Raw genomic sequence first — 124,084 nt, forward strand, 5'->3', positions numbered from 1 at the left:
CAAATCATTAATATGCCAAGCAGAAATTCTTCTGTTACACTGCAAGACTTCAGTTCTTGCATATAACAACAGTGAACCCACTTGGAGGGATTTGTAAGTGGGTATATGCACAAAACATTATTTTCTTTCAGCTCACAGATAACATGATTTTAAAAAACATATTTATACATTGCAGTTTCATGTTATCAGTGAAGAGGACTAAAAAAAATGATTAATCCAGTGACTCTATCAATCATCAGCTCTTGCCACTGAAGTTGTAAATCCAAGTTTTGGCAAGTGTTTCCATAAAAGCAAAACCAGTCTGAATGTGTTGATGCCTTATCTGATCTAGTCAGCTGATAGAAAGATACAGATATTCTCCTGGGGTTTTGATGTTGATGTCTATGATGATTCATCCTGCTGATGGTGGCTTGCATTTCTGATCCTCCCTCAAACCCCCCCCACTTTTTTTTTTTTTAAGAGAAAAACAATAGTGGCAGAGACCTGATGGAGGCAGGAATTATTTGGATGGGCCAAACACACAGCTGTGATTTTTTTAACACTGAAAAAATAAAGCTAGGTGACATTTTAAGCTGTCACCATCTTTAACAGAAAAAAGCGACATATGAGTGAAATTTACTTTTTATTTTTTTAATTGAGGGTCAGTACAGGAAGATTGTGCTGATTTTGGTGGTATGTGTCAACGCCATCACAGCAGGGGTCATTTTAAACACAATTCTAAAGGGGATACAAATATGAAAAACATAGAAGCAGATTCTCAGCTAGTGTAAATCGGTATAACTAAATGAGTTATGCACACTTAGTGAAGTTCTGGCCTGTTAGGCTCACACGATGTGGACTGTGAGTAGGTTCCTTGTTACCTAGTCAGACTGCAGTATTGGTATCAAGTTAGTGTTCATCTTCCCAGGAAAGCTTTTTCAATATTACTAGCTTTTCCATATAAACTGCCTTGTGGCCACACACAAAAATTCCTTTATCTGGTATCTTATCCCACTTTAATTAATCTGCTTTGAAAGTGATAGGGCTCTTTTCTGGAATGAATTATGCTTCTAAAAGGTTTGAGTGCATGCATCCCCATTTCAAATTATCTGTACTGCTTCAGGCAGTCCCCTCTGCTATAATGCATTGCTTCACACCTGCTTGAGCCTCCCTGTTTATCAATGTGCTCTCTACTGCTCTAGGGATGTCACTTGCTTATTTAAGTGTTGGCACACACTCATGTGCGTCCCTTGCAAATTCATGTACCTGAAGTCCATTGTAGCAGCCAGGCCCTGTGCTCCTGTCACCCTATCTGGAGCTCGACTTTGTTGCCCTCTGGGGAGAGGAAATTGTCCAGTCCCGTCGTAACAGGCGTCACTGGAATTTGAAAATTTATTAGCCGCTATCGCAGTAAATGAAGGAGAAGGGGCCATCTGAGGACTCAAAGAAGTGCTACTCAAAAGCCAAGGAGCACAGGCCGAATTACCAAACCTCCCCCTCCCCAAAAAAACCTCTGTTCCCTGTACACATACTCACAATAGGGACCTGGCCTGGCTTTCTGCCAGGGAGACCATCATGGAACCCCAGTATCTGAAGGTCAATTTGTCCATGGCATTCAACCAGGGACCCAAGCGAGGAAGAGATTTCCCTGAACAGCCGAGGTCTCTTCCACATGCCCAGCATCGAGCCAGTGATCCTTTGCCAATTCTTCCAAAGCCACTGGTCAGCATGATTGCCAATACATCTGGAGCACCCTGTTCATAGTAATGGACAGGACTATGGCGCTCAGCAGTGCTTTCTCCAAACTGCCTGATGGCCATTTGTAAATGACACTTACTCACTAAACCCAGATGAGATATGAGATGTCAGGAAAGGAATCATTAGAGTTTGTCCCAAAATACCTACCAGAACCTACTGGAATTCTACAATGCCCTGCGAGAAAAATTCCAGAGTGCATTGAGCGTAAAGGTGGAACATTGCAACATAGGATACCTGCCCAGAATGCTGTGTGATTACTTTGAAAAAGCACAATGGACACAATGACTCTAAACAAAGTGATGTGAATGCACTTTTTCTTTATAATTATAAATTGGTATAATCATAGTGGGAAAATGTATATTGGAAAAATTTCATGTCTACAAGCCCTTAGATTTTTCTGTGCCCTTCCAGCTGAGGGAAACCTATAAGTTATTTGCATGCATATAGCATCTTTCATTCTTTGAGGATTTGTGCACTGTCCCTTTAAAGGCAACTTTTTCCAAAGCTCCAAAGAAGTTTGGCACCAAGTTTCAGTCTTTCACAGTATTGCCAACCTCAAACATTCAAAAATTACAAGTCAACCCCTCCCCCCTCAAAATCATGAGCTCTTTAAAATAATGAATTTAGGGCTCTTTATTTGCCTTCTGGTTTGAGCCTTTTAGAATGCTTTGTGACACTTTTCAGCTTTTCTCTGTAGCCATGAGAACTAGAATCTTTCCTAAAAAAAAATAAATAAAAGCTGAAATTCATGTGTATTCACGTGACTCTGGGAGCTGGAGATAAAATGAAAACAGATGGCAACAATGCTTTCAGTGAGAGTTAGGCACCTAACTGCTTTTTGTCCCTTTGAAAAACATCCTAAATCTGTAGCAGAAAGGGCTGCAGCAGTGGGGCTGGGGAAGATTCTCAGCAGAAGCTCTACAATGAAGCAGAGCGATAGAGTGTTAGTCTCCACCACAAAGGCTTTGCGGATAAAGCTAGATGGGTATAGCTACACCAGCAAAGCCCCCTAGTGCAAACAGCAGATACCAGCAAAAGGAGTTCTTTTCCTGTTATAAGCTGCATCTACATGGGGCATTTTGCTGGCATAGCTATGTTGGTCAGGGTTGTGCCTTTTTCACACCCCTAACAGACATAGCTATGCCAGCAAAACTGTGTGATGTACTCCTGACCAGAATCAGAGTAGCTATAATGATCATCCCTTTTTATTTACTTTAATTAAGTTCCTTTTTCTGTCTTATGCCTTGCCTACACTGGAAGTTTTGTTGGCACACGTATGTCACCAAAAATCACCCCCCTAACTGACATAGCTATGTATGTAAAACTTTTCAGTATAGAGTAGGTGTTAGAAGAAAGTGACTTTTGGGGGTTCTTCATCATCACTTGACTTACCCCTGCTTCTCAAAGCATTTCACAAACAAGAACACTTCCCTATGAAAGAACTTCTTAAACCTGATTGAGACGCTTAGGGCTTGGCTACCCTTGCAAGTTAGAGCACATTAAAGCAGCCCCAGGCTCTCTAACTCATGACCTGTCCACACTGGCAAGGCACTTAGGGCTTGTCTACACTTACATTTTATAGTGTTCTAACTTGCTGTCTCAGGGGGGTGAAAAAATCACCCCTCTGAGTGCAGCAAATCTGAGTGCTTTAAAGCGCTAGTGTAGATGGAGCATTCCCGTGGCAGCGCTTTGAAGTTTCTAGTGTAGCCATGCCCTTAGAGCGCCTGGACTCTGCAGCTGGAGCACTCTTGGTAATCCACCTCCACGAGAAGCATAAAGCTTGCTGCACCTCGGTTGAAACGCCCCAGTGTCAGTGTGAACGAGGTGTTGCATTACTGCGCTGCGATTGGCCTACGGAAACGTCCCATAATCCCCTTAAGTCAAGTGGCCACTCTTGTAATTGTTTTGAACTCAGCTGTAGGAATGCGGATATGCCCTTTGAAAGCTCCGTTTCAGACAGCCGGCTGCTTATCTCCTCCAGGGCAAAGCAACCATTAGTGTGGAATGTTGCTGCTGTGAGTGTGTGAAAGAGAGAGGCAGAAGGGAAGGGGGTCTGCTGCTGTCTGAACTTACAAGACAGCATGCTGACATACACTCAGCCCCCCAAAAACCCACTCTCCCTCCCCCCACATACACTCAACACACTCCCTGTCACACTCTACTCTCCCCCCCCCTTTTGAAAAGCACATTACAGCCACTTGCATGCTGGGATAGCTACCACAATGCACTGCTCTCTCTGGCATTGCAAGAGCTGCTAATGTGGGTTGAATCTGACAGTGTGGGCACCCTGCAGCGCTTTCCCTACTGCGCTCTCCTAGGGCTGGTTTAACTCACAGCACTCTACATCTGCAAGTGTAGCCATACCCTAAGAAGAGAAGGATTGTATAAATGCAAAGCATTATGAATGACTGAATGAATAGTAAAGGTGATTAAACTGAGGTGTAATGTCTTGTCCATGGTCACACGGTGGATCAACAGCTGAAGCTGGACTAGAAAGTAAGAGTCCTGATCCCAGTCTCTAAACTCTACATGGTACTCCCTAAATATATTCCTTGTTTATCTGGGATGACAGATTAGCAGCGAGGGCATGATTGCAGTATGTCTCCTACTATTCTGTCTATTCTACATATTATACCCAAAATTGCTCAGGTTAACATTTAAAAAAAAACACATAAAACCTAAATACAAAATAGGAGCACAAAGAGAATATGTAGATTCCAAATACTTTCTAATAAAGTGGAGGCTACCTTAAACTTTGAGAAAAGCATCACCAAGAATTTGTTATTTGAAGAGATAGGCAGCCCATTATTTTCATGTTTGATACAATCATTGTACTATTTAATAACAACCTTTCCTATTCCCATAGTTTTAATAATGATGTCACATCCATTATTTCAGCACTGAATTTGGTCTCTTGAAACATCATAGTGTTTCTAATAATGCCTGTAAAAGTAAAGAAGATTTATATTCGGCCACAGAAAAGTTATGGCTACAGGATGTTTATCACCAGATTAGCAAAGAGTGGTACAAATGCATTTTCCCTAGAGTGATGGAGACTTAACAGAACACACACATACACACACACACACACACACACACACACAATTATATCCACCAGAGCTACATTTTAATAAGGAACTGATGTTGGCAATTCTTAGTCTTCAGCTGTTTTTGATGTCAGCATCTGTGAAACCAGAACACAATATAAATTGCTTACTGGGGAAAAAAAAATAGAAATGCCTTTGATTTGCTCTTTGCTGATTGCATTATACAAGGAAATTGCTAATCAGTCCTTTCATTCTTGTCTTATAGAAAAATTTTAAAAAAGCATTTTAGTATCTGAAAGATGACCTCCAACACTTAAACTGTGCAAGCAATTTCCTTCCATGATGAGGAAGGGAGACATCCCAATCTGTTTGTTCTGCATATTTTGGGTGCAAGTTGAAAAATTCTACAAATTGTGCTATCCTGCAATGAAGTCATTGGATTCTAATGGCTACCAGAATAAAATAGAAAGCTAGCTAATCCTCGTGAGGATGATTCTTAGGTCTGGTCTATACTATAAGTTTATGTCGGATTTAGCAGCGTTAAATCGAATTAATCCTGCACCCGTCCACACAACAAAGCCATTTTTTTCAACATAAAGGGCTCTTAAAACTGATTTCTGTACTCCTCCCCAACAAGGGAATTAGTGCTGAAATCGACATCGACGTTTCAGGTGAGGGTTAGTGTGGACGCAATTCAAAGGTATTGGCCTCCGGGAGCTATCTCACAGCGCATCATTGTGACCGCTCTGGACAGCACTCTGAACTCGGATGCATAGCCAGGTGTACAGGAAAAGCCCCGGTAACTTTTGAATCTCATTTCCTATTTGGCCAGGCAAGCTCATCAGCACAGGTGACCATGCAGTCCCAGAATCGAAAAAGAGCTCCAGCATGGACCGAACGGGAGATACTGGATCTGATTGCTGTATGGGGAGAGGAACCTGTGCTATCAGAACTATGTTCCAAAAGACTAAATGCCAAAACATTTCAAAAAATCTCCGAGACCATAAGGGACAGAGGCTACAGAAGGGATGCAATGCAGTGCCATGTGAAACTTAAGGAGCTCAGACAAGTATACCAGAAAACCAAAGAATCAAACAGATGCTCCAGAACAGAGCCCCAGACACGCCTCTTTTACACTGAGCTGCATGCAATTGTAGGGGAAGCCGCCACCACTACCCCTCCCCGGTCCGTGGACTCCAATGATGGGGTACTCTCCACCATGCCTAAGGATTTTGCGGACAGGGAAGATGAGGAGGAGGAGGATGAGCTTGAGGAGAGCACACAGCACACCATTCTCCCCGACAGCCAGGATCTTTTTATCACCCTGACTGAAATACCCTCTGTCAAGGTTCCTTCCCCACTCTGAACTATAAGGTACAGATATGGGGACCTGCATGAAAGACCCCCTAAGCTTATTCTTACCAGCTTAGGTTAAAAACTTCCCCAAGGTATAAACTTTGCCTTGTCCTTGAACAGTATGCTGCCGCCACCACCAAGCGTTTTAAACAAAGAACAGGGAAAGAGGGATCCAGGAGGGATTTTATAGTGCTTTATACAGAAGGTGGTTACCCTTCCCTTTATATTTATGACACCCTCCCAACCCAACCAAGCCAGAAGGGACCTCTGGTGAGTGTACCTTTTTAAATATAATACATGTTATAAAAGCAAGCATTTTTTAATGATTAAGTAGCCCTGAGGACTTGGGATGCATTCATGGCCAGTACAGCTACTGGCAAAGTCTGTTAATGTGTCTGGGGATGGAGCAGAAATCCTCCAACGACATCTCCATGAAGCTCTCCTGGAGATACTCTAAAAACCTTTGCAGAAGGTTTCTGGGGAAAGCAGCCTTATTCCGTCCTCCATGGTAGGACACTTTACCATGCCATGCTAGTAGCAAGTAATTTGGTATTATTGCATGACAAAGCCTGGCAGTGTATGGTCACGGTGTTTGCTGGCACTCAAGCAACATCTGTTCTTTATCTCTTTGTGTTATCCTCAGGAGAGTGATATCATTCATGGTAACCTGGTTGAAATAGGGGAATTTAATTAAGGGGACATTCAGAGGTAGCCGTTCCTACTGGGCTGATTGCCTGTGGCTGAAAAGAAATCCTCCCCGCAGCTAGCCACGCGGTGGCAGGGGGGCCATTGGTGCTGAGCTGTTCGCATTTGGCAAGTAGGGATCTTCCCTGATACCAGCATGCAGTGGGGTGAGGGGTAAAGCAATCATCCCAGAGAATTGGATGGGGGGGGGTTAGTTTGGTTTCTGCTGCTGCACGTTAACCGGAAAACCACAGCACTAAATGGCCAACTCAACGTGCTTTGCTTGGTATGGGAGAGGAGGGCGCTGCTGTTATGAAGGTTGCAGAAGCCGAAAGACTATCACTTACCATGGCTGCCTGCAAGCTGAATTCTGTTGCCCAGTACTGCGTGTGTGATCTCTAACACCAAAGCTGCAGGCACTCAGTATAAGATGCAAAATGAGACCATGTATCAAAATCACATATGCTATGTAATGTGAATTGTGTTGTTCATCATGAAAGAGTATAGCTATTGTTCTGTAAAATGTATCTTTTAAAATACTTCACTCCCTTTTTTTCCTCCAGCAGCTGCAAATGTTTCAAGCCTCCCTCCTCCGTCCCAAAGGCTAACTCAGATCAGGCAGTGAAAAAAACGCACGCGCGATGACATGTTCTCTGAGCTCATGCAGTCGTCCAGAATTGACAGAGCTCCGCAGAATCCGTGGAGGGACACAATAGCAGAGTACAGGAAAGCGGCCGATGAACGTGAGGAGAGGTGACAGCAGAAGATCAGAGGAGGCATGAGGCAACCCTGGGGCTACTGCGGGTTCAAACGGACATGCTCCGGCATCTGGTGGAGGTTCATGAACAGCAGCAGGATCACAGACTGCCACTGCAGCCCCTGTTTAACTGCCCTCCCTCCTCCCCAAGTTCCATAGCCTCCTCACCCAGACACCCAAGAACATAGGTTGGGGGGGGTGGGCAGGGAGGCTCCGGGCACCCAACCACTCCACCCCAGTGGACAGCCCAAGCAACAGAAGGCTTTCATTCAACAAGTTCTGAAGTGGCCTTTTCCTTCCCTCCTCCCACACCCCACCTGGGCTACCTTGTGAGTTATCTCCCTATTTTTATAATCAATTAATAAAGAATACATGTTTTTTAAATTATAGTGACTTTATTTCCTTTGCAAGAAAGCTGTGATCGAAGGGGGGAGAGTGGCTGGCTTACAGGGAATTTAGAGGCAACCAAGGGAGTGGGTTTTCATCAAGGAGAAACAAACAGATGTGTCACACAGTACTGGCCAGTCATGAAACTGGTTTTCAAAGCTTCTGTGATGCGTAGCGCTTCCTGCTGTGGTCTTCTAACCACCCTGGTGTTTGGCTGCGCAAATTCAGCGGCCAGGTGATTTGCCTCAACCTCCCACCCCGCTATAAATGTCTCCCCCTTACTCTCACAGAGATTGTGGAGCACACAGCAAGCAGCAATAACAATGGGAATATTGGTTTCGCTGAGTTCTGAGCAAGTCAGTAAACTGCGCCAGCGACCCTTTAAACATCCAAATGCACACTCTACCACCATTCTTCACTTGCTCAGCCTATAGTTGAACAGCTCCTTACTACTGACCAGGGTGCCTATATATGGCTTCATGAGCCATGGCATTAAGGGGTAGGCTGGGTCCCCAAGGATAACTATAGGCACTTCAACATCCCCAACAGTTATTTTCTGGTCTGGGAAGTAAATCCCTTCCTGCAGCCTTTTAAACAGACCAGAGTTCCTTAAGACGCGAGCATCATGAACCTTTCCCAGCCCTCCCACATTGATGTTGGTGAAACGCCCCTTGTGATCCACCAGTGCTTTCAGCACCAATGGGCAGCAGGGACTGCGCTACCCACAGTGCACCGCTCGGAATGTCGACGTTTGTCATGGTACTGTGGACGCACACCGCCGAATTAATGTGCTTAGTGTGGACGCATGCACTCAACTTTATACAATCTGTTCCCAAAAATTGACTTCCTTAAAATTGGAGTACTTTCGTAGTGTAGACATGGTCTTAGATTCTTCTACAGCAGGAGAAGAGAGAGTTTCTGGCAATTGAGGCCAGATCTGGAGTCTAAGGAAGAACAAGCCTGGCCTATGTCCTCCCAATCTAGGATCCTCGTCTGCTCCAGCCTGTGCTTCCTATATGACGCATCCTCCCAGCTGCTGGAATTAGTGAGTTAGAGGTAGATCACATTGAAAAATAAGACTGGTTCAATGAAGACCCAACATGGAGCTTAGAGCAGCTCTGAACAGGAAGTGGGGCTGGTTATAAAGAAATGGGGCTGGTTATTAAGGGAGGGTAAAGAAGTTGACCAATGTGGGTGGAGGTTCATGGAAGGGTGACAGAACTTAACTTGGGCTGGGGGGAAGCAAGACTGGTTGCGGTACTGACAAGAATGCTTCTAAGAAGAGCTGAGCCCTGAACCAGGAAGATCAGATTGAGGTCTGGATTTTAGCAAAGTTCAAAGAGGTTTAGATTACTCATTCTACCCCCAACCCAGCTGTGGTCACCTAGGACAGAGGCTAGGATGTCCCCACTCCGGGGTACTCTCTCTGCACTGGGCACTTCTCTGACCCACTGACCATTACATACTATCCCTAGCATGGGTAAGCAGCACTCCCACACAATTCTCCTTCCTTGGCAGGTGCAATGAGACTTCTCTTCTGTTTCTATCTACAATAACCACTGCACCTATGAGTTGGGAATTTGAGACCCCCACCTAACACTGCATCATCCAGCACCACCATGACCATCACCTTTTTTGTCATCCTTTCTCAACCACTGTCCCCTGCATCTTCACCTATTGCAAAATGTTAAAGCCATCCCTGTTTAAAAAGATTACATTTCAAAGCACAGTTTAGAATTAGAGATGGGCATAAACTGGAACATCAACTGCAAAATCCATTGAACTCTCTGAATTTTTGGAAGAGCAGATCCAAATGTCTCAGCTTTGTTCTGTTTCCCAAAAAGAATGACAAAAGTTTTGTCTTTCAATTGCCAGTGCAGACAAAGCTTAACATCCAAAGGCCTCCATCTCTGGACTTGCTGCTGAAACCCTAGATCTGTCTGCTAGAAATCTGGGCAAATCCTACTTGCTGGGCTGTAGTTCAGAACCTAGCCTTCTCATTTACAGACCCAGCTCTACATCTGATCTTTCAGCTCAGTACTACTCCACCCTAAGGCTTTTAGGGGAGCAGCCTTTGGACTCCCTTAACATTACTGGTCTCTGATCTGCTGTTGTGAAGTGATTTGGGGTCCAGCAGTCTAGCACATGCCGTACACAACATTTCTTTGAGTGTTTCTTAATCTCTGATAGCTGAAGATTTAAACAAACAAAATTCCAGGCAATTCTAGATTCCCAGTTCCAGTCTTTTGCTGCTACAAAACTATGTGAAAAAAAAAGAGCCACCAGAGCAATATTCAACAGGGAAAAGCCAGTAAAAAGGCAAAAACAAATAGCATCAAAATGAATAGGAATCTCATCAATTATATTGATCGTACTGCCTGGGGTCAGCATGAGCTCAGTGTTCCCTTCAGCTCACACATTTTGCAAGATATAGTCCCCCCATGACACATTAGATCAATGTATTGAAACCACATAAATGTATGTTTGCTAACCCATGAAATGGAGGTGGTGAGAAAGAAGCAAAACTAAGGCCCTGTCAATATTAGAACCATGACAGCAGCAGGCACATTTAAACACAGTCCTTGTGTACACCAAAAAATTCAGCCCTCGTTTTCCAGCAGTGTTGTGGACACTAGTGTATACAGGCAATGGGGGGGAGAGGAGGGGTGACATCCTGAAAGCAAGTATACTGGATCCTAACTAGAGATGAGTCTTAGGGTTTTCATGACCAGGTGGTCTTGTCTACTTTAGCGCTTGCTTTCACAAGTGCAGCTGCTCTTGTTAAAAAGGGGAACACCATTATCTAGTGCAGATGCACCTATGGTCATTGCTAGCAAGATTCTTTAGCAAAGTTACCCTGACTAGTATTGCCAGGGATTTTTTTCATTAGAACTGTGTCACGTCACTAAACTGTGCTTTTGTCTACCCAGCTGACACTAGCTTTTTTCCCCTTTATAAAGTTTTCCACACTTGCTGTCACAGTGAAGCTGAACCAATGTTAGCACAGTGTAGAAAAGGCTACATGCAGCTGCATGTGTTTTTAAATGCCAAGTTGTCTAATCCTGCTGAAAGCAGTTCTAACTTGACATGCCGCTAGCAACCCTTGCAGCGGTCTGGATGATCATTACTATTTATATGACAGTAGAGCCTAGAGGACCTGACTGAAATCAAGGCCTCATTGTACAACCACATTATAAAAGACAATCCCTACCTCAGGGTTGGGCAAACTTTTTGCCCTGAGGGCCACATTGGAGTTATGAAACAGTATGGAGGGCCGGGTACGGAAGGCTGTGCCTCCCCAAACAGCCTGGATCCTGCCCCTTATCCGCCCCATCCCACTTTCCATCCCCTGACTGCCCCCCCGGGACCCGACCCCCATCCAACCCCCCCTGCTCCCTGTCCCATGACTGCCCCCTGGGACCCCTGTCCCTAACTGCCCCCCCCAGGACCCCACCCTCTATCCAATACCCCCTGCTCCCTGTCTCCTGACTGCCCCCCCGAACCTCCACCCCATCCAACCACCCCCTGTTCCCTGACTGCCTCCTGGGATCTCCTGCCCCTTATCCAACCCTGCCTCCTCCCGCCCCCTTACCCTTACTAGGCCGCTCAGAGTGGCAGGACAGGCTTATATGAAAGGCTGGGAGGTGGGCGGACGCAAGCTGCGCTGCCCGCATGGTGGCGTACCTATGCGGGATGGGGGAAGACAGCAGGGGAGGGGCCGGGGGTGAGCCTCCCTGGCCGGGAGCTCAGGAGCCAGGCAGGATGGGCCTGCAGGCCGTTGTGGCCCATGGGCTGTAGTTTGCCCACCCCTGCCCTAGCTAGAGGAGCTTGCAGTCTAAACAGACAGGCAAAGGGTGGGAACAATGAATTATTAGCCTCATTTTATAGATGGGGAACTGGGGCACAGAGAGATTAAATGATCTACCTAAGGTCACACAGGGAGACTGGGGCAGATCTGCAGAGTCATCATCCAGTACTTTAACCACAAGACTTCACACCACTCCCTGAATGCCTTAGTGCTTCCATCTTTGCTCCTACCAGTGGCGCTCAACCAGTGGCACCAATGATGGGAAATTTTATGGAAGGAAATAATTTGCATATAACCATAAACTTCATCTTACAGTGATGAAGTTACATGATACACTGGTTCTCAAAGGTGGTGGTAGGACATGGCACTGCACAAACCATGGCAGCCATGAGGCTGGGGCAGGGAAGGAAGGGGTGGCTGGGAGGGAGGATGTTTAGGGTTAGGTTAGATGAGTGGGTGCTGAAGAGATTTTGTCAGTGAATGCTGGAGTGTCTGAGGGTGTTGGGATAGATGGGTGCTATGGTGGTGAGGTCTTGGGTGCTATCAAGGCTGAGAGGGTGCTGGGATATCTGAGAGAGGTGGGATACTTGTGTGAGTGCTGAATGGAAGGGAAGCTGAGGTCAGTCTGACATCAGGCTGGAGCTGTCTGGGAAAGTGGGTCAGTTTAAGTCCCTTCATCTGCTGTTGCCACTTTTTAGTCAGTCACCACTACTGCTGACTTCTCTTGATGCTCCTCCTGCTCAGACGCGGGGGGGTGCTCTGTAGTGACGTTTAGTATCAGCAGAAAAAACTACAGGTGAAAGCATGTGGACTTAGAGGTGCTTCAAAACAGGACTGCCAAATATGTGTCACACAGAATGCATGAAACTTGGCAGTGCTGTAAAAATCCCTACCCAGAGAGAAAGCCTGTTAGACACCAACTAGCAATGATCTTGTTTAAACGCAGTTGTTGCTAATATAGTTCTGCTACTAGCATAGAAATGGCCTAAAAGCACAGACCTGTTTTTGGCTTTGGGTTAAATCAGCCCAGTCAGATGGCCAAATTCAGCCTTGGCATAAACTGGTGCAATTCCTGTGAAATCGCTAGGAATCATGTTACATGATAATGTTAATGTTTCACAGACAGAGTAGCTTTCTTCCAATACCGAACAAGGAACTTCTTTAGAATAAAGAAAACAGTATTACCACTCAGGATAAACTGAGTCATTCTGCTTCACTGTACAGCGTTTGCCTAGAGCCTCCCCCAACCTCTTGGCTTCCAGTGACACAAGTCCTCACAGCACCAGTTTACACCAGAACTGATCTGGTTCAGAATATCATCCCAAGTGGTAGTAGATTATGAGATGTCTGCCTATCTTTTGAATAATTGTTATGCTTGTAATTATAGCAAAGGAATAAATCCGAGAAAAAAATTGGTTAATAGTTTCTTGTGGGAGGATCTGCCCTTTGGTGTTTTTTTTTTATATGCCACGAATCCCAGATTTCATGGCACTCTGGTGAAATCTGGAATTTGTGGGAGAAAGAGGGCATCCACTTTTTTGAACTCACTGTACCTAGGGTCTTTTTGTAGCAGGGATTGATTTAATTGACAAGTAGCTTTGCATGGGATGCTTTTGTAATCCCAGCTACTTATCCTCTGAAGAATCACTGAGCTGCTAATTATTTCAGAGGAATAATGAAAGTAAATTGGAGAAACCCCAGCCAGCACATTTTTAATTTAGACTGTACAGGACAGGGTTGGAGTACTTTTCTAAAGCAGGCCTGCATAGTATCGCATGAGAAGGATTGGGAAAGGTAGTGTAAGGGCAGCAGGGCCAAAATAGTCGTCTGCTGATCCTGGAGCCTTCTAGCAACCCTACAGTGGAAATATGACTTCAAGTGAGTGTAGCATTTCACTGTCTAGTGTAAGAAACATGTTGATAGTCACAGGAGGGCCGAGCCCAGCACCCAGGAAACTCCAGCTAGTACAGAATGCTGCAGTGCATTTCCTCAGTGACACAGGATTCTGTAAGCACTTCACACCTGTCCTCTGCTTGCTGCACTGGCTGCCCATTGAATTTCAAAGTCCTTAGCTTCAAAGCACTCCATAGGCTTGGCTCAGGATAGCTAAAAACTTGTCTAACGCTCTGGGACAAAGACTGTGGTCAACAACTCGGTTCCTTTTGGCAATGGACCATCAAATGGACCATCACAAACCTCACAACTTCCCACTCCAAATTTGAGGCACAGTTCTATGCCCTTGCCTTTTCTAGCAAACACACAGCAACCAGGTACATTTAAAAACAAAACAAAGCAAAAAAAAAAAAAACGCTACCAAAAAAGAAACTTCACTGCACACACACTTCTCCCCCTGGAGAGAGGATGAAAGAATAGATGTGTAGTCACGTTTCTTAATGCACCACTAAAAGGCACTCAGACACTATAGCGATGAGTGTGATTAATGAACCAATATAGCATAAAAAGGGGAATATGATGAGATGTTAGGTAATTGGGGAGGGCTAAGGCTCTGATCTTGCTCCCACTTAAATCAGAACTCCCACTGATTTTAATGGCCTAGGGTTCACACCCTAAGAGGGGCCAATGGTCACTGAGAAAAAAAAAAGAGAGCAAACGTTTTGGGGGGAAGACTGTGGGCCTCACATTGAGGCACGATGTATCAAATGGAACCTGTTACAGAACAGGGGTTCTGTAAAGAAGTATGATTATTAAAATGTTTTTCTAGGCTACTAGTGATTTCCATAACGTATTCTCACTTTAGGCTCAAGTTTGCCTTAAAGGCACAGCCCCACATTGGGCGTGGCAGGGAGCTGCACTGCTCCAGGGAGATCTGGGAAGTAATCAGCTTTAGGAACACAGACTTTCTCTCAGGTATATAGGGAGAGTACACCTCTCTGCTGCCAGCTAGAGTGCAACACACTCTCCCACTGTATGCCTCCTCTCAATTCTGTTGGTAGATGGCTGATTCTGCAGCTGGAACGAATTTTGTTGCTGTATGATAAAGAAGAGAAGATAGCCCCTCTCTCATAGCTGTTTTGATTATTCAGGACTAAAGGAGTAACATGCTTTTTGTCACACATATAAGCACGCACAATTCTGAAACACCCCCCCATACATACACACACACACACACACACACACACACTGAACAGACTGTTGAGTAAAAACCAACCCTTTCAGAGCAGAACTGCAGCTAGATATCAGAGAATGCTATAGGGCAAAGTGTATATTTAACATATGCTTATCTGATCCTGGAGGCAGGCTTCTCTGCCATGTATAATGTTTGCTGAGATTCTGATATTGGCCACGTTATTATAGATCTAAATTACTAATATCATTTATAATCGTAAAATGGCCTTTTGGGCCTAATGATTTCAATTGTTATCTTTCAATTTCAATTTAGTATATGCTGATAAGTTATGATATTATATTTACCACCAGCAGCACATATGATCACTAGTGATTTAGACTGGTCTTCTAGTAAAGGTAATACTACTGCAATAATTTTCTATCATAAATGGACAAAGAGTGCCCTCTCCTGTTTGGTAATAATACAAGATGTGGCTCACCCTGGGGTGCAATTCTGAGTGTTTCTATACCCACATTTTCCCTTTCTAACATCTGTGCAACAAGACAGATGTGTTTGCCACTTGGGACCTTAAAACCAGGTACTGAAGCCCCTAAGTAACCTTATTTTCAGAGGTGCTGAGCACTCACAGCTCTCATTGATAATATATACTTTGGTTACAGGAATTGCCACATTAGATGAGACTATTGGTCCATGCTGTCTGGAGACCTTTCTTAGTCAGTGTCCAATATATCTGATGCTGTAGAGGAAACTGAAACTCCTATTTGTACAGCACCTAGCACATTGTGGGCATTGCCCGAGACAAATAGGCCCCAATTTCCAAATCTGGGTGCTTAGAGTTAGGCACCTAAATAGAACTGAGCACAGCTTCACTGACCAATGTGGTCAAAGATGTTTTTCTTTTTTAAGGAATTTATAACAAGATTTTTATTTCTTTATTTTGTTAAAGCCCTCACTGATCAGAGAAATGTTGTGGAGCCTTGCTAACAACCATTGTGCTTAAACACAATTGATAGAATTGTTTCAGTCATAAGGCCCTAATGCCCATCTACCTAGCAGTAATCACTGTGTCAGAAGGACTTGTTGTAACACCATAATGCCCTGCCCAAGTTATAACACAGTTTATCTTGCATATGAGCTAAAACTTTGTTTTATCTGTGTTTTGGAATATATTGACAGGCCCCTGTAAAGATCAGAGCTGTAACAGTGCTCTGGAACACAGTTAAAACATAGTTTGACTTTGATCCCATCTACATAAGTGAGACTAAATTCTGTTTATAATACAATTAAGGCATTATTATATATTATAATACACTCTTCTGACATGGCAAATATTGCTAAAATCGTGAGTGGGCAACAGGTTGCTGATAGTCCATAGGCTGTAGAGAACCCCATTAACTGATCAACTGAGGTTGTAAGTTCTTCTTTTTAATATTCCTTCTGTTTAGCCTACTTGCAGTCTCTTAGAAAAGTGCAAAGAACATCCTTTTTAAAAAACATGCTGTTTCCTTTTTCATAAAATGATCTTTACACACATTACCCATAGTGGGTCCTGCCAAGAGGGCTGCAAAAAGGAAACTGATAATTGGCTGATTTGATCACAGTGTTATTAACTTTCCTTAAAGATGAAATAATATGCTGATAAGCATTCACTTCTTGACTGCTAGTCAAAGCATGTTTTGTATAACTTTGTTGTGTCGCTGGATGAGCTGATATGATGGGTCAATTCTCTGTGGGTGTAAATTGACACAGTTCTAATTTACACCAGCAGAGGATTAATTACTAGCTAATTAAATTGTCCCCCTAAAAAGGAAGTGAGTGTTTGCCATTCTTTTAAATATCAATGGGAACACAAAATAAACAAGAATATTGCAGGAGAAAAAAAAATCAGCTTTCCACAAATAGTTATAGTACTGTGTTTTGTAATTTTTTTTACATGAAATGACACATCCAAATACAGCTAGGTTGAATTAATATAGATTTAAACAAACACTTTAAGCTAACAAACTCCCAGAATTAACCCTCCTCACCATCCCAACCCTTGAAAAGCAGAATTAGATTCTTATATTTTAATATGGTGCAGTATTCCCTGATTTTTACATTATCACTTACCCAGCCATGCAACTTTGTTCAAAAATATTGACTAAAGAAGTTGAGACTGTTTTCAATAATTTGGCTTTACTGAGCTTCAAATTCACCATTAAACATATAGAAAAAAATATAAAAAGCCATTTTTAAAATTCCATTTTCAAACTCATTTAAAAGTACAATTAAAAATACAATTAGAATTCCTTATTTAAAAATCCACATTGGCACGGAGTCCATTTGATTTACCAGTGTACACATTGGCATTAAAATGAACGCTACGGGATAAATGTTCAAAGCATTGCTACGGGTTTGAAGCTGAATGGTCCCTGCTAACTTTACAGGGAGCTGTGTGGTTAAACCACAAACACACACACACTGTTTGAAAGTGTTTTTTCTAAATTCACAAGAATAAAAAAAATCTGCATTCTTCACACCAGAATGACTATGTGATTCTTTGCAATTTTTAAGAGAGACCCCAGGCCAGATTCTACAGTGCTTACTCAGAGCTCCATCTTTCCAGGATACTCAGTGCTGCTGAAAGAAAAGTGGTTCCCCAGAGCATTGGCACAGCACATTCAAAGTCTGCTCAGCACCTGTGTGAAGAGTTTCAGTCTTCTGCACTTGAGGAAAAACACGCAATCTGTTTGGCCATATGAGCAAATCTCTACACTTGCACAGAACTGAGCACTGATGAGTAGGGGAAAAAACGAGACTGGTGCAGCCTGTGGTAACTTGTGGCTGGGATATGCAGTGTGTGCTTACAGTCCGGTGAATGAAATGATGTGTGTTCATCCAGTTTTAAAGGTGTCAGTGACTCCTGTTGCCTTTCAGGAGCAATAGCTCACTTAAGTGTGTTTGAGAGCAGCAGTTAGAGCAGGGGTTTCAAACTCAATTTACCTTATGGCCAGCGCCAGTCCTCAGATCCTTCCAGCGGGCCAATAATGTCACTGCAGATGGTGTTCACGCCACCTCCCAGCCCATTTCCCACCCTCTTCCCTCGCTCCCTTGGCTTCATGCCACCCCAGCTGACTCTGCCCGGCGACTAATGATGCTGCCTCCATGGCTGACTCTGCCCAGCCACTAGTGATGGTATCTCTGTCCCTCTCCCCCAGCCAATGGGAACTGCGGGGGGCGGTGCCTGCAGTGGACAGAGCCGGCAGCATGGCTGCATGGGTCTCTCTTCTGCGGCTCTGCCGGGAACAGCAGGGATAGGGAATCGCTTGCAAGGAGCCAGGCTGCCTGAGGTGAATGACACCTTGCTGAGTGCAACCCCTGGGAGGGTCCCAGCAGGATGGAGCAATGTTGGGGGGAGGGACATGTGAATCTCTCCTGCCCGCTCCCCTCCAGCCTCCCCCTTCAGCCAGCAGCCACGAGGGCCGGATGAAATAACTTTTTTAAAAGTTTCCGCGGGCCACAGTGGGGAGGTTCTCGGGCCGCAGATGGCCCATGAGCCGGGACTTTGAGACCCCCCCAAGTTAGAGGAATCTGAGAACAGGGATAACATGCAACCATGTCTGAGGGCTCTATAGAAACAGTGTCTGTCACAGCCAACTGTGCTGGGCCTCGTGATGATATATATTCACATCACGTTCATTCAAGCCTATAGTGTCTTCTCTATTCAGATTATATCCATTTCCTGGACCACGTGTAACAAAGTACCATTTTCACATTGGCTCCCTCAGAATCCTCATCCGCACCCTGCAGGACAGAGCTCCCACTCCTAATTCAGACTGCAATGGAAGTTTCGTACTAGTAAGGACTGCAGAATTTTGACACTTTAGGCAAATTAGGGCCCAATCCTGCTGCTGGGATTCTTTCCCCTCAACTTCAATGGGTCCTGGGTGGGCTAAATTGTGCTCTCACTTATGCTGGGGTAAAAAGCAGAATTTGGCCCACTGATGAATGTTAGCTTGTAAATTGTAATGTGCTACTGATCTACAGTTTTTGTTTGAAAAAAGGCATTTTAGAATCAAACCAATGGTACCATTCTACATAGATGTGTAAAAAACCCAACCTGCTACCAAGAAGTTATGTTACTACTTTATCATCTCATTTAACCTTTCCGAAGCTTAGACATGCTAGTTTACTCAGAGGAATATACGAACGCTGGGGAATGGGTGACAACAGCTGCATCAATATTGTTTTACAAGCTAATGCTTAAGAATGCTAGAGAATAGTTGTGCTCTGATTGCTATTCTATTTGTAGCGGCGGCCTTCACCGACAGATCAGTTTTTCCATTTGTTGGAATCCCAGCCCAGGAACCAGCCTGTGAATGTAGGGGGTTCATATCCTTGCTTCACAATAACAAGTGGAGTCCCCTTATCTCTTCCAGAAGGATCTGTCTCAATGTAGCATTTGGCTAAAGAGATAACAGTAAAACATGGAAAATATTAGTCCATTCACCAGGAGAAAAATAATTAAAATCCTCAGCAAAATAAACGAGGATATTATTACACTGATTCAGCTTAATTACATCAAATGATCAAATAGTTATTGCTCTCTCTCAGCTGCCAGTCAAATTTTCAGAATTGTCATCTCAGATGTCAGTTTAAAACAACAAGATACAGGCACAGTGGTCTTTGCCCTGGTCATTTGGGTCCTACCATATAATAGCTCTTTAGCTCTGGAACGGGTGAAAGCCTCAGGTACTGCTGCTGGAATGTAGATGCTTCACTCATGGTTTTTCCAAGGAAGAGCCTTATGGCTGAATCCAGTGGTTTATCTTGGTATCACTAAGTGATGCTAGTAAATGTCTGAAAACAAGCTAGATAACTATGTCTGAGATGAGGGTGTGCCCGCATTTTCAATATAAATCTTGGTATGATAGCTCAGATGCGTTAATTCACATCACTGCTGGCACATGTTTTACAAAAGAGGGACATTTAAAAAAAAATTGGATTTCAGACTGCTCAAGTAGTTTAGGCACACAACAGATTTACACCCATGTAAATTCTGGGAGCAGAATTTAGCCCATATGATAGAATTAGAGAAGGGCAACAATGAGCAGACTTGGAAACTTTATTTATTTCTCTGGCTATAAATAGTTTAGGGTCAAATTCTATAGTCACTCCACATACAAAACTTCCAGGGCAGGTTCTGTACATGGAGCAGCTACAGACACGGGTCCATTATACTTTTTAATGATATTTTGTGCCTATTAACACCATGTTGATGAATTTCAATCTTTATGGAAAGTTACATTTAAGAAGAATAGAGTTGAGTTTTTGGTGACTTGCATTGTTTAAAATGGCACATAAAGAGGGAATAACCTAATCATGGAATCTTCAGAGGTAATTGCTACTCAAGCTCACTAACTCTTTTAAACACCATGCTGAGTATAATTAGTGCTGACCATTTCACATCTCCTCTTTCATGCATTTCTTTAATCACCACTGAATCCATTTCGTTCAGCATTTTGTCAAACACATTTCTTACCAGATTTCACAGATTCATTTCGCTCAGTTTCATTAGCATCTTTACCAATCCAGACAAACACCTGTAAATAGAAGATTTAAAAGTTTAGTTGTCATATTGTTATGGGGATTGGCTCAGATTCTGATCTTATTTACACCATTGAAATCTAGAGTAATTGCATTGACTCCATTAGGAGAAAAAGCAGGCATCAATGCAGTGACTCCAGAGGTACATTAGTGTAAATGAGATCAGAATCTTGCCCATCATAAATAAAGACACACGTTTTCTACAGACACGGTTCTATGCTTCAAAATACCTCCACATCCTGGACTTTTGCAAGTCCAATGCTAAATCCAAGAATTCCAGGGACATTTGTTAGACCCTCTCTTTTCATAGCTTTGTCCTAGTGGTTGGCACTGCACATTTTTTCAGGTTAAGCTAAAAATGTTGGGCCTGATTTTCCTCTGCCTTGCACCTTGTGCAGTCATGCAGAATTGGTGAAAATCAATCAAAGAGAATTCTGGGTAGCACTGTACACTTACTTTGCACAGATGGAAGGGACAAGGGGAATCAGGCTTATTATTTATAACCCATGCTGAAATCTGCTCCCCCCCCCAGCTTGTATAGATCACAAACCAGGGCAGTGTGTTCTGCATGTGTTACTAGTAATAAGTGAGCTGTTGCTCACGAAAGCTTATGCTCAAATAAATTTGTTAGTCTCTAAGGTGCCACAAGTCCTCCTTTTCTTTTTGCGGATACAGACTAACACAGCTGCTACTCTGAAACCAGACTTTTTCAGTGTGTGATAAAAAAAATATGAGAAACATCTTTAGTGTTTATGTTTGTTGGGCCAAATCCAGCCCCGGTTCTGCAATGCAGGCAGAACCCTCACTCCCTATATACTGTGAAAAAGCCATAACAACACTTTGTAGAGCAGTGTGGATGGGGGTTAGGGTGGAGGGACATGATGGATCTAAAAGCCAAACCCATTTGTTTTGGATGGATGCTGCCCTTCGGCTGTAGTAATAGCTGCTGAGCAACTGTGCTGGTCTCCCACAAGCTGGGGGAAAGGAGCAAGCTTCTGTTTTTTCCAATCCCCTGAAGTTCCCCTGAAGAAGACCAGTTTGCAAAGGTGCTCAGCAGAAGCCTACGATTTGGCCCATTCTCTACTCATGTGCTTTTTCTGCCACATACTGCTATGTTCTTCTGGAGGCTTCTGAAGGTTTGGAAAGGTTTTTGTACACAAATTGTGAAGACATTAAACAGAATTGTCCAAAACATTGTTGGGCTGACTTGCAGTGCACTGTGGTCACTTATAATCAAGCAGCTTCCATTAGCATTAATGGGAAATGCAACTATAATCTTGCACAATGGTTTGAAAATGTAGTGGATATTTGCATGTCAAATACATACTTGCATGTCAAATAGCTCTATTTTCTTCCTCAGTTATAATTTCAAGAAAGCGAAATTCCTTCTAGCCTCACAACATGGTACTTTTTGTATGTAATTATCTTCACCCCTCTCTTCTTTATGATAATTTTCTTACTGTCTTCTTGCTGGTTGTCCATCCATAAATTGTTGCTAGCAGTAAATCCTTTTTGTCACCACATAAAGCATTGTTAAGTACATAGCTTACCTGCTCCCAAGTATCTAATAACATGACATCATCTTCAGCTAAATCATCCTGAGTGAATTCTCCTGGGACCTCCTCAATCTAAAAATCAATAATAAAATTGGTATTGTAGGCCCATTCAAGATTTTCCATCATGCTTGAGTTTGGACAAAGATGAGACTTTTAAAAGGGATGACTCTAAAAACAGTCATACATTTGCTTTTTTTCTTTTCTTCTGCAGAAGCAGGTTCAAAACAGATTTTGATCTATGAGTGAAATGTCGTAGACTGGTGGGAGCAAATCAGACATCTGGCCACATCATAAACCCATCTTTCAATTTGGCACAATTGGGAGTCTGTGCTCAGGAGAGGCACAGATTTCAAATAGTAGCAGCGAGTGGTGTAAATTGGGACTGAGATGCACTGGCGGACAGGGGCAGGGAAATCCGCTTAGTGCCTACCTGCACTAAATGCCTGGACAGAGCCAAACTTTCAGCTCGTATGTTCATGGGCATTAACATTTACCACAACACCGATTAAGTGAAGGAAGGTGATAGTTTTGATGTGCAGTCCATGGGCTTAGTCCTGAAATGGCAAAACTCCCACTGACTTAAAAAAATGGGATCTTTGGCTTGACTAAGGAATTCAGGGTTGGGCCTCAAGAGAATCAGAGGCTAACATCTTCAGAGGTGTTAAAGGCAAGTAGGAAAACAGTTCCATTCTGGTTTGTATCAAGCAGGATAGATAGTAGTTCAGCTAGTGGTCAGGCTGCCTTTGTTTGATGTGATTGAAAGGCTTGTCTGTGCTTGGCCCTGGGGCAATGCTGAGGTGAGGAGGGGACAAAAGGTATAAAGAACCTTCTCTCCCTCCCCTCTTTTGTGAGCATGTGCAGGAGCTGGGAATGATCAGCTCCTTATGCTGTCCTGAGTACAAAGACATGGGAAGGTGAGCACTGCAGTGAGGCCAGGTCCTCTGGAATTTAATAGAAGGTGATAACTTTGGATATAGGTTTTTTTTAAAAAAAAAAAAATCTTGTAGACCTTTATAGCAAATTCTATTCCACTGTGGATTTCCATGGGAGGGTTTGAAAAGGCTGCAGGAAAGACATACTTCTCCATTACATTTTATAAGATCTTAGTCCTTTTCTAAGAACCTTACTGGTTCCATCTCTTTTAAATTGGATGGGAGCTTTCCGCAAGGGGCATGAGTAGGGAGAAGCTCCACTCCCTCCATGCTAGTCAGCAGCATTCGCCCAAGAGAGTGCCTCCTTTCCAAGTGTGGGGCAGTGCCTGCGCTCTCAGAGCTCCCTGAGTCAATGCACCTCAGTCACATAAACCGGCTCTGGAAATGCATGCTGGGGAAGTGTGCCTCCTCACCTCCCTCAATACTCAGCACCTTAAAGGCACAATTACAGAAAAACATCCGGCTGCTTCCAGCACTATGGGTTAATGAGGGTTCAAGGAACCTTCCCTTTCCCCACCACTACTAGCACACACTTGAAGGACCTAGGGATGATATAGACCTAACATTTTCTTGAACAACTGGCTGTGGGCTCAGCTGGCATATCTGGCAATTCTCCAGGGCTCCATGAAAACATGGCTAGGAGGGTTTGGTCAAGGCCTTACCTATCAGTGCACTTTCTAGTTGCAGGTAGCAGACACTAGTAGGAGTACAAGCTACTTCCTTCAAAAGCAGGGCTCTCCCCAGAACTTCCTAAGGCATTCATGTCTGCATCTGCCCTATGTCTTCAGAGCACTGCTCATCCCCTCTAGCTTTCCAGCTGCCACCACCATCACCTCTACAGAGAGCAGTAGTGTAGACCATGATTTTGAATTCTTAAAAAAATCTACTAATGTGCTAGTCTAGTTTTGACACATTCATCTTTTCCATCAAACTTTTTTTTCCTCCCACCACATTGATCTGCATATAACAAAATGAGAATGAAAAAGTCTTGAACTTTTATTTCCCTCCAGCAGTCACAGGTTTGTAACCCTACAGGACTGGCCCAGACACTTTACACCATTTTTATCTTGTGCTGCTTAATAAGCATTGGAATAGTAGACTAACAATTCACAAAGGTACCATGCTGTGTCAATGGAGGCCTCAGGAGGTGTTTCATTTAGTGTCTATTGCTGCCCAATATGTCAAAGTACAGAATTAACAGAGGGGAAAGTATCCATCATATACTTACAATAAACCTGCCAGTCTTATTGGAACAGCCATAGAGACGAGGAGGGTGGTCTTCAGACTCAGTTAGCAGCTGTGCTGAAGTCTGGTATTTTTTCTTACCTCCAAGGGCTCTCCAGAATTCCTCTGGAATATACATGATATAATCTATTTGGCATTGAGTTTTATGTTTTCTTCTTTAACTGGATGGATATTGTTTCAAAAATCCCCAAACAATATTCCCTTTGCCCGGCCCATAATGTGTATGTTTTTCTTTAATAGTTCTATTCTTCCCAATGTTTATAAAAGCCAATGCAGATATTAATGTGATTACACGTAATCACACCTTGCTCTCTCTCTCTAATTGTTTTAGTCACTCAGTATGTGGAAAGGGCTAAATTCTTTTGCATCCACTGCAACTCAATTGACTTCTATAGATAGCACCACTTGTAAATCAGCTCAGATCCTGGACAAATATCCTTATTGCAAAATACAGCCAGATTTTCAAAGAAAGAGGAGTGTAACTGGTTTGTCCACAAAAGTGTGTATTTGAAAAAAAACCACTTGTATGCACATTTGGGACCCAATCCTGTCTGGTATTATGCACCCTCCATCCCACTGAGCAGCCAGATTGCGCAGAACTAACCTGGTTCCTGGCCTTCTACAATCCTAGCAGTTTGACATTTCAGAATGCTGGCTACATATTGAGCTCCTTTTTCCTCTTCTCTGCTTGCTCCTTTTCCAACCCAGATGTAGCCGGAGTTTGTTGGCAGTTTCAAAACAAAAACATCATTGGAGTTCAATGAAGTTGCGTCAACATCAACCTAGAGTAAGAATGAGATTGTTTTGTTCTTCTGATTTTTTAATTACCCACACATTCACCTTTCTGCACACTGATGTATAGCTGTAATACTGGTGTAAATCCAAATTGCACTTTCTGCTGTGGTGTTTCTCTAGATTTATACTGCACTAGCTTGGGGCACATCTACACTGGAGCTGCAGGTGTAACTTCCATCCCAGGCAGACATAAGAACACTAGTTTTTATCCAGCTAATGCACTAAAAATAGCAGTGTAGCCACGGTGGCAACTGCTAGCCACCCAAGTATGATCCTATCCAAGACCCTAAGTTTGTACTTGGACAGCTAGCCTGACCTGCTGCAGCTGCACTGCTATTTTTAGTGCACTTGTTTGATCAAAACTAGCACGCATATACTACTCAAACTGAAAATTACACCTCCAACCCCTGCGTAGACGTACCTGTAATATTTCACTTGAAACTGATAATTGGCTTGAGAGAAGAATTTTAACTAGCTACCTAGGCTTAGGAAGACAAGGTGGATTTGGTAATATCTTTTATTGGACCAACTTCTACTGGTGAGAGAGATGAGTTTTCCAGCTTACATAGAGCTCTTCTTCAGGTCTGTGTCCTGGTTAGCAAGAAACTTTCCATACGCTCAGCTTATTCTTTAATTATCCACTATTGGATTTCTTGCAACTTCCTCTGAAGAATCTAGTACTGGCCACTGTCAGAGACGTCATACTGGATTAGACCTGGAATGGCATCTGATCCAATCCAGAATGCGAGCTCCTATGTTCCTACTCATACTATAACCATCAAACAGAAGTGATTTTAACTCATGCTTGCCACTCTGGTGCTCATTCCAACTGTACTATGTTACATGGGGAATATTTTACTGAACAGGTAATTTTTACCTCCACAATCCTGGTGATGGAAGCCAGGTTCCTGCGAATTTGAAAGAGACGCGTGGGGGGAGGGGGTTTCTGACCTCCTTTCTTGGATGTTCCATCCTTGTAGACAATGAGTGGTTTGTCTTTGAACAAACTCAGCAAATGTGCAGGTTCTTTTCCTTGGGAGACCCGGATCTGTACAAATAAAGGAAAAGAAATTAAAGGATTTTACTTTAGTTTTGGCATGACGGAAGATCAAGGTCATGATAGCTAACAGGATAAGTAGGTTAGGAAGAATTACTAATGGCAAGCTGTCTCAGCTGAGCTAAGCACCCATTATTTCAGAGGCACTGTAGTTGCAGCATTCATAAACTGTTTTGTCACTCATACTAACACATACACACAGACTAATATTTCTTACAGAACATTGAGATTGGGACTTGTACATTTAGTTTCTAGGGGATTAAAACTCTGTTGGTTGCCATTTACTTTAATAAGAAAACTGTTCCTTTTTGAAAAAACATTGCCTCTTTACAGAGGTTTTATGTAGGCATTTAATTCTCCTGGAAGACTCTAGTTCTGAAGGTTAGGGGATTTGTACTTAAATGAAGTAGCAAAAACAGGTTTTTCATCATAACCATTATTTCTAGGTCTGTATGTCTGCATGAGGATGAAAAAGGGAGCATAAATTCACCAGGTGATGGATAACTAGGTTGACAATATAAACTTCTAGTGTATATGGGAAAAGATGGTATTTAAAACTGAACTGGCAAATGCCTCTAATTTTCAGGGCATCTTAATATAAAAATAACATATATTTATTTATTATTGTACAGCAGAATTCTCTATTTCTTCACTCTGGAGGAAACAAAAAGATGACAACTAAAGGCTACATTCTGCCCAGAGACTTTTTTCTGTTTTCCTTCCCTCTTGCAGTATACAAGAGCAGCATACCTTAAGCATGATTTGAAGTATACCACATATATATCAAGTACTGTATGCCTCAGAGGAATGAATGATGGAGGATAAATGAGAAGAAAGGTGAAAAGTAAAGGGATGGAATAGGGAATTGGCTAAAGTCTTTCTTTAAAAAGGAGCACTACAGAAGAGAAGAGGGAGATGAGGGGAGAGAAAACAGCAAAGACCACCACTTGATACAGCTGGCATGGGAAAGAAAACTCATTACTTCAGATGCCAGAAACACCTACTTCTACGTGGTGTCCTGAATGTGCAGAGCAACCAGTTTAGCCAGCAGAGGGAGCTTATATGCCCATGAGCAAGGCTGACACATTTCCTCAGAGACTGCATCATACATAGAAACAGAGCTTGCTAACCTCTGTTTTTTTGGCCTGAGCCTTCTGCTTTGAACCCTGGTACATCAGCCTACCAGCTGGGTCCTCTGCCTGTTGGGCCAGATGTCAGATTCCTTCCCTTCCCCATGAAAATGGCTTCCCCTCATCCAAGAAAAGGAATAGAGGGCAGAGAAGGGAGAGTTCAACTGAGAGGGAAAGAGCCTCAATACCAGCCCAGCACAACCCTGATCACTGCCTCCAGCAGCAGCAAAGAAGCAAACTGCTCAGCACTGCCTGCTGGAGGAAAGGCAGATGAGGAAGAGCTGGCTGCCGCTGAGCAGCCTGGCACTTGGACTCTGGGAGGAGCAGAGCCTGTGAGGTGTTGGTGAGGAGCTTGTGTGAGATGGGTGCATGCTGATGCACTGTGTGGCTGAGAACTGTCTGCTGGATAAGGTGCGTGGCTGCAAGCCAGCGCAAAGGAGCAAGGGGATGCCTTATTACCTTGTGTGGGCTACCCACAGCACCCGAGCTTGAGCAGGGGAGGAGCAGAGCCACTGCCAGTGGGGAGAGGACAGGCAAGGATGGGGAATGGGAAGAGCCTTGGCATATCAGTGAGCGCATCAGAGCAGGTGCAGAGCGGGGAGTAATCTGTGCCAACAAAAGAACACGGGGAAGCAAGAAGCAGGTTGTGACAGTATTCCTACCCTCCACCTGGGGCAGTGCACCCCTTACTCTGTCTGGATTGTAGGACTGCAGTCCAACCTAAGGTTGCCAGGCCAGGCATCTGGGTTTCAATTGGAATGCCCAGTCAAAAAGGGACCCTGGTACCTCCGGTTGGCACTGCCAACTGGGCCGTTAAAAGTCCGGTTGGCAGCGTAGCAGAGGCCCAGGGCTAAGGCAGGCTCCCTGCCTGCTCTGGTTCCACATGGCTCCTGGAAGCAGCCGCCAGGTCCTTGTGGCGCCATGTGGATGGGTGGCCAGGGAGGCTCCGCATGCTGCCCCCGCCCCAAGCGCTGGCTCCCTAGTCCAACCCAAAGCAATCATTTTAACAAACTGGAGAAACATTTTGATCACCCCAGAGATAAAGGGGTGAGGCCTTTTGAGGCCAGTCTCAGCCTGGCCTTCCATTTGCTCCCACAGTGTTGCAGGTGGCAGCAATGGTGGGCAGTATGCCATTTCGATGTCTCACTGCCGGACAGGCAGGTGTAATCAGAGAGTGAGACAACTGAATGAAATCAATTGCACCTGCTATTTGTGCAAAATGATGGCAATTATATGCAGGTGCCGAAAGAGAGGCCACACTTTAAAAATCTGCTCCGAAGACAATGAAGTGAGCTGTAGCTCACGAAAGCTTATGCTCAAATAAATTTGTTAGTCTCTAAGATGCCACAAGTACTCCTTTTCTTTTTGCAAATACAGACTAACATGGCTGCTACTCTGAAACCTGTTACGAAATATGTGGCTGTAACTAAAGTTTCAGTCTCTCTCTTTAGTGTAATTTGGATTGTAGTGCCATCTCGTGTCTAAAAAGATGGTTACACGGAAAATGCTACAAATTATGCTAAATATCATATTACATAATAAGATTTAGCATATATATGCTGAAAGTAATTAGCTTTTAAATATTACAGTCATTGCAATTAGATGGAACTCTTTTAGCTTAATGAAAGAAAGTTCAGTTAACTATAAAATAATTAATTATTTAACATTTATTTAGGAAGGTTTCAACTAAGTAATTACATCTAGAGATTTTAACCTTCACTTAGTATGATGTCAGTAATCAATTGCTATTGATTTAACATTTAAAACTATCCCCTGCAATCTAAATTAGTTATAAACTTGAGAAAAATGACAGACCTTCACACTTATACTTAAGGGATGGAAGTCAAACATTTTCCTGTTCTCATCCCCTGCCTAGTAACCCCCCTTCTCTCCCTAGCCCTCCTCCTTCTCCTCCTCCATCCCCTCTTTCAAAGGAGAGCCCTCCCACCTCCTGAGCTGCATGTCACCCTTATGGAAGTGAAGGCTTGTCCCAGCGGGCAGCAGGTCTAACGCTCCTACCTGCCACACCTTCCCTGTTAGCCACTTCTTCAGCACAGAACTGTTTTTGGGCTCTGTGGCAGGAAGTTGGCCCCCCAGCTACCTCTGCTGTCTCTGAGGTAGGGAATGGGACCAGTGGGTGATGGAAGGCAGGACGGAATGAAAGAAGGCCAGAGGAGCAGGAGGTATTTTTAGCAGGGGAACAGTGGGTCACATCAGAACTGGCCTTGCCCCAGCCACACCTCTTAGCAACCTTTGTCCTCTTCTGCACACCACATTTCTTCAGGTAAGGAGTTGTATCTGATATCTCATCCTGCATTTCTGCAGAAGGGAGCACTACCATAGGGCCAGATTGTGACTGGCCTTTGTGCATGTGCACAAGGGAGGAAAGGCATGAGTTACCTCCTGTGCAAGTGACAAGAGCAAATCAGACCCTGAAGGAGAATGCTTCATGGTGCTCTGCCTGTGGTGGTAAGTCTTTATCCCATCAATGCAAAACAGTACCTCAATGGCACAATTTGGCCCCTAGCATGTCATCAGGTCTGACAAAGAGCAGCTCCATAGGGTTAGCCATTCTCAGCAACTTCAAAAATGACATGAAGGTGGCTGGGGGAAACACTCATATGCCCTTAGTAAACAGCAAGGATCAAAGCTGGCAAGGAAAGCTCCAGTAGAATGGCAGGTGCCTGATGAAAAGATTTAAAATGGCTGAAAGGGATGGGCAGGAAGGAGGAATTCTGTGACTTTATGCTGGAAAATTCTGTTGCAAAGTGATTTGTGCCATTGACAAAGCAGGTGTGAAAAACTAAAGGGCATAGAAAACAAGCCCTTTCATTAAGGACTGTGGAGAGTCTGAACTCTTTTTTACTTGTGATCTGATCACCGGTTTCCAGAGGGAAAAAAGCCAATATATTAACGGAGTCCTAAAATGTGCTCCACAGCTTCCCTCTGCATGGTGATAAAAATGATGGTGATGATTATTATGAGTATCATAGAATATCAGGGTTGGAAGGGACCTCAGGGGTCATCCAACCCCTTGCTCAAAGTAGGACCAATCCCCAACTAAATCATCCCAGCCAGGGCTTTGTCAAGCCTGACCTTAAAAAATTCTAAAGGAAGGAGATTCCACCACCTGCCTAGGTAACGCTTTCCAGTGTTTCACTACCCTCCTAGTGAAAAAGTTTTCTCTAATATCCAACCTAAACCTCCCCCACTGCAACTTGAGACCATTTCTCCTCGTTCTGTCATTTGCTACCACTGAGAATAGTCTAGATCCATCCTCTTTGGAACCCCCTTTCAGCTAATTGAAGCAGCTATCAAATCCCCCCTCATTCTTCTCTTCCGTAGACTAAACAATCCCAGTTCCCTCAGCCTCTCCTCATAAGTCATGTGTTCCAGTCCCCTAATCATTTTTGTTGCCCTCCGCTGGACACTTTCCAATTTTTCCACATCCTTCTTGTAGTGTGGGGCCCAAAACTGGACACAGTACTCCAGATGAGGCCTCACCAATGTCGAATAGAGGGGAACGATCACGTCCCTTGATCTGCTGACAATGCCCCTATTTATACAGTCCAAAATGCCATTGGCCTTCTTGGCAACAAGGGCACACTGTTGACTCATATCCAGCTTCTCGTCCACTGTAACCTCTAGGTCCTTTTCTGCAGAACTGCTGCCTAGCCATTCGGTCCCTAGTCTGTAGTGGTGCATGGGATTCTTCCGTCCTAAGCGCAGGACTCTGCACTTGTCCTTGTTGAACCTCATCAGATTTCTTTTGGCCCAATCCTCTAATTTGTCTAGGGCCCTCTGTATCCTATTCCTACCCTCCAGCGAATCTACCTCTCCTCCCAGTTTAGTGTCATATGCAAACTTGCTGAGGGTGCAATCCACACCATTCTCCATATCATTTATGAAGATATTGAACAAAACCAGCCCGAGGACCGACCCTTGGGGCACTCCACTTGATACCGGCTGCCAGCTAGACATGGAGCCATTGATCACTACCCGTTGAGCCCAACAATCTAGCCAACTTTCTATCCACTTATAGTCCATTCATCCAGCCCATCCTTCTTTAACAAGTAGTAACAACGAGAAAAAAAAACAACAAATCAGCCAGTTAGTGTTGTAAATGTCTCTGGTGCTTTTCAAATGTAGAAGATGACAAGTTCCCTGCTTCCAAAGCTTACAGGCTACATCACGCCTTGTCACAACAAGAAAGGGAGAATATGTGGAATTACTGAGGAAGTAGGGGGGATGCCTGGAAAGTGCCTGGATCAACCACTGTTATTTCTGGTGAACTCAAATGACAAGCAATTTCATTTCATCTCCAAAGTAAGCTACAGGGGGAAGAAAATACGGTTCTGTGAGGACGTTTGTTTATGTTCACTTACGTGCAATACAGACAATACATACACCAGAAAAGTTGTCTGTGTGGCTTGGGGTGTTACTAAGATTGGCCACCTCTTTTAAAGGAAAACTAGGTCACATTTATTCCTTAGAGAGACACAAACCTGGACAGCCTGTCTATTTAGTGACCGGTCAAGCTGAACAGTCAGGAATGCAGATGCAGTCAGCTCATCTTTTGTTGCATGTGCCCCTTGCCTGAGAGTGAAGAAGAAAGAAACAAAGCTGAAGCCCAGTTTCAAAATGATCCAGGACATATATTTCAAGCAAAACACACAATAAGTAAGTCAGCTCCTACAGCCTTTATGCAAGTGTGGGACTAGATAGAGCCACTTCCCCCCTCCCTTCCTTTCTCCACCCTTTCCCCCAACCAGTCCCTAGTACTCTGTGCACACCTGTCAGGCTGGGGGCAGCACCACGCCAGACCATGGACACAAAATTAAACTGCAGACCACTGGGAGGCTTTGAGCCAAAGAGCAGATGGGGAGGGAATGGGATGGGGAACAAGCCTGGGAAGGTTAAGGGAGACAACAAAAGAAATGGTAGAGGAGAAGCAGTAGCAAGGAGCTGGGGCAGAGACTGAGACACCCCCAGAGCACAGGGCTGCAGAGTTTACACTAGGATCATGTTGCAGGGGAGCCAGCTGCTTCCAAAAGGGAACTCTTACAGGTACACAGCCTGGAGCCGACAGGACAGCTGAGACCACGCTACAAGACCCACCTGTCTGGGCTCTTAATGCAGGTGCCAGTATCAGAGTGCACGGACAGATTGGAATGACTGGGGGGTAGAGGGGGGAGATTTGCACTGGCTCAGGCCAGAGAGTCTGTGTGTGTCTAGCTAGGCATGATGGCATGGTTTTGCTGTATGCTGTGCCAGGGCAAGGGAGTCTCTCTAACCCCCCACTTGAGATCCTGACCTGCATCTACTCCTGGCTCTGTCTAGATTAGATAAAAATTAAATGTGGTGCTTACTCCAACCCTTTCCCAACCCTGGGACCCTTGTGACATGTTAGTCATCCCACTGGTTTCAGTGGGACAACTCACATAAAGCCAGCAAATAATACAATATCCGTGGGCTGAAGATCAATGCGGACCAAAACATACCATGTGTAGATGATCTGTCCTTTAGGATAAGTATAAAGTATAATGTAGCAGTCACCACCAAAAAATTCTCCATATGTCTCAGATCCCACAGGGATTCTGCCATTACTTTCAACACGCCAGACCTAGGAAACCAAAGACATCAAAATATTGGAATTCATCAGCATTTGACTTGAAGCTGAATATCGGGGAAGTGATCAAATGACTTACTATGTTACTTTCTTGAGCAACACCTGTTTTCTGTCTCCAAATACTATGTTTAATCTAACTGTCATCAGAAAAAATCAGGTGATCCTAAATGACAGAGATTGAACCATCTTGCAGGGCGCTCGGCCCAGCACTGCCAACTAAATGAATTGTAGCGGGAAGTCAATTAGAAAATATTGTACTTTCCTCCTGACATTTTGATGTCAAATCATGTAATGTCACTTACACTAATCCATTCACATTTCTTTCCTTCATATCATAGGTTAATGGTACCACATTAATGAAATAGAATGAAGTAGCAACAGAAATAGAATTCCACAAGGAAAAGGTATGCTGCAGTCCAGACAACTACCCACTGCTGCACACATTATCCTCCACTTGATCCTGTATATTTCAGTTCTATGTCATACAATTAATGCTTGAGACCTGAGTTGCTAAAGGCTAAGACCGCTATTCAACCAGGGCTAAGCCCAGGGACCCACTGGCCACCTCAAACATCAGGCAGTGCACAGAGTAATCCCATAAGAATAAGACTGCAGAGCTGTTCTGTTATGTCAGCCCAATGGCTAATATAACCCTATGTTGCCCCAATGTATCCTCAACATGGGGGCAAGGACTCGAGGGTTTACAGTCATATGTGGAACCCTGCACTGTGCATATCATGCCATCTTGCCCTCTCCGAGTCCAGTCCCCACGGTTGGGCAATGGAACCCACTGATTCTGCTTCTGTGAAGAAGCTCTCTAGCCATGAGTTGAAGACTGCCTTCAGAGAACAGACCTGGTGTATGAAGGACTTACAGATATAGAATGAATGGGTAAAATTCCCATTGACTTTTGACTTCTGGGATTTCACCCATACTCTTTAACTGGCAGGCTTCTAAGTGGAGAGAAGGGAGAACTGTCACTTATTCTAAAGTGTCATATTTAAAGTATTTCTTTTAAATGCATTATATAGAGGCTGGGAAGGATTTAAGGATTAGATTTTTATCAGTAAATGTTGATAACCACTGATTTCACCATATATGCACAAACTGTCAAAAAAAAGAGCTGTTTTAATCAATAATACTTGACATTTACAGATAGGCAAAGTAGGGTACATGCTGCTTGAGAACTTATTACAGTTTAATTTAAAGCTATGTACGTTGTACATTTTGATATGTGGTGGTGACAATTTGTGTTTTAATGGTTTATCAAGCCATCTCAGTTTCTACTGTCATTAAATAATTGTCTGACCCCCACAATAATTTCCAGCAATTGTGACAATTTAAATCGACAACAATTGAAAAAAAGTGCTCAAACCCCATAATTCTGTGCAACTATAAAAATTTAAATAGATAAAAAAATTAAAATGCTTAAAAAGAAATAGTGATATCCATTCAAATTATTAAAAAAACAAAAATAAAAATCAAATTCTGCCAAGCCTAATTTTGTGAGAGAGGTGGCAGTTCTACTTTTGTACAGAGTGACTGATATAGCATTTTTCATGGGCATCAAAGCACTTTACTGAAGAACAAACTGTACAGCACATAGATGACACGGGGATTCATTCCCTCTCCACCGAAAGGCTCTTGAGATGTAAAGCTGCAGATTTTGCAACCATGCTACTCAACAGTTTAAACCTGCAAAATAACAACTTATCCAGTAAAAGCAACAAGAGAATGTACCATATATACTCATTCATAAGCCAAATATTTTTGGTAAAAATGTGACGCAAGAGCGGGGGGTCGACTTATAAACGGGTCTACACCAAAATTTGATGATTTTAAACTCTATGAAATCATTGAATTGAATATCTAATACATTGTCTTTTTGTTTACCTGGAGCGTTCGCAGGCATGGAGCCCCTCAGTTCTCTGTGGCTGCGGTTTGCTGTTCCCAGCCAATGGGAGCTGTGGGAAGTGGCACCACAGGCGTCTGTGCCTGCGAACGCTCCAGATAAACAAAAAGTCCCCACCCGCCAGCTTTTACCCTGACGGGCCAGGAGCCAAAGTTTGCCAATCCCTGAAATATAGGGTCGGCTTATGAAAGGGTCATACAGTTTTTACCATTTTTACTTATCCATCTTGGGGGGGGTGTCAGCTTATAAATGAACCAGCTTATGATTGAGTATATATGGTAAGTAGCGGAAATATATATTTTAAAATTACAAAATTACCTCCACTTTCCCTGAACCGTCATCAATCATATTGTGTTGGGCAGCCATTTGTGGAGATTCATGCAACTTGCCAGCATCAAATTCAATCGGCTCAATTCTAGCCACTCTCTCAGTGACATAGACTTTCCCAAAGCCTTCACTTTGATATTTATCTTTCCAGTCTCTGAAGAATTGTTTGAAGATGGGAGTTTCCCCTCCTTCTGGAAGCACTTGAATCTGCAGGTAAAGAAGAAATGGGGGAGGGGAAAGCCGGTATGTTACTACTACTGTCCCTTCAGTGGAGCAAAGTAGAATATTTTGGGTGGCTGATGGTCCACTGGTTGCAAATTGCTCTAATTTTTTGTGGCCACTTCTGAGACCCTCTCAAATGACATGTGGCCACTGTGATCCATGCCTTTCAGACCTCCAGTTTAGGATTATTGGTAATGTTCTCAATCTGCAGATAGCCAAAGAGTCTATCCAGAAATTAAAGCTAGTACTGCATGGAGCAATCCACCTGCTGATCAAGACAGAGCATTGAGAACGTATCATACCAGCTCTTATCACTAAATATTGGCTGGCTATTCACTTCCAAACCCAATTCAAAGAGCTACGCCTAGTTTACAAAGTCCTGTATGGAGTGGGCCTTGTTGCACAAATCAGGAAGATAGCTACAATAATGAACTGGGCACAGTGGCCAACAGAACCTAGGGTCCATCTTGCCAGATCCAGGGACAGAGCTCTCCGGGGAGAGATCTGGCAGCTGTGGAGCAAGCTCCTGGCGGAGATTAGGCTGACCTGAATCTGACTGCTTTTAAGGCATGCTGCATGATCTGTTTCTTCACAGAGGAGTTTTCCTAAAAGGAAGGATGTAGATGCCTGACTCCACTTCGAGTTTGATCCTTCAGGCAAGAAGTTGTGATGGGGGAGAAAGTGAAGAGCAAGGATTCTATTTTGGGGCATTCCTCATATCAGATAAATTTCTTATTGTTGTTGTTGGTAATCTAAAAAAATGAGGTCTGGAACTGAAGCCAGGCATTGAATGAGTAAGGTTTATACAAACTATCTTACTTCAAATGAATAAATAAGAAGCTTTCTACATTAGTGATCCCTTTCACTGACTCTCCAAACTTTTGGATACTTGTGTGCACCAAACATTTGGAGATTCACACATCATTGTTTATAGGCAATGTTATGAGAATTATTTTGATCAATTAACCCCCCAAACCTTAAAAAATGATTGGCTAAACTGATTAATAGCACCACATACACATTAAACAATTGACCAATATTTAAAAAAGAAAGAAAGAATCTCTTGTATTATTTATCTCACAAACGTACTGCACCTGGGTGTTGGCAGGGTAGTTCATTTGTTGTATGAATTCTTCGGCAGTCTTCATGGCTGCCTTTCTCTCATGTGGGTTAGCATCTTTGCCTGATTAAAACAAACAGGACAAGATTACGGCAGGGGAAAGGGAACATGTTCTCAGAAGGTGTAAAAGAAAAATCCCTGGGAGGAGTTGCAACTGAATGAGGTATCCTTTAGCATAGTTCATTCTTACATTTTGTTTGCCTCCAGGCTGCATAGTGACAAAACTAAAGTCTGCTAACAGAGGTAGGCAAAGAGATTCGCACCTGGTCAAACTGCCAAAAATCTAAATTCTACTGATTTTGAAAATGAATAAAAATAATCTGTTCACTTTTTTAAAATGTGTCTGTTTGCATTGATAGCCTGTGTCAAAATAATTATCATGATGTGTGCTGTGTTTAGAAAGGCTCGACCTGCAAAAGCTCACTGGCTACCTGCATTGCTGGAAGGGGGAGGTGGGAAATAAGGTTGCTTTCCACAGCGGCCAAGCCCATTGCCCATCAACCCCTTTCTTCCATAACTTAGTTAAATGAAACTTCCTATTAGCCAGACTTTGGGATGTCACATGCCACCACTGTTCCTCACACATTGCTCCTTGCTGGGCTCCAGAGTTTTTTTGACATTCCTGAAACACTGTCTGGAACTGCACCGTGTCCTGGTTCTGTTCCCCACAGCGCCATCAATAATTGCATTTTAAGGCCCAAATCTGAGCTGTTCTGCTGGAGCTTCTGTACATTTGATTTTGAATAAGACAGTTGCTGAAGCAGCTTGTGTAGCATTGCTTTAAAGCTGTCTCCTCTGAATGCAGCTTTTGCAAGAGAGAAGGTGTGAAAGAGAGCATGGAGTAAGGGGTGCTATCACTTAAAGGCCAGGTTAGAGCCTACAGAAAGAGGCTTCAAAAACCAGTTGGAGAACACTTCAATCTCTCTGGTCACTCGATCACAGACCTAAGAGTGGCTATCCTTCAACAAAAAAGCTTCAAAAACAGACTCCAACGAGAGACTGCTGAATTGGAATTAATTTGCAAACTGGATACAACTAACTTAGGCTTGAATAGAGACTGGGAATGGATGAGTCATTACACAAAGTAAAACTATTTCCCCATGGTATTTCTCCCCCCCACCGTTCCTCTGATATTCTTGTTAACTGCTGGAATTAGCCTACCTTGCTTGTCACCATGAAAGGTTTTCTTCCTTTCCCCCCCCTGCTGCTGGTGATGGCTTATCTTAAGTGATCACTCTCCTTACAGTGTGTATGATAAACCCATTGTTTCATGTTCTCTGTGTGTGTATATAAATCTCTCCTCTGTTTTTTCCACCAAATGCATCCGATGAAGTGAGCTGTAGCTCACGAAAGCTTATGCTCTAATAAATTTGTTAGTTTCTAAGGTGCCACAAGTACTCCTTTTCTTTTTGCGAATACAGACTAACACGGCTGCTACTCTGAAACCTACAGAAAGAGAGAGGAGTAGAAGCCAGGCAGGCTGCAGTGGGTGGCATTTACTCCCTGAGGCACCTGGAGACAAGCTTAACCTGATTCAGAGACTTGAGTGTGGACTGTAAATTTGGCATTCTGATGAAATGATTGTGGTAATGATTCCTGGACCCAGGAACTGTTTGTTGTAAAGGTGCCTGACCTGATGAACTGTTTGCTCTAATGGTCCCTGGGTTGAAGCCTTAGTAAAAGGGACAAGGTTAATATGCATTGACTTCCCCTTGCCCCTGGGCTGTTAAAATAGTAATTGCTACTCCCAGTACAAGAGTGAGGACTGAGACAATAATAGACTCACTGGATAGTAAGGGTTATAACCAATTGTGTTGCTAACGTAAGTCAACAAAGAGAGAATGCCTGGAGCAGCACCAGTGCATCTAAGGGGACACATGGGTGCTTCCCAACTCTTCTCTATTTAAAAGATGCCTGAACATGTGCAGGTGAGATTTTATTGTGGCAAAATGTTTGCAGTACTTCCTGGATTGCTGCAGATGACTGGCAATGTATTATTTCTAATGCAAGTGCTACAAAGCAATTTTATTAAGAACTGTGTTCAGTCAGAGAACAGAACACCCTTTATACTGGATCTAATGGGAGCTCTGAAATCTGCCCAGCTCCAAGGAATTCAGGTATTCTTGATTTTCCAATACTGTTCTATTACAGGGAAATGTGCTGTCAACATAGCTCCAGATAGACACTGTTCCAAGCACCTATGTTGGCACAGAAAAATGTTTAAAACAAACAAACAACACACCTCTGACCAACATATTAACCCCCAGAGACCTTCCTGCCAACACTACAAAAAGAAGGATTCTGGGTGGACTCCTCCTGAAGGTCGAAACAGCAGCCTGGATTTCTACATAGAGTGCTTCCGCTGACGTGCACGAGCTGAAATTGTGGAAAAGCAGCATCGCTTACCCCATAACCTCAGCCATGCAGAACACAGTGCCATCCACAGCCTCAGAAACAACTCTGACATCATAACCAAAAAGGCTGACAAAGGAGGTGCTGTCGTCATCATGAATAAGTCGGAATATGAACAAGAGGCTACTAGGCAGCTCTCCAACACCACTTTCTACAAGCCATTACCCTCTGATCCCACTGAGAGTTACCAAAAGAAACTACAGCATTTGCTCAAGAAACTCCCTGAAAAAGCACAAGAACAAATCCGCACAGACACACCCCTAGAACCCCGACCTGGGGTATTCTATCTGCTACCCAAGATCCATAAACCTGGAAATCCTGGACGCCCCATCATCTCAGGCATTGGCACCCTGAAAGCAGGATTGTCTGGCTATGTAGACTCCCTCCTCAGGCCCTATGCTACCAGCACTCCCAGCTATCTTCGAGACACCACTGACTTCCTGAGGAAACTACAATCCATGGTGATCTTCCTAAAAACACCATCCTAGCCACTATGGATGTAGAAGCCGTCTACACCAACATTCCACACAAAGATGGGCTACAAGCCGTCAGGAACAGTATCCCCGATACTGTCACGTCTAACCTGGTGGCTGAACTTTATGACTTTGTCCTCACCCATAACTATTTCACATTTGGTGACAATGTATACCTTCAAATCAGCGGCACTGCGATGGGTACCCCCATGGCCCCACAGTATGCCAACATTTTTATGGCTGACTTAGAACAACGCTTCCTCAGCTCTCGTCCCCTAATGCCCCTACTCTACTTGCGCTACATTGATGACATCTTCATCATCTGGACCCATGGAAAAGAAGCTCTTGAGGAATTCCACCATGATTTCAACAATTTCCATCCCACCATCAACCTCAGCCTGGACCAGTCCACACAAGAGATCCACTTCCTGGACACTACAGTGCTAATAAGCGATGGTCACATAAACACCACCCTATATCGGAAACCTACTGACCGCTATTCCTACCTACATGCCTCTAGCTTTCATCCAGATCATACCACTCGATCCATTGTCTACAGCCAAGCCCTACGATATAACCGCATTTGCTCCAACCCCTCAGACAGAGACAAACACCTATAAGATCTCTATCATGCATTCCTACAACTACAATACCCACCTGCTGAAGTGAAGAAACAGATTGACAGAGCCAGAAGAGTACCCAGAAGTCACCTACTACAGGACAGGCCCAACAAAGAAAACAACAGAACGCCACTAGCCATCACCTTCAGCCCCCAACTAAAACCTCTCCAATGCATCATCAAGGATCTACAACCTATCCTGAAGGACGACCCATCACTCTCACAGATCTTGGGAGACAGACCAGTCCTTGCTTACAGACAGCCCCCCAATCTGAAGCAAATACTCACCAGCAACCACACACCACACAACAGAACCACTAACCCAGGAACCTATCCTTGCAACAAAGCCCGTTGCCAACTCTGTCCACATATCTATTCAGGGGATACCATCATAGGGCCTAATCACATCAGCCACACTATCAGAGGCTCATTCACCTGCGCATCTACCAATGTGATATATGCCATCATGTGCCAGCAATGCCCCTCTGCCATGTACATTGGCCAAACTGGACAGTCTCTACGTAAAAGAATGAATGGACACAAATCAGACGTCAAGAATTATAACATTCAAAAACCAGTTGGAGAACACTTCAGTCTCTCTGGTCACTCGACCACAGACCTAAGAGTGGCTATACTTCAACAAAAAAGCTTCAAAAACAGACTCCAACGAGAGACTTCTGAATTGGAATTAATTTGCAAACTGGATACAATTAACTTAGGCTTGAATAGAGACTGGGAATGGATGAGTCATTACACAAAGTAAAACTATTTCCCCATGGTATTTCTCCCCCCCACCCCACCCCCCACTGTTCCTCTGATATTCTTGTTAACTGCTGGAATTAGCCTACCTTGCTTGTCACCATGAAAGGTTTTCCTCCTTTCCCCCCCCTGCTGCTGGTGATGGCTTATCTTAAGTGATCACTCTCCTTACAGAGTGTATGATAAACCCATTGTTTCATGTTCTCTGTGTGTGTGTATATAAATCTCTCCTCTGTTTTTTCCACCAAATGCATCCGATGAAGTGAGCTGTAGCTCACGAAAGCTTATGCTCTAATAAATTTGTTAGTCTCTAAGGTGCCACAAGTACTCCTTTTCTTTTTGCGAATACAGACTAACACGGCTGCTACTCTGAAAGAAGCAATAAAGTAATGATAAACATATGCTTTTAATGATGCGTGACGTTTCGATTCTATCTATCTAGATTCTATCTAGTGCTGGCTTTACAACCTCCCATCCGTATCTAACAACATTGTATATGTGAGCAAGGTACAGTTTACATTAATTATTAAGCATTCAGCCTCTGGATTTTGTCCCTGATCATGATGATTTGCCATTCCACAAACAAGGCTCTACATGATTTTTTATGCTTTCTTCATAACTGCTGTTCAGATCTTAGGCACCAAGCTGATAAATACCCAAGATACATCGACTGGACCCAATCCTTGCAAACCCATACTCATGTGAGCAGTCCTTATCCACCGACAAAACTGAGAAATGACTGCTCAGGTGAGATAGGGTTTGTAGGATGCCGTGCTCAGGCAGTACGTAGCCCTTCTATGTACCCACATGTACTGTGTGCACTCCCCAGGTTCTGGCAGCATTGGTTCCTGAGTGAACTCTCTAGTCACCGAGAAGCAGTGTGGGTCATCTCTTACCTTTCCACACAAAGATCTTTCTTGCAGCACCATGGTCCAAAATGAAACACTCTTCAGACAACAGCATAGTCCTCGAGAAGGGGTTTTCCTCTGCAACCACCGACACCTTCATGGACCCACTTGCATCTGACACCTGATGAAGCAGTAATTTCAGATTTAGATCAACCCAAGCTTTCACACTCAGATCACTTTCCCCTCCCCAAACTACATTAGCTTTTGCTTTACTAATCCTGTATAAATGACTTCATATAATCCGTGCGTTACTGGAAAGCTGTGACAGCTAATGAGAACTTTTTAAAAAATTGTTTCATTTCACGTTACGTCCCACAGAGGGAGCTAAGCTATTAGCATTGTGATTTTTATCAGCTTCCTTTCTCACAATGTTATTAATAAATCACTTTCTACTCCACTCCTGCTTAAATACATGCTCTATGAATACCTTATATAATTAAAAACATGCAGATCCTTCAACATTGATAATTGCAGCTAAAACACCTACACTCATGAATTATGCTTATGCATTTAAAGCCTGCTCTATCTACTGATTCACACCCACAATGTGTGCGCATAACTAACGGCAGGTACAATCACTTGCAGGTACAAAAAGGGAGGCTGGCTTAAAGCCCCTCCTTGGATCAGGGCCACAGTTTTGAACAGCGTGGTTAAAAACATTTCCTAGACCAAATCCTTGGCAAGTGTAAATTATAGCTCTATTGAATTTAACTGAGCTTTACTGATTTACACTAGCGACTGCAAACTGATGGAAATAGCAGGCGTCTACAGCCCAAAACAGAGTTTAGCATACAAGGGATATTGCATGTCTGAACGTCACTGTTCCAATACATCTAGCCACAGTAGAAATAGAAAGATTTGGCACTTACCATGTATAGTTTAGCAATTCTCCTGTTTGTGATATCAGCTGCCTCATCATCATTATCATCAACCTCACGAAGCAGTGGCTTAGTCCCTAAAACCTGTATACCAGAAGAAAACCAACTTCACTGCAAAGGCAACATGGGTTTCTTAGTAAATGTACTTACATATTTTTAATATCTGGTAACTCAGCAATTAGACTGGATCATCTCAATATATTATTATGAAAAAATATAAATCCCATCTGTTGGCTGGCTTGATTGCAAACATACATGTGTGTTCAAGCAACTGTGCCAGATTTGCAGCAGTAGGGTACATTTGTATATGCTCTCTTTCCCACATGCCAGCTCCTTGGTTTTGGGTACATTGGGAAGGGGATTCACTGAGAGACCCAAGCCACAAGATAATTAAGAACCAAGTCCATTTTTCACTTTCTTAGTGCTTTCTGTTTGTGTCCCTACATTCCAGTTTTGGTCATTCACGCTTTGGCATTGCCAAACACTGAGAAGACCTTGGTGTTTGATTAATAAACAAAAGACATCCACTTCTGGGGGGTCATGTCAGTAGAGCTAGTTGAGATTTTCCCCCAAAAATGTTGTTTTTTTTTAAATCAGAAAATGTAGATTTGTTGAAACAAAAATGTTTGTGAGAAAGGGTTGGTTTCAATGCATCTCAAAAAATTTTTGAAAAAAAAAATTCAGACCTGTTAAAACATCCTGTTTCAACATTTTCAAAAAAAGCTTCATTTTTCAAGTTAAAATGACTTTTCATTTCAAAATTTTAGTTAATTTGTACTTTATAAAGGGTTAAAAATGTAAAAGGTCAAAACTGAAACAAAATAATTTGAAATTATCTAAACAAAATGTTCCAATTGATCCAATCCATTCCCCCACCCCAGATTATTAGTTTGTGAAAACTTTAAAGATTTCAATTTTCTGTCCCATTTCAGGATGGAGAAAAATTTTCAAAATCTCAAATGCTCTTATGGGATGAGAAACCCACTTCCCACCCAGCTTTGTTACCTAGTTAACCACCAGCACTTTAAGTGGCCAGTTTTGCACCAGGGCTAGTTTTATACTAATTTATCATTAAAATAAATTCACAATGCTACATTAAGAGCATACATTAAGACTGAAATGTTCAGGTATTCATTGAGAGAGACAAGGCAGATGAGGTAATGACTTTTATTTGACCAACTTCCGTCAGGGGAAGGTACGAGCTTTCAAGCTTCACAGAACTCTTCTTTGGGTCTGGGATTGTTGTAGCCATGCTGGTCCTAGGATATGAGAGAGACAAGGTGGGTGAGGTAATATCTTTTACTGGACCAACTTCTGTTGGTGGAAGGTCCAAACTTTGGAAGGTCCGCAGACCTGATAAAGAGCTCTGTGAAGCTTGAAAGCTTATACCTTCCACCAACAGAAGTTGGTCCAATAAAAGATATTACCTCACCTACCTTGTCTCTCCCATATCCTGGGACCAACATGGCTACAACACTACAGGTATTAACTGGCTTTTTGACTGATTGTCAGACCTTCTTCCTAACAACCCTCATTTTAATAAGATGTTTCCTTTTTGATTCACATATGGCCAAATCCAGCAAGCCTTACTCAGGCAAATAATTTCAATGGGATTACTCCCATGAGTCAGGGCACCAGGATATGGCTTAATATCTGATAATGAACTGTTAAAATCAAATATCAGTAAAAACTTTTCTGTTGATAGTAGATAGATGATAGTAGAATAGAGCCATTCTAAAACACTATAAATATTTGATTACAGAGACACAGCACAAAGCACACAAAGAGTTCAGAGGAAAAATACCATAAATATTTAATAAAAATCATCAGCCATCTGTATGATTTTCTGTCTTGGCAATATCATGTAAGCTGGATGTGATTGTCCTAGATAACCTCAAGTAGTTCACTTCTAACTGGAAATAAAACAAAAACACAATGCTCTTAGTCTTTAAGAGAGATGTTCCCATTAGCTTTTCAACAGATAATAGTGTTCACTGTATGAATTTACAATGGCTGCAAATTTAATGATATTTAAGGTAATTAGGAGTAAATTTTCACATCAGTGTACAGGCCATGTAGCTGAATGACACATTAAAATCAATGGGACTATATGGCAATAACTGGAAGAATTGCTTTGAAAATACTCCCCATCATGCACTTTCACATTAAGTTATAGCTATCCAAGATACGAAGCCTCAACAGACTATGACCATTGGCTTTTTTACAGAAAAGTCAAACAACCTGGCAGTAGGCATATTTCTTTATGTGAGCAGATATGGGATTATTTGAGGCTATGTAATACTGAAATGTCTTGAAGATCTAGTTTCAGAGTAGCAGCCGTGTTAGTCTGTATTCGCAAAAAAGAAAAGGAGTACTTGTGGCACCTTAGAGACTAACACATTTATTTGAGCATAGGCTTTCGTGAGCTACAGCTCACTTCAGCATCCAATGAGGTGAGCTGTAGCTCATGAAAGCTTATGCTCAAATAAATGTGTTAGTCTCTAAGGTGCCACAAGTACTCCTTTTCTTTTTTGTGACGATCTAGAGGATGAAGTGCTCAGATTAATAAAATCTTCTTCCACCCACTTTAATACTTTCCTCCTGATTCACTGGAAGTTTGCAACAAACACAAAAAATGGTCCCATTATCATACAAACTCAACTGTACAATGTGATTGCCTGTGGTATGACTAATGCAGAGTTTCATCTTGCCACGTAGATGGGAACTATTTGTAGCATCAAAATAACGCTGCAACCCTTATTATTGTTGGTGACTCCAGGGCTAAAATGGCACGAAGCAGCTGCCCTTCATTTACAGTGAGTCGCCGCCTTCTACACAGATTTTGGAAAATATGTCTGCACCATTGTAAACACCCTGTTCCCACAGGGGCTGTGCAGGAAAAGTGCAAAACAGGGGCTAATGATGTGTAAGCAGAGTCTGAATGAGCTCTCCCCAGACATCAAGTAATGAGCTGGGGGAAAAGACTCCAGGAACAGACTGTTTGCATAAACATGCCGACTCTGCCTCGCTGTGCAGCATGATGGAGCTACTTTGCCAAAATGATCACTTTGGACTGGTTGGTACAAGCTTTTGAGCAAGCTTAACAAGGAAGGTTTAATTTAGGATGACCCCTTCATTCAGGGCAGGCTAAGTACCATTCTGCTGCCCATTACTCAGACAACAGGGATAACACATTTCATTACCCCACACTCAATACAAACATTTATTTTTTTTTAATTAAAGCTAATGTTAAAATTAACTAATACACAGGTTAAGGAAAGAGAGTCTATACATCTAGGTATAATGCTTAAGTTATCCAAAAGTACTAAGTTTGGTTTAAAAGTCATAAAATAAACATAGTACATAATCTGCAATATCCCAAATTAAGGTTAATAAAGTTAAGATACAGTTAAAATATTAGCATCCAAATATTTGGGTACATCACTCAAAAATTTATACCAAGAGTAGCTAATGGGAAGCAAGTATAGCAATGAGTGTAGAGTGTCCCTCAGTAACTGAGAATTTAGGATAGGTTGTCCCTCAGTAATCATAGAATCATAAAATATCAGGGTTGGAAGGGACCTCAGGAGGTCATCTAGTCCAACCCCCTGCTCAAAGCAGGACCAATTCCAAACTAAATCATCCCAGCCAGGGCTTTGTCAAGCCTGACCTTAAAAACTTCTAAAGGAAGGAGATTCCACCACCTCCCTAGGTAATGCTTTCCAGTGTTTCACCACCCTCTTAGTGAAAAAGTTTTTCCTAATATCCAACCTAAACCTCCCCTACTGCAACTTGAGACCATTTCTCCTCATTCTGTCATCTGCTACCACTGAGAACAGTCTAGATCCATCCTCTTTGGAACCCCCTTTCAGGTAGTTGAAAGCAGCTATCAAATCCACTCTCATTCTTCTCTTCCGCAGACTAAATAATCCCAGTTCCCTCAGCTTCTCCTCATAGTGTTCCAGTCCCCTAATCATTTTTGTTGCCCTCCGCTGGATGTAATAGAAATGGGATGAAATTTAATAGTGAAAAGTGCAAGGTCATGCACTGAGGGACTAAAGAATTTTTGCTATGCACTGAGGAGTTAACACTTGGAAGAGACAGAGGAGGAGAAAGACCTGGGTGTACTGGCTGATCACAGGATGAGTATAAGCCGCCAATGTGATGCAGCAGTGAATAAAGCTAATGCAGTCCTAAAATGCATCAGGTGAGGTATTTCCAGCAGAGATAGGGAAGTGTTATCATCATTATACAAGGCACTGGTGAGACCTCACCTGAAATACTGTGTGCAATTCTGGTCTTCCATGTTTAAGAAAGATGAATTCAAACTGAACAGGTGCAGAGAAGGGCTACTAGGATGATCCGAGGAATGGATCCTACCTTATGAGAAGAGATTTAAGGAGCTTGACTTGTTTAACTTAACCAAATGTAGGTTGAGGGGAGATATGGTTGCTCTCTATAGATACATCCAAGGGATAAACACCAGAGAGGCAGAGGAGTTATTTAACTTAAGGGTCTGTGTTGGCGCAAGAACAAATTGATATAAACTGGCCATCAACAAGTTTAGGCTTGAAATTAGATGAAAATTTCTAACCATCAGAGGAGTGAAGTTCTGGAACAGTCTTCCAAGGGAAGCATGGGGCAAGGCTGCTAAAATGAACTCAAGGAATGCAAACTTGCCACAAGCTAGAATCACAAAGGGGGATACTTGGGTGTGTGCCAGGATTTAAATAGGAAGGTAACATCTGGTCAAGATGACCAGGGGAACAGTGGAGGGCACACTGGGAAACACACAGGCTGGTCCAGGTGTGAAGTAGTACAGTGTGGGATAGCAGAGGGAGGACTGCCTGAAGTAATATAGTCAATCCTAAATAGGGATGCATCCTTGTCATAAATATAAAGGGAAGGCTAACCACTTTTAAATCCCTCCTGGCCAGAGGAAAAAACTCTTTCACCTGTAAAGGGTTAAGAAGCTAAAGATAACCTCACTGGCACCTGACCAAAATGACCAATGAGGAGACAAGATGCTTTCAAAGCTGGGGGGGGAGGGACAAAGGGTTCTCTCTGTCTGTGTGTTGCTTTTGCCAGGACCAGAGCAGGAATTCAGCTCAGAACTCCTGTAAAGGGCTAATAAGCAATCTAGTTAGATTCTGTTTTGTCAGAACGGCTGATAAAATAAGTTGTGCTGAATGGAATGTATATTCCTGTTTTTGTGTCTTTTTGTAACTTAAGGTTTTGCCTAGAGGGATTCTCTATGTTTTGAATCTGATTACAAGGTATTTACCATCCTGATTTTACAGAGGTGATTCTTTTACTTCTTCTTCAATTAAAATTATTCTTCTAAGAACCTGATTGCTTTTTCATTGTTCTTAAGATCCAAAGGTTTGGGTCTGTGTTCACTTATGCAAATTGGTGAGGATTTTTATCAAGCCTTCCCCAGGAAAGGGGGTGTAGGGTTTGGGAGGATTTTTTGGGGGGGAAAGACATTTCCAAGCAGGCTCTTTCCCTGTTATATATTTGTTAGATGCTTGGTGGTGGCAGCAATAAAGTCCAGGGGCAAAAGGTAAAATAGTTTGTACCTTGGGGAAGTTTTAACCTAAGCTGGTAAAAATAAACTTAGAGGGTTTTTCATACAGGTCCCCACATCTGTACCCTGGAGTTCAGAGTGGGGAAGGAACCTCGACAATCCTCATGAACCTTCTAGTGGTATATTTATTCCAGAATATATGTCACTTTCCACATGGATTAAAGTGGGACAAGACACCAGATAAATCAAAAGAACTTGTGTGTGTGGACACCAAACAATGTATGCTGAAAAAACTAGTTATACCAAAAAAAAGCCTCTCCCATGTAGGTAAGCCCTCATTTCATTATGGGAAGGGGAACGTTGCTAAACTGGAGAGTGTTCAGAAAAGAGCCAGAAGAATGATTAAAAGATTGGATTAAAGGATTGGAAAACATGCCTAACCCTCAGTTAGAGTCTGACATTGTCCTGTACAGGAGAGTTCAGATCCCTTCCAAACTTTACCTAATGTTTCCATTAGCTGTGCAAACGTGCAAACCCTTTTTGAATCCTGTTCAAGGAGCTCATTAGTTTAACAAAGGTTAAGAAGTGATTTGATCAGAGTCATGATCATGGAGACAAATTCTCATTCCAGTGAACCAATCCATTACAGTGAATAAAATTGCTCAGGGCTAGACTGTTCCTACCCCTAACAGGGCCACTGAGGGGAGTAAGAAATCTATCCCCTTCCCTGTGTGACCACACTAAGGCTTGCCCAGCTTACAACTCAGAGCCTGGGAGCTGAGGAGAAGTAGCTTGTCCCATGCTCTTTTGCCCCCCTGTAGACCAGTTGGTGAGGTAAGGCGGAGCATCCATGGTTTCACCCTGAAAAGGGATGTGGTAATTTATCTTCCCTTCTAGAGCAAAGAGGAAGCAGGTGAGGAAGGGTGACCCTAAGTCACAGTTCCTTCCCTGACCTCCTGGGTCAGCACAGCTACACTAAAGACAGCATTCATCATCTATTTTGACCTCCACTTACCAATACAAAAGCAGCAGTAACTCACTCTATTTCCATGACTAAAGTGTTGCTGCCCTTTGCACACAAAACCGGGGGAAACTGCTCTCCTCTGCTAATGGGCGAGACTGTGCCATTAGGCCCAGCCCAGAGTAAGGGATGGTGGGGAGCTGCACTGCCCCAGAAGCAGATCTGAAAAAGAATTGAGCCTCAGGGCCACAATTTTTGCTCTGTTTCCAACTTGCTCTAAGGGGTCAGCCTGTAAAGTACTTATCTCTTTCTGTGTTACTGTGGCTGGTAAGTAGGGACCCACTGCCAGGGCTCCTCCCACTACCTGTCCCTCTTCCCTACTCTCCCCATCCACCTGCTTGTAGCAGATGCAGTCTAAGAAAGAATAAAAGCAGCATGCCCAGAGCCTACCCTACTTGGGCATGAGCTACAGTGCCCCCCACAGGTGTGCCACTATAAGGGCCAAGGTCCTAAAAATCCATAGGAAGTGCTTAATGACCATAAAGTACAACCAAGCTTTAAGGGCTGAAGGTGACAGAAGAAAGCAAGAAGCCCCTTTTTCTCCCAACTACCTCATTCCTTGTCAGGCAGCACCCTCAAATGCAGCCACTAGTGTTGCTACCATCCCTTACTGCCCAGAGGATGAGTGGGATTTGTGGCTGTAGGGCGGTGCTGCTGCAATGACTAACAGTGGGCTCACCTCGAGTCACTTTCTGTTTGTCTGGCATTAGCATAATCACTTTCTGTTTGTCTGGCATTAGCATAAACACAGCATTACCAACAAAAACCTCCTTTGACACTGCATGGTCAATTTAGGAATAGCAGAATAAATCTATTCCCCCTCTCCTGCTGGTAATAGCTCACCTTACCTCACTCTTGTTACAGTGTGTATGGTAACACCCATTGTTTCATGTTCTCTGTGTATATAAAATCTCCCCACTGTATTTTTTACTGAATGCATCTGATGAAGTGAGCTGTAGCTCACGAAAGCTTATGCTCAAATAAATTTGTTAGCCTCTAAAATGCCACAAGTACTCCTTTTCTACTTGTGAGTTAGTTACCATTAAAGCAGACCCGGGCACCCTAGCTTACTACCCGTCCACACTGGCAAGGCATGTAGAGCGCTCTGACTCCACGGCTAGAGCGCTCCTGGTACTCCACCTTGGCGAGAAAATTAACACTTGGATGCACCTTTGCTGAAACGCCCAGGCGTCAGTGTGAATGAGGTGTTGCATTAGTGCATTCTGATCAGCCTCCGGAAATGTCCCATAATCCCCTTAAGTCAAGTGGCCACTCTTGTCATTGTTTTGAACTCACTGTAGGAATACAGATATGCCCTTTGAAAGCGCTGTTTCTAACATCAGGATGCTTATCTGCTCCGAAACAAAGCAAGCCATAGTGTGGAATGCAGGGGGGAGGGGGTCTGCTGCTGTCTGAACTTACAAGACAGCATGCTGACATGCTCTCAGCCCCCCAAAAACCCACTCTCTCTCCCCTCAGTACACACAACACACTCCCTGTCACACTCCACCCCACCTCTCCCATTTGAAAAGCACGTTGCAGCCACTTGCATGCTGGGATAGTGACTACAATGAACTGCTCTCTGTGGTTGTTGCAAGAGCTGCTAATGTGGCCATGCCAGTGCACTTGCAGCTGTCAGTGTGGACAGCTGGTTTAATTCAAAGCACTCTACATCTGCAAGTATAGCCATGCCCTAAGTGACTTAGGATTCTAAGATCCATTTTCAGAAGAGACTTAACTAAAGATTTTTAAAGGTATTTATATGCTTAAATAGGCATCTAGGCACTTTTGAAAATCCCATTAGACAGCTATTTGCATCTTTAAGCACCTAATATACCTTTCTCAAATCTGGCCCTAAGTTGCATTTGAAAATGGGACTTAAGCACCTTTGGAAAATTTCCCCCTAGTTACTTAAAAATAACTTTTTCTTTATTTAGTGATATATGGGTGCTCAGTTTTAAAGCAAAAAGCAATAATGCACAGATAATAAACTAAAGCCTTTTTTTTTTGTAAAAAAGACAGCCCTAACATTTTTTTATGTGTACCTAGCTTCCTTTGTTTCTCTCTGCTATACAAATAATCACACTTAGGAACTCCTTTTTCATGCCTGCACACTTTTTAAATTCTCACAGAAGAAAGTTTTATTTTGGCACTCAGATTTGCAACTTATTCTGTTCCAACTAACCACATTGCAAAACCAAATATTTATATTCAGCATTTATGCCTACATGGGATGCTACGGTGGGTAACAGATCACAGTCTGGTTGGTACAGCAGAGCTGCTAAGAGGAGAAAGGTGGACAGCACAGGAGAGAAATGAAGACTTCTGATACCAAAACATTTTCCATCTTCTTGGGGATTATTTGCTCAGAATTGCAAGGAAAGTTCAAAACATTTTATATCAGAGAACAGAGCTCATGGCAATTTACAATGGAACAGAAAATTGTCCCTCCACCAACTGACCACAGAAGCACTCCCTTCCAGGCCTCTATAGGCCACAAGCGCTCTGTACAGGTTAGTGACAGGCACTACCAATCCCCAAACCCTCCAAGCATCCCCCTGCAGTGTCCAGCCCCTGATCTGCTGGACACTAACAGAATTACCAGAAAAAAGAAAAGGAGGACTTGTGGCACCTTAGAGACTAACAAATTTATTAGAGCATAAGTTTTCGTAAGCTACAGCTCACTTCATCGGATGCATTCGATGAAGTGAGCTGTAGCTCACGAAAGCTTATGCTCAAATAAATTTGTTAGTCTCTAAGGTGCCACAAGCACTCCTTTTCTTTTTGCAGATAAAGACTAACACGGCTGCCACTCTGAAACCAGAATTACCAGATGAGCTCTTCCCAAAGGCTCAGTACACCACAGCTCACCAGTTACACCTCACCGCACTGAGATTCATTTATATTGGAAATAAGTACAAGTGTTTTTAACAAAAGAAAAGTGATGCAAATGATAGCAAGCTAAAATACTGGAAACAAAGCGTTATGTGTTGTGATCTTCTGTGCATGAAGCAAGCCCACCATCAGTTATTTCCTAGGTGAGTGATGCACTTTGCCTCTGTCTCTACAGTTAATGTCCAAAAATTCATTACTTGCAAACGGGACTCATCGCCAACCTACTTATTTTTTCTCTTGTCAGTTTTTACAATCTTGATTAGCATTTGGCTCAGACTGTAGATAGGCTTCCATTGTGAATGGACATCACGCAATACACACATGCCCAGTTAAAGAGAGATAAGCATCTCTTCCCTCTTGCCTGAGAGGAATGTGTAGATCACCTTCTGGTGACCTGCCTTAACTCACAGACCTGAAGAATATAATTTTCAATACATATTGTCTGTACATACATCTTGCAATTATTATAATGACTACTGAGACACTGGCTTCCATTCAAGACTTTACATGACACTTGTTGGTGAACTAGATCACCCAAACCAGATCTAGAGAATCCCAGTAACCCTTATGCATCTCTGTGTCCTCTGCCAGTTGGCACCAACAGATCCCTGGGCCAGAGGGAGAAAGACGCACTATCCTTCTATCACCTTCAGCCCCTTAAATGTGGTTCCTGTCTGTGGTTGTGCATTTTCTATGCATTATTAGCACTGGGGTACCTACATCAGTCAGGCAGGATAGGCTTAGTTCATGTCTGAGCAAGGGCTTGGTAGGCTCCAGCCACCTTCCTTCACAACCTCTTTCTTAGACTGCATCTGTTATGGTGTTATGGGCAGCGTTGCTGTAGCCATGTCGGTGCCAGGATATTAGAGGTAAGGTGGGGATGCAGTTTTGCTTCTCATCCACACTTGTGCTCTAGTATACCATTGCAGCTGCACAGCCCAGTGAGTGCCCAGCTCACTGATACTCAGACCTTAGTGGTTCAGGAGCCAAATTAGCAATCAACATTACCAAAAAGAGCCATAGCAGTGTGAATTCTTTGTTTCATTTACTATAGTACAATATATTCATATTTAAACAGTACGACAGGGGAAATATTTAGTTTACATATATTATTCTCACAGCAAAATGACTGACCAGTATTATTATTTTATCAACTACAATTGGTTAATAACATAGTAAAAGCATCCTGATTGGTTAATAACTTAAATTGGTTAATAATTAAATCACACAGTGTTTTAATATCATGTGCTGCAAAGAGTCACAGGAGACACATTAAAGAGCCACTTGCAACTCACAAGCCTCAGTCTGAGTACCACTGGCCTAGCTCAAATTCAGTCGCTCAAATAGCAGTGGCTTCTGGGAGATTTTGAATGGCCTTGTAGAAGCTTTTTCTTTTTTAAAAAACCTTTGGAGGTCACCTAGCTCTTGCACCTTTTTTAGCTTCTATATGTAGCATGAAAGAAGCCAGAAAGGGATTTTTTTAAAGGTTTTTTGGGAGTAGGGCCTGCTTTTTATATTGGAAATTCACGTTGCGTCTAGTCTGAAAGACATGCATTTGTTTCCTGTGAAGCTCTGTATGATTTATGGTGGTAGGGGCTTATGCTTCTAACAGTATGACCAAACCAAATCTTCAAAGAGAGTTGCATATTTCAGAATGGTTTGTTAAATACTTCAAAGCAAGCCCCAGGGGCCTGATCATGTGCTTCTTCTTCTTAGCGTATGCAAAACATGCCTCAGATGGCATATGACCAGGATTCATCACCGAATTTGGTCTGCAGGTTAGATCATTAGCTTCCTCTGCCTGGACCAGATACTGATGGGGACTGCGACGTGAATGCTGATGCATGCGCTGATTGAAATCAACAGGAGTTTTCCCACTGGTGTCAATGGGACCAGTACTAGGCCACAAACAGTGAAATGTTATACAATATAGGGGAAATTCCCAGTTCTAGTAATCATTTACAAACTATATTTTAAAATATCCAGTATGGGTGGGATTTTTCCAATGCTTAGTGTTGGCCTAACTACTTCCATTCAAGGCAAGGGGAGTTTTGCTGTTGATTTCAGTAGGAGCTGAGTTAGGCCAACACTGAGCGCTTTCAAAAATCCCATCTTGTTGCTCCATTATAATGCAGTGAAACTCTCTTCTGACTCAGGTTTGCTCACGTAAATTTATTATATCCTACCTGGCCACCCTAACTGGATCTGGTACATCATAAGGTATTGAAACAATCTGGGTATTTCATCCAGCTTCATTATACAGAGAGGGTCTGAATCTAATTTTATGTTAAAGTGAGTGGGAATGTAATTAACTCTCCCTTTCAGGCCCTTTAACACTGCCAGGCTGGTGTAAATGGGTCTTAGCATACATGAGAAACAGCTCCAGAACTTCTTTATATTTGGAGTCACTATAAAAGTGGCTTCAACTCTACTCTTCAGTTCATGTTATCCAATTATTGCTGATAATGCATAAAGATGTGGGAGAACACTCCCCTAGTCTGTCTGACTGGCATATGTTTAACTCTCTTGGATGTCTCTAGGAGGAAGGTTTCAGAGTAGCAGCCATGTTAGTCTGTATTTGCAAAAAGAAAAGGAGTACTTGTGGCACCTTAGAGACTAACAAATTTATTTGAGCATAAGCTTTTCGTAGCTTATGCTCAAATGAATTTGTTAGTCTCTAAGGTGCCAGAAGTACTCCTTTTCTTTTTTCTAGGAGGAAGTATGGCCAGTCATAAAAGACACCTGTTGGGCAAATCACACAATGTATGAAAACACTCCAGAGCTCACTGTTACAGCCACAGAAGCTGGATAATGAAAATGAGGCTGCTCAGCATAACAAAGAATAAAGTAATTCAGTTATGCAAAGGTTACCCTGAATGCTTACTCATAACGTCAATATTAGCCATACAACACATTATTTTAACCAGTTTATTGCTGGTCCTCCCTCCACTCTTATTAATTTTGAATCACGTTCCACTGACCAGTCCACACAGAGATCCACTTCCTGGACACTACGGTGCTAATAAGCGATCGTCACATAAACGCCACCCTACACCAGAAACCTACTGACCGCTATTCCTACCTACATGCCTCCAGCTTTCATCCAAACCACACCACACGATCCACTGTCTAAAGCCAAGCTCTACGATATAACCGCATTTGCTCCAACCCCTCTGACAGAGACAAACACCTACAAGACCTCTATCAAGCATTCTTACAACTACAATACCCACCTGCTGAAGTGAAGAAACAGATTGACAGAGCCAGAAGAGTACCCAGAAGTCACCTACTACAGGACAGGTCCAACAAAGAAAAGAACAGAACGCCACTAGCCATCACCTTCAGCCCTCAACTAAAACCTCTCCAATGCATCATCAAGGATCTACAACCTATCCTGAAGGAAGACCCATCACTCTCACAGATCTTGGGAGACAGGTCAGTCCTTGCTTACAGACAGCCCCCAATCTGAAGCAAATACTCACCAGCAACCACAAACCAAACAACAGAACCACTAATCCAGGAACCTATCCTTGCAACAAAGCCCGTTGCCAACTGTGTCCACATATCTATTCAGGGGACACCATCATAGGGCCTAATCACATCAGCCACACTATTAGAGGCTCGTTCACCTGCACATCTACTAATGTGATATATGCCATCATATGCCAGGAATGCCCCTCTGCCATGTACATTGGTCAAACTGGACAGTCTCTACGTAAAAGAATGAATGGACACAAATCAGACGTCAAGAATTATAACATTCAAAAACCAGTTGGAGAACACTTCAGTCTCTCTGGTCACTCATTTACAGACCTAAAAGTGGCAATACTTCAACAAAAAAAACTTTAAAAACAGACTCCAACGAGAGACTGCTGAATTGGAATTAATTTGCAAACTGGATACAATTAACTTAGGCTTGAATAGAGACTGGGAGTGGATGGGTCATTACACAAAGTAAAACTATTTCCCCATGTTTATCCCCCCTCCACCTCCCACTGTTCCTCAGACACTCTTGTCAACTGCTGGAAATGGCCCACCTTGATTATCACTACAAAAGGTCCCCTTTCCCCCTCCCCCCACTCTCCTGCTGGTAATAGCTCACCTTAAGTGATCACTCTGGTTACAGTGTGTATGGTAACACCCATTATTTCATGTTTTCTATGTATATAAATCTCCCCACTGTATTTTCCACTGAATGCATCCGATGAAGTGAGCTGTAGCTCACGAAAGCTTATGCTCAAATAAATTTGTTAGTCTCTAAGGTGCCACAAGTACTCCTTTTCTTTTTGTGAATACAGACTAACATGGCTGCTATTCTGAAAACTGATTTCACTGTGGTTATATCTATACTTGGAGCTGGGTGTGATTCCCCGCTCACATAGAAATACTCATGCTAGCTCTCATCGAGCTAGTGCGCTAAAAATAGTAGCCTAGCTGCAGTAGTGCAATCAGCAGTGAATGGCAGCATGGGATAGCTGCTCTGAGTATGTACCCCCAGAGTTCAGGTGGGTTTGTACTCAGGGTGACTAGCTCTTGCCGCTGCCCATGCTAATGTGCTAGCATGTGTATGTCTACTCGAACTGGGAATCACACCCCCAACTCCAAGTGTAGCTGTAGGCTGTACCTTTATTACCTTAACTCCTGACCTTTCACCTCACCCAACTCTTATTGTTATCTTTTTCTTTTATGCCATGCCTGAAATTGGGGCCGGATCATGCAAAGTTTCACAAAAGTGCTTAGCTGTATGCACTGTGAGTAGTCCCATTGCCTTCAGGGGATCTACTCACAATGTATAAAATTAGGTACATGCATAAGTCTCTGCAGGACTGGAGCTTTAGTTTGAAAGCTTTGCAGGGTAGAGTCCTGGCATTTAGGGCTACAGATATTGAAGTCAATGGAGCTATGCTGGCAGGGAATCTGGTCCTTAATATTCTGTTCACAGTAACTGGGTTTACATATTTCTACACTGTTATGGATTCACCAATCAGGCCCCTGATATAGCATATGATAGCTATATAGATCTTTTCCCTTTTGCAGAAGTGAAAGGTTATATGTCACAATGGAACTGACTCCCTTCTGAGGGTCTCCTGGAGGATTCTTTTGGGGGGCAGAAGTTGGGTTGTTAGGATTCTGGCAATGCAAGAGTGGAGAGTAGGCAGAGCTGGGGAAGGGAGTGGGCAATCGGGGGTTACGCAGATTATTAGGAAAAGTTAATACAACTGCAGGATACATAAGTTTTTCCACTGAGCCCCTCTGTACTGGAGAACATCCACTGAAGGGGAGTCCTTAAGACAATACTGGTCAGGAGGCCTGAAGGTGTGGCGCCATTGGAAGCATGTTGTCAGGAGATCAGAGAGCAGGCCGGGAGTCCTGGGGCCAGAGCAGAAAATGCAAGGTCTCCACATGATGCATTGCATGGATCTTGGGGATTCTCTGGGTTCTGGGGGGGGCTGAAATGCAGTTCACTCCATGGGGGAGGAAACCCCATCCCTTCCTCTGCCAGGTCCCCTGCCATGAATATATCCGCAGGATGAGATACACATGGAAATGACAGCAAACTCTTTCTTTAGCCTTTTCTTCCTAATGATCCATGCCATAGTAAAAAGAAAAGGAGTACTCGTGGCATCTTAGAGACTAACAAATTTATCTGAGCATAAGCTTTCATGAGCTACAGCTCACTTCATCGGATGCTTATGCTCAAATAAATTTGTTAGTCTCTAAGGTGCCACAAGTACTCCTTTTCTTTTTGCGAATACAGACTAACACGGCTGCTACTCTGAAACATGCCATAGTAAGTTACTGTGAATTATAACAGCTTTTCTTAATCAACAGAGTCGTAATAGTTTGGAGGAAAAAAGCCATTACCAATTCCATTAGTTTTCTAATCTGTAATTATAAGTTTGGGAAAGTACTTATAATTGACTAACAGGACAGCCTTGGGAGCATTCTGGTTGTTGTCTTGGAGAACTCATAGGAAAGATGAGTGTTTTTCTTACCTGCAAGCAAGGCACACTATAATTTAATTGTAAGTACTTCCAGAAATGTATAATTACTTCAGAAAGCAGTTTAGCTACCTAAGCTCTGGGTAGCTCTTCTAGCATATGAAATTACAGGTTTTGCAACCATGTATCTTAGAGATCTTCATAAAGTATAGCATGAATATCATGAACTGTAATGATATACTATGCCTAAACATTTTCAGAGGGAATGCCTGAAGTTAAGCACCCAAATTCACCAAGTGTAACAGGGTGTAACAGGCACCCACAGCTCCCACTGAGTTCACTCCTGTTTAGGTGCCTAGCCATAGGACCCAAGTTTGAAAAATTTGGCCTGCATAACGTTATGCATAACAAGAAAAGGAGTACTTGTGGCACCTTAGAGACTAACAAATTTATTTGAGCATAAGCTTTCGTGAGCTACAGCTCACTTCATCGGATGAAGTTGCATCCAATGAAGTGAGCTGTAGCTCACGAAAGCTTATGCTCAAATAAATTTGTTAGTCTCCAAGGTGTCACAAGTACTCCTTTTCTTTTTGCGAATACAGACTAACACGGCTGCTACTCTGAAACCTGTCATTATGCATAACATACATCATTACAAAAGAGGTCACGCTCATCACCCAATCATACGTTCCTTACTCAGGCAAACCTCCCACTAACTTTCACATACTTGCTGAAATCAATGGGCCAGACCTGTCTCTGATGTATATCAGTGTAGCCCCATTGGCTTCAGTGGAGCAATGTTAATTTACACCATCTGAGGAACTGGGCCATGGATGTTTGGTCTGAATAAGTACTCCAGGACTGAGGCCTTTAAGTAGAAAATTTTCAACCTTGACGTATAAGGGGTTGATGATTCTCATGATTTCTTTTAGTGAGTGAATCCGAGTGGTTGTAATAAGAGTCTGGATTTGCTCTGTGACCTTGGGCAAATCATTTGATCTCTGTGTGCTGCTGTTTACACATTAGAAAAGTGCGGCTAGGGACTTGGACAGAAACATGTTTTATTACTGGAAAAATAAAAAGATTATTATTATATGTCTACTTCCCAAGGGTGTGGAGAGACTTCATCAGTTCATGTTTGGAAAAAGGCCTGACTCACTGGCATTTGCGGACAACATGTTCAGATGTAGGACCCTAAAGTTAGCCATCTAAATCAGAGTGGCCTAATTTTCAGAGTTGCTGACTAACCTCAGTTCCCCATGACTTCAAAGGGAGATATGGGCATCTCACACCTCTGAAAACCAAGCTACTTATGTAGGCACCGAATTTTAGGCTTCACCATTTGAAAACTGTGGCTTATGTCACTAAATTCCTAGGCTTTGCACAGAAACTGTACACTTTAAATTAATGGCATTTACTATATTTGAGGCAAATGACTGCCACAGTAGCAAGATTTACCTGAAAAGCAGAGAGAGAAAATTATAAACCAAAGTGTGCATTACCCCTCTGCAAGCTATTTCAATAGCCAAGTACTATGGGAAATAAATTATAACCAAAAAATCCACAGCAGAAGGTTATAATCACATCTCAGGGAGCTGGGGTTCCAATTCCCAACTAACCACCCAGCCTACCCCCAGAGAGGACCTGCTCCACACCCACCCACTCACTCACTGGGTGACCTGCTGGGGATTCCATAGACTGCGAGCTCTTTGGGGCAGGGACCCTCGTTTCCCTCTCTGTACAGCACCCAGCACAGTGGGGTCCTGGTTCATGACTGGAGCCCCTAAATGCTACCACAATAAAAATAACAATCATACTGCCAGCAAAGCTTCTGGATACTTGACTGCCACCACTGTTGCTGTGAGGAAAAGTTCCCAGAAGAAACAGCCCTGGGAAAGGGGAAGCACGATAAATTGAGAGAGGGTGGGAATGGCCGAATCAATAGGTTGAGTGAAAGAGCTGGTGGGATTGAGGGATTTAGCAGGGGAAGGCTAGAGCATTCTACCTCAACTGAGGTGGACACTGTTTGAGGGACCGCTAGTTAAAATGTTTGCAGCACAGCACTGGTAAGACATAGACAAAGAGTTTTTAAGGCCAGAAGGGACCACCTGATCAGCAAGTCTGACATCCTGTGCATTGCAGGCCACCAACGCCTCCCAGTACCCCCACACTAACCTCTACAAGCAACAATCAGAATTAGATCAAAGCATTACAGGATTACACACCTCAGGAGACTAAACTATTGAGTGCCACAGGTGGAAAACAGGAGGGACTGAGGTAAACCAATGCCCAAGGCCCGGGCAGTAGCAGGAACTTCATTAAGTGAGATATACTCAGATGATCCCAGCACTGCAGAGGAAGGCAACCCCCTCCACCAAGGACACCGCCAATCTGACCTGAGGGAAAAGTCCTTCCTCACCCCACATATGGTTCTCTTCTGAGGCACAATCCCTCCCAGAAGTTCTGCCAGGGTGTGTAGCTCTGCACGGCCCACAATGCAAGCCCATGGCTACAACCCAGTGTCTGATCCATACTGGACAGTATTGCTGAACGATCACTGTTGGATTGAAAGCAATGCACTCTAAATAAGCACCCTATCAATTATTTTTAACATAAGCATTTTCCCATCATGAATGTTACTTTGGCCTGAGGTCTCTGTTAGTATGCACCCTAAGGTCCCTGTTTTTCGGGGAGTTGATTGGGGCAGCCAAGGATATAATGCAACAACCTTTTCTACTTCTATGTTTATCAATTATTCAGACACCCAAAGCTGTGTTCAGATAGCATTAGAGATCTGCCTTTAAACACATAAAAACAGGGAAATTCTGTGGTTGAAACTCTGGGTCAAGTTCTCAGCATGTGTAAACAGACAATTTTCCACTGAAACCAAAGGGACTGAGTGTATTTATATGAAACATCGCATCGGTGCTTAAGAAAAACTAGATACTTCGGTGTTACATTACATTACATTCCTACATTTGTCTGGAAATCTGAGGTAATTGATTTTTCACATTCAGAGTTTCCTGATTCTTGTGAGCTGAAATTCAGTCTACAATATTGTTTGAATGTATTTTTAATGGTTTAATTGTCATTGTATTTTGTTGTTAAAAGTTACGATTAAAAATAAGACACACTCACTAATTCAACGTAACTTTCTCTGGATTATTTTATTTTACAAGATAAGGTCAAGTTCCATTACATTTGGATCTTTTAGATCACTGAAACAAATATCTGCATGTAAGATGTTTACAAAATTGTACCGATGACTAATAAATATAGCATCTATGTGACATCATGCTGGGGCTCCCTTCCTATGATGCTCTACATGTTACCACCCAACAGAAATGAAAGATGGCCCTGTTTGTTTTTTTCCCTTAAGAAAAACTACTAATTACCTTGGCAGAATTTTATATATATAAAAATGTAGATGGATAATACTAATATTTATCTTTAAGCATTTTTCAATTTTTATTGATTTAAATTTTCACAGTTGTGGAAAACTGTGGGTTTTAAGCATTTTTTCCTATTTTTAGCTATTCAAATTTTCATAATTGTGGGAAGTTATGGGAGGTGGAAAGCCAGACAATTATTTAATGACAGCAGATATTGAGATTCAAAATGTTAAGTCTTTATAATATTAAAATACAACTTGTTAACATCACATGTCAAAATATGCAAAAATAAATGTTTTTCAGTTAAACTCCAATATGTTCTTGAACAACATTTTTCTTTCTTTGTAAATTTCAATTATAATTTTCTGTTAGTTTGTGTGTTTACAGTGAAATTGACATTACCAACATTTACCAATAAAAAAAAATGTATGGTTTGATTTATACAAGGTAAGTAGGTGTTTAGTTTTCAGAGTAGCAGCCATGTTAGTCTGTATTCGAAAAGAAGAAAAGGAGTACTTGTGGCACCTTAGAGACTAACAAATTTTGAAAGCTTATGCATCTTTAAGATGCCACAAGTACTCCTTTTCTTTTTAGGTGTTTAGTTACACACTTCTCAAGAAACAAGCCTCGAGTCATACTATTGTATTGTCACTATTTATTTTTCAAACATTGCTATATACACACACACACACACACACACACATATATATACACACACACACACACACACACACACACACACACAACAGAGACAGAGCCAAAGTTGGTATTGTCATATCTGTGTTTGTGTCCCGCACACACACACACGACAATACCCATTTTGGCTCTATGTCACATATATTCCTTATCTTATAAAATAAAGCTTTTTTTAATAAAACAAGATTCAAACAAATTAAAATTTTATAAATCATTATAAAAACATTTGCAGTATTCTTTCCCTGACTGTATTGACTCACAGTGTTACAAATTCTTATTTACAGCTTTAAAAATATGTAGGCCCAAATTCTGCTCTCAGTAATACTGATGTAAATTCAGAGTATCTCCACTGAAGTAAATGGAGTTATTCCAGATTTATACTAGTGTTACTAAGAGCCAAATTTGGTCTATAGCATTGAAAAGGTCTGTAATAGCCTGCAAATGTTTTGGCCAGAATTTTAAAAAACTGACATGTAAATATTTATTGGATTTTTGTTTAGGGTTATCCTGATCTATTTTCTGCTACAATTTCTATTAAAATAAAACACTATGTTGAAATGTAATTCTCTGCAAAATAGAGCTTTGCACTTTTAAAATCTTTAATGGCTGTCTTTGATGACAACCATCAGTTCACTGCTCACTAGTTTGATAGATTAACAGTTTTATCATTGGTCTTCCACAACATCTGCTGTGCTATCTTTGTAATTTATGTTCATTTAAATTAGTGGAATGTAAGAATGGGTGTGCCTGATGCATTGTGCAGCACACCAGGTGAATTCAGCTAGATATACAATACCTGGAGCAGTCAAATGTTTATAGAGAGCTGAAATGCATTTTAAAATCATGAAATTGAAAATTATTTTCCAAATTGATTTCTTACTGGCAGTTGCAGTTTATGGAGTACATTTCAAATTAAAAAAATGGTTTAGAATTAGTTTCTCCATCACTAACAGACAAGACCTTAGTTCAGAGTTCTACGTTTCTCTTGCAACACTAGATTACAGTCACTAATGCCTGAAACCAATATGAGGCATGCAGGCAGAAACTTGACATCCTAAATTGAAATCTTGGAAAGTGAAATGGCTATCAGTTCACCTTTTATATTAGATGTGTGTGGTCTTACTGCACAGTATATCATCAAAGGTGACCACTGTAATAGTAACTCATAAGCTTTAAGTGTCATTTCATTCCCTTTATTGCATAATCAGCTGACAGTGGTTTTCATGCATGATAAAGTGACTTATCCTCTAAAGTCTTTTACATTCTCATGAAAGTTTAATTTCCCCTTCTTCCCTATTTGTTTATATTTGGCTGCATGTGAGTGATCTCAAAAGGAACTGGTGTGATTTTCATTGTTTCCATCTCTCCTAAACCTCTTGGTTGCATAATGAGATCTCAACTCTTCTTTGCAAATGTTTGTTCTTGTTGTCTCTTTGATATGGGGCTGTTTCTGCAGAGAAGCAACTTGTTTTCACGGTTACTTATTCCCATGTCATAATTTAATTTGGTCAAATGATATCTCTAAAGTATCTGTATATAGATGAATTCCTTGCTATCTGGTTTATCATGTGGGGCTATATCTATAAGTCATTCAGGGCTTCTGGCTCCTGGTGAAAGTTTTGAGGGGTCTATGATGCTATATGTTGTTCAGGAAAAGGAATGAAGTCTCTCAAGACAACTGTTTATACTCCATTTCTAGACCAGGTAATCCCCTTTTTTATATTCCTAATTAGGGTGACCAGGGGTCCTGTTTTTAAAGGGACAGTCCCATTTTTGGGGACTTTTTCTTATATAGGCACCTATTACCCCCACCCACTGTCCCGTTTTTTCACAGTAGCTATCTGGTCGCCCTATTCCTAATGGACATAAAGGTATTTTAAGGGAGGTATTAGAAATTATTGCTTTCTCAGTGCTGTGAGGGCAGCGACCATGTTATTTCCTCCTTTATGGAAGAAGCAAGCTCTTGATAAACCTCTAAGCCCAGGATATATGAGTTAGAGATAGAGGCCCAGATCCACAAAGGAATCTTGGGTGTTGTGATGCTGAGCACTGCGACACCTAACTTTTAAGTGCCAGGAACAACACTGCAATCCACAAAGCCTGAGTTAGGTGCCCAGGCTCCTTATACGATGAATGAAATGAGATAGGCACCCAAGAATGTTATCCACCAAAGCCAGCACACTGAGTAGTGAGTAGTCTAAGCAGTCCAACGGGAGATGCTGACAAGATGAGCATTTCGTAAGCCCTGCCCCCTCACAAAGATAGGCACCTAAGTCCAAGGTTCAGGAAGACATCTTTCTCTGTTTGCAATCTACAACCAGGAATCCCTCTCCTGGAATCAGATGGCTCAGGTGCTTAGGTCACTTTTTGTGCAAATGAGTTATGTGCCTGCCTCATTCTACAAAAAACCAGAGGAGGAGCCCACTTTGTGGCCCAGTGGTTAAAGCACTTGCCCATGATGTGAGAACCAATTACAATTCCCACCTCTGCCTAAGCATGAGATAGGAGTTGTACAGGGATCTCCCACCTCTCAGAAGAGGCATGCTAACCACTCAGCTGTGGCACATCCTGAGGGCAAAGTGAGGGAGGGTGGCTCCCTCATTCTCTCCTGTTGAAGCTGTTCCACTTTGTATAAATACTTAAAGAGTCATTGGACCAGAGAGCAAGTCATTGGACCAGAGAGACTACTATGATTCTGTAGTCTAAGGGTGGGCAAACTATGGCCCACAGGCCCGCCTCCGGCCCATCAGACCTTTTAATCCGGCTCTTGAGCTCCCGCCAGCGAGCAGGGTTGGGGGCTTGCCCTGCTCAGGTGCTCCAGTCGATGAGCGGAGCCAGGGGCTTGCCCCGTTCCGCCCACCTGGTGCTCCCCAGCCCCCAACTCACAATTCCTTGATGAGCACCATCTTCCTGCATGCAGAGCCACACTGCGCAGGTGTAACAGCACCACTTACCCAGACTTCATCGCGCTGTTTCCAGAATCGGAACCCCACCCCACGTGGCAGAGAGCCCAATCCCCAAAATGCCACTTACCTTGCACCAGCTTCCGCCCAAACTAGCCAATGATCAAGATTAGCAGCATCACGAGATACTGCCCCAATTGAGTACAATTAGAAACCTCAAGCTCTTTCATCGACCAATCCTTGAGGCACCACTCTTCCAAGAGACTTGCCTCACTCCTCATGGGCCAATCACCATGCTCAGACCCTCTTGGTCTCCTACAGCCCCACCCTCGAGACTCTCAAAACCGCCCAGTGGCCGCACTTATCCCAGCTAGGTTGCCTCTGCCCGTGGCAGTGCATGGTACAGCCACCTTGGTGTTACTGCTGGCAGGGCCCCTAGGAGTCCCCTGTACCGCCCCTGTAGAGCACCCCCCCAAACCACACCCCATGAGTCCCCCTCTCCCCACTTTAACATGTCTTATAGAACCCCCCCATGCTATATCCCATAGAGTCCCCCTCCCCCACATTAATCAAAGAGGGCGTGGAAAGGGGGTAAGTTTTGTTTAATTATAGTAATACGTTGTTATAACGGTATATTTACAATAGTAAGTAAGGTTTTATGTTTATTTCCACTAAAATGTATCTTTATTAAATAGAGTTTATTTGAACATTTCTAAATTGTTAATTTCGAGAGCATTCATGACCTACAATACAATTTCCATACCCAGATGTGGCCCTCATGCCAAAAAGTTTGCCCACCCCTGACCTACAGGGCTAGGTGGCAGTCGAGCAGTTTTGTGAATCACGGTGGTGTCTAAAACTGGGACTTAGGCACCTAAATCTGGTGGTGAGGTGCCTCGGTACCTTTGTGGATCTGGGTCTTCGTGCTCATAGACCCTGCTCTTAGAGCTCTTCCTGGTAACCAACACGTAGTGTGACAATGCTGGAAGCTTCAGAGGTAGGGTGACCACCTTTGTTGGATGGATAGATGGGAAGACTACATGAAAAATAAGGGGCACTGCTTTAATTTTAGGAACATTTTAGGGAAAAAACATTTCCCTTAACACACCATGTATTTTTCTCTCAAGTGTACATTTCTACTGCCCTCAGGTATACAATGCAATGACCATAAGCTTTAATATAATATTTAAAATGGTAGATACTAGTTTTAATACATCTTAAAATAAGGGACAGATTGTCCCCCTAAGGAAGGACAAATCAATGCACTACAGGATGGTCACCCTATTCAGAGGAAACTGCACATCCCATGTAGCTGTTTGAATACAGAAACCTGCACAGACGCATAACAGGCCAACCTCTCATGCCAGTCACACTGAACATGTAGAAAAACCTTAGCGAAAATTGGAGTTGAAGTTTTTCAACTACTTCCTACTGGTGTGTGAATAGGGCTTCAGTGGTGCATCTGCCTCCTTAAAAAGTTTTTCTCTGTTCATTCTGTCACTGCAGATTATTAACTTAAAACAATTAGCGAGATAGTTTATTTTTCCAAAAGGGGGATCTGCTTGCTGTTGATATTCCCAGGCTCCTCTTCACCTTTTTTTAGCCTCAGGCTTCAGCAAGCACTGAAAATGGTGTTTACAGTATTGGAGTCCCTCCGGAACTAGTCTTTATTGTACCCTAGAACCTAGGTAATGCATCATTACCTTATTTGCAAAAAGAAAAGGAGTACTTGTGGCACCTTAGAGACTAAAATTTATTTGAGCATAAGCTTTTGTGAGCTACAGCTCACTTCATCGGCTACAGCATCGGATGCATGCATGAAGTGAGCTGTAGCCGATGAAGTGAGCTGTAGCTCACAAAAGCTTATGCTCAAATAAATTTGTTAGTCTCTAAGGTGCCACAAGTACTCCTTTTCTTTTTGCGAATACAGACTAACACGGCTGCTACTCTGAAACCAGCACTTTCTTGATCAACATTTAGTGTGGCTTTTACTTGACACTGCATCAGGAGACTAGAGTGCCTCCAGTTCAAAAGGTTCAGCTATGTCTGGCTGTGGAGAATGATCCAATCAATTCCACACCTTCATTTCTAATGTTTATTCACAGGTCAGTCAGTCAAACTTTCCAGAGGTTTATGATGCACAATGGCACTTAATTAACAAAACTTATTTTAGAAGGTTGGGCTTTTCAAGCTGGCTTCCTTATTAAGGTGTCTCAGAGAAAGGGGGAAAATCACCACTAATCTTTATGGGCAAGGGGTTAACAAAAATGTTGCCCGTTCCTTTTATTACCAAACTCTGAAAGAAGCAAAACAAGCTAGTTCTTAAATAAGTTACATACAGCATTTCACAAGAATTGCGTTCACACACAGGAGAAAACTGAGCATCAGTGCCAGAGTTTGCTGGGAGGTTACTAGTATGCATCCGATGAAGTGAGCTGTAGCTCACGAAAGCTCATGCTCAAATAAATTGGTTAGTCTCTAAGGTGCCACAAGTACTTCTTTTCTTTTTGTGGATACAGACTAACACGGCTGCTACTCTGAAACCTAATAAAACCAGTAACACCAATACCAACCACTCATGAATCCTGGGTAGGGCCTCCAAACATTGTGAGATTAACCTACAAATCATGAGATTTTAAACCAATAATAAATGTGGGCTCTTTTTATTTGCCTTTTGAGTCTTATGCAGAAAGAACAATGTTGTCTTGCATTGAGGTGTGGGTGGTTTGCATCCTCCCCCACAGAGCTCTGCTGAGACAGGACTGAACCCTGAAAGCATATTTATGCACAACACCTACACTACAGCTAATAATTTTAGCCACTCCACTGAGTAGAGACTGAATGAAAGGCAGGTCAACTAGATGACTAATTCGTTTATATTTGCAGTTTACAGTGCAGCCAGAATGCTGTGAAGAGATAAAGTAACAGCATATGTTTTCAGCTACCATAAACTGAGTAATAAAGTCACTTTATTGGAGGCAGAAACTACTATACTTCAGCCAATCAATAACCCACATGCTCATCAGTCAGACAGTTTAATAGACAAAAGATCAAAATGCCACTGAATAGAAACAGATAATTTATTATGCAATTTTTAATAACTTATTTACTTTGCCAGATATCCCCAATCTTTTTTCCTTGAGAAATTACATGTGATATTCAACCCATGATTTTCAGAAAATGCCATATCTTAAGTGTCTGACAGTAGCTAATAAGCAGGTCCAATGCTTTGCAACATGTGTCAGAAATGGATGGAACTAATTTATGGTAGTATAGTAGCATCATTCTAGAGGCCCTAACTAAGTAAAAGGTCTGTGGGGTGAAGCATCATAAACACCACGTGCAAGAGGCTGTCTCTGCCCTGAAAACCTAACAATCTAAGGCCTTGTCTACAATGCCACTTTAAAGCACTGCGACTTTCTCGCTCTGGGGTGTGAAAAAACACCCTTCTGAGCGCTGCAAGTTTCAGCGCTGTAAAGTGACAGTGTAGACAGGGCAAAGGCGCTGGGAGGTGTGCTCCCAGCGCTGGTAGCGACTCCCCTTGTGGGGGTGGATTTTTTTACAGCGCTGGGAGATCTATCCCAGAGCTGGTGCTGCAGCTACACAGCCACATTAAAGAGCTGCCATGGCAGCGTTTTAACGTTGCTAGTGAAGACATTCCCTACGTCGCCAAAGGGTGGGAGAGTTTACCAGTCAAAGAGGCTAAGTAATTTGCACAAAGTCACACAGCAAGACAGCAGCAGTGCTGCGAATTGAACTCCTAAATCCTAGTCCAGTTTAACCCCTTCGCTTAGAAAAGCCTCCTTCAACCATCTGACTAGCCCCAAAGTGACTGCACAGCAGGAAGGTATTGATAAGATTCTATGGAGTAAATACTGAACTTGCCACTCAGGCTCTGGGATTCAGAGTAGTATTTAAGAACATGAGGAATGCTATTCAGCTATTCATATGCAAGTACTCAAGCACCTTGCTAATCAGTGTCTCACTCTAAAAAGGGACTTGCTTAACAGGCTCAAAGAAGAGTGAATACAGTATTGAGGCATGATCTACATGTAAAACTTAGCTTGACCTAGTTACATTGCACCGGGGTGTGAAAAATTCATTCCTATGAAGGCCTTAAGCTGGCCTAAGCCCCTGTGTAGACACCGCTAGGTCGACGGATTTTGTGGACATACCCTCAAGGTCCTTCTTCCAGCCTTACATTTCTATAATTCTGTGAAATGTATAACATGAACCAAGAGAACATACTCACCAACTATTCCCCACAGATCCAAAAACATCAAAACTCAAAAGAAACAGTGTGAGATTATTTTAACAGGGTTTGCTTTTAAAAAAATTAAAAAAAAAATCCCTGATGTGAACATGTTAAGAAAGAAACACTGCTGGGGAATGGCGAAAGTTTCATTCCTCATATTTTTTAATGGGACAGGAAAAGATATTGTAGGTGCAACAGACCATAAAAGAACATTGTTGTAACTGCTCTCCTTATTGAGTTCTGGATTGTCACTGAAAGGCCACTACAGTATCATTACACTGGTGAGCAACAGATGGGATCAGTATCAGTTTATAGTGTTTACTATATATATTTATACATATCCATTTTTGACATGTGACTGTTTCTTTTCTAACACTGCCATTCAATAAGGATGGTAACTATTTTTTCAGCAAATTAACTGACCGGATAATCAATTTTCCTGACATTTACAGCTGGGTGGAATCTACAGGGAAGTTACTCTGACTTGGAAAAGATGCCAACTGGCAAAATAAAGCTGTTCATTTGAAAGATAAAACTCTCCTTCCAAAGACTGAAGAGTGAGGAAATAACCCATATCTATGAAAGTCTGGTTGTCTACATTAGATTCACATTATTCCCAACCCAAAATTAAAAAACAATGAGTCAAACACACCTCCCCCAAATGATGAGATTATTAAACTAATCAATTTTGGGTTCTTTGGGGTTTTTTTTTTTTTTTGAGCTGATAGGCTTTATGTTTTCCCCACAACCATGGGGGCTAGAAAATTACTTCTTTTGTTTGACACTTTTAGAGTTTTTCCAGCAGAATCTCAAGAGAGTATTGCACCCCAGCTTCTGGTCACATAAGGCTACTATATTTGCTGTGTAAAACTGTCACTACAGTAGCTCTTGCATAATAACAGGTTTCAGAGTAGCAGCCGTGTTTGTCTGCATTCGCAAAGAAGAAAAGGAGTACTTGTGGCACCTTAGAGACTAACAAATTTATTTGAGCCTAAGCTTTCGTGAGCTACAGCTCACTTGCATCCGATGAAGTGAGCTGTAGCTCAAGAAAGCTTATGCTCAAATAAATTTGTTAGTCTCCAAGATGCCACAAGTACTCCTTTTCTTTTTTACAGTAGCTCTGTTGACTTCAGTGGAGTTTCTCCAATTTACAACCTCAGAGAACCTACTTCGTACAGTTGCCCTTCGTGAAAGTAGCGAAAGCAGAAGGAGAATGAAACTGATAATATCAGCATTTCTCTCTGCTGCTCCTCCTAGGGCTAGTGCTGGGAAGAGAATGCACTGTGTGACAGGTGTAATACAGCCAACAGATTAAATCATCTACTGCAGATAGAACTGCTAGAGATGAAAGAATAGGGTGTCTCTCCTTGTTCTCTGATCACCCCAGCAGCAGCTGAGAATCAGACGCAATCACAGAACTAAGTGAATAACTCACAGTGATCAATGTAGTTAATTTAGGCCATGTCTACCCTACAGGGTCTATAGCAGCATAGCTCTGGCGCCGTAGCTATGCCAACATTACCTCATAGTGTAAACGCTACCTACAATGACGGAAGGGGTTTTCCTGTCTGAGTAGGAACAGTCGCTAGGTTGATGGAAGCATTCTACATTGTCTACACTGGAAGCTAGGTAGCATTGTTACAACACTTAAAGTGTGGATTTTTTATACCTCTGAGTGACACAGTTATGTTGATATAATGTTAAGTGTACATCTGGCCTTAGCAACTTTTCCTAATTCAATGTTCAATATTTTTTTTTTTACTCTGTAGATTGATCAACACAGCACAAATTTAGAATATTCATGTTTAGTTGTGATTGGTTAGCTGAGTCACATGTTCTTTTTCTTCAAGTAGAAACACAAGTTCTGCCAGCATGAAGAGTAAAATTTGCCTCCCCACAAACATTAATGCTAGTAAACTCGATCACTAAGATTTTCAAAGGCTCCTAAGGGATTTAGGAGCGCAAATCTCACTGAAAGCCCCTGGAAAGTTTTTTGGGTAGGGGAGATGTTTCCTTGACAGACAACTGAAACTTAGACTGCAGAGGTTTCTGCAAACTACAAAAAAACTACACTTGTGCATTAAGCCAAACGCAGGGCATAGCTTTCACCAAGAGGCAAACAACTAATTCCTACAACCCAGGTAGCAATTCTGTTGTAAATTCTTCATCTATATTTGCATTGCAAACATGTACTTATATAGCAGCACCCTGGCATCTTATCAGCAAGAAAAACTGCCTACTACCAGAATAGGATCTATTTGTGAGTGTTCACAAGCAACAGGAAGAGCCATGTGCCTGCATCCAAGGGAGAAAACCCCCTCAGGAGTTCCATTCTGGTACGGGATCATGAGAATCTCACTTTTTCCCTCCTACTCATTTTATAATTTATCTTTTAGGGAAATGGGTGGCACCCTCCTCTGCCCCGGCCCATGCCACTTCTCTGACACCAAAGTGAACAAATACAATGATGTTTCCATCTACCCAACAGCATTAGGGAAGTGGTATGAGCAGAAGCGTAGGGGCACTCTTTCATGGGGAGCAAGGGTAAGACACAAAAGATCAAACAAAAGGCAACAACAAGGGACAGATGCTTAAAGAAGGAAAGAGGAGAGATGGCCTAGTGCAGCATTTCTCAAATGCAGCCACCTGGCTGCATGTGGCCACCAGGGGCTTTTCTTGTGGCCACAGCCTCCTGGGCAGGTGATTGCAGGTGAGGATGAGGGCAAAGCAGTGGTTCCTCCCCTTGGGCTGCAAGGAGGGGTTGGGCCCCGCCCACATTTGGGGCCACAAGCGCCAGAGGAGCAGACAGCTGGTGTGAGTTCCCCACCTTCCCAGGGGAGGTGGGGCTCAGGCTTCTGGCTTCAAGCCTGGGTTGGCGGGTGACCATGGGGCTTTCAGCTCTGGGTTTTTGCTGTGCAGTGTCGGGCTCCATTTCCCCAGCCTCCGGGTTCACCAACCCTGGCCCACACTGCTGCTCCAGCCCCTCACTTATCCACCCCATCACCCTTGGCTCCTGCTGTCTCCCTATCCACCTCCCTGTCGGGGCTTAATTTGTCCCCTGACTTGCCGGGGCTGAGTAAGTCTGCTGTGAAAAATGGTATGTATATGTTTGTCAATATCACTCATCACTGTCTCAGAGTTAGATAACAAATATACAAATATCACTTTTCACAGGAGCAGACTTAACTAGCAAGTCTAAAAAAACAAAAACAAAAAAAACCCAAAACAAACAAAAAAAAAAAACCAACCACCTCCACCACAAGACAAGAACATACAAAACACCTTATTTGTGTTTCTATGCTGCTTAGGTCCAGTAAAGAATAGAGACAACTGTACATTAATTATTAATTATTATTATTGAGTGTACAAATAAAAACCCTACATAAATAACTATGATTTGGACATATTTATGTGCATAATTTATTTGTTTTTCCTAAATTAATTATTTTAGAGAAAACTGTCATAGTGGCATCCAGCAAGATTTGGTGGCTGCACTCTGAGGCTACCGAAACATTTGTGGTGAGACCCCTGGGCCTACTAGCTATATGACAGCACATTTCCCTAAAGCTTGCAATGACTGGGCATGTGATGGAGGCATGCAGGTGCAGCCCCATATTTCTTTATTGAAACAACACTCCCATCCCTGCTGCTTGAAATATTGCCCGCAGAACTTCCCTCGTACGGCTGATCACAGGAGAAGGGTTGTCGCAATGGTGAACAATCAGAGCAATAAACACTGTTCATTTAACTCACCAATAGTCTCCCACCTTAATATTTACCTTCGTAAGAAAGGAAAAGCTGAAACTTTCCCTCCATTGTTGCTGGGCAAGTAATGAAAATCATTATTCACTAATATTTTCCAAGACAGTGAAATCAAATTACAACCTTGGCATTTTCCCTGTCCTTTTAATCACCTGTCTAGGTCACAATAGATTCCAGGAACTTTACAGGAGTTAATAGAACCACACAGCTGAATGAGGGCTTGGTGATGAGATACATGTCCCAGCCGGTAACATCTTCCACCCACACAACCCCATGGACTTCTTCAAAGATACCGAACACCAGAGTTACGGACTTACCAGTCAACCAGACACCCTGTGAAACCGGAAGTCCTCAATCAGGCAGCAGCACAGACAAAAAAAATAAAAGAAGCAAATACTGTATAGTCTAGTTGCTGGGATATCACAGAATTATGCATTCCTGAGCATCACAGTGAAGCAGATAAGTGACACTTCATCAGGGCCCTCAACGCCTTAATGATGAACAGGTGCAACTTTTCCTTTATAATATATACTATGTATTAAGACCTGAACTAGTTGAAAATGGACTTGTGTGCGCACGCGCATGTGTGTGTGTGTGTAGGGTGGTGGTGGGGGATTGCTTAAGGGATGGGAACCCTATTAAAAAAAAACCCACAAATTTACTCAATTTCAACCAGCTCTAGAGTAGATTTTTAAAAGTGAGGAAGGGGCAGATTTGTAATTTTTCCTTCTGAAATGCCACGCCCCCTTCCCTCCCCCTGTTTTCTGAATCTTCAACAGCTGAAAAATGTTGACCAACATTGTGATCTGGTTACAGTTCACATACTAACTTCCTAACACACTTGGAATTTATTAATGTTTCTAAATCAATTTTTCCCATTCAGACCACCCCTCTCCCCCGCCAAATGGGAAAGGAACAAAACATTGAACATAAAATAATGCTTCAGCAAAATGGAATAGGCACATTTAATTTCTGGTTTGGAGTGTGTTCTGCTCCATGTTATCTGCATGAAGCAATACTAATGGAGTGTGCATGAAGACTGTGTTTCTGGTGCACCACTGTTTTGTCATGCTGATTGTAAGCAATAATTGTTTAAGCAATAGAGCAGGACAGGTTCTGTGCCTTTTGCCCCTGAGGCAAATTAGACTTCGAAGTAAATTATTTTAGGGGCATGTTTTCAAAGTAGCGGAGTTTGGCCTCCCTTTCTGAAGGTGCATTGCATGTCCAAAATATCCACATGCAATTTTGCAATTTGAAAACGAATTGAAAGTGCACATCAGGACACTTGCACCTCTCATCACCTGATCTGCACCTAGTTAGAGGGGGAAGTACAGGAGAGCCTCAGCGTTACAGACACCTCGCATGGAGATTGTCCGTAACTCTGAAATGGTCTGTAACGCTGAACAAGACACTACGGACTTCTGCTATGGGGGAATTGGGGCTGCAGCTGTAGGGTTGAGGGGGGTCAGGACTTCAGGTGGGGAGGGGGGGGTCAACAGGGTTTCCGGCAGGGGGCTCAGGGCTTCTCCCCCTGGGAGCACAAGGGCTCATGGCTTAAGACCTGGAGGGAGTGCTGGGATCGGGGCTTTAGCCTGCTGCTCTGTTCCAGCTTCAGCCCCATGAGGTGTGCCAGGGATTGGGGCTTCAGTCCCGCAGTTCTGCTCCCGGTTTCTGCCGGGGGTGTGGGAGGGTGTGCACCGGGACTCTAACTATGGGAGGAGTGCTGGGGCTGAAACCGGCATTCCCCCTCATAGCTAAAGCCTTGATCCCTGGCACCCCCTGCAGGGCTGAAACTGGGAGCAGAGTCCCGGGGCTGAAGCCCCAATCCATAGTGCCCCCCCCAAGCTGACGCTGGGAACGGAGCCATAGAGTTGAAGCCCTGAGCCCCAGTGCTCCCCCTGGTCTAAAGTCCTGAGCCCTGGTGCTCCTGCAGGGCAGAAGCCCCAAATCCCACATCAACCCAGAGCCCTGACCCCCACAGACACACCCTGTGGCTACAGCCCCAACCTGCTGGAGCATGGAGCCAGCCTATAATGGCAAGCACTTTCGGTGGTTAAATGAGACTGAGGCTACATCAAACCTCTGAGCAACTAACTCAAGTGTAGAGAGTGCTAGATCAAATTCTTCCATCAATCAAACCTCTTGGGGAGGTGGATTACCTTCACTAATTAGAGAACCCCTCCCATTGGCAGAGGTCGTGCCTACACTGAAGCACTACAGCAGCACAGTACTGTAGATATGCCAGTACAGTCCCCCTAGTGTAGACATGACCTGACTCAGCTGATAATCTTTTTACATATGACTGTATTCAAAGTCTGTGTTATTATTTTAAATATCTCTGTGTATGAAAAATAACTTTGCCATATAGAATAAAAGGGGACTTACTCAAGTCCTCATGGACTAGCTCCATAGTACAAAGGTGTTTCTAATAGACGTAATGTTCCAAAGCAATGCACGAGGACTTTTGATCTCCCTCCCAAGTCCTTCAATTTCTTTGTTACGCTCCCTTCACCAGTTCTCTCACAAGCTTTTCAAGGCATTCCCACCACTCATCTCTCCCCTCCATAAACTTCCCCACAACTCTATATAGCACTTATCCTGCACTATTGAGGGAGCTTTGCCATTGACTTCAAAGAGCATAGGACCAAACCCTATATGAGTATTGTTTATTTAGGAGAGGAAAGGAATAACTTTGCTAGGGAAACTGCTGGATGAATTTATGCTTGTAGAATGTAATTACTCCATTGGGATTTGTTCAAGACACAAGGGCTAACATTCTTACTTTTCCAAAAAGGGGGCCATGAAAGACAGCACATAAAGGGAGTAAATCATCTCATAGCACTAGGCTGGGGCACTAGCTCAGTCCTGACTGAGAGAAAAGAGCACCTAGCAGTGCTGTGTATACAGCACTCTTACGACAGAGCAATGAAGTTGATGGGTGTCCGGTGAGGATCTCCTCTATGTAAAGACTGTGTCCACTCCTGCTTAGATAATGAGATCTGATGACATATCCTGAGGTGAAATATTATGGTGGCAGGACATGCCCAGAAGTCTGGATAACAGTGTATTTGAACCAGCAATACATTTACAATACCTTTGTAAGTTGTCTTGGCTCATTTCCTTCCTCTACAACAATTAGCTGAGATCTTCCATTCCTTTCATTGTCTCGAATGCCAACTGCAACTTGAGTAGCCTTCAGACGCTCAAATTTATTGCATGTTGAGCCACACCACTGGTAAATTTCCTAGAATAAATGAGAACAGATACTTCAGTCATCAGAATCAACATAAGGGCAGAATTATGAAATGCTTTAGAGTTGTTACTAAAACACAAAGGGCCAGACTGTCAGGTTGTGTAAATCAGCACCACCATTGAATTTAATAGAGTTACCCCAAATTACACCAGTTGAGGATCTGGATCAAAGACTGTTTTTGTGTCATATAGACTAGTGCTATAACTGAAGTATTCATGTAGCCTCACTCACCATAGTGTCTATGCGCTACGGCTTCGTTTTGGTCCAGAAGTGCAAAAATCTGGCTGTTTATCTGAAGCTTATCTAAACAAGCTGAATCTCTTGAGTTTCTTCATAAGAAATTTCTTCCCCAATCTCAGAAATGAAATTTCTGGCACTTCTTCCAATGAGGAACACTCCGAGTTCAGCCCCTCTTATGAAACTGTCAAGGCTAATTCCCCACTCTGGCACTTTGAGTGCAGAAGGTGGGGGCCCGCAAGGATTCTAAAAATTAATACTAGCCACTCCAGGCTTGAATTAAACTCCCAATGTTACAGCTACTTTCTCTGATCTTGGTTTGGTAGATGCTGCCACTACCCAAGTGTAGAACTTCTTTGAGACCCCAGGAGGGCACACTTAGGAATTCCTTCCTGTGGGGTACCCTCAAGCCCTTTCACTCCCCCCCTCCAGGGATGAGCTGAGAAAGAAAAAAAAAGGAAATCAGCTGTTGTCACCAGCTAATTAAACAACATGTGCACAAACCTCGACACACACAAATCCAATTCTGTTCTGAAAAAAGGTAAATTTTATTAATAAAAAAAAGAAAATAAATATATCTGGGAACTCAGGCTATTGCTAGATTTTAATAAAGCAACTACAAATATTAAGCACTAAGAATAGCTTTCTTGAGGTCCAGCTTAAAGGTTACAAGCAAAACGAAAGCCCCTGGGGTTAGCACAGAGGAATCCATAAGCCATAACAAAATAAAAGGAATAAACCTAATTGCATCTTCCTAGACATTTCCTGATTAACTTACATATCTGGGGTTTTAAATGAGTAGTTTCTAGATATGATACTGATGATTTTTTCATACCTGGCCCAAGCTTCTTACAGCATAGCTGCTGCCCTGTCTGCCTCTCCCTGGGAGAACAACAGACAGACAGACAAAAGGGGAGTCTTTTTTCAATTTTAAAAAATTCTAACCTTTCCACTGGCTCTTCTGGCCAGGTGCCCACTACTTCCTTTTACCTATGCATCACAGTGAGACTTTTTAACCTTTTACAGGTAGAGCAATTAGAAAACAGCTACTAAGAAAGATTTTATAGCTGCTGGCTGGCTGAGTGTCTATAAAAGGGGGCCACCCCTGCCCCTTTCATTTATCACAGGGACTTTGACAGATCCAGTTCTGATTCCAGCCAGAAACCAGAGCCAAAGAAACCTCACGCAAACATTTCAGAATTTTGAATCTGGTTCTCAAAAATGGACAAAAGTCCTTCAATTTGGTCTGCTAATTCCTGTTTTGGGGACCTTTCATTTTAGATTGCTATTCTCGTGTAGGTCCACTCCTGCTTTGACACACCACTAAAGTCTGGGTCACTCAAAGGCACTTCCAAAAGAGCAAATGCGTATTCGCCTTCAATAAAGCTCTTCTGTATTGGAGAGTTTGCTCACCAGTGTTCTGATCCAAAACCACAGGAAGCCAATGCAAAGTCTGAGTCTAGGTCAGGCCCTAGGCAGGCCCTTCCAGGATCTAATTATCACTATGGGGACTCTTCAATTGACAGTGTCACAACGTTTGTTTAGAGCATCTGAAATGTTTCACAAGTCAGATGATCTATCTTAGATGCAGACTGTGTGTCATAGAATTTCAGGGTTGGAAGGGACCTCAGGAGGTCATCTAGTCCAACCCCCTGCTCAAAGCAGGGCCAATCCCCAACTAAGTCATCCCAGCCAGGGCTTTGTCAAGCCTGACCTTAAAAAATTCTAAAGGAAGGAGATTCCACCACCTCCCCAGGTAACGCATTCCAGTGTTTCACCACCCTCCTAGTGAAAAAGTTTTTCCCAATATCCAACCTAAACTTCCCCCACTGCAACTTGAGAACATTACTCCTCATTCTGTCATCTGCTACCACTGAGAACAGTCTAGATCCATCCTCTTTGGAACCCCCTTTCAGGTAGTTGAAAGCAGCTATCAAATCCCCCCTCATTCTTCTCTTCTTCAGACTAAACAATCCCAGTTCCCTCAGCCTCTCCTCATAAGTCATGTGTTCCAGTCCCCTAATCATTTTTGTTGCCCTCTGCTGGATGTTTTCCAATTTTTCCACATCCTTCTTGTAGTGTGGGGCCCAAAACTGGACACAGTACTCCAGATGAGGCCTCACCAACGTCGAATAGAGGGGAATGATCACGTCCCTCGATCTGCTGGCAATGCCCCTACTTATACATCCCAAAATGCCATTGGCCTTCTTGGCAACAAGGGCACACTGTTGACGCACATCCAGCTTCTCATCCACTGTAACCCCTAGGTCCTTCTCTGCAGAACTGCTGCCTAGCCATTCGGTCCCTAGTCTGTAGTGGTGCATGGGATTCTTCCGTCCTAAGAGCAGGACTCTGCACTTGTCCTTGTTGAACCTCATCAGATTTCTTTTGGCCGAATCCTCTAATTTGTCTAGGGCCCTCTGTATCCTATCCCTACCCTCCAGCGTATCTACCTCTCCTCCCAGTTTAGTGTCATCTGCAAACTTGCTGAGGGTGCAATCCACACCATCCTCCAGATCATTAATGAAGATATTGAACAAAACCGGCCTGAGGACCGACCCCTGGGGTACTCCACTTGATGCCGGCAGCCAACTAGACAGGGAGCCATTGATCACTACCCATTGACCCCGACAATATAGCCAGCTTTCTATCCATCTTATAGTCCGTTCATCCAGCCCATACTTCTTTAACTTGCTGGCAAGAATACTGTTGGAGACCGTGTCAAAAGCTTTGCTAAAGTTAAGGAACAACACGTCCACTGCTTTCCCCTCATCCACAGAGCCAGTTATCTCGCCACAGAAGGCAATTAGGAGCAGCAAACAGCAGAGAGGCTAACAGAGGGAGTTTGCCTGGATCTGTCTGAGAGGAGTAAAGAAAACAGATTTAGGTCTTTGAAGTACTTGCTGAAAACATAGGCAGAATAGAAGTGAAGAAATTCTGGAGGTTGAACTGGAAGGAGCTAGTCAAAAGGGAATTAGTCAGTTAGTATTTCTAGTTTGTTTTTTCATTTCTTTTTGGACAGTGTTAATTTGAGAGGAAAAAAATGTTTTCAATAATTCTGCAGGGTCTCCAATACAATAGCAATGGCAAAAGCTACACAATATACAAATCACATTTTTAATAACAAGGATCATCACTAAATAATTAATATTTTCATCTTTCAAAAAGGAGAACAAACAATTGGCTGAGCAGGCTGGTGTCTCTGGATATGGTACAAATAGTAAGAGATGCACTGTCTATCAGTTCTTTCACAGGTAAATAACTGGTTTGTAAAGTTTAGGTCAATATAATAAAAATAACGTGGCCCAATTTTTTTTATCACAATTTTAAACTCTTTCTTGCAGACTGCCTCTATAACTCCCACACAAGAGTTGTAGTCACAGAAGTATCAGTTTCAGACAATCTGTATCAAGAGAAGTCAGATAAAGTTATTGTTTAGAACTGTGCTACACTAAGTATAGGTAGGCTTGGAAGGATTATATTTTTATTAGTAAATTTCAGTAAACGTCAATTTCACTGTACACAAAAAAACAGATGAAAAAATGATAAAGATAGGAGGCAAAGAAAGAAAAATGCTGGTTGAGATCTTATTCAAGTTTGATTTAAGGATATTTACTTCTTATATTTTGACATGTGATGTTTACAATTTGTATTTTAGCAGTTACAAAGGTTTAACTTTTTGAAATCAATGTCTACTGTCATTAAATAATTGACTGACCCATTCTCTTGCCTGCCTCCCATATTTTCTTGCAACTGGGCACATTTAAAAAAAAATGATAAAAAGGAAAAAATGCCTGAAAAACCCCAACATTTATATCATCCAGCAGAATTCAAAAAAATTGAATTCTGCCAAACCTAAGTAAAGAGTAAAAACCATTGCAAATCCAGTCTCATTTACCATATTTTTTTATTCAAAAACAATCATGTATTACCCCAAAAGTAAGGGTGAGGTTAGAAAAATCAAGGATGTCTTAGAAAGGCTATATAGCATCCACTTAATTAACCCTACTCAACAAATGTAGGCAAAACATTTACCAAAGCCAAAAATATTAGAAAGCTGTATTAAAAACATAAATACTGAACAAATAAGGTCCTAATGAACGACAGAGAAAAGATACTGGAACTTAGTAAAGCATAAGGTAATAAAAACATAGAAACAAAAACTGAGAAACAAATATTTTTCCCTTGTAATCATACTGCATAAAATTAATGCTCATTGTAAACAAATCAGACAACCCATATGAAGATAGCAGGAGATCTCAAATGGAGTGTTTAGTGTAGTTGTATTTCTCATTCGTTGAATGGAGGAGAGAGAGAGAGGAGCTATAAACAAGACGTCTCTTCTCAGAAATCCTTCACACACCTATAACTCCATTCACCTTTTTATTTTCTTCCTAAAATCTTATTTATTTTAGGATTTGTCTACACAGAGGAAATTGAGCAGCATAGCTATTCCAATTTAACTGTTCCATGTGGGCACTCTGTTCCAGAATAAAATTGATTTTATTCCAGAATAATTACTTGGCTTTGTGAATGGAGTAATTACTGTGGAATAAAGTCACTTTTTTTCAGGAATAGTGTCTGCATGGGGAGCTATTCTGAAATAGCTATTGTGGAATAGTTTATTTTCCAACAGCTATGGCAGTCAATTTGATCAGTTTGTAAATAGGGCCTCAGTGATGGACAGATCTCAAAATACTTAGAATTTATTTCTGAAAAGCACCCAGAAGTTCACTTCTTTATCCAAATTTCTTAGATCTGCAGAACCCAACTGGAAATCTTGTAAGAAGTCTCACCTGCAAGATTTTTGGTACTACTATGAATTAGGCTGCAAACCCTGCAAAGAAAAGATAGTCTCATCATTTCAATACTTTGGTTTTCTCACAAGAAGCAGAACCATGGAGGTCAAGATAATAAAAAGAGAGAAATAAGCTTTTTGAAACTTCAGTGAAGGTTTACTTTAAGTGAAAGATAAAGGAACTATAATTTTATCCAAACTGTTTTCCCCCGATCTGTTTCTCATGTATGCTCACATTTGAATTTTTTTCAATGGCTTCCTCAATTCTCAAAGACTTTCTATGTGCATATATACCTTTTGTTCATATTATATTTCTGCAGAAGTGAAACACTCAAACATATGTTTCAGGCTTACTTTTCATTCTCATCTTGGCTTTTCTCTTTGTTGCTCCCAATTTAGCTGATTTCAAACATCAGTGACACATGCTGGGACCACTGAAGATGTATCAGCAATAAATAAGAGTTTTTTATCTCTCGCGAAATATAGAAGCAATAAAGGAGAAGAAACAAAATATGTTTCTACAAAATTAACTGGAGAGATTAAAGAAGTCTTCCTTATCATGTGTGCTTTGCAAGTTGAAAGAATCTCTCTCTCCAGCACTTTCATTAAGGTTGAAGTTCATCAGGTTTCTACTACACCACACTTGAGTAATATTCTTTGCACCTTGACTCTCTCTTCTTTAAAAAAATATTACCTAGTTGTGTAAAGTCCAGTCTTGGAGGATGACTGCAGCTCTATAAATATATACTACAATATTAACAATACTCACACTGGGATGTCATTTGCATTTAAAAAAATAAGGCCAAGATTATCAAAAGTGAATAATGATTTAGGGTGCCATCTTAATGCATCTTAAGGGAGCCTGGTTTTCAGAACTTTCTGAAAACCAAACCTCTTTAAGGCTGAAGTTAGACACCCAAAAATCGAGGTACCTTAAATCACTTTTGAAAAAAATCTTGATCCCAGTTTCCTCCAGTGGGATTAACATGGCTGACTGTATTTTGGTTTTTATTTGCATTGGAATTAAACCTGGCATGTATGTGGTGAGCCCAGGGAAGGTATTTTTTTCTAAAAGCAGGACACAATGATCTGATCACTCCATATGTTAAATCTGTGGGATGGGCTTCTGTGGGAGGAAATCTCCACAAAGAAATCTCCTCTAGATCCTCTCTTATCATCCCATTAGGACAGGCATGATATTTGCAAACCTCTACCCAGCCCAGCCCAAACCATGGCAGATCCTGGGAAATCACTAGGGTTATGTGTACACTTTAATTAAACACTCACAGCTGGCCTGTGTCAGCTGACTCTGGCTCACAGGGCTTGGGCTGTAGGGTAGTAAAACTACGGGTGTAGAGGTCTACTCTCGGACTGCAGCCCAGGCTCTGGAAAAGTCCCCCCGCGTAGGGTCCCAGAGCTTGAGCTCCAGCCCAAGCCTGAACATCTACACCAATTTTACAGCCCCTCAAGCTCGACTCAGCTGACACAGGCTAGCCATGAGTCTTTAATTGCAAGGAAGACATACCCTTGGACGCCAGCTCCATCTGCACAGATATCCTGTTCATCTGTACCCACCTGCATGAATGGGTGGACAATTTGATGGGACGGGCAGTGATTAGGACTGCCCCAGTAGAAAGGGGGAGGAAAGCACTCACTGGAGGATGCACTCCGGAGGTTTTAGCCACCCATTGACCAGCTGGGGAAGGAGGGAAGCTGATTGATGTCCCCCATCTCCATTAATTTAAACCCTAGCCCAGGACATCGTAGGGAGGCTTTTTGCTCTATTTCAGCAGCAGCAAGGTTACTTTTTGGGTTCTCCAGACCCAGGATTCCTAATTTTTTTTTCCCCAGGATTTTTTCAAGTGTCCCAGCTCCAGGATGCCAAGACAAGGAAGAATCGAGGCAGCTTCTGCACCCAGTAGAGGCAGCATGTGAGGAGGAAAGTAGAAGTTCCGGGACCCTCACCCCCTTCCTGCTTGTGGGGGTGCACCCTGTCAGAGGGGTCTTTGTCCTGCAACAGGGGTTGCACTCCTAGTCCCCAAGATGGCAGCACAGCCCGCTGAGGAGAAGAAGCCATGCTGGGGGAAGGGGGTTGATGTGGCTGGCTCCCGGAGCCACTAAAAAATTCACTGGGGTGTAAGCTGCAGGAAGTGAGCAGGGTGCTGCTACCCTCGCCATCTCCCTGCTCACAGGGCAAGCTGCTGCTGTAGAAGCCTCCAGGGCCCACAGCTGAGCCTGGCCCTGCTGCTGCCGCCCCCTCCATGTGCTCACAAGAGAGAGGGATGAGGGCCATGCTGCTGCTGAGGGTGCCCGCTCCAGGAGCTGCTCAACTGGGACTCGGCCTGCTGCTGAGTCCCCTCCCTGCCACCTCAGCTCATGGAGTGAGGGGGTATGTCAGGGCCCCCGGGATGGGGAAGCTAACGCAGGAATGGCCTTGGGCCGTGCCCCCACTCGCTCAGTGGGACCCAGCCTGTAGCTGCAGGGTGCCCTGGGATATGGGGCAAGCAGCAGCGGTGGCTGCCTCTCTGGCAGTGGCCCCTTCCTGTGCTGCCAGAGCAGGAGTCTGTTGTACTTGGGGAAGAAAGGCCATAGAAGGGGACAGGGCTTTTAGAGGGCGTCTCCCTTCTCATGGCTTGGAGGGTGCCAGTCCGGCCCTTCCAGATGCATTAAGGGGTGGTTGCCTCTGAGGTGGGTGAGGGTTTCTTTACGTAATTTTGCCAGGGCATCATGGGCCTAGGCTCACTGCGCTGTGGGGAGAGAGATTCTCAGTTTTCACAAGACTTCAGAGCAAAGGAGGCCTACTGGCATGGCCCCAATGCTGAGCAAGAGTTACAGGAGGACGGAAGCTGGAGGATGGACACCTCAGGAGCACGGCTGGAACTGTTCATCTTAAATCAGGTGATGGGCACCTCCCCTCCAGGTGGGAGCCCAAATCCCTTTCACAGGGGTCTCTGGGGGAAGTGAGGGTCTCAACCTTACTGAGGTTGATTTGGAGGATGGAGAGGGTGAGACTGTTCTTGGGTTGTGCCTCTCTCTCCTTTAGCCAGCAGGGAGGCCAGCTGAGGCCCCTGGGTTCCAAGAATGGGGGTCAATGGCCCCCAGGAGGGGAAGGGCCTGGCTGTGGTGTGCTGTGCACCATGCCAGAGGTAACCACCCAGCTCCCACCTACCTTGGCCATGCCACCTAACGCACAGGCTTTGAGATGATTTGGCAAGATTGTCAGCTTTGGTTGCCCAGATGGAGGGGCACAGGTTGGGGTGGGGTCAGTGTTCCACAGCAGGCCACTGAGCTACCAGGGCAGGAGACACCTCCCGCAGTTCCCAGGAACAGCACACCTCCTGGGGCTTCAAGCACCATAACAGTTTCTAACAAGGTACAAGTAGGTGACACAGGTGCCAAAGCTCAGGGATACGCTGAACCTGACTGGCCTGTTAGGACTCACTTATCTAAAGGGGCAAAGGAAAAATATGGAAAGAGCAGTTTGTGGAGTTGTTCCTCCTACTTTTTCTATGAGGATCTGGCTGAGGACATGGGGAAAAAAAGGAAAAGAAGGATGAAGACAAGTTCTAGGTAGCCCAGACCCTTAAGAATCGGACTGTGTCATTTCACATACATGAGAGTATAATTTGTGAGAGAAACCGTGGGAGGAGTGTGTCCTTATTTATGAGGACATAATTGCAAGGGTTAACACTACACAGAAGTACATTGCATGGGTAAGGTACAAAAAGGAGTTTAGACCGAGAGCGGTAGAAGTCAGAATTGTCATGGGGGAAAAAAAAGAACTAGGATCTCTGGCTTGGCCATGTCCAGCTGTTTTTCCAGACTGTAGATTGCCAGTGCCAAAGCCACAGGTCCCAATTGTGGATATTAGTGTTAGGGATCAGGATAGAAGTGGACTGGCCTAATAGTCAGAGCTGGTATCCAGGTGGGGGAACAAAGCCAAAGGTCAGCAGCAGAGTCAACTGCCAATTACCAGATCCAGGAGTCAAGCCTGCGTCAGAACCAAGAATCAAAACTGAGGGTTGGAGCCAGGGTCAGATACCACATCCTCAGCTGCTATAAATCAACATAACTCAGTTGACATCAGTGGAACCTGTCATTTAAATCAGGTGAGGATATGGTCCATTGTTTCTACTAGATTAAATATAAAAATTCTATACTACTTCCCTAAAGAGAATCACCTAAACAACTGAAGACTTAAAGCACAAAACCAAGCAAATGTTATCCAGGATATTATACACTTGTACTTTTAGTCTAATTAGTGTGTACAGAAAATTAAAATATAAATATGAATACAATTTATAATACTATTCCATATGAAGAGCAATTTATGTGATCCTTTTCAATTTCCATTATTAAAAATCACTATAAGGACACAGTCCACATGATGGACTAGTAGCCTCCAACTTAATTTAAATTGATTTAGTTTAAACAAAAAAATTGCAAGAAAGCAAATAAAAACATATACGTGGGTTTTTCAACAGTCCAGTTTTACAAAAAACAATGTGATTTGATTTGAAGTTTGTGGAAGAAAACAATATGACCATAAAAAAGAGTTAGCCCTAGATTGTCAAGCTTGTCAATCAATTTTCACATTTTAGAATGTTCTTAGTCAAGTGAGAGGCCCAGGAAGAGGTAAGGGAGTTCACAAAGGAAATGAATACATTAGGGACCAAGCTAGAGCAGTAGATCGTCAGGATTCCTAGGTCTTATTCTTATCCTTTCAGTGGTTAGCTATGCAACCTTAAGCAAGTTAGATGACTAAATTGAAATAGAGTGACTGTCAAATGGTTGATACATATTGTGCCAATCACACAGGAGTGTGAAAATTAATGTGTGTGTTACATTCAAAATATTATTTTTTTACTATCTCCATCTAAGCAGCAGAATTAGAATATACATTCAAATTTTATGCAATATAAATATTGTTTATAGGAAAAATATTACATGCTGAACTTCAGGTACAGGATAAATAATTTCATAGAATTTACTTAAGGCACTATTTTTAGTCTTACTTTAGTAGAGTTATTCTGAATTGGAAGGCTGACATATCTATTAGAGTGAAAATAGCCTTCAAATGCTCACTCTTCTCAAAACAGCAACTTAATTCATGAGTAATTCCTATGCTATATCATGTTTATTTTTCAGAAGTCCCTTTCTGAAATTATATAAACAGTCAGCTTGAGAGGAATCAAAGTGACTATGTATGTTACAGAGCTATGTTATGTTACTGGTATGTATGGTGCTTTATATCCATCTCTATTTTCTTTCAGTGTTACTGTAGGACAAATTATCTCCTTCCTCACACTGGTAAGCAGCTATTCACATGAGCAATTTCATTGAATTCAAGTCTATGGGACTACTTGTGTGCGTAACTGGTCACCAATACATGTATGGAGGTCAGAGGCTAAAAAATCATGACTGACTTTAAAATCACAATTTGAAAAAAAATAATTGTTGAATTTTTTTGTTATTTGCCTTCTGGTTTTCAAGTCTCTAAGGTGAAGTTGGGTTACAGTTTCCATCTTTTCTCCATAACTATGTGCTGTTGCCTGCACAGTATGTACTGACTGATAGGTGTCTGGACACAAATACTTGCCAACAGACCTTTCCCCCTTGGAGCTGCAGTGTACAAACTGGCATAGTAACAGGTCCACATTTCTAGTGCTCTCTCTGTCCTGCTGCTTGTGTGTGAAGGAAGCATCTAGCTCCTCAGGATAAAACAGTTATTTACCTGTATTGTACCTATTGTTCTTTCAGATGTGATGCTCACAGAGATGATGCATGGGAGGGGATGGGGGAATGCGTGGTCACATGCCCCCGCTGCTGCCCTCACACTGCCCCCCACTACCGGCAGGTACAGGATGCGCACATGTATTCCATGTACGTGTGTGTGTCCTTAGGGTCCCGAAGCCAGAAAACTTTGCTGAGCAGTACCCGTAGGGGCAGCGGTCATGCCCTATGGCCCTAGCCCCTCTTCTACGTGTATAAGGGCGGCACTGCCCCCATTCCCCTCAGTTCCTCCGCACCAAACGTCAAGAGTAAGGACCTCAAGTGCAGAGGGGATGGAGGGTGGGTTGCAGAATGCATGTCAGCATTCCATCTCAAAGAACAAACACGTAAGTAGCCATGTTTTCTTCTTCGAGTAGATGCAGCCACGTATTCCATGTAGAAGACTCACAAGCCCGTACTCGCAGGAGGGGGCTCAGAGTCTATTTAAACACAGACTGCAGGACTGCCTTCCCAAAGTTTGCATCTGAGCTGGATGTAATAGTAATGGACAATGGTTTGTAAACATGTGCAGAGGACCAAGTGGCAGCCCTGTAAAATGTCCAATATAGGATCATCATTTAGACCAGTGGTTTTCAAACTTTTTTTCTGGCGACCCAGTTGAAGAAAATTTTTGATGCTGGTGACCCAACGAAGCTGGGGATGAGGGGTTTGGGGTGTGGGAGGGGCTCAGGGCTGGGGCAGAGGGGATAGGGTGCAGGGGTGAGAGCTGCAGGGTGGGTCTGGGAATGAGGGGTTTGGGGTATGGGAGAGGGCTCTGGGCTGGGGCCAGGGATAAGGGGTTTGGGGTTCAGGAGGGGGCTGTGGATTTGGGGGGTGCTCAGGGCTAGGGCAGGGGATTGGGGCATGGGGTTGGAGCCCGGGCTTACCTCGGGCAGCTCCCAGTCAGTGGCACAGCTGGGGTGCTATGGCAGGCTTCCTACCTGTCCTGCACTGTGGACTGGAAGTGGCCAGCAGCAGGTCTGACTCCTAAGTGGAGGTGCGCAAGTGGCTCAGCATGGCTCTTGCCCACAGGCACTGCCCCCCCAGCCAATGGGAGTGCAGAGCTGGTGCTTGGGGCAGGGGCAGGGCACGGAGCCCCATGGCCCCTCCACCTAGGAGCTGGACCGGCTGCTGCCCACTTCCGGGGCACAACGTAGTGTCAGAACAGGTAGGCACTAGCCTGCCTTAGCCAGGCAGCACCGCCAACAGGACTTTTAATGGCCCAATCGGTGGTGCTGACCAGAGCCGCTACAACCCAGTGCTTTACATTTTGCGACCAAATACTGTGTCATGATCCACAGTTTGAAAACCACTGATTTAGACAATGTTGCCAGGGCCCTAGTAGAAAGAGTTTATGCCCTTTGGGCAGATGCAATCTGAGCCATTTTATATGCTGTCACAATACAGCCCAGAAGGTGCCGAGGACACAATGGAGGATGAAGTGCTAGAAACTCCTGGAAACACCAGAAAATACTGGAAAACTCCTGAACTACTGGAGACTCAGGGACTGAGAGGCAAAGCAAGACTGAAGCCACCTCCTGTGCCACTGATGTGGAAACAGTCGGTGCGGGTCCCGATCTCATCAGTACTGGACTCAGACCTCCCAAGGCCGGAACTGGAGTCGATGATGGGCTCTCACTGATCTCAGCAGGGTACTGGTAAGTGTTTAGATGGCCCTGCTCCAACTGCATGTAGGAAGGAGCATGGTGCTGTCAGTACTCCCCATAGAAGATGAGGAAGAGCTACCCGAACCAGGGAGTGGTCCTGATTAGTCTTACGGGACTTCTTCCTCACCACATCAGAGAGAGAATGAATCCTCTTCCTCTTGGGGGAAATAGCAGAGTCCAACTGTGGTGCAGCATCACTCGCCAGTTCCACAGGCAACCACCAATCACATGAGGGCCTCACTGCCAAAGCCGGCCACATGGCCTGCTTCAGAAGGTGCTGCTTCAGCCGTAAGACTCTCAACACTTCTGTCCTCTCTTTGAATGACTTACAGATGGAGCACTATTCCTTAATGTGCCAATCACTGAGACACAACAAGGACCTCTTGTGGGGATCACTATTGGGAATGGCTCCCCCACACGATGGACAATGCTTGAACCCTGGTGAGGACATCACACAAGACAGCCAACTACTCCAACACTATACTAACACTAAACTAAACCTAAGGTTCTACTAACAAACTGTTATCGGGGGAGGGGGGGAAATCTCTCAGAAAACTGAGACTGAAAACATGAGATGAAAACACCACACTAAATACCAGACTTGAGCCCTGGGCAGTGAAGAGGAACTGAGGAGGGGGTTGGGGCAGCACTGCTCTTGTATAGCCAAAGTAGGGGCTAGAGCCACATGACGTAACCACCTCCCCTACGTGGATGCTAGGCAAAGTTCTCTAGCTTCAGTGAGCTGGGTGTGTGTGCACACACCTACATGAAATACACAGCTGCATCAATTCAAAGAAGAATTCTTCCTTTTCAACGTATTAGTGTAGAAGGGACAATATAGTGTGGTCTACTGGGTACAATGTACAACTAGGAATCAGTAGTCCTGGGCTCTTCTTCTGACTGGTAGGGGCATGCTAAGTGACATGAGTTCTCTATGCCATTTGAAAGAATGATATAGCAATACTTACCTACTAAACAAAAGTGTTCTGAGGATTGATTACTTACAGTTTCAAAGAACTCAGATCTTAAAATAAATGGTGCAAGCAATTACTGGAGAGAAATTATAAAAGCACATCCCAGTGCATCCATTTCTGGCTCTGAACTGGGTGTGGAGTGATTAACAACAGTGCAGGCAAAAACACTTGCTCCATTCAGAGGAGGTTTGGTATGAAATCCCCCCCCCACACACACACACACCTTTTTCCACATACAGTGCACTTTGTATTCAATTGGCCCCCTGTCCTGATTGAAGGCAAATGAAAATGTGTGTCCTGTCCATGTACTATAAAATCCTAGCCGGCCTAAAAAGAGAAAAGCTAAGAAAGCCAAAAACAAGTGCCATAAAAATTCTAATAACTAAAAATTTCATAGGAAGGGCATTCATGGACTGGTGTACAAAGATTTTGTTCCATAATCTGTTTCTCCAAGTTCTTAGTATTTATTGAGCCTATGTTTTACTCTTGATATTGCGCTGATCCCATGCTAATCAGTGATGGATACTTTTTCTCCCCTACAAATGACAGACCACTGAGCACATTACACTCCCCATTTCAGAAGTTTCAGCAGCTGCATGACAACTCGTAGCAAAACAGATGCACTATACTGCATAGAAAAAACCCATATTGGACACTATATTTCATGGCTTCTTTAAACTATGCCTTTGAGATTAGAGTTTAAATAAAACAAGCTGTGGAGTATTTGGAGTAAAAACCTGTGTTCATGAAATGAGCAGAATTAACTACTGTGAGAAGTTGATATGGAGGAACTGAATACGTTGACTAAACAGTTTTCACTAGCTGCCTTTCCATGTATACTCTCCCTGGGGTAAGTACTAGTCCCACATGTCTTGTTCCTTAAACCATAGATTGTTCAGTAACCATATGCTAGGCAAAAAGAAAAGGAGTACTTGTGGCACCTTAGAGACTAACAAATTTATTAGAGCATAAGCTTTCGTGAGCTACAGCTCACTTCATCGGAATGCATCCGATGAAGTGAGCTGTAGCTCACGAAAGCTTATGCTCTAATAAATTTGTTAGTCTCTAAGGTGCCACAAGTACTCCTTTTCTTTTTGCGAATACAGACTAACACGGCTGCTACTCTGAAACATATGCTAGGCAACTCAGAATTCCCATGTTCTGATCACTTAAATAGAAAAGAGAACATTAATGTCTGGCCCTTCCTCTTCGAAGTCAGATGCGGTAGTAGAAACAGGCGCAAACCAAACCCCAGATACAGACAGCCCAGACTTTGGGGAAGTTTGGATCCAGATCCCACCTTTGCCTCTCTGTAGACACATACACATGAAACTGCTGTTCATTCACTTACTTACGTACAGCAAATTTGGTTTAAAATTTTGTTTTCTGTTACACCAATAAAATCCCCATTGACTTCAAAGCCCAAGTAATAAAACAAATCACATAAAATTAAGCTAGGTGTTGTGTTTTGGGAGGGAAAGGGGGTGGGGAGCAGAGTTGTGCAATCAAGGTATGTCTATACTGCAATTAGCCACCCATGGAGGGCCTGTGGGACTTGGGCTAACGGGCTGTTTAACTGCAGTTTAAACTTTGGGCTCGAGCTCTGGGACCCTTCCACCTCATAGTGTCCTGGAGCCCAGACTCCAGCCCGAGCCCAAACATCTATATTGCAATTAAACAACCCCTTAGCCTGAGCCTCTTAGCCCAAGTCAGCTGGCATGGGCCAACCATGAGTTTTTAATTGCTGTGTAGACTTTACTCTCAATTACATGAAGGTTACTGAGGGTTAGACTATGTTGCCCTTAGTTTGGACAAAAGTGAAAGCAAAATATATAAACACAGTTTCAGTCTGTGGGGGGTCTTTTTAAAAATGAGTATGAAGGAAATTGAAGTGCCTGGATTAGATTATACTGGAACACAGGCAAGAATAATCACAATAAGATATGTAATGGAAGATCACATAAACTGGACCAAGGGGGCATCAACACTATCAGATTTTTTATTATCAAATAAAATGACACTCAGTAACCTATTTGCTGCCTGGTATAAAGCAGGGTTACTTTCAAAAATTTGAAAGGAAGAAAGGAAGTGTAGAATATTTACATTAATTTTGCAATGTGTTCCACTCCTTCCACCCCCACCTCATCTCACTTCTCTTCACTAGGAAAACAGCTGTGTTCTTACCACATTTGGCTAGTTTCAGTTAACTAACATGAGGTAAAATTCCAGTGAAGACAAAGTGCTGTGCAGTTTTCACATTTGTCAGCAGGTCAAGGTGCACCCCAGACTCCTCCATAGGAACTTGTGTGAAAGCTACAAACTGCCTTGTCTTCACTTAGGATTTTACCTCAGGCTAACTACAATTCACTAATCTGGTCTGGACACAGGGTTTTTTCCCCTCCAAGTGAAAACATACCCTTTAGGTTTGACTGGCTTTTCTCTATTTTCCTCTGGTGTTATTTCCATTTTATGAGATTCCCCTTCAAGTTGTCTTTTAAAAAAAATTGATTTAATTCCCCAATCCTTTCTCCTTCCCACCTCCAGTATTTTCTACATTGTTAAATTTAAGCAGGTCAGTGTCCAGGAAGAAATAGCCACATCTCAAAAACCATCACTGCAATTCCCCTCTTGTTGGTAAATCTGCAGTGAAGACAAAGACTGAATGGGCATGAAACAGAAAAAAACAAAAACTTAGAGAACTGAAAGTGTGATAAAGAAGGTGGCCAGACAGAAGCCAGAGAGAACATCTGGGGTGAAATCCTGACCCTAAAAAATAAAATGGGAGTCTTGCTATTGACTTCAGTGGGTCAGGATTACACTTTTGAGAGGATTGGCCAGGTCTATTGATGTTACAGCCAGTTGGAATATATATGAAGGCTCTGCAGACCTCGATACATGACTCTCAGAGTGTCCGATAAAACACATCCCCCTGTTTGGGACTTCACAGATTCTCTTCTTTTTCATGTAGGCTATGACTTATTAAAAAGTTGAGAGTTACTTTTTTTGTGTGTGAAAGGGTTCCTAATTTTTAACGTTTTTTGTTTCTTTGTTTTGTTTTTAAGGTAATGGGAAAGGAAAGTATAGATTTAAGGGGCAATTCAAATTGAGCCTCAAGTTTAGGTTTCCTAAAAGCTTGTTTTTACAAAAGTAGAGACCAACAGAAATGGTTCCATATTTTTTTAAGTTTCAATAGAATTAGTTTTAAACCAAAAATCCAGTACCTCACTAAGCATCCAATTCAAACACTGCAACCTCTGGAAATGGAAAGTTAAGATGACTAAACACAAAAGCATAAATTATGTCATTATTTCTCATTGTCCCAAAGGAGAGAGTGCAAAATCAAACAATCAGCACTAACAATGAAGAATAATTTGGATTTTACCATTTTATGTCATGTCATATGCTTACACCAGCTTTCCACTAGCTCATCTACACTTTGTCTAGTGAGGGTAAGTATAAATAAATATATTGATACCGCAGAATGCTCTGATTTAGCATGGTTAGTGAGGACTGTTTCGGAAGATTTTCCCCATTTAAATTACTTATTTATTCAGTTAAGCAGTTGACTTGTCAATGCTTATTTTTGTCTAAACTATTTAATTCTGGATACTGAGAGAGAAAAATCCTGTCACAAAAAAAATAGTTAAATCACCTTTTTAAATTCCTTTGAGACCATGATACAATGAACCTTGGAATGATCAAAACTCTGCAAGTTTCAAAGCAAACTTGGTATTCATTCGGTCAGAATAATGTCTGAGGGTCCCAGAATCCTGTCTATGCTACAATTACAATTGTGTGTCTTTTTAACCCATTTATGATACTGCCATCTCATACAGCTGTTATGAAAAACACGGAATGGAACAATGTGCAAATAATGCACATTGGAAAACATAATCCCAACTATCCATACAAAATGATGAGGTCTAAATTAGCTGGTACCACTCAAGAAAGAGATCTTGGAATCATCGTGGATAGTTCTCTGAAAACATCTGCTTAATGTGAAGCAACAGAAAAATAGAAAGCTCCTCAAAAAAGCTGATTTTAGGAACCATTAGGAAAGAGATAGCTAATAAGACAGGAAATATCATAATGCTTCTATAAAAATCCATGACATGCCTACACCTTGAATATGCAGTTCTGGTCACACCATTTCAAAAAAAGATAGAATAGGAAAAAATACAGAGAAGGGCAACAAAAGTGATTAGGGGTATGGAACAGCTTCCATATTAAGAGTGATTAAAAGGACTGAAACTATTCATCTTAGAAAAATGATACTGAGGGTGGGATATGCTAGAGGTCTATAAAGTCATGAATAGTGTGGAGAAAGTGTTATTTACCCCTTCAGATAATACAAGAACCAGGGATCACCTAATGGAAATTAATAGGCAGCAGGTTTCAAACAAACATAAGGAATTACTTTTTCACCCAATGCACAGGATGTTGTAAAGGCCAAAAGTATAACTGGGTTAAAAAAAATTAGATAAGTTCATGGAGGATAGGCCCATCAATGGCTATTATCCAAGATGGTCAAGGATGCAACGCCGTGTTCTGGGTGTCCCTAAACCTTTGACTGCTGAGACTGGACGACAAGGGATGGACCACTCAGTAATCATCCTGTTCTGTTCAGTCCCTCAGAAGCATCTGGCCCTGGCCATTGATGGAAGACAAGATATTGGGCTAGATGGACCATTGGTATGAGCCAGTATGGTCATTCTTATAGTCTGGAAATGGCAGTCATGTGTCTCCCATGTGTGTGTTTCTCACAAACAATGCTGCCTAACAATTGTATTTGTGCATTCTGGGAATATCTGTGTCACTATCACTTACTGCTCAGCAAAGGATAAAATACTTGAAGGACATGCCCTCAGAGTGGCACTAGCAGCATGAGAAGCAATGCACTCTTGGATGTCTGACTGCATATAGAGCGACAGGAAGACAGGCCAACCTAACTGGATACTCTAGCACAGCTAGCAGGTCTGTCTACACTGCATAACTATCATCAGCTCTGACAATTTTATTGCAACTCATGCTATTGGGTTTTTTTTTCTTAAAACCCTACCTCCAGGAATCAGGCATTTACATGAGAATCACAGCTTTCATTAAAAAACAAAACAAAACAAAACAAAAGAAACAGTAGGATTTCAAGATCTCCTGGTATGGAGAAAAGCTTGAACACCTGAGCTCTAATGTGTCAAAAAACTGGAGTGCAAATAAAAGGTTCTCGAAATTTATTATTTTTAATCTCAAGATTTTGTAAAAGTGACTCAGGAATTTTGAATGCTTGGGGCTAGCAATACTGACACTGAAACAACAAAGTTCTAGGAAACCCAGCCTATGTGACTGACAAGGGCAAAACACTATTAGCTGGCACACTTGCTAAGCAGGTGTTAACTATCATGTAGGGATACAAACCATGTCTCGGAGTCCGTTAAAATTATGTGGACAGGGCCCAATTGCTTCTCCTGAATTTTTAACCCAAGAATTGCTCTAGCAAGGTCATTTAGACAAATTGAGAGTTGGTGACAAATTGTAGAGAACAAGAACCGTAGGAGAAAAAGGCATGTGGTGAAGGAAATGAGGCTTTTTTTTTTTTTTTTGGATGACTGGTAGTGTAGCAGGAAACAGAATTAGAGAAGCAGAAGTAGCCCATGAACTCCCAGGTGGCAAGATAGGAGGCTGGAAAGCCAGATTAGAGTGTATTTATTCCCACAGCATGGCTAAAAAATAAGTGACTAATATACTGACAGGAACAAGTGGTCCCTTAAATGGTACAAAACATCCTAGAAAAAATAATCCACTCCAACAGGAAGAGAGAGAGCACAGAAGTAGATAAAATGACAGCACCCAATGCAAAAGTGTGATGGTGAATCATAACTACTAGTGACAGGTTTCAGAGTAGCAGCCGTGTTACTCTGTATTTGCAAAAAGAAAACGAGTACTTGTGGCACCTTAGCGACTAACAAATTATTTATGCTTATGCTCAAATAAATTTGTTAGTCTCTAAGGTGCCACAAGTACTAGTTTTCTTTTTGTAACTACTAGTGAGGAGCCACTGTAGCGCTGCTAGTGCAGACACCCTAAGCAGACAGGAGAGAGCTCTCCCGTCTACTTAATTATTCCAGCCGCATGAATGGTGGTAGGTATCTTGGCAGGAGAAGCTCTCCCACTGACATAGTGCTGTCCATGCCAGCCCTTAGGTTGGTGTAACTTATGTTGCGCGGGGGGGTGGCTTATTCACACACCAGAATGACATAACTTGCACCAATTTAAGATGTAGCGTGTATATAGCCTTAACTAGGTCTCTATGCTCTTGATTTTATCATTGTCATGAAGAAAAAATGCAAGAAGCTGAATTTGTGTCTGCAATGCAGAAGAAAAACCAGCTGATGGCAAAAATAGCAATTGTTATAAAGAAAACAGATTTAAGTAAACAAACAGATAATCCAGATGGATTCTATGGCCCTTTGGAAAAATGGGCAGTCTCTGTTCCCCTTTCAAATAATGCTGGGGTTCATGCTGTGAGTAAAAGCAGGAACATAGAGAAGTGTGTGTGGTCACACAGGGTAAGAGCTTTATTCAAGAACCCAGCAGAGACCCACATTGTGGTCCTCTAGCAATTGGATCTTTTACAACTTGCCCTAACTTATTTCTCCACTGGGCAATATATCTTGCCCATCCTATTGATTTCTTAACACTAAGCATCGGTATCAATTTATAGAGGCCTATGCTCAGAGAAAAAACTATTATTCCATGAAGTTATTAGTTCTGACTCAGGGCTGGATTATGACATTCTGAGGCCCTAAACTGTGTCAAGTATAAGAGGCCATACCATTAATAAAACTCTTCCCCCCCCCCAACCCCCACAGAAAGGGCATTGAATATATAAACACAAAAGCTTTATATTTGCATATATACACAAAGGCAAATAATAATCTCCATTTTCAGCAGCCCTCTCTGGAACAATCACATCATGACAAATACATTTTAAACAAATTCTTTGAATTGCAAATGTAAGTAAAGTAGAAGTAAACAATACACAATAAAAAAATACAAAATAAAAAAAATACAGTAAATAGTACAACGTGCTAGAAGAGTTCTCAGGAAATTTTTCTTCTCTGGTGGGGCATCTAAATTGTGGAATTCCTTGTCTGAATAGGCAAAGAGACTTTTAGAGGATATCAGATGGCAATAGAGGATACAAGAGACAATAGAGGATATAGGATGCACATAACCCACAGGCTTACAGCTCAAATATTATGGTAGTTCTACTGATATGAATTATTCCCGGATAATAAGCAAACCATCAGAAAATTGTATGCAGGTTGTATTTTTCCAATCAGTTTATTTGTTTTGTTTTTATAGAAGATTATGCTGAATTACCTAGTATTGGTAATAAAATTAGTATCAGAAAATTTTTATTGAAACCAGTAAAAAAAATAATTTTATATATAAATAAATAAATTAAATAAAACCTGTGTTATTTTACCAGGATATTTCTGTGAACGTTAGTGCTATGTTCTCACAGGGAAACAAGAAAGGATATATAATTTTTTTTTACACTATGAATAAATGAAAAAAAAAGCACACATTTGATTGATTTTGTTAGGGAAATATAAAGTTTATCCAGACTATATAGAAAATATATTTACAAATGTTTATTCTGATTTAATTTTCACTATGAAAACAATGAATTGTTGAGATTTTTCTTTTGCCATACTATAAAAATACAATTATGCATATGATATGTGATTTATAAATCTATATAAGAATTTTTACATAGCATACTACCTAGAGTAAAATATTATCTTGCATACTCCAAACCCACCGAGCTGAAAATCCCAGTCTTTTTGTACGCAAACATCTCTCCATGTTGGCTTCTCTATCCTCTGTCTCCCACAGGACTACTAATTAATCTCGAGTAAACACCTCGGACACAGTGACAATAAGCTATATGGGCGAAAGAGAAAGAAGGAATTTGCCAGTCTTTTTTCTGCTAATCTCTAGACAGGCATTGAGAAAAACTATCTTATATTTAAAGCAAATATAATTAATATTATAGGTTTTAATAGCCTATAAATTATATATGCACGTGGTGAGCAAGTTATTTCAAACTAAGTACTCAGGATATTTGGATTTATATATATATATATATATTCCTTCACTTGTCTCAAAACCCTCTATTTATCCTTTCATCAACACTCTCCGATATTTATTGTGAAGGTTCCCAAAACTGACGGAGGGAAGCCAACACAAATTTATCCTCCTCAAGATCCACTGGACCCAAGTCCATAAGATGATCACCAGCAAACTCAATCATGTGAAGCACGGATAGTGCATGAAGCAGAAAGCAGCCTACACATTACAATACACAGTTGTAACTATGTACAGATCAAAAGAAGAAAGAACACACTAACATATGAGTGTGAGCTTGGCAGGATTGCTTCACAACATTGCCGTCTCTGACCTCATATTTTTCCCAATTTTATCGGCAGTGAGATTTATTTATTTAAATAAGTTATGAGGGCATGGTCAGAATTTTACCAATAGCAGCTGGCCAACGAAATGCTGCTTTAGGAGATTGATAGCAGACTTACTCATAGAAATACTAATTTTACAAGTGCAATTATCATTTCTTATCAATTATCAGCCCTGGCCTCTCGCCAATTAGTGAAGAGTAAGGGTATTTGTGTAGCCAGATGTGCATATTTTTGTAATATTTGAATGAAAATGTCTATATTTAGAGAGAATCTTCTTTTTCCCCATGTCTTCTTTATTTATCAACCGATTTTGATAAAATTTTAAGTGGAGTCAGGTTTTTAGAGGTCCCTCATGTTGAAAGGCCCTAAAACGTAGCTTAGTTCGCTGATACCTTAATCCGCACTATTCTGATTGCTAGTTACCTGAAAGTGTGCAGCAGTCTTCTGCATGTCTAGCAGCACCACCACCACCACCAAGCATTTTCCATTGCAGAGATATTCGCTGGGACTTCACATCTCCTTAGTTTATGTTTCACTGTAATACTGTCCCTTGCTCCAACTAACTTTTTTTGGTAAGCTTTGCTTTCCCTAGAGTTGAATGTGAAAGATGCAGTATATTCACTGTACATTGTCACAGTATCCATCGTCGTCTGCCTTCTGGCTATCATGATTATATTGGAGAGTATGTTTTACAAAAGCAATAGAAAATGAGCTAGGATGCGATCATTGCATATTTTATTTTTTTGGTTGCTGGAAATAGTTTTTCTAGCCCCATAATGCACCTGAAGAATCTGGAGGCCAGAAGTCAATAGGAGTTGCCAGGGGCAAGTACCTCATGAGAGGATCAGGCCCTGAGATGACACAGCTATACATACAGCATTTTCCATTCATGTTTATTTGCTCCAATATTCTAATCTGTCAATGGATTATTTTTGGAGGGGGGATTTGGCTCTTCTTGGTGTCTTTTGTCCAATCCCAAGATGCCATTTCCAGATAATAGCTTGGGCATTTAACAATTGGTTGTTTCTTCCTTGGTTGGAGGGCACCATCTTGGCAGGAGTGGGAAGCTGTAAAGGCATCACAGCCAAAGGCCTCTGGACACTTTCAAATACAAGACAACCAATAAAGACGGCAACATGCCCCAATATCTTCCCTAAGTAAGAAACGAGGAAACCATACCAAGCATAAACCAAACAAGCCCCCCCAGATCAGGGCCTATGCTAGCCTCCCCAAGAGGGTCAGGTCTATATTACCTAACCCAAGTTGCATACCTGGCAGAGGTATAGGATTCTCTTTCAGAGTAAAGAATCAGTCAGGTTTATAATGCGAGTTTAGACTCAAGATCAGCTGCTAAGAGGAGAGTCCAGTTATTTTCTTTCATATGTCCTCATACCTTAACTATGACAGTGTCAGTTATGCAAGTAGAAAAGGAGTACTTGTGGCACCTTAGAGACTAACAAATTTATTAGAGCATAAGCTTTCATGAGCTACAGCTCACTTCATCAGCTGTAGCTCACAAAAGCTTATGCTCTAATAAATCAGTTATGCAAGTAAATTTAAACTGAAGACAATTGACGTAATGTTTAACTAGTATAGATTACATCCCAGGAATTTGTTTCAATATAAAAACATTAAACTACAATTCAGACATTAATTCCATGAAAGATACATTGTACTAGTGTTTCCAAATCTTATCTGTACAAGCAGACTTCTGTATGGATATGCAATTATGCAATAGCAAGAGAAAGACATCTGCTGTAAATCAGTCTGCTTATTTTCACTTGAAAGTCTCAAGGTAGAGGACTGTTTCTTATTATTCCCTTCTCCTGTCTCTTCAAAGGATCATGTTTAAAGGTTTAAATATTCTCAACCCTAAATGAACATTGTTTACAAGTGTCTTCTCAATTATAATTGGTCTCAGATTACCTAAACAATTCTACAGCAAGCCTATCATTGTTTAATATATATTGCAAGATTGTTATGACTGTTATGTTTCAAGTGCATTGTTTGTAGAGGATAAATGTAAAGAAATAATGAATATTAAGAATTGCATTCAAGGCAAAAACTGTTTCATCATTCCACACAGTGGATTTCAACTCCAATATTTTGCCCCTGATATCAATTGGCATCGTGCTCACAGGGAAAGCAGAATATTGGAGACCAAATCCACCATACAGTTTGGAGAATGCCATTTTAAATGTATAACCCTGGCAAGACAGGAAACTCAGAAAGGGATCTGGGTGTCATTGTAGACAACTCAATAAAGACTTAAGTAAAATCCTGCTCACACTGACATCAAGGTCTATATTCCCAGAGCCTTCACTGACTAGGAAGACTGGGTCCTAAAATCCTGCTCACACTGACATCAAGGTCTATATTCCCAGAGCCTTCACTGACTAGGAAGACTGGGTCCTAAATCAGAATCTGCTTATACAAGACTCCAATATCAGTAAAGAAAATAAAACTAACTTTCTAAAGTTAGCCTTTGTGAGTCATTTATCATAGGATCTTCAAATCCTCATGTGATACTACATCAGCTTGGATCTTTCATTCAGTTCATGGGACTGTGACAAGATCAGTTATACAGTTCATTCTATCATTCAGACCTTAGCAGGGATGTTGCTGTTATTTTTCAAAGCCTTAGTTCTATAAAAACTTACAGTTCCGAGATCAACAATGAAACAGTCTCCTTTGTTGAAACTGGCCCAGCTGAGAGGAACTTCTGTAGCTCTCACTACCCTCCGGCCCTTAATATGCAGAAGCCTCTGTGCACTCAAGTCGTTAGTGACTACGTGTTTAAATCCAGATGCAATGCCACCAGCCTAAATATAAAAAACAAATATGGAAACTTTGATTAAATTTGGTTTTCTTTGTACAGCAGTATTGAGAAACCAGACCTCGGACATGTATGAAATGAGAGATATGTGGCATGCTGCTTGGGATTACCAACACTGACTGCAGCCCAGAAGAACAGAGACCAATGGGTCAGATCAACACCTGCACTTCTGTGAACTGGGGAGAATACAGCTGTAATTCAGATACACCAGTGTGTGGAACTACCACAGAAGGGATGGGTGTCAATATCATTACACCCCTTCCCCTGTTCCTATGGGGACCCTCTGAATGAGGGAAGCAGAGAATGGCACTGGCTGCTCTCTCCATCACTATTTCCCACAACCATGTGAGGAAACGCAGCATAAGGTAATGCTGATCCAGACTGTCTGGGCAGAACCCAAGAGGGGAGCCCATAGGGGCTAGGAGGAAGTATGGAGGCATATGGCCCCTGCACAGATGACCAGAGATGGGCAAAACTCCCTTCTAGCAGGTGAAAAAAATGCAGATTTGGAAACACTGAGATGATCTGAGAGTTCATGTTGGTTTTGCTCAATTGTTTCAAAAGACATCTACAATAATTTTTTTAAAATGTTGAAACAAAACATTTGAATTTTTTTTTTATTCAAAATGAGTTTGTTTCAAAATTCCTTTAATTTCATTTTTAAAAAAATCAAATTAAAAAAAATGGTCAAAATCGGAACATTCTGATTTTGTTAAAACAAAACATTTTGTTTGACACAGAACAAACCAACCAGCCATATTTTATTTGAAAAAATTAATTTTCAGTTTGACCGAAATGATTCCCGCCCCCGATTTTCCAGAATTGCCAGCACACCAAAAAATCCATTACTGACACTGCTCTACAAATGACCCTACCCTCCTCTGTTCTCAAGAGATCTCCTGGTTTCAAGATGCTGTTCTGTGTGGGAAGGAGAGAGAATTCCAAGGTAATTCTGTGAGTAATCTCCCTGTCCCTGAAGTGGATGTTTGCCACCTAGGAAGCAATCTGACCCAGTGTGCTACCCACACGGGAAAAATCCAAAACACTGATTTGAGCTTTCTTGAATTTAAATGTATTCCCTTGGGATTAAACTGACTTGGCCTATGTGCCTGCACAGGGAAATAAGAACTTGAGACCCCTAACAAGGGGGCCCAGACCCTGGGCTCCAGCACCCATCTACTCCCTTCCTCAAGCAAATGGTCAAAGAAGGAGGAATCAAAGGAAGAATTATGACAGAGTTTTGAGTTGTTGGGCTACTCCTGGAGCTGTGTAGTTCACACAACATCCCTTGCTCAGGGTTGTGCCTAAAGGCACAGATTATTTATTTCTCAGCAAGCAGCAGTTGAAATAACAAAACAATATTTTTAATGCCCAGAGAGCTTTCCATCTTTCCAAATGACTAATTAGCTACTGCTGCCCAAGAGAATTTCTGAAGCAGCTGGTATGACAACCTACTTCAGGCAACACCACAGATAATAAGTTATTGCTGTTGGAAGTACTACATCTGGAAATGTACACTAGTAGTGGTTGGAATTTTTTCAACTTTTTGAAATTTCAGTGAAAGTTTCATGAAAAATGCTTGCTGTTTTTCAGCCAGCTCTACTACACATACAAAACTCCAATGTAACAGGAGTGGGCAAACCCTTCCATACAGGATGGAAACCAAACTTTTTGAAACAAAAACCAAAGGAGGTTCTGGGTATCTTCCCTATTTTTCTTTTTTATACACTTCTAAACACTGGGTTCTGTATGAGGCCAAAAGCAGAGGCGCCTCAAACCAGTGAGGCAGAGGTCATTCTTCTGGTATTGACAGCTTACCCAGAAGCAGAAAGTACCAAGAATCGCAAGACTGCAGGGTCACATGCAGTTTAACAACCCCGTTTTGCAATCTTAAGAAGTTGAGAGCTTATTTGAACAGAACCATTGGATCCCATATCACAAGTAGGCATGGGAGGGAGGCACCCTTTTTGTGAGCTGGGACACCCTTAGACAGAGACCTTCAAATCTTGGGAGGGGGAGTTGTGTTTGTTCTGGAGAAACATTTTCATAGCTGACTGTTTACCTTGTACTTAATCCCTCCTTTGAAATATCCAACAAAGTCAGTAGACTCGTATCCTTGAATTTCTCTACTCTGCACAGGTTTCCCACCTAGATAGTCATCCATCTGAACAGTGAAGATTGCCGCAGCTGTGCTTTCATCCTGGGTGCATTCTTTTCCTGAAAAAAGATAAAATATTATCCTTATGAGCACGTCATTCTAGTGTAATAAGATGGGTAGCATGGATTTTTGTTTTGCAAATAGTTTTCCCTGACCCAATAATCAGATGTGTGAGGATATCCTGATGCTACATTCAGCAGAATAACAGTCTATGTTTTGCGAAAATGCACCCAGCCCTTCTGCCTTTTGACTCTTTCAGCAAAAACATGGACACCTTTCAGGACTATTTCGTAGTCACTTGCAGTACTGGCTTTCTACAGAAAACAGGAAGGAAGAGTGTCTAAACAGAATCTCTCAATCTTCTTGATTAACATTCTAGTTTAGTGAGACAAATTCAAGCCTGAAAAATGGCTCTGAAAGCTACTTTTGGCTTTCCAAAATGACTGGTTTTGAGCGTGAGCATGGAAAATGCTTGGGAGGGCCAGGGAGAAGAAAGTAGTTACCTGGGGCAATATTTGAGGTGGGAGGAGGATACCAAGTTAGCCAAACGTGCTGGTTCCATTTACACTAAATTTGGTGGGTTTTTTTTTTTTTAAAGAGTATTTGTGGCACCTTAAAGTACTCCTTTTCTTTTTGCAGATACAGACTGCTACTCTGAAACCTGAATTTGGTGTGTTATCTTTTCAGAGAATAGCACACAACAATTCTTACCAGGAAAGTATGACCACATTTATGGTCAAGGCTTATCTTAGTCTACTCTAGCATGCTCTGTAAAAAACCCTTTCTAGCATGATTAGACTCTTTCTACAGTCCAAGAAATCTATATTGCACATTTAGTAAGATAGGTGTTTAAGATTAATTCTCTGGAAAGGCACCAGTAGTCTCCAGTCTCATCAGAGGGCTTTTATTCCATCATCTGCAGTGCCTGTGCCTGGTTTCTGGCACAGAGGTGAAGCAGGGTTCAGAAATTCTGAAGCAATCACATAAGGGGCAAGGTGGTTGTTTTTTGCAAATGGAAAAAGTTGTGCGCTTTCAGCTGAGTCATCAATAGAAGAGGACCACTGAACTGGGCTGTTGCCTTTCTGCTAGATGACTGAGGAACGCCTGGTCAAAAAGAGACCCTGGTGGCTCCAGTCAGCACTGCTGACCAGGCCACTAAAAGTCCAGTTGGCCACAGTGGCCGGCTCTGCACGGCTCCTGGAAGTGGCTGGCATGTCCCTCCATCTCCTATGAGCAGGGCAGCCAGGAGGGCTCCACATGCTGCCCCTGCCCTGAGCGCCAGCTCCTCAGCTCCCAACCCTATGTACCCAGCCTGGAGCCCCCTCCCACACCCTGAACCCCTCATTTCTGGCCCCACCCCAGAGCCCATACCCCCTCTCACACCCCAACTCCCTGCTCCAGCCTGGAGCCCCCTACCGCACCCCAAATCCTCATCCCCAGCCCCACTCCAGAGCTTGCACCCCCAGCTGGAGCCCGCACCCCTCCCGCACTCCAATGCTCTGCCCCAGCCTGCTGAAAATGAGCGAGTGAGTGAGGGAGGGGGAGATCGAGCAACAGAGGGAGGGGGGATGGAGTGAGCGAGGGCAGGGCCTCGGAGAATGGGCAGGGCAGGCCAAGGGTGTTTGGTTTTCTGAAATCAGAAAGTTGGCAACCCTAAGTGGGTGAGAAGTGACAAAACTAAGAAATTACTTCCAGCATGAGGCTCCAGGAAGTCTATGCCAAGTCCAGGAGACCTTTCAGGGATTGCATGGAGGGAAAAAGATGGAGGAAGAGATGAAACTCCAGCCAAGTGTCATATTACAGGAGGCCAGACAACTGTCCTCCCCACCTGCATGTACTGGGAAAGGGCAAGGAGAGGCAGAGAGCGGGGACTAAATTTCCTAAGGTTGGCCACTTAACTAGCCCCTCACATCAATATGTATCCTGCGTTACTTTGCAGTTTTAGAGAATGCTTGTACAACTCAAGCAGGAGAGAAGAACTGCTGGAGCTGTTTTTGAAATGGAGGAAACCCTGGTTCTCAGGGAATCGAAGGGAGGAATAATAATTTTTGCAGAATCCTCTGGAGGGTGGAATCATACAGCTCCCTTATTTTATAGAAGCAGCTTTAGATCAGACGAAGCCAGCAAGCAGACAGTTAAAAGCCTTGAAGGAACCATGCCAGCCCAGAGAAAAAGAGAGAACTCTTCAATGGAGTACCCCACTTTTTGAGATTAGAATAGACCAGTGAAAACCTAGAATTCTGACAATTTGATCCCAACAAGCAGAGCTCCATTAATTTCCAGGTACTAGACCAGCAAGTGGAAGCTTGTAAACTGGGTGCCCCAGCACAAAAACCGAGGCCAGGACTTTTAACTCCATAAGCAGTATAGGCACAGACAGACTGGTGATGAAACACTTTCATATAAATCACTGAGCAACTGTTAAAAATTGCTTTAAAAATTAATTTACGGATATTCATTTCCATAAGGCACATACTTTAAATTTATAGCATGTAATTATACCACAGGGTCCAGGGAAATAGGCCCTGAAATATTGTTATAGATAACAGTCAATTTCTATACCAAGTCTTGCAATAAAAATTTAATATTGTTTAAAATATCAGGTAAATTCAGCCTGGCGTACACAGCTCAAACTCAACTGGAGCTAGTGGGCCTGAATACACATTCATACACACACATGTATGCCAGGAATGGCTCCACTAAAGCAAGTGCAAGTGAGAAGACAATCAGGCCCAATGGCTCAGGGCTGATTCTGGCTCATCCATTTTTGTGTAGATAATTCATCTCTGGGAATACAAAATGGCCTCTAAAACTAAACCTTGAAAACCCAGAGGCCATGGCAATCTAGGTAAAGATGGTCTCAAGGAGAGTGCCATCCTGATAAGAGATGACTAGTATTCCACAGAACTAAGAACCTAGAATATTAAAACTATAAAGTCATAAAGTCCTCTCATTAGCATTGCTGGCAGGCAATGTAGGGAAAGCCACAAAAACCACATACAAATGGCAAGTCTCATTATCTCAACTGCCGGTAGAGATTTTCTATGAGATAGAAGGGTGAGCATAGAGATATGCCTGGCTAGCATGCAAGGGCTTTAACTAGGTTCTCATGGGGCCTGGTTTGATGGCTAATCCCTAAAACAGACTCTGCCTAGGCTGCCCATAGTAGCAAGAACAAGCTGTAACCACGCCACAAGCCAACTGGTGCTTGCTGAAAGGAATTGCAGTTGGGCACCAGTGACATCCTACCCAGAACCAAAAATATTTTTTATACTCTGGACACACTGGCAAGCATATTTGCTCCACTTCTCCATTGCTTCACAGCCTCTTGGGTGAACAGACTAGAATTGGTCTTTTACTGCTACACTGGCTTGAAGCCTTCACACCTGCAGAGCAAAGACAGCTAGGAAAAGGTAAGAAAAAAACAAATGCAAAAAGCAAACTAGAAGTTTGTGGTGGTCAGTTAAGACTCATAGGGAACCAAGAATAAACCATGTTAACATGGTGCGGCCATAGTCGCGTTTTCCTAAGGCACAAGAGGCAGAGGGTAGGGTTAGGTCAATTACATAATGCTGGAAATTTCCCCTCCTAGAATTGTATTGTGACAGCAATACCACGTCTCTAAATCGGATTACACTTTTGCTTAGACAGAGTATTTGAATGGTGGAGAGAAGATCCTTTCAGAACATTGCAGTCAAACCAAAACCTATTTGATGCCAGAATTAGGATCAGTCTTGTGGATTCCAAGGTATCAAATCTTTAGGGACCTTTATGGCCAGAGACATTTAGTGTGTTCACTGAGTAGAGCCTGTATACTGTAAATGCCTCAGTAGAAACTACGAAGTTATTATTTAGTTCCCTATTTCTGAAAGCCTACTCTTTTGTAAGAATACATCAGACACTGGTGAAAAGAGAACAAAGCACAATCTTGTTAATAGCTCGAGGGATGGAAAAGTTATGAACTAAACACCATGCTTAAAAAACCCCGAAAACACTCATACAAATAAGCCAAGGTGGTTTTTTTTGTTTGTTTTGTTTTTTTAAGTAGAACCTAGAGGCCTCAGCCATGATCCAGACCCTTTGTGAACTATACAAAGATAAATAAGTGACAGTCCTTGCCCCAAAGCACTTTTAATCTAGACCAGGGGTCAGCAACCTTTCAGAAGTGGTGTGCCAAGTCTTCATTTATTCACTTTAATTTAAGGTATCGCGTGCCAGTAATACATTTTAACATTTTTTAGAAGGTCTCTCTCTATAAGTCTATATAACTAAACTATTGTCGTATGTAAAGTAAACAAGGTTTTCAAAATGTTTAAGAAGCTTCATTTAAAATTAAATTTAAATGCTGATCTTATGCCACCAGCCCGCTCAGCCCACTTCCAGCCTGGGGTTCCGTTCACCTAGGCAGACAGTGAGCCGAGCGGGGCCTGCAGCCGGGACCTTGGTTGGCAAGGGGCTGGCAGCCAGAACCCCAGACCAGCAGTGCGCTGAGCGGGGCCAGCGGCCGGGACCCCAGACTGGCAGTGGGCTGAGCGGCTCAGCCCGCTGCCAGTCTGGGGTTCAGTCCGCCGGCTCCTGCCAGCCAGGGTCCTGGCTGCTGGCCCCACTCAGCCCGCTGCCGGTCTGGGATCACAGCCTTGCCCACATAGAGTGGGTACTCACCTTCTCCCTGGTTCTAGTCCATTCTCTTCCCCTCTCTCTGCACTGAGCTGAGGGTGGGAGTGCACTGAGAACAGGGCTGGGGGTGAAGGAGCAGGCTGGGGGTTGGGGTGTAGGGTCTGGCCAGGAGCTAGAATGAGGGAGGGGATTCAGAGTTGGGGCAAGAGGTTTGGATGTGGAGTGCTTACCTGGGCAGCTCCCATTTGGTATGAGGGGTGCAGGTGGGAATGTGGGAGGGTGCAAGAGCTCCTGTTTGGTGCTCACGGTGGGGGTGGGAATATGGGGGGTGCAAAAGTCAGGACATGGGGCATGGGGGGGCTGGCTATGTGTGGGGGTACTGGAGTCAGGGCTGGGGTCGCAGGGGTGCAGGGGTCAGGGCACAGGGCTGGCTGTGTGTGAGGGGAGTGCAGGGGTCAGGGCAGGGGGCTGGGGGGGATGTAAGGTGCAGGGATCAGGGCAGACAGCTGGGGTGTGTGAGGAGGGTGCAGCGGTCAGGGCAGAGGGCTGGGCATGTGGGCTAGGGTCCTGGGGGCACTCCCAGCCCCCTGCTCAAAGTGGCTCATGGCAGGGGGCTGAGGGGATATGCCCTGATTCTACCCTCCTTCCCCAAGGCCATATCCCCTCCTCTTCTCCGCCTCCTCCCCAGAGCAGCAAGCGCGCTGCGGCTGGCTTTTCCCCCTCCCTTGCAAGGACCATCAGCTGATCCGCTGCGGAGAAGGGAGGGAGAGGAGGAGGAGCAGGAAGCCAGCACGCTGGGGGAAGACGTAGGGGGAGGGGGAGCTTGCCTGCCCTGCAGCAGCAGCCGGCAGGACCAAGCTTCTTCATCCTGCTGCGGGGGCGGGGAGGAGAAGAAGAGCAGGCCGGGGTGGGCAGGATTTTTAATGGCACACCGCTGCCTGTCGGGGTCCCTTTTGTGTCCATTTATTCTTTTACGTAGAGACTGTCCAGTTTGGCCAATGTACATGGCAGAGGGGCATTGCTGGCACATAATGGCATACATCACATTGGTAGATGTGCAGGTGAACGAGCCTCTGATAGTGTGGCTGATGTGATTAGGCCCCTATGATGGTGTCCCCTGAATAAATATGTGCGTGTCCACCTGCACATCTACCAATGTAATACCGATTACATATATAAGAGTGGCAATTCTTCAACAAAAAAGCTTCAGAAACAGACTCCCATGAGAGACTGCTGAATTGGAATTAATTTGCAAACTGGATACAATTAACTTAGGCTTGAATAGAGACTGGAGTGGATGGGTCATTACACAAAGTAAAACTATTTCCCCATATTTATTTTCCCCCCACCCCCCACTGTTCTTCAGACGTTCTTGTCAACTGATGGAAATGGCCTACCTTGATTATCACTACAAAAGGTTTTTTGTTTTTTTTCCCTCTTCACTCCCCCTCTCCTGCTAGTAATAGCTCATCTTAACTGATCATTCTCGTTATAGTGTGTATGGTAACACCCATTGTTTCATGTTCTCTGTGTATATAAAATGTCCCCACTGTATTTTCCACTGCATGCATCCGATGAAGTAAGCTGTAGCTCATGAAAACTTATGCTCAAATAAATGTGTTAGTCTCTAAGGTACCACAAGTACTCCTTTTATTTCAGCATGTGCTTAACATTTATTTCAGCATGTGGTGGTGGCAGCAATAAGGTCCAGGGACAAAAGGTAAAATAGTTTGTACCTTGGGGAAGTTTTAACCTAAGCAGGCAAAAATAAGCTTAGGGTGTTTTTCATGCAGGTCCCCACATCTGTACCCTAGTGTTCAGAGTGGGGAAGGAATCTTGACAAAGTTTACAAAGAACTTTCCGTAAGTGAAATGACAAAAGAATTTAGCATCTGAGCTTTGAAAACTGCATCATGTGCCAGAAGATAAAACTTAGACAAAATATTTTAGAACAACAAGGTATCTGGCATTTGAATTATCATGGGCAGCGAAGATGCAAAAGTGCAATTAAAAAAAAGCAAGCTCATTGAATTTTAGAGCTTTATTTATGTATTTAGGGAAAGAAATATTTAACCCTTTCAGAGATTTATGGTAAGGGAAAGTTTAAGAACTTACCAAAGAAAGTCAATAAACATCGAGTCTATCCGCATCACCATTATGTGATTCAAGACAGACCCTGAAACAAAGATGAGTTTGAAAGGAAAGAAAAAAAACTGAAGTTCTTTTGATTGTAAAGGGAGTTGGGCACCTAAATACCTTTGAAAATCTGGGAATTTGTGACTTAGGCTGACTATACTACAGACCTTACAGTGGCACAGTACCCCATGTAGGCACTCTATGCCAACAGGAGAGAGCTCTCCTACCAGCATACTTAAACCACCCCTAATGAGCAGCGGTAGCTCTGGCAGTGGAAAAATCTCCCACTGACATAGCGCTGTCCACACCGGCACTTTTGTTGGTGAAATTTATGTCGGTCGGGGTGTGTTTTTTTCCACACCCCTCGAGCAACAAAAGTTTTACGGACAAAAGTGCTAGTGTAGACATAAGAGTGGGTTTCACAAAAGTGCCCAGGTAACTTAGCAGCACAAGTCTCACTGATACTTAGGCACTTTTGAAAATCCCACCATAAGTTTAAGAGGACCTGGTGCTGCATTTCTGGTGCATTGAAAATGTTGGTATCAGTGGGAGTTTTGAGAGTACAGTGATCACAGGGCTAAGTCCAGAACTGGCTGCAAGATTTAGCAATTCTTTACCTTCTATTAGTGCCAGTGACATTCATTGACTAGACACAAGTAACACAAGAGTACCAGGAACCAGATGCACCATAATTGAGACTAACCCACTGAACAACATGTATGGCTAGGAAGACGAAAATGTCCAATCCCTAAGGAGAAACAATTATTACTGTTAGGGAATTTATTTCCATGTTTTTATTATTATTTCTGGTTTTGTGTTTGTGGGGGGAGTTTTGTTTTTTGTTCATTTGGGTTTTTTAAAAATCCTTAATTATAAAAGCGGACCAGATAATATTTATTCTGGACTGTCTTCCACACCCCAGTTGTGACAAAGTCAGGCTGGGTAGTTGCAAGAGAGTGGTCTTATTGTGTTCCTGGAAGAGGGCAGATATGTTAGTCCTAAAATGATAAAGGCCCCCTTTCCTAGAAGCTCAGAAAGGGCTACATCAGGTCAATTAGGGATACCTCGTCCAATTAAGGGCTGCCCCAGACCTTTAAAAACCCCTCCTCTGGTGAGAGAAGGAGGAGAGAGAAGCTGCTGCCAGGCTCGTGGCAGAAGGAAGATAGGCTACACTAGGATTAGAAGCTGCTCTCCTCCCTACAGGGGCAACAACCAAAACTGACAGGTTTCAGAGTGGTAGCCGTGTTAGTCTGTATCAGCAAAAACAACAAGGGACAAGCCTTGTCAACTGTTGAGAATAGGCCACTTCCACCTTAACTGAATTGGCTCGTTAGCACTGACCCCCCCACTTGGTAAGGCAACTCGCATTTTTTCATGTGCTGTGTATTTATACCTGCCTACTGTATTTTCCACTCCATGCATCTGATGAAGTGGTTTTAGCCCACAAAAGCTTATGCCCCAAATAAATTTGTTAACCTCTAAGGTGCCAAAAGGACTCGTTGTTTTAACCAAAACTGAGTGCCTGTTTAGGGAAGGACTGACACCCTGGCCAACAACAGGACAACACTCCCCCAGTAAGGAGGCAGGGAAAAGTATCCCCCTTTGTTTTGCATTTGTAAATTGGTTTCTTTTGCTTGGAGGAGGAGGAGCAGTACTCCTGGGGCCTGCCCCAGGCCTACCTTGAAAATACCGATCAGTAAATACAGAATGAGACTGATTTACCCCAGGCCCTGCCACTGCCAGAGGGCTAAGTGCTAAGTCTAGCCACACAGTTTAGTAGCCTGAGAGGAGCAAACCCCTCTCTCCATTGATAATGGAAATTCTGGAGAAGATTGTTTCAGTTTAATTGACTGTTCCTTAAGCACTGAAGACAGAGGCTCCAATCCTGCTCTCCTCGAAGTCGAAGGGGGTTTTGATGCTGACTTTAATGAGAGGTGACATAGGGCCCAAACTGCCTTCCATTTTGGGGTTTTAGCAGTATCCCTTCCCATTGGTGTGAAGGGGAGCTGCACAGCTGAAGCCTTGTTCATTGTTCTGAAAAGACGTACATACACAAATGTTTTTGTTTAAGGCTTTGACCAATAAAGCAGAGCAAGTTCAGTGCATCACAGGCCATTTCAGCTCTAGCATATTATTCCTTTGGCTTTGCTGGACCACAAAGGTAATTTTACAAGTGCAGAGACCTTATCCATAACCACCTCTAGAAACATTTCTACCAACCACCAACTAAAGCACACTAATGGAAACTCCTTAGACACTTGAAAACCAAGCATATTAAACATTAAATATTAAAGGTTGGCTTTTAATCAAACAGCTGATCAAGGGAGTCATTTGCTCATTAACTGTATAAGCCCAAAATTTTACAGTAAGTGTCAGGGTTAACCAGGTTATTTTTGTTTCTTTATTACACTGACATACAGTCTATTAGATTTATTAAGCAAGCATAATGTGATATTTACTACATGGGTAGCATATTTTTAAAACGGGAATGTGAATTTAGTGGGAGATATTTTACTGAACAACACCAACCACACCAACACAGCTTGAAAGATGCAGCTCAAATAACTCACATATAGTTGTTTCTGTCTGCTTCTTCTATATCCATCCATCCTTTTGTAAACTACAGTAATAGCCTTTTCTACTTGATTTGCTCATAATATGGGGGAATTCTCAAAGGCAAAAAATGGCAGCAAGTGCCAAACTCCCATTGAAGGTCAAGGAATTTAAGCACTTCTTATTGTTGGGGCCTTTGAAGATCTCCCTCAAGGTCTTCTGTTGCTACTAAAACAGACTTTGTTTAGTTATACCTCAAGAGAACATTTCCTGTTGTCAAGAGACTCAAAATAAGTAACTGGGGGTGGGGGGGAAGGGAAGCTTAAAACATAACTACACACTGTCCAATGTTCATTTGCATAAATGAAGTTGATGTACACCATTTGAAGTCATCTAGCATATGGGTGTCAGCACACTTGTTAGGAGGGTGGTTTTTTACAAGAAGAACTGCAACATGTATTTGTGTTAAGTGTTCATTTGTTTTCCATTTTAATCAAAAATAAATATTTCTCCATGCTCTTGTCACAGCATCATCACAATGCAGACAGTATTTGTTTCCTACATTTGTTGGAAGTTTGACAAACAGAACACAAATGGTTAGTTTTTAGAATGTCAATTCTTATTTAGATTGTAAGCCTTAAGGCGGAAAGAACTTTTTCTGCATCTTTAACCCTAAAGTGCTTCCTAAACTTTGGCCACCCTATCAATGATAAAGTAATACAAAATACAGAAAGAAAAGGAGTACTTGTGGCACCTTAGAGACTAACAAATTTATTTGAGCATAAGCTTTTGTGAGCTACAGCTCACTTCATCGGATAAAGTGAGCTGTAGCTCACGAAAGCTTATGCTCAAATAAATTTGTTAGTCTCTAAGGTGCCACAAGTACTCCTTTTCTTTTTGCGAATACAGACTAACAGGGCTGCTACTCTGAAACCTGACAAAATACAGAGTTAACTGGTAAAGGTGCTAATTACTAGACCCTGCTAACAACCTCTAGTACCTGAAGCCAAGTGAATATCTGCCAAAACACACTCCCATCTAACTAGAGCAGGGTAAAAAAATTTTGGCAAATAGCATGTTTGCCAAAGACTGCATTTCAGGGGGACACTAAAACTATTTGTGAATTTGGGTCAAATTCAGAAAGTAGTTACAGCCCCCCCCAAAAAAAAAACTGATTTTTTTTTATTGGTGATGTTGAAATATTGTTTGACCCAAATAACATTTTTTCAGTTTTTCATTGTGGTGAGATAAACAAAACAAAAACAGAAAAAATAAACAATTCAGGTTCGATTCAGAACAAACCAATTTTTTTATACTGTAAAATCAATTATTAATTCAGCTCTTCTAATACTTCTGGCACTGACACCTTTTGTCCAATACCTCGTGCAGACAACACTTCTCATTTCTGATTAGCTAAGAGTTAACCAGATCTCCACAAGAGATAAGTTTCAGAGTAGCAGCCATGTTAGTCTGTATTCGCAAAAAGAAAAGGAGAACTTGTGGCACCTTAGAGACTAACAAATTTATTTGAGCATAAGCTTTCGTGAGCTACAGCTCACTTCATCGGATGCAAGAGATAAGAGATCTCCACAAACATCTGAAGGTGCATAGCCCAAGCTCCACCACTTTGCTCTGGAATTTTCTCCCAAGGAGTCTCACAGATCCAACATACCAGTTAATAAACCAGTATTTTTTGTGTCTCATATGCAATCATTGCATTTGGAATCCATGAGAAACGAAGCTTCAAACACACTAAATTGTTATTAATTCTTGGTAATATTAATAATAGTATTAAAATGGATTTTACTTGTCTGCATTTAGCTGTGTGTGTATGTGAATTCAGAGAAAACTTGTGGGAAACACTGCAAAACTTTTCCTTCACCTCCACTAGTAACTGGAAAAGCTAGATGACCTCTTGGTGGCTAAGACGGGAAAGTCTCAATATCCTGGACACACAAAAACATGTCTTCATCCCAGCATCCTCATGTTAGGCTCCTATTTTCATTCTAAACACTTTATGGGAAGAGAGTGTAGATGGAGTTGACAGACATGAATCCCAGCAGTTCCACTTGCTGCAGGAAGAAATTGTGCTTGCATTGCAGATATGCTAAAATGGAGAGTGGGAAGAGTCTGGGTAAGAGATAGATCTAGTCACATCCTGTTGATTTTGCACCCAAGCTTCTCCAAATTGTACCATTAAAATAGAAACCAAGTCTAGTGGCTCTACTACAAACAATTCTAGACCCTCACACATTCCAGTGCAGCACCACTGCAAAGCCCCAAATCCTGCACCTGGGTTGAAAACTTGTCCACACTGAAGTTGAAGGCAAAAGTCCCATTGACTTCAATAAAAAGGAGTACTTGTGGCACCTTAGAGACTAACAAATTTATTAGAGCATAAGCTTTCGTGAGCTACAGCTCACTTCATCAGATGCATCCGATGAAGTGAGCTGTAGCTCACGAAAGCTTATGCTCTAATAAATTTGTTAGTCGCTAAGGTGCCACAAGTACTCCTTTTCTTTTTGCAAATACAGACTAACACGGCTGCTACTCTGAAACCATTGACTTCAATGGGGCCAGTATTTCACTCCTGGATACTACTAGATCCAACCAACTTTTGACATCATCATCCCTCTTCTCCTCTCCCACATCCCAAATTATACTCCATGAATAGTAAGCTCATCTTTCACTAAAGCAACCTAGATCCCAACGTATGCAGGTCCAGCAGCCCCATGACAAGCCAGAGTTGACACTAGCTGGATCCTGCTTGTTTTTGGTCCCAGTTCCATCGCTTAAGGAGAGAACATGCTTAGCTTCTCCAGCTCCACCTTCACAATTTAGGCTTTGTTGTGCTACAAACACAACCACCTTAGACCATCTGGTATGTCGAGCCTACCAAGTTTTGGCTACAAACTTAGAAAGTGTATTATCGAAGTAGCCAGCAAGTGCTGTTTCCCCAACACAAAAGCTGCACGCCAAGACATCCTGGTACCAGAAAGCTGCAAAGCCCCTCGTTTGGCACCTGTTTCCTGCTGGATCCAGCTAGTTTTTTGGCAGCACACCCCCCACTTTCAGCATCTAAGCGAAGTACCAATGCCACCTCCCCCGCCGTCCACTTTTTGCCAGCATGTTCCTTGGCGTCTCCTGGGAGACTTCACAACTGAGCGCTCCCGGGGCATTTAAATGCCCGGCAGCGCTCAGACCCTGGGCGAGACTGACAGAAAAGGCGGGCCGCGTACCACCAGAGGAACAGGGACCGAGCCCTCTCCCTGTGCCCGATCTCCTCCACCTCCTCACCTAGCCAGTAGTGCAGCTTGTAGAAGGTGGCGTGGCTCTTCTTCAGGGTGTGGAGCACCAGGTAGGCATCCCCCACGTAGAAATTGCCGTGCAAGTTCTCAGGCACCGGCCCCAGGTCCATCTTCTCGATCCTCCAGATCTGCAGGCCGCTCTTCTGGCCCGCGTTGGCAAACTCCTTGTGGTACAGCTCGTGGGCCATGGTCCGGCAGGCAGAGCCGGGCCGGCGCGCGCGCGCGCGCGGGAGGGAGGGAGGGAGGGCGCGCGAGAGGCGGCGCCGCGCGGGACCCAGAGAAAGTCGACGTCTGGCTCCTCTCCTGACTCTGAGCCGCAGCCGCCGGGCCCGGCAGCTTTATAAAGCGAAGCCGATTGGCCCAGAGGCGCTCAAGGGGGCGGGGCCCGGGACTCCGAGGAGCTCGGGGCCCCTTGCCCGCCCCTGCGGTTAGCGCTGGTCAAAGGCTGCTGGTGCTGGCGAACAGGAGGGACGCTGAGGAGCGAGTCTTCGGCGAAGGCTCCCGGGGCCGACCCTGCCCTCGCTCGCAGCCTAAGCAAAGCCCTCGCGTGAGCCCGGACGCACCTTCGGCCAACGCTCAGCCGGTCATTTTGCACCTGGCCTCTCTGTCAACTCATGACTCTGCCCCGTGAAAACCAGTGGGGGGCACGTTGTTCAGAAGGCCGGCGATGACTCCTTCAGGCCTTTTGCTCCTCTTACACGGAGCAGTGAAGACTTGGTTTTTCTCAGGAGTGCCTAGTTCGGGGCAAAGAAAGGACCATGAAGGCACAGGTCTCAGAGTAGCAGCCCTGGTAGCCTGTATCTCCAAAAAGAAAAGGAGGACTTGGGGCACCCTAGAGCCCAACAAATTTATTTGAGCCTAAGCTTTCGTGAGCTACAGCTCACTTCGTCAGATGCATCCGATGAAGTGAGCTGTAGCTCACGAAAGCTTAGGCTCTAATACATTTCTTAGTCTCTAAGGTGCCACAAGTCCTCCTTTTCTTTCATGGAGGCACAGTAACCCACTGATTACAAAGCCCAGAGGTAAAAGGCAGGTAGTTGGCATGGCGCTCAGAGCTGTGTATGGGCACTTCTTTATTCTAAATGGAAAGAAATATAAAGAAAACCAGCCAGGAAAGCAAAATACAACCGAGGCAGTGAATCAGAGGTGTCAGGTGGCTCTGTTTGCCTATATAATTGTATCACATCAGGCTTGGTTTTGTGAGCAACTCTTATCGGAGTTCATAGAGTTCTTATAGCTTTCCCTGGCTGCAGGGCTGTATTTACTCAGGATGTGTACGTGCATCCCTGGAAGGCAGCGCACACCTATCGCCTCTCCTCACCACCCTCCTTCCATAATTGTACTTTCTTTGTTCTGGGGCAAAGGTTTCTCAAAGAAATTCAAGCAAAAAAAATTGACTACTCCGTGTCCAGCACAGTTCCTATACTGTATCTTTTCTTCCTTCAGAGGGTTACGAGGGTTGTATTTGTATGAGGAGGAAGCCACATAATCACAATATAGTCAGTGGTGACAATGAACTCTTCTTATTTTTCCAGGGGTGGAGAAGAGAACAGGAAAACCACAGACAACTGCCCGCTAGCGTAGAAGAGACGCCCCAGGGACTACCTGGAGTGAATATTTTTTTTCTTTCCTCCAGACAACTCACAGGAGTACTAATAGCAGCCTCCTTGGTGAGCATAGTTACCCCCACAAAAAAAATAGAGTCCTCCGTAACCCCTCCCCTGCCCCACAGGCAACATAATCCCTCAGCCATCCTGGGTGCTCTCACCTGTGCTGCGGTGACCCTCAGCATGGCAGGTGTCTTTGGTGACTGATTCAACATGAAACCCTGCTGAAACAGAAGCACTGTCCCTCCAAAGATCACGCTGGGGGTGTCGGAGACTAGAGGTAGTATTGATGAGGAATCAATGGTTGGCTCGAGAGTAGGTGCATCTGAAGTCTCCTCTGGAGCAAGGTTGCTTGGTGGTGACAGTCTCAGCTTGGCCATGGGACTTTGGGTTCATCTTGCCACACTCCAGGAGCATCGGATCGTGACCGACAGAGCTCTGCTCCCCTATTCCCAGGGGAATACTACCAGGGTGACTGCAGGGTGGTCCCTAGGCTCCCCTTAATTGGTAGGGACTTCCCCAGGTTTGAGAGCTTACTCACCTCAATAGAGCCAGGGGAGGGTAGCAACCCCCGGTTTGAGATGGAGGCACCTACAGATAGCCTCACCCCAATGTTTGCCAAATTTGCCCCAGAGTTATTCTCATCCCCCGGAAAACCCTGAAAGTGGGAAAGGAGGGCAGATAAAAGATTGGGGACCAGGATTCTAGCAGAGAACCAGAAAACCTCCCTTGTTGGTAGGCAAACCCGTTCAGGAGGCCAGGAGATAATTCAGGCCAGTGGGGACTTGGAGGCGGTTCCTAGCCCAAGTAGGGGCAACCCAGTGGGCGGAGTAGAAACAGGCCCCCTGGAATTAGGTCAGATTGGTACCGCACATGAGAATTTCGGGCAGGACCAAGTCAATGACCTGCTATATGCAAATGTAAAGGGAGGAGGTAGTGGAAGTAAATGGCGTACCTGTGGAAGGAAAGACCAAAGGCCCAAGGCCATATTATGTGCTCAATGCAATCTGTTGTACAGGATAGCGCAAATATGAGGGGAAGAAATAGAGCAACTCTTAGTCCCACGGAAACACACAAGGGCAGTACTAGAGTTAGCTCACAGTCATCTATTTGGGGGACATCTAGGAGTAGACAAGACACTGGATAGAGTCGTAAGATGATTTTATTAGCCAGGAATACGTGCAGAGGTCCAGCGCTATTGTGCCTCCTACCTTGAATGCCAGTTGCATAGCTCCCGACCTCACTTGCAGGCCCCATTAGTAACTTTGCCTATTATTGAAGTCCCTTTTGAGAGGACAGCCATGGACATAATGGGCACACTGGAAGGATATGCACGGGGCCACCAAAACGTACTAGTCATCCTTGACTATGCCACGCGATATCCAGAAGCCATTCCTTTAAGAAACCCCACATCCAAGGCCATAGCAAAAGAACTACTCCAGGTTTTTGCCAGAGTGGGCATCCCTAAGGAGATCCTGACAGACCAAGGAACCCCTTTCATGTCAAAATTAATGAAAGACTTATGTACCTACTCCGCATCCAGGCCATACTGACCTCAGTCTACCATCCACAAACAGATGGACTGGTCAAGCAGTTTAACCGTACCCTAAAAGTATGATCTGGAAGGTGGTAGCTCAGGACGGAAAAGACTGGTTTACCCTTCTACCATATCTAATGTTTGCTCTAAGGGAAGTCCCCCAGGCGTCCACTGCTTTCTCTCCCTTTGAACTACTACCCGGATGCCATCCATGCAGAATATTAGATATTGCCAAGGAAGATTGAAAAAGAACAACCCAACCCAGGAAAGAATGTCATTGAGTACGTCACACAGATGAGAGCGCGAATAACTCGAGTAACCTCTATAGTACAAGAACATTTGGAAAAACCACAAGAGGCCCAGTGGACATATTACAACCATCAGGTGAAGGTACGGAGATTTCAGCCAGGGGTGATGGTGCAAGTGCCGACAACAGAAAGCAAACTCCTAGCCAGTAGGCTTGGACCATATGAGATAGTGGAAGCCATTGGGGAGGTGGACTATAAGGTCAGACAACCAGACTGATGAAGTCCAAAGCAAATCTACCACATCAACTTACTGAAGCCCTGGTGTGACCGAGAGACGTGCCTGGTCATTCAGGGAGTTCCACCCCAGACAGACGACCCACAGGGGCAGGTGACGATATCTCCTGAGTGAACTCCAGAACAATGAACAGAGATCATGGATATGATCCAACGGAACCAGGACATGTTCTGTACAGAGCCGGGCCGTATGACACTGGTCCAACATCACATTGTCACGAGGCCCGGAGTAAAGGTGACGATAAGACCGTACTGGATACCAGAAGCTAAAAGGGAAGAAATTAGGACAGAAGTGAAGATGATGCTGGAACTCAGGGTTATTGAAAAATCCCACAGCCAGTGGTCCAGCCCTATCGTCCTAGTCCCCAAGCCTGACGGCACTCTGAGGTTTTGCAACAACTTACGGAAGTTGAATGAAGTATCCCAATTCGATGCCTATCCAATACCAAGCATTGACGAGCTAATTGATCAGTTAGGTAAGGCCCTATACCTAACCACCCTAGACCTGACCAAAGGATATTGGCAAATTCCCCTGGCCGAGAATGCCAAGGAAAAGACTGCCTTCCTTACATCCAAGGGCCTGTTCCAATACACTGTCCTCCCTTTCGGACTCCATGGGGCCCCTGCAACATTCCAACGACTTATGGACAAATTGTTGCGACCCCATGCCAAGTATGCCGCCGCTATCTAGACGACATAGCCATCCATAGCCCTGACTGGGAAACGCACTTAGGAAAAGTAGAAGCGGTGCTAGATGCCCTGCGGAAGGCCAGCCTCATTGCCTCTCAAGTGCATGATAGAACTAGCTGAGGCCAGATACCTCAGGTATGTAGTAGGGAGAGGTTTGGTGAAACCCCAATGGAATAAAGTGGAGGCAATACAAGGTTGGCCTCGACCAGTCCGCAAAAAGCAGGTCAGAGCATTTCTAGGGATAGTAGGATACTATCGGAGATTCATCCCTCATTTCACCACAAGAGCAGGGCCATTGACGGATTTGATAAAGGCTCAGGGCCCCGAGATAGTAAAGTGGACTGATGCAGCAGAAAGAGCATTTGCAGATTTAAGGAAAGCCCTTTGCTGCCATCCAGTACTCATAGCCCCAGACTTTGAAAAGGAATTCATCCTACAAATAGATGCCTCAGAGGTAAGGCTAGGAGCCATCCTTTCGCAGATGATAGGGGAGGAGGAACGCCCGATCTTGTACCTCAGCCGGAAACTCCTCCCCAGAGAACAAAAGTACGCCATTGTTGAAAAGGAATGTCTGGCGGTAAAATGGGCTATGGAGACTCTCCACTACTACCAACTGGGGCAGTGGTTTACCCTTGTGACAGACCACACCCCACTCCAGTGGATGCACAGAAACAAGGAGAAGAACGCAAGAGTGACTAGGTGGTTCCTATCCCTGCAGCCCTTCCATTTCCGGGTACAGCATGGGGCCGGAAGCCAACACGGCAACGCTGATGTCTTATCACAACAGCACTATCTCTCCTCCCAAGTAGCCCACCCCATGGTGTTGGGGCGGGGGAATATGAGATACAGTATGGCCAGAGGGCAACAGGAGAGTGTTAGAAGGGAGCCTCATTCCCTGTAGAGGGAAGAAAGTTTGCTATAAATTAATTGAAGCACCTGAAGCCAGTCACCTGATAAAACCCCCTGCTTCAATCAAACAAGGGAAGGAGTTGAAGCAGAGTGAATTGGTGTTGGAGCAGAGAGCAGTTTGGAGGGAAGCAGAGGAGAGTTTGGAGAAGTGCTGCAGTGGGTTAAGAAGACCAAGACCCTAGGTAAAGGGACACCTGGTTTGTGCAGAGGGAGGGCAGGAAGCCCCACAAGCTGAAGGACAGGAGAGGGAAGTAGCCCAGGGGAAGGAACCGCTAGTTCTAGTGGTTTACCGCTATCCCTAGGGCCCCTGGGCTGGGACCCGGAGTAGAGGGCGGACCCGGGTACCTCCCTCTCCACTTCCCTCCTCTAGGACACTAGTGGGGCAGTTAATACCCCAGTTCAGGGGCAAGAAATGGTGCCCTGAATCCCCACCCCAAGAAGAGAAAGCGTGAGACCCATCATAGTAGTGCTGGAAATTTGCCACAATAGATACTCCCCTCCACTCCCCCAGGAAGTGAATTTTCTAGGTAGAGCCCTGCGCAGATACAAAATTTGTATCTACATCCAATCCATGATAGGCAAACATGCTCCATGGATATCTGCATCCACGGATACAAAGCAGATATTTGCAGATTTGCATGGCTCTATTTTTAGGGTCATCCTGAGGGTTGGGGGTTACTCACCACATCTTCCTCTGCTGGCACCATTATCTCAGGAATAAACACTTGATTCCTTGTTCTGCCCGTGACTTGGACTGGCAGGATTGTCTCTAGTCCCCTCTTCCTCAATTGTCTTGTACAGACAGTGCAGATCTTGTGTCTGACCCCTTATTCAGATTGACCCAATTCACCACACTGGACAGTCTCTCTAATATATAAAGAACAATACAAGGCATTAGTTACTTTCAGGTGCACCTCTCTTCCTCTTTGGTGAGTAAACCCGCACCATGACTCATAGTAAAGCGTTCTCCTCTTGGCCAAATATCTTTCCCCCATTTCCTTCACTGTGCAGTTCCCCAGGGACATCAAACCATTTGAAATAAGGTAGAAATAGAAAAGTTTTAGGATTCTTAGGCCAACAGATTCAACCAAGTCCAGTTTCAGTATTACATCCTATGACATTTTTAACAATGCTTCATGCTTATCTAGCTCCCACTTAGATTGTCCATGTGCTGTCTATATCAACTCTTCCTTGCACTTCCACTGCTTTGCCTATGCTAAGGAGGTTAGCAAAGCACTTTCTTCATATTAGTTAGCCTGTGCCAGTGTCAGCATTACTTGCTGCATTCTCCACATCTAAATGAATTGAAAATTGATTTAATCTCTTGGCTGCGATTACACTGGAAGTGTCTTTGCCCAGAGATGAAAAGCAAACCAGCCTACTCTAGTATAGTTCCAAATCTCTTCTACCTGGTTCTGCGTATAGAGATAAAGGTGTTTATACTCACATCTATTTTCTGGCTCAGTAGACTTCCCTAACATAGTGAAAATCAGATCTTACATCTTTCTATTCCAACTGATCTGTTTATTTAAAATTTTCAAGTGATTGGTCAAATTCTGTTCTGAGTTGCACATATGTAGCAATAAGGATGTGTGTATTTTGGTGAACATTGACAATGCGCTTGTTCCTCCTGCAACAATATACATAAACAAGGTTAAATCCACTAGTACAATTTTAACTGATTGATTTAAGGCTGAAATCAATGGGACTACTCACACAGTAAGGTATTGCTAAGTGTGAGTAAGGATGGCAGAATGTGACCTTTAGTTAATTTACACAAATTTGCCTTAGCAGGTTTAAGTACTAGGTGATTAGTTATTTATTAGATTATTAGTAAAGGAACCATTAGTATTTTTAGCACAATCGCCACATATATTTATTTGATTACTTGCATCAAGGTCTAAATTCTATATCCGCCATTATTTTCAGTCCTTCCGGCTGACTTTTTGCAATCTACCTCCTATAATCTATACCTGTCATTTGATTATAGTCTTAGGCCCAGATCCTAAAAGGTGTCTAACTCCCATCGATTTCAATCTGAGGTAAAAAGAAAAGGAGTACTTGTGGCACCTTAGAGACTAACAAATTTATTAGAGCATAAGCTTTCATGAGCTACAGCTCACTTCATCGGATGCATCCGATGAAGTGAGCTGTAGCTCATGAAAGCTTATGCTCTAATAAATTTGTTAGTCTCTAAGGTGCCACAAGTACTCCTTTTCTTTTTTGCGAATACAGACTAACACAGCTGCTACTCTGAAATCTGAGGTAAGCATCTAAATCTGGATCTTCGTACTACTTCTCTTTGCTCATTTAAATCTAATTCACACAGTCTTGAGCACTGGCTTTGCTAAAATTAGTTGTAATTCATGCCACCAACAATATGAGAGGACATATAATTTATATCATCAGCTTTTGTTTTCCAGAAACTATGGGTCACATCACGCTCACTTTACTTATTAGCAATTGCATTACTGTTTTCGAAACTACCTAAGAAAGTCCATTCAGGCTTATTGGAGATAAGCCAGGTTTACACTTAAAAATTAGATTGACCTAGTTATGTTGCTCAGGGATGTGAAAAATTTCATGCCCTGAGCACTGCAGTTAGGTACATCTAACCCCCACTGTAAACACTGCTAGATTGACAAAGGAATTCTTCCATCACAGTACCTCAAGCTTTGCTTTGATAGGTAGATTGTTTTGTTTTTCACTGAACAAGGAAAAACAATTGGAAAAACATTGGATGAATCAAGAAGGTAAAAGGAAATAATATTGAAGGTAAGAAAAAGAGGAACTAAGATGGAGGTTACACAAGGGTCTGCAGAGGCCTGTTCTACTGGGCTCATTCCCACTTCACTCTACTCCACAGTCCAAATCTGAACTGTGGGATTACATGAACTTCCTCTCTTTTCTTCCCATTTTGAGCACTGATTACACTTTACAATTTCCTTCACACTGAGTAAATATGTAAAAGGTGTGAACTTTGCCAAATACCAACACACAGGCCAATTTCTGCTTTTGGTTACACTGCAGTAGATCAAAGGTAAATCCCTGTAAATCAATGGAGTTATTCTGGATTTATACCTGTATAAAAGAGCAAACTCTCCTCTCCAGTGGAATGCTCAAAGACTTCAGTGACGTGCACTAGGGGCACTGCAGCCCAGCAGACAGCGTGCTGGAATGGGACTGAGGAGACCTAG

The 124,084-nt window shown here is 43.0% G+C and overlaps 1 protein-coding gene across 1 annotated transcript; it reads right to left on the reverse strand.

Moving 5' to 3' along the window:
- Positions 1–17,018: 17,018 nt before the first annotated feature.
- SCIN (scinderin) lies at positions 17,019–115,952 on the reverse strand. The gene is made up of 16 exons (XM_038391724.2): positions 115,592–115,952; positions 102,894–103,048; positions 100,656–100,817; positions 75,912–76,061; positions 42,416–42,508; positions 41,535–41,667; positions 36,350–36,438; positions 35,025–35,240; positions 32,667–32,788; positions 31,671–31,761; positions 25,856–26,026; positions 24,788–24,965; positions 24,167–24,288; positions 22,001–22,078; positions 20,386–20,446; positions 17,019–19,309 (listed from the first exon to the last, which is right to left on the reverse strand). Exons 1-16 carry the CDS (start codon positions 115,788–115,790, stop codon positions 19,176–19,178), a joined length of 2,154 nt encoding a protein of 717 aa, XP_038247652.1. The 5' UTR covers positions 115,791–115,952; the 3' UTR covers positions 17,019–19,175.
- Between the last annotated feature and the right edge of the window lie 8,132 nt (positions 115,953–124,084).

This window comes from Dermochelys coriacea, chromosome 2, assembly GCF_009764565.3.
Source record: "Dermochelys coriacea isolate rDerCor1 chromosome 2, rDerCor1.pri.v4, whole genome shotgun sequence".
In the NCBI taxonomy this organism is placed as follows: domain Eukaryota; kingdom Metazoa; phylum Chordata; order Testudines; family Dermochelyidae; genus Dermochelys; species Dermochelys coriacea.

Excerpts from the sequence above, each read along its gene's own strand:
- SCIN (XM_038391724.2), bottom strand. The coding sequence starts at position 115,790 with ATGGCCCACGAGCTGTACCACAAGGAGTTTGCCAACGCGGGCCAGAAG. Across the intron at positions 100,818-102,893 it reads AAGGAGGGATTAAGTACAAG|GCTGGTGGCATTGCATCTGG; the intron begins GTAAACAGTCAG and ends TTTTATATTTAG. Across the intron at positions 26,027-31,670 it reads TAAATAGACAGGCTGTCCAG|ATCCGGGTCTCCCAAGGAAA; the intron begins GTTTGTGTCTCT and ends TTATTTGTACAG.